Source organism: Amblyomma maculatum, chromosome 10 (assembly GCF_055883805.1).
Source record: "Amblyomma maculatum isolate TAMU_Amacu chromosome 10, ASM5588380v1, whole genome shotgun sequence".
In the NCBI taxonomy this organism is placed as follows: Eukaryota; Metazoa; Arthropoda; class Arachnida; order Ixodida; family Ixodidae; genus Amblyomma; species Amblyomma maculatum.
The window spans coordinates 87,744,305-87,888,483 of NC_139353.1; the positions used below are offsets into that span (position 1 = coordinate 87,744,305).

The 144,179-nt window shown below is 46.5% G+C and overlaps 1 long non-coding RNA gene across 2 annotated transcripts; it reads right to left on the reverse strand.

Moving 5' to 3' along the window:
• Positions 1–50,531: 50,531 nt before the first annotated feature.
• Positions 50,532–112,450, reverse strand: LOC146176954 (uncharacterized). Of its 2 annotated transcripts, none has more exons than XR_014701239.1 (3): positions 112,258–112,450; positions 98,238–98,344; positions 50,532–51,879 (listed from the first exon to the last, which is right to left on the reverse strand). It is a non-coding gene; the product is annotated as an uncharacterized LOC146176954 (long non-coding RNA). The 2 variants fall into 2 exon arrangements; XR_014701238.1 differs by having other exon boundaries at positions 98,238–98,433.
• Positions 112,451–144,179: the final 31,729 nt, after the last annotated feature.

Genomic DNA, 144,179 nt, shown 5'->3' on the forward strand with positions numbered 1-144,179 from the left:
ATGGACCATTCACTCTAATTACAGCATACATAATTTATTTACAGCTATATTATACACACTGCAGTACAACTTCACTTCTGTCAGGGTGCGGCCTCTCATCACGGCACCTGCACTTCGTTCGCTTGAAAGTCACTCTCTCCTTCGAAGTCCTCCTTGCCAGGCTATTGCGGGATCCTCCCTTCTTCCGCTGTTTCTCCGCGTTGTGGCTGATGCAGGCGCCTTCCACCCCCGTTACAAATGTTGATCGCCAGCGCCCGTCGAATTATTAGAAGCCTACCCGCAGGCCCTGCGGGTATGGTTGCAGGCTGATCGGATGTCTTCGGGAGCGACGCTCTTCTTCCGCTGGCCGTCCGTGCGGCGCCAGCCCGCAGGCCACCTACAAGTTGGGACAGTTCAGAGAGAGGAGGCATCTGCCACGGCCGCCCTGTTTGCTTACAAACACACACAAATGCAAGTAAAAATACTCACACATATGGCAGTCATTTCAAACTTTCTCTCTGCAGACATCAGGGCGCTTCAAATACGCACTTACACCATTCGTCTGGTCGGCGTTCCGTACTGATTTATAAATGTATTATAGCTACCTTGTATGGACCTGCGGTTGAGTACTAACATGATATAATAATAATGTGGACGTTTCGGTCATGGTATAATATTCCAGGGCCCCATTTGTGAAATTTATGACGGGACTCTATTCTGCTGTGCAGTGATCTGATGTGTTTCACACAGCAGCTTTGGCAGCATAGCCTGGAAAATGCGCCCCGATAAGCTTGCCTATGTCGCTCAAGAGGAAAGTATATAAAATCTGCATCTTATCTGTACTCACCTATTGCCCTGGAACGTGGAGACTAACGAAAAGGGTTCTACTTAAGTTGAGGACAGTACGGAGAGCTATGGAAAGAAAAATGGTATGTGCAAATATCAGAGAAAAGAAGTGGCAGAATAGATGAGAGAAATAACTCGAGTTAATGCCCCTTTAGTGGAAATCAAAAAGACGAAATGGACCTTACTCATTTCACTAAGGGTAAAAAACTATAGCCCAATGGGAAGGAGAGCGTAACAGGAGGCAGCTGGAATTCGGGTGGATGAGGTTAAGGTGTTCACTGGGGTCAAGTAACTGCATCTAGCACAGAACTGGGTTAACTGGAGGTGATTTGTGACAAGAAAGAATGAGTGTGTCGAAAGACGACGACGCTGAACTTTGTGCGGTTGACATAATATATTTCCTGCTGTGCTACATAAAGCAGACTGGGTTAACTTGGCTGTAATATCAAGGCATAGCACGAGAAGCAGAGTTACTTGTTTGCACTGTAACATATTGGTGGAGGCGGCAATTCGATCCCTGTACCGCACGCTGTACCTCCACAGCGATCGCCACATTGGACGCACCACGTTCTTTGCCGCCCACCCGGCAGCTACCGCCTCCCCTCCAATGGCCTCATAAGCCATCAACAGAGTCAAGCCCCACGACCCTGGCCTATTATTCGGAACTGACGACATTTACGTAGAGACTAGCTCTACCTGTATGAGCGCGACCGCGCGAAGAACCGGTGGGAAAACATCCTGATGGTAGCCAACGTTATCTTTCTGATTGAAACGGGACTCAATTGGTACGTCACAGTGCCAAAACTTCATGAGTTGTTTGTCGGCAAATGATGCATGACCTGTTTTATAAGCCAACTGGGAAACGAATCGCTGCTAACACCTAGCGTCACGCGCATAAACAGACACGGAACGGTACATTGCCTACATACAAAATGTTCTCGCGTTAGGCCGCAAGGTTGACAAGGCCACGACTGAAGAAGAATAATTTGGCCGCACCCTCAAATGTATTGCCGACGACGCTTTCAATCTGGTACTATGCCGAGACTGTGCAACCATCGAAGCTGTATTACAGGCCTGTTGGCTCTTCGAACAAGCTACTCTTTGTAGAATATCGCCTTGAATTGACCGGCTGCCGACCACTGCTGTTCCACATGTTTTGATCCAGCGACTTTAAGGCTGCCGTGTGCAACAGATAACTCCACCCGCATCTTGGCCCGAGAATTAGAAGCAATGGCATCAGTAGTTTCCACTCCCCTCCATTACCTTCTAACTATGCTGTTACAGTTTCGTTGATCCAAGAAGTCGTTCGCCAAGATGTTCCTAACATGGGATCTCCACAGGCCGCATCATGGACGAAGACCGCACTATTTTGGAAACTTCTGTTATGGCCATTACCACTCACTGGAATACTTTCTACCCCAGATACGGCTCTTCATATGCAGCGGAATGGCGCACTCTTGATAACTATGCTATATGTTTTTTATGTCATCGTATGCGATACGGCTGCCGCCGCCACCGTACCACACGCCGGTTCTACTCAGAACCCCACTCCTTCAACAATTGGTACGACCTTTACCCACCACGCCATAATGCATCGCATTTCCCGCCTCAAGCACTCGACCAAGTCTCTGCCACACCGACTCGAAGCCACTTCCCAGCCCCGTTCCTCGCAGCAGCTCATCTCCTACCTACACCGGCCACTTCGCGGGAAGCTAGGAAACCCAGCTCCCAGAAGTGAGGCTGCATTCTTGACCCGAACTTAATTCTTCTACCGACCTCTGCTGCAGCAAGTAACTTGATCCTTAATTCTGTGGCATGGTGTTTCAGTTCCTGCCCTTGACACTGAGGCTCTGTTATCTGTTTTGAGCTCCTCATTTCGCCATTGCCTAAAGAAAGTAATAACCCTCCCTCCACTCCTCCCATGATCCACCGTCCGCGTAGCCGACGGCAGTTGTGCTGCTGTAGCCGGCATATGTACTGCCCGTGTAATTGGTACCCGATTATCATACTTCTCTTCTTTTCACCGTTATCAGTTCAGTTCAGTCGTTCAGTCGTGTCCGACTGACTCTTCGTGACCCTATGGACCATGTCACGCCACGCTTTCCGGTCTCTCACTATCTTCCTAACATCACATAACTTCATCTGCAGTGCCTCGAGGATTCCATCTAACCATTGCGTTCGCTGCCTACCCCTTCTCCGGCGACCCTCAACCTTTCCCAACGCACAGCCAATTATTGGGATCGACTTCTTATCTGCTCATTCTCACCTCATTAACTCTTCTCATGGTGTCCTGCACCTCCACCTGCCTATCTGGCCCCGCCGGGATAGTGCAGTGGTAAGACGCCCGAATACTGTGCCGGAGTACCCAGGTTCGAACTCGACCTCTGCGGCTGCGTTTCGATGGAGGCGAACCGAAGAGGCGTCCGTGTGCTATGCGATGTCAGTGCACGTTAAAGATCCCCAGGTGGTCTAAATTACTCCGTAGCCCTCCACTGCGGCTCCTCTTTATCTTTTTCTACTTTCACTCCCACTTTCCTTCCTTCCATTACGGCGTGGCTGAGGCGTCCACCGAAAACAAGTGAGACTGTTACCGCGCCTTTCCCTTGCTATAAATATATCAATGACCTGCCTATCTGCTCTGAGGAACTATCAAGCCCTTCACATCTGCAGCCTGCCACAGGAATCTGCCGTCTATGTCCCTTTAGCGCCATTTCTATATGTTCCTGACGGGGTCTATCTTGTCTGCCCTGTAATCGATGTCACTCTGCAATGTAATATTGCACTCCCTCATTTGATCGTCATATGTCGGTCAAAATTAAGCCACTCTGCCTTCTGAACTCCAGCTTATCGCAACAGGTTCTCCCCGAAGGCAGGCATTGCTCTTGCTGAAATGTCCTCGCTGAGCGAATGCAGTCTGTTCTCTTGCACGAGTCTCTGTCTGAAGTTCCTAGTGCTCCCTTCCAGCCCAGCTCCAGTTCTGGTATTATCTCCGTGTTGATTGCGACAGATCTAACACAAAATCTCGCACATCTGCACAAGCGTCTGCTTACTTAAGCGGTATTTTCGACATTTTTGCCATTCGCTTGGTCAGACAACAGCCGTTACTCACTGCATAAACAGCGGGTACCCCAGTCTTGTCCATCAGCGGCCATACCGCGTGTCCCACTCAGAACATCAGGTAATAGAAAGTGAGGTCGGTAACGATTTGGCCAACGACATCATTGAGCCTTCGAGTGGCTGATGGCATCTCTAGTGGTGCTCCTCAAAAAGAAGGGCAGCACATGGCTATTTTACATTGAGAACCGGTGCCTCAAAGAGGTAACGAAGAAAGATATCTCTCCTCTCTCTCGAATAGACGATGCTGTCGACAGCCTACACAGAGCCAAGTACTTTTCACCGATTTAGCTACATTCGGGCTGCTGGAAAATTACCGTCGACGATCGTGACAGGAAAAATAGCGTTCATCACCCCTGATAGCCTCGACTAGTTCGAGGTGATGCCATTCGGTATATGTAATTCTCCTACGACTGTCGAACGGATGCTGGATTTTTTGCCTAGGGGTTTAAAGTGGACAATTTATCTATGTTATTTAGGCGATGTCATTGTTTCTTTGTCTACTTTCGAAAGCCACCTGGATCGTCTTCCTTAAATTTTCGCGATAAACCGCCGAGCTGGCGTTCAGTCAACGCCAAGAAATGCAGCTTCGGACACTGAAAAATTGACATCCTTGGATAGTAATGCTGACGTCAACCAGCCCGACCCAGACAAAGCTCACCCAGGGAGTTTATTGCCAGGTTTTTTGTGACCTTGGTGTCAGAAGTTTTATCGGTTTGTGCCCCTGTTTTTGTCGGTTTGGGCCCATTTTACAGCCATCGGTCGTACTCTCACCAACGTGTTGAATAAGGACGGGCACTTCTGCTGGGACCCGGACCATGCGGACGCTTACTCAGAACTTATTGCAGCGCTCACTACACCACCCGTCTTAGCCCATTTCTGCCCGTCTACTCCTAAAAAACTTCGCACTGACGCAAGTGATCATGGCAATGGAAGAATCCTTGCTCAGCAGCGGACCGGTAACTGCCGAGTTATCGCTTATGCAAGTCGTCTACTATCCGATCCAGAACAAAATTAGTCAGTTACCCAGCGTGAATACCCTAATTTCGAATGAATGGTCGCCAGATTTTGGTGCATTCTTATTAGGCCGACATTTAACACATTTGAACGTTTTTACAGTCCACTATGCGCTTTGCTGGATTTGTGGTCTTAAAGCGCGCATTGTAAACCTTCTTTATAACCTACAAATCCGGTAGGCGTTTTCCCGCTACTCAGTTGATTCCCCTCCTTCTTTTTATTGCGGAGTTGACAACTGCGTCCTCTCAATTTCCGATTTCTGTAATGTCGCCAATAAAATTGTGCTGGACATCTCTCTTGGCAGATCATCGACCTGGCACCAGAAACCCGACACATCCTTCTGCCGGCCAGTTCGTGCTTCTGTACCACCGCAATCTGCGCCCGGATGACTTAGAGTTCTTGTTAGTTGTGCCTCACTACCTTCGCTCTACCGGTTCTAGAACCGCTACATGATGCACTCACAGCTGGCCACTGGGTGTTAACCGTAACTATGACAACCTACGTCGACATTTCTTCTAGCGTGGACTCTACCGATTTTTGCGGCGCTTATAGACAGTTGAGAACTGTGTCAACCTAGGACTCCATACTTCCTACGAAATAGTTCAACTGATTCCCATCCTGTCCACTTCATTTTCCTGAATTGATATTGCCCTGTCCGGGCCGTTTCCAGTTTCTGCATCACTAAACAAATTGATTGCTCTCGCGATGAAATACAACGCTATTCCTTCACCCGAGTCATACTAACAAGCTGCGCGAACCACGTTGCAGACTTCCTGCTGATTGACGTCATACTGCCCCCATGCCACTCACCGACGACTGACAACCGCCCGCGGTCGCTGCTTCCCGGCAAGAGTTGTAAACGGAATACTTCATTCATGCTCTGTCTGTCATAATTTCAGTACATCTTACCGCCTCCATACTAATGGTCTCACAGAACGCTTCAACCGCGCGCTCACGGAGATGCTTTCTATGTACACCTCAGATGAGCATAGCAATTGGGATGTGATCCTACATTTTTTCACCATCGGATATAATTCCACCCATCACGACACCACTGGATACTCTCCTTTCTATTGCCTTTTTGGAAGATACTCTCCTTTCTATGTTCTTTCACTTCGACACGGTCTTCCTTGTTCTCAGTGCCGTGAGCAGTTACACTCAAGACACGATTGTCCGAGCTGACGCCGCCCGTCGTAGTGCCTGCAGCCGACTTTCTTTCTCTCAGAAAAATCCGAAAATCCTTTATGACAGCTCCCGTCGTGACGTACAATATTCACCTTGCTTTCTTGTTTGGCTGTACCTAAGATGAGAAGTTCATGTCGCGTTACAAAAAAACCTTACCATGTTGTTCGGCAAGTGAAATATGTTACGCGATTGAACCCTTGATACCCAACCCCTTGCCAGCCGTACGACTGTCTGAGATCGTCCTACTGACCCGTATCAAGCTTTACAAGCCGCCTTCTCCGTTTTTGCCGTAGCAGGAACCGGGACTCTGCTTTCAAGAATGGGGTAATGCGACGAAGAGTTAAGGTATTGTGCGGCATGAAGCAGACTGGTTTAACTGGGCGGTCATATAAGGACATAGTAGGGGAACAAGACTTACTCTGTTGGCCCCTTAACAATATGGGGCTCACCATCGCGCTGCAGTGGGCACAGCCCGGGTGATGACGATGACACTGTCATTACATTTCCCTACAAAAAAGTCTGCTAGCAATTGTAGAGAATTCGACTAACAAACGCTGAAATGCACTTTCTTAGAAGGCAGATATGTTTGAGCCGGAAGCCATGGTGTCTCGGGAAAGGGGAGTTTGGGTTGTGAAATGTTCATGACCGAAGAAAACACCTCTACATCAAACAAGGACAAAAAAGGAGAAATAAGCTGAGAAGCTGCATCAATACTAAAGCATTATCTCTGCAATCTCATAAAAATGCGTTAATTGAAGTTTTCGGCTTAGAGGTAGCTCCATGCCGGAACCTTCATATTGTATTTGTCTTACGCATGGTATCCGTGTAAATAAACTTTGTGGGATGTGGGCGTTATAGAGGTAGGGACCTTCGATAGGATAGGATAGGAAATACGTTAATTTCTCTGGAAAGGTCTTGTGCTAGTAGCAGAAGAGGTCCATCTTCCTTCTCACAGGGTCGGTGCCCCTATTCCAGGGCTCCGCTAAGCTTCGCCGCTCACTTGGCGCGCTGGATCAGACCTAGTTGGTAACCCACTCCTCCCTTCCTGGCAACGAGAGTGCGCACGCGCTCGCCCGAGCAGCAACCTTCCGGGCGCTGTCGACGGAAGCGGAGGAGGAAGTAGACACAGAGGACGCCAGCACAGTTCCACAGTCTTACACCCACATTACACTATATTACCGCACACAAAGAAGAACTCTACCACCGCCGCACCCAACACTCACCAAGGCCGAAGCTGTGGCATGGCGACAATTGCAGACTCACACGTATACAAATTTGTACCACAAACATTTGTTCTTCCCCACCCGCTACCCAGATAAATGCCCCACCTGCCAACAACACCGACCTACACTATACCATTCTGTTTGGGCCTGCCCAAAGCCACCCGGCGGCATTGCACCTGTACCTCACCCCACCCTCTCATCTTGGGAAGATGCCTTGTCCCGCACGGAGCTGGCCGAACAACGCTGGCTAATCGAGCGGGCCGAGAGGATTGCCGTGGCCCATGGGCTTATGGACTGACGTGTATTTATTTCTTCTGAGACCGCTTCATCAGCACCAAACCGCAAGACCAGCGACAGCTGTTCTGGCGGGCCTGCAGGATTGAGGCGGCACATGGAGCCCTGGACTGAGGGCTCCACTCAGGAAGAAAAGGAAGTTTACATAATAAATGTTTTTCCTCCTCCTCCTCCTCCACATCGCCGCTGGAGAGCCGGCTCTCCCACTGTTCGGCACTTGGATCTTTACGAAAGCTATCGTTATTTCTATATTCCCACGTGATGTGAGAAGCACGGTAGAAACAGTCCGCATGCAGGCAGGTGAAACACGCACACCGATGGCGATAACACTGAAGACAGAGCGCAGAATCGTCGTTATCTTTTCAAGTACATTTTCATACAATGGCCCCCAGGAACCAGAGGAGCCACCCTGGCGACATACGGCGCAGGCAAGAGGGCAGGCTGGAAGTATTGTTTAAATCGCTGGACTGGGACAGTCTCGCAGCCACGTCGGCGGAAATCAGGTGAGGGCGTCAGGGGTTCTACAATGTGATTGACAGGAAACATGTGCTCCAAAGCACGATAGGGGCCGTGATACATGGAAATAAATTTAGAGGATAATCAGAAGGTACCTGCTGGAATCTTGATCCACCCAAGACTGCCGCAGAAGAATTACGGTGTCGTATGACGTTTGTCGTGGCGGGATTTCTGATGGGACTGGGTTTCAGTCGTGAGAGACAAAGCAATTTGGTGACACTCTCCTGCGTGTCTAGCAGCTTCATTAGCAGGGGTATACTCAGATGCGTACGGTTGGTACAGAAGAATGACATCTAGTGGAGCAGAAGTGTGACGGCTGTAAAGAAAACTGCGCGGAGAGAAACCGGTAGTTGACTGTATTGCAGTATTGTACGCGTACGTTACATATGGAAGGAGGAGATCAAAGATTCCAGTCAGAGATCTCGAAGAAGACGTACTTAGAAAGCATGTTGCCAAGTTTGCGGTTAAAGCGTCCGGTAAGTCCATTAGTCTGCGGATGATACGCCGTGGTAGCTCGAAATATTATGGGGCACTTGTTAAGTAGACCCTTAACAACGTCAGATAAAAAGACACGTCCTCTGTCACTGAGTAGTCCATGAGGTGCGCAATGGCGAATGACGAATCGCGGCAAAGTGAATGAGAGTACGTCGTATGCTGTGGCAGATGGAAGGGCAGTAGTTGCTGCATAACGCGTCAGGTGGTCAGCAGGGATAGTGGAAAAATAGTTTCCAGCGGCAGTGTACAGGAGCTGTTCGTAAAAATCAATACAGACGCTATCAAAGGGGCGTGGTGGGCAAGGTAACGGCTGAAACTCACGAGCAGGAGGATTAGAAGGGACTTGCGACATTCTCAGGCGATGTATGAGTGAACCTATTTGAGGACGAAGTTGTACAATGTTGCGTCTTGACCACTCCCGCATCGCCTCATTGTGGGTCAGCGTTTAAGTATTCAAAAACTTGCGAGTATAGGCGGCGGGGAATGACTAGCAATAATTTGCGGCCACCGACGCTGTAGTTTCGGCGATAAAGGAAGATAATTACACACCACTGGCGTCGGTGTGTAATTCAGTAGTGGCATCGGGTGGAAGCGACACAGGACGGTCGGTGTCGTGAAGATACGGCGCGACGTATTGAAAGCATCATCGCATTGCGTTGACCAGAGCGAAAAGTCAGAACTGCCTGACCGAAGCTATGTAAAAAGGGCAGCAATGGAGGCAAAGGTTCGAATGGAGCGACTTAAATAAGAGCACAGGCCTAGAAAGCTGCGCAGGTCTTCGAAGGATTAGGCTTCAGAAAGGCAGCGACAGCACGTAGTTTGACCAGGTTTGGACTGGCTTTGGCGACAACATGGCAGGAAATGGTCTGTTGACGGGCGGCAAAACGACACTTTTTATGTTGAGTTCCAAGCCGGATTCAGAAAGGCAGGTAAAGATGTGCTTCAAGCGATAAAGACGAGTGCTGAAGTCAGGAGAAAGGATTATGAAATCCTAGAGATAGCAGATGCAGGTGTTCCATTTCAGCTCACGCAAAATGGTGTCCATAATTCTCTCAAATGTTTCAGAAGCATTGCAAAGGATGAACAGCATAAGAGTAAATTCGCACAGATCGTCGGCAGTAACAAAGATTGTATAAGAGAGGTCAGCCACTTTTATTGGGACCTTACAGTACCCGGAACGTAAATTTAGAGAAGAAAAGAATTGAGCACCTTGCTAACGGTCCATCACGTCATCGAAGCGGTGAAGATGATAGACGTCGTTCTTCATAATCTTATAAGGTCAGCAGTAATCCACACAGGAGCGGATGGAGCCATCCTTCTTTCTAACAATCCCAGCAGGCGAAGCCGAAGGGTTGTTTGAGGGTGAATGACGCTGTTTTGAAGCATCTGGTTTACTTGCTCTTCAATAACCTAGCACTCAATTGCAGACATACGATACGGTCTCTGTTTCAGTGGTACGCGGGCTCCACTGTCGATCCGATGAGAGGTATTTGAACTTTAGCCCAGGGAAGTTTGATGGGAGTCGAAGGAGGAGCTGATCTGTTGAAATATGATAAGTAGTTGCCTTCGCTGGGTGTAAGAAGGTTCGATGGAGGGATGGGACATGTTCGTGGAAAAGGGAGCGTGTACGGAAAGTGGAGGGCTAAGCACAGTTATGGCGAGGCACGGCGCATTGTATGTATCTTCACAGAGAGCAGATGCGATGGGCTGTAGGTTCCCGAGACATTCACTAAGGGGCAATGCAGTGGGGTAGGGAAAAGGGTTAGAGACACAGAATACAGAGAAACTAGTATGAATAGGTAGTACAGCACAGGGCAATGGAAAAATGGACTTTTGGCGCAAAAATCTATGTGCTGGCGAGAAGAGGACAACTCGATTGGATGCAGTGTCAAAAGCAATATGTACAAGCAGGAACGTGGGAGGAATATTGATATCTTCGACAACCTGCACTTTAGCGCACAGACTAAACGGAGCACTCGGGCAAAATAGAACATCCTACGTCAGCGCAAACCCAATTGAGTATAGCGGCGTGACGTGACAGGAAATCCCAGCATTAGGTAACAGCCTAAGAGGAACTGGGAAACACGACTAACGCAGTTGCATAAAGGCAATTGTGGCCATTTGCACTGGTCGTTCGCAACAAAAGTCCTGCAATTGGAATCTTCACTTGCTTTAAACGGCTAAAATGTTTTGCCTCCATTACCGAAATCGCAGCACCAATGTAAAATGGGGCCATGACAGAAGCGTCCTCGATTAAAACCTCAATAAGGTCAGCTGGTGATAGATGAGGACTTGGAAAGTTCGACGGGGTAGCGGAAAGTTCGACGGGGCCGCCGTTTTCGCCTCAAGAACTGCGGCCTCTCGTTTTCCTCATGAGAAGCTTCGGTCGACTTCGCATCAGAGAGATTGAGCGGTGTCGCCGCGACAATGATTGCGGTCGGAAAGGGCTGAGTAGTCTGTTGAAAAATGACAGCTTGCTGGAGGCTCAGCAGGAGCGGAATACTGACGTATCGAATACCAGTATCCACAACCCTGGGTAAGTGGTGCTTACACTGGGAGACGGTTTGGGCAATTGCGGGCATTATGCCCAAACACTCCAAAGAGTAGCAAATTCGCCAGTTATCTGTTGTGTTCCAGCGATTGCATGGTCTTGAAGCCGGTCGAAATAGGGTGCTGGTGCTTGCAGAGGCACTGTCGGTAAGTGTTAGTTAGCGGGCGAGGTCGTGCATTGATATCCACATGTTGTCGACGACGCCACGCACTTTCGGCCCACGGTCGGAATTGTGCAGCCCCTCTCCGGAGTCCCGCCTCGGACTCGACGGGGGTGCCCTGCTCCGCGCTGCGAAGTAGCTCTCGGGTTACTCAGCCTTTCCGACCCCGGACATCTGCTGGGAGAGGGTGTGCGGAGAGGGACCGAGTGGACCGTGCCGCCACCGAAACGGACCCTTTTCGATCGGTGTGTGTTCTGTACGCCGTGCGAGCGAGTGTTGTAAACGAAAGGACAATAAATCTGTTCCGTTGTTTTGTTTTTGACGACTGTGTCGACTACACACATAAGTCAAGGAACCGGCAACAGGCCTTGGGATGATATCTTTATAGGTCATAGGAGCGGCGAAAGGTGTTGAAACGGCTGCGGCGTAAGCCGTAGGAGCAGCAGCGATAACAGATGGAAGCGCCTCTAAAACCTGCTCCTGAATAGCTTACTGTAATGCTAGGGCGAAATGGGGTGGATGCTGTTCAGAGCTAGGAAGCAGGGAAATCGGCCACGCCACCACTTCAGCAATAAATGACTTGTTTGCTGCAGCAACGATGGGTTAGGAGCGTTTTGGTTCAAAGATAATTGTAGCTGAAATATGCACTCTGATAATGCGAATATATTGCCATAAAATGGGGACTACATGCAGTATGAAGAGGAAAAACACTGTTTAAAACTGTACTTAGTCTGAAAATTGGCGGCATTATGCAAGCACCTCTATAGCACAGAAACATCAATGTTTGTGAACTGACATGCCCGTGACATTTCGCTCACAATGCCTACCGCGCCGATGACGAATGTTTTGAAGAACAATCCTTGTTCTTTGTCGTGCTAATACGCAGCCTCTGCCGACTGAGACCCGAGAAAATACACTATCGCGTATCCCTTGTAGCAGGGAAAATTGGCATTGCGGGCAAATATCTCTGGGTAAATATGTATCATTAAAGGTATTAGCTTAATCTGCGGCAAAATTGTTGTCCGCATTAGAAGCGCATCGGTGTAGTGTACTCATGCTATAATCTCTCAAATCGTGCAAATGATGAGACTTAAGTTCCGCACTTTGTTATTTCATGCCATATCGCATGGGGGCGCCGTCAGGAACTGTGTAGATTGCTGCGGTGGTTTCTTGCGCCAGGTATCCTCGTCTGAGACAGTGGCGAAGGCTTGACTGCAGGATTTTGAGAAGAGACTGAACCTTTATACATAGAATATTTAAAATATTTACTGCAGATATATACGCTGAATCTGACAACTACAGATAAATGTCCTTGGCGTAGTCGAAGAAGACAATCTAAACCAACAAAAAACGACTGCTGCCCCTTCGGACTTTGTTTTGATTTGGTTTCGACTGGTTGATGGGGTTAACGTCCCAAAACGACTCGAGCTATGAGAGGCGCAGTAGTTGACGGCTCCGTAAATTTCTATCACCTGGTGTTCATTAATGTGCAATGACATCGCAGAGCACATGGCATTCTTGCTTTTCGCCTCCATCGAAGAGCGGCCGCCGCGGCCGGGATCGGGCTTGTTCTTAAGTCTCTGGGCTTCAGCCATCTCTTGAAAGACCTCCAATTGGCACAAACGTTACAAATATTGGTGCGCGGCTACATTGAAATTCCGCTTCACATTAACAGAAGGAAACACGTCTCCACAAAACACACATAAATACAGACACATCGACACTACATTCATTCAAACTTCACAAATGTGGAGAGGGGTTAGCCAAAGTCGCTGGATTGCCATTGGCGAGTCTCCTCCGCACCTTCTAAAGTGTGAATGAAACTCTCTCACATTGTACAAAACATTAACAATGCAAACCGCAAAAAGTCACAAGCTGCCGAAATTCACATAGAACTTGCTGTTTTTAAGATCATCGAAGTTAAAGGGTAGCCTAGTTTCCCGCGGCGGATCGCTGCTTTCTCGTACACACCACGTTTCCCAGAACCTCAACAGTTCGTATTCCCTTGACGGTCGGGCACGCAAAGAATAGGGTGACAAAACGGTCTTAAGCATAGTCCTGACTTCTACTAACGCTTTCAGGGTGCAACCATAAAATATTAAAAGTATTACGAAAATTATTCATTATCTCTAAAAAGAAGCATCTTTTGAAGCTGGCTTCTGCCGTCGTCTTTTTTTTTCTGTGGGCTGAGCATTGTTACATAATGTTTGAAACAAATGCCTGTTTGAAGAGGAAAGCAAAGATTTCATGCTCGTACTTCGCCCACTGGCAGATCATATTGCAAAAGTGTGCATCCCGTGCTGGTTCAAAAAATGGGCTGAGAGGTTTGTTTTATGTTTCGACATACTTTGCGTGGTTGACATCATCGTTGGTTTTGCGCTATCGGGAGCACAGGCCTATATATACGACAATATAACATACTATACCACTAAAGGTCCCTACTAAAATAAGTGTTCCATCTCGTTGCCAGCCAGTAGAGAAAGGGCGGCTTCAAGAACATGTTTTCTATTTAACACCAAAGCTAACGCATAAAACTCGTTATGCATTCGTGGCTGTTGAGTAAATTGTTTCTATTACAAGAAGCTAACCTTACTGAGCAGCGAATACAAATTTTATTTGATTATCTTTACCTGTCATTTTTAATGACCGTGTCCATATTGCGACAGTTGCCTGTTTTGAAACCATAGTTTTCCTGTCGTTGCTCGTAGGGTCATGTTTCCGTTTTCATGCGAGTGAATATAAAAAAAATATTTAGCTTCCTTATCTTCCCTCTAGCAGGAAAGCCTTTTTTTTCTAAGCACTATGTTACCATTCTCGCCTCGCTTATTTTTAGGATGTCCATTTACGATTCACGGGCGCATTATATGTATAAGCCCATATAGAAATTTGTTAAGCAACTTGAAGAAATAATAATGGCGCAGTTTTGCTCCCAGCTTGCACCCCGTTATGTAATCTCCACACTGCTGGTTTTCTAGGGAATGAAACATTACCTCGAAGGAAACATCAATTGTGACGTGTGATTTGAACTGAATAGCAATGTTTATTCTTTATAACCCGCCTGCAGATGGATTGGAAATTTTCCATCTGCAGCTTAGCTTCAATGTCATCATTACAAGTGTTTGGATTCTTAGTGCAATATAGATTGTATGTTTAATAAGTTATGGGCGTTGATTGAGCAAAAATATCATAAGTACGTATTTAAATAAAGGTTACATACGGTAAAAATGCAGCAACACATTTTAAAACTCTGCTTAGTCTACAAATTCACGACGCTAAATAACACCTATATACCACCGAAACATCGATGTTGGTTTACTGAAATACACTTACCACATACACCGCTATCGCTTGCTGTAAGTATGAAATTATTGATGTGTAGATTATTTTTATTACTATCAGTTTAAGTATAACCTATGAATTAAACGAAGTAATTGTTCAAGTTTTGACGTTAGGTAAGATCGGTGATATCTGTCGTTACCTCTTGTGGTCAAAAGTAGCAACGTAACGTCTACAAAAGCTATTAGGCCCGTGGCCGACGTCTGGACAACCGAAGCGAGCACATATGGCGTTTATAATATTTCTTGAGGACAGAGGTATCCTTGGGAACTACGTATTTAGCACCTATTTCCCAGTCAACGTTAGAGATCCAACATCTCTTATAGTGAGTGTATCAACATATTTGTTATTTCCCTTTCCTGTGTTTGCGCACACAAGTTTGATATTATTTGTTCTTCAGTTAGAGAGTGCTTAAGAAACTTTATTATTTTCTTTGCTCGCTGTATAGCAAATAAGCGCATGCTTGTTCCTATGTTTCTCTTTATTCATATCTGTTATGTACATTGTCTTTAGTACTGTTCTATGGAGAATTACACATATTATACACATGCAGGCACATTTAAAGAGTTTATATCGCTTATAAGTTACTTCTTCTAAAACTTGTACTTTGTTTTATATGCTGTTCAGTGTTTGTGTAATCTTATGTAGTAGTGTATATGTTATGCTCTGTTAAAGTGCATATCGCCAGACCAGGTAGCTTCTACGCACTTGTGGAAAGTATAAGACCCTATGCGGCATCAACCTCTCCATTATTTTTCATGATAATAAGAAGCAACAACATCTCAGCAACCTGTTTTCGAAAAACGTGCTGAAATGAACAATAGAAGTGGTTTAAAAGTGCCGGCAAATACACCTACACCTTGAAAAGTGAGGCGTGGCTCATAGGATAGTTCGCTTAATGGCATGCAAATCTCATATATTATTTCCTAAATGAGGTCGTAGACCTATTTCTCCGGCATCGGCACATTCTTTAAAACGCAAGGAAAGTCCGGGTATGTAAGCAGAAAATGTTTTCTAAAATAAGTGAGCATAGTGAAGCAAATATTGTGCTCCAGGTGCGTTTAATTGTCGTGAAATAACAAAAAGAATTCCCAAGCAATCTCTGAAAAACGCTGTTTCGGTGCCTATTACGGACATTTTCTCATACAAAAACATAAGGTGAAAAACAAATGTGGCGGACCTAGTTCTCGGTAGGTTCGACGGATCCGCGACCTCTGTTTTGATGCAGCGGCCAAACATACGTAGGTCGGATCCGTTACCTTTTTCCCCTCGTGGTTTACTTTTACAGGTTCGACGTATTAGGCGAGAGATGCGCACAGGTTTGGCACTACGAATACAGCGGTTTGTTTCGATCGTAAGAGCCAAGGGAAATCGAATTAAGCAGCACAAGTGTAATTCGCGCTTAGTGGCTGACATCAGGAATACTTCTTGTCTTCACACTGCTCAAAGCGAGTGACTAGCATCCGATGCGCCTGTACTTCGAGCGTGACAAAAGCTGTTTTTACATGCAGTTTGTGTGGCTACGTACGTGCCTGAAAAACCGCATGTCTTTCGGATCTACACTGCTTGTCACAGGTCGCTGGCCAGAGAGACGAACTGCAAATTTTATCTTGCTTATGTTCATGTAAATATGTGATTTGCTACCGCGTACCCAATTCCGGCGCTGCACATCTTCTGCTCATATGTGACGATGGCTAAGCGGGCGCGCCGTCAAATGTGTTCATGCTAAACTCGAACTCACGTTCGTTGGAATGCCATGCACGCACATTTAACGAGAAAGTAAAGTGGCAGGAGGAGCGCTTAATTGTCTAGTGCTCCCATAAATACCCAAACACCATCGCTGTTTACGGAAGCTGGTATTTCGCGCTTCTGAATTTCTGTTTGATTGATTGATTGATAAACTTTATTGGGGAAAATTGGGGTTAGGGGTAGTGGGTTAGGAAAGAGTAGTAGTCGGCTAGTAGGTCCTCCCACTTCTCAGGACTAGGGCTGTTTATTTCAGGCATTATGGGCCTTGCCCTACATGCCCATGTTATGTGGTATAATGTAACAGTGCCTACGCACCGGACACAGTCGCATTTGTATTGTGTTGGCCATATCTTGTGGTATAGGGCTCTGTTTGGATATGTGTTTGTTTGTAGGCGCCTAAGTGTAGTGGCTTGTTCTCGGCTTAGTGTGTCATGTGGAAGTGCGTACTTTCTACGCCTCTCCCTACATGCTCGTATTGTTTCCCCGTATGTTTATGGCGTTGTGAAAGGCTCCACCGATGGCTCCGCCGCCCTGCTAGTGAAACCGCTGACGGCGGCATCTACTCTAATGTTACCCTCCATCCCAGCGTCGGGGACCCAAACAATCGTATGTTGCATACTTGAATCTGTTCCTTCTGGCCGGCCAGCTAGGAACTTGTTTGCTATGCGACAAATCCTGCTTTTTTGGAAGGTTCGACAGGCTTCTCGCGAGTCCGAGACTATGCACTGCAGCCCAAATCTTTACTTGGCGTGCGCGATGGTCGGCTTTTCCGTGCTTCTGCATCTTAAGGTGGACAAAACGTGCTGGAAGATCAATATTTAAATGCAGAGTGTGCTTTTGCTTGTACTTGGACTTTTCGCAGGATAGCTCTTCGGAAATGCTCAGAATGACAGAAAATGCAGCCACCACGCACTCCAGTTAAAGATTTGGACGGCTGTATAGTCATGTACTGCGGTGCATTGCGCCTTCAGGCCTGCTGGTCGATCATCGCACGGCATCAATGTGCGCCTTTAGTAGATTAGGCATGCTTTTCGCCATGCCTGTAGGAAGAAATAAAGAAAGGATTTTTTTTGGAAACATTCTGTTTTCGCCGTCCCATACGTAATGAATGCTGCAAAAGTTCGTGCGGACTATAATTAATGGATGCCCTGCTCGGCGATGTGCGTGTTGTACCCGACGTTGTTGCAGGGTTGAAGACAGCGCAATTGCGAGAAGTAGCTTGCTTACATTGCGAGCAGGTCGAGGTGGCTCTGCATTTTTAAGAAAAATAAGGTGCTCGTAAATATGCTTAAATGGTAAGAATTGGGCCTATTTGGTTATTCATAGCACTGTGTGTTGTGTTTCTTGCCATTCTAGGTGTTAGCGCGATGAATCACCTTAAATGTGCGTTCCCATAACACTGCTGGTGTAGATACGTCGCGTCGCCTGCTGCCGTCGCTTGCATGCAACCTGTGCGCGAGACAGCGGGATTCGCCGCACACAACCCTGAGTGAAAACAATGATCTGCACAGTTGTGGTAATGCAACTAGACGTTAGAACGGGCGCACCCTTTTAACAGCTCCTTATCTGTTGCAACGGCTAAGGCAGGTTAATCCAGTTTTTGTTCCTGTGGAGGCAAAATTTTTTTGTTCATTGGTTTCCAAATTCTAAAATCATTAACTTGAAATCCACTCTTTAGTTCTCAATTTGTTGCTTTACAAATTCCATTGATAGTTAAAGTGAAATCTGCTCTTTAGTTATTAAAAATAAAAACGTGGAGTCGTTGGCGTCAACTATTTATGTAAAATATGTTCTAGCTTCAAAAATTTTGTATAGATATTAAAGTGACAAGCATTTAAGCAACCTCACCCACACCTCGTTGAGTAATCATTGCTGTTGAAAACAGAATGACTCCAGAAGCGAATTCCAGCAGCAGGCGTAAATTGAGCAATTACTAGCAAGTCGTTTTATCAATACCACATTTTAGGCATATTGAAACTCCACGATATATAATTGTATCTCCAAATTGAAAAGTAGCCATTTTGGGATGGACTTGTCACAACCACTTGTGAAAACATGTAGTGGGCTATTCCATAAATAAAACCTCTTGAGTTCCTATATTCAAGTACCTTGAAATGCTGAAGCGAAGGGCAGCGAAACTTTCAGTGCCCTAAGAGACAAACCTCTACAAGAATATTTCATGTGTTCAGCGCACCAGATCACCCATCCGCTTGAAAAACTTTCTTATCATGAGTTTTATGGGCTATGACAAGAAAAATGTTACAATTCAGAGCTTCTAAGGTGAGAATAAAGAGAGCCAAGCACGCATTAGACTCACTATCTTTCCGCTTATCGTTCTTTGTGTCTTACTTCTTGAGATTTTTAAATTCACCTGAGCCATATAAAAAACTACCTTGCATTCTGCCTTTGTAAAAACAACTTCGAAGACGTTTACTCAAAATCAATCAAATGAGCGATTTTACTGCAGGAAGAGAGCTGCCAATTTCTTTTTGTTATTTTGCTCATAAGATGACAGCTCGTACGAGTCAGCCACCGTCAACGATAACAACACGTATATTTTACGTAAGGAAGCAGCACCTACTGCACGCATTTCTACGCTATACGTGACGCAAGAAAAATTTTAGTTTTCCTGTTAAGGGCACAAGTTTTGCTAACACTTAAGAAAACGCAAAAAACAGCAGTCGAGAAAGCAGCGTACGTAAAAACAACAAAAGAAAACACATAAAATGGCCAAGGTAAAAGCTGTGTGTCGACAAATCAGCACCAGTCAAAACAGCATACCGCAACAAAACAGCGCTCGGGCAAAAGAGCGCAGCGCCAATACGACACCCGAAAAGCAAACACCAACGCACCAAACAAAGCAGGGCCGTAAGGTGCAGCACTGCAGGAGCAGTGAGCTACCCAGCCATAATCGCAGAGAGTGAAGGACAGCGGAAAGCTTAGTGGAGTTTGGAGTTAGGGATTTCTCTTTTCTTTGATTAATTAAAAGAATATGGTTCCGATTTAGAGTCTATTTTTTGTCCTCACAGTTGCTGACGTAACAATCTGTAGACAAAGAACAATTACAAGGATTAGAGTACAAACTCATTAAGAGTAATAATAGACTAAATAATAAAAATTGGTTCATGAGGGTTGCTGCAGCATATATAACTGTTACAGATTCGTTTAAGTATGCTGACGTTTGTACCGAGGTAGTGTATATCCTCGAATATGTCGCGCTAAAGAATGTTAAGTTCTGAATAGAAACCTGAGATATCTACAGGCACGGGTATCTCATATTACAAAAAGTTTCTTGCTGGTTTTGAAATTCCAGAACAAATATTAACATTGAATATCAATGTTACCAGTGCGATTCCTTGCGAAACTGGGAATTTTAGAACAATAAATTTCTGGTATTTATCCCCAATTCTAACGCACTGCACTTAGTCATAAAAACGCATGAAAACACCGATGAAAGTTTTGTTCACAACCTAACTATTATAACCTTTCAAGCATTCGTTCACTATCATATCTATAAAAAGCTTTTATTCAAAACAGTGCCGGTACAAGGTGTAGTTCTGTTCTGTTCATTCGTTCAGTCGTGTTCGACTCTTCGCGACCCTATGGACAATATCACGTCAAGCTTTCCGGTCTCTCACTATCTTCTGCAGCGTCTTCATCTGCACTTCATCTGCAGCGTCTCGAGGATGCCATCTAACGATCGCGTTCGCTGCCTACTTCTTCTCCGGTAACCCTCAACCTTTCCAAACATCAAATCTTTCTCCAGCGACTCCTCTCTTCTCATCCGATGACCAAAGTAGCTAAACTTTAACTTGAGAATTTGACCCTCCAATGAGCAGTCAGGGTTTATGGTCGACAATATCGACCGATTTGATCTTCTGGCAATCGATCTCAAGAGTCTCTGCAAGCCCTACAATTGAAACGCGTCAATTCTTCAGCGGTCAGCCTTCCTCACAGTCCAACTCTTGCATCCATACATCACAACTGGAAAGACCATAGCACGAGTTATACGGATCTGGGTTGGCAGACTAATGTCTCTGCTCTTTACTAGGCGGTCAAGGCTAGTCATGGCTCTCTTTCCCAGAAGCAGGCATCCCCTAATTTTATGGCTGCGGTCTCTGTCCGGGGTAACCTTGGAGCCCAAGACGAGAATATCTGTCACAGCTTCCACGTCTTGTCCCTTGATGCTCCAGGACTTGATAGGGCAAGACGCCATGATCTTTGTCTTTTTGATGTTCAGTTTAAGCCCCAACTTCTCACTCTCTTCTTGTACGCGCATCAGAAGTCTCTTGAGTTCCACTTCGCTTATTAAAGTGGTATCATCAGCATATCTAAGGTTGTTTATACGTTTTCCAGCAATCTTCACTCCAGCTGAAGACTCGTCCAGACCGGCCTTCCTCATGATGCACTCAGCATATATGTCAAATAGGCAGGGCGACAATATGGAGCCGTGTCTCACTCCTTTCTTAATCGGAAGCCAATTATTAAGACCATGCCCAGTTTGGACTGTGGCCTCTTGCCCTTCATACAGGCTCCTGAGGAGACAGATGAGGTAAATTGGAACTCTCATCTCTTGGAGAGCTTGCCACAATCTGCTGTAATCTACGCAGTGAAACGCTTTCGCATTATCAATAAAGCAGAAGTAGGTGGCTTTCTGGAACTCTCTTGCTTTTTCCATGATCGAGCGAAGGTTGGCAATCTGGTCTCTAGTTCCTCTGCCCTTGCAAAACCCAGCTTGCACGTCCGGAAGCTCCCGATCCACATACTGCTGCAGCCTACCTTGGAGGATTTTCAACATCACGTTGCTAGCATGCGAAATAAGCGCGATCGTGCGGTAGGTGGAACAATCTTTGGCACTGCCTTTATTGGAACGGGGATGTAAACTAACCTCCCCCAATCCTGTGGCCACTGCAGGGTTGTCCAAATTTGCTGACATAATGTATACAGAATGTTAATAGCGTCATGGTTGAGGTTTTCAAGCAACTCAGCTGGAATGCCATCAATTCCGCTAGCTTTAGCAAGGCTGGCTAAGGACTATTCAACTTCACCCTTCAGGATTCCCGGCTCGAGATCAGTAATCACAACCGTCTTATGTTGGTTTTGCACATCCGGGTCCTTCTTGTACAGTTCCTGTGTCTATTCCTGCCACCTCTTCGTTATCTCTGAGGCTTCAGTGTGGTACCTGACTCGTTTGTCCTTTATCACGCCCAGCTTAGCACAGAAGCTTCCTTTGACGTCTTTGATTGTCTTATGCAGAGCTCTTGAGTTCCTCAATTGACTGCTGTCCTCAACTGCTTGGCACTGTATGTTCAGGAAGGCATTCTTATCTCTCCTTGCTATTTTCTGAAAATCCGCATTGAGAATCTTGTATTTTTCTCTTTCCCCCATAACTTTTGCCATCCTCCTTTCCTCCGCTATTTGGAAAGCCTCTTCAGATAACCAGTTTGCTCTTTCTTGCATTTCTTTTGCTTTGGAACTACCTTAGTAGCAATTTCTTGTATAATATCACGAACATCAGTCCACATCTCTTCAGGCTCTCTGTCGTCTAGATCTAATTCTTGAAATCGATTCCTCACTTCTACAGCATATTCTGATGGAATTTGATCCAGATCATACCTGCAAGGCCTTCTAGTTTTCTGCGTGTTCCTCAATCCAAGCTTACATTTGGCAACAAGAATCTGATGATCGGTGCCACAATCGGCCCCAGCCCTTGTTTACTGCTTGTATAGAGCTTCCCCATCTCTGCTGGCAAATAATATAAGCAATCTGATTCCTGTGCAGACCGTTCGAATTCCATGTGTACTGTCGCCTCTTGTGCTGTTCAAATGAGCATTCGCTATGGTCAGGTTGTTTTCTTAACAAAACTCTAATAGCCTCTGTCCAGCTTCATTTGGCTAACCAAGACCGAACTTGCTTGTAATTTCGGATATTTCTTCACTACCCACCTTAGCATTCCAGTCTCCTATGAGAAAAGTGATATCTGATGATGGAGTGCGGTCTAAAAGGCATTGCAGGTCAGCATAAAATCTCTCAACGTCACCTTCTTCAGCAGTAGTGGTTGGTGCATAGACTTGGATAACTGTTACGTTGAAAGGGTGACCTTGGATCCGAAGGGAAGTCATTTGGTCGTTTTTGGGGTTGTACCCTAGCACTGCTTTGCCCATTCTTCTGTTTACTATGAGACCTACCCCATTCCTTCTCCTGGATTCGTGCCCACAGTAAAAGACATAATGGTCGCCGGAATTAAATTCTCCCATTCCGATCCACTTGATCGCGCTGATACACCAAGATATCAATGTTCAATCTATCCATTTCTCGCTAGAATGCATCCAGTTTACCTTACGTCATAGATTTTACATTCCATGTTGCTATGTGATATATCTCCTTGCAACATCGGACTTTCCGGTCACTTCCCGACACATCCATAACTGAGCGTCCTTTTGGCTTTAGCCCAGCTGCTTCATTTGTCCTGGAGCTACTAGGAATCGCCCTTTGTTCATCCCCAGTAACATGTGGGGCGCGTTCCAACCTCGGAGGCTCATCTCCCTTCACCATATCAATAATGCTAGTTTGACTGGCCATAGGGTTTTCTTGGCAGGAAATACTGAAGTGGATTGCCATTACCTTCTCCAGTGAATCACATTTTGTCAGAACTCTCTGCCGTGACCTGTCTATTTTTGGTGACCCTACACAGCAGAGCTCACGACTTCATCGAGTTTCGCAAGCCCCTCCGTCACGATAAGGCAGTGATCCATGAAGGGGACAAGGTGTAGTAACCTGGCATATTTTAAAGCACAGTTTCTTTCCTTATTGTTGCCCTAATATTGCGGGTTACTTAAGAAATGATTTTATCAAAATGGCGGCCTGATAGGCGAGTGTGTTTCACAAAACTGTGAGCAGGTGTTGATATGGTAACTACTGTTGCGCAGTTTGCGCAAATGCTTTTTATTACTTTTATAACAAGCTATACTATTGCGTTTTACACTTCTAGGACATTAGTTTGTCTTTACAAATACGCCTTTTAACCCTTTGCCACGAAATCGGCGCCCATTTTCATCAAGCCGGTACGGCGCGAGGCCCGCACGGCGTCGCGTGGAAGGCATGGAGAGAAAAGCCCCCTTCCCCGCGCGGGAGAGCGCGTAGCTTTGTACGCGTTGCCGTCACCCTCTTTTCAATTGCCCGGGGAGGACGGTGGTTCATCGGCCTGGAATGTGCCAGGCCTTTCGAGAACGTTCTATGGGGCCTGGCCAATGACGACGCGCGGTTCAACGGGAGGAGAAGAGCGCGCTATAACCAGCGAAGCTAAGTGTGTGTGCACGCTAGCTTTGGCGCATGTTAACAAACAGACGCGGTGCGCCCTATTTAAAGCGACCGCGCCGCTTGTTGAGTCAGTCAGCCAGTCAGTCAGTTCGTCAAGTGTTTTTCGACGTGCTCGCCTGTGCGTCGGCTGGACTCCCGGGGATCACCCGCTGCTGGCAAGGCCACGGACTTTCAAGGGAGCGGCGCTCGTCTCGTATGGCGGCCACATCGTGACTCTTGAGGCGTCGGACTGCAACAGTGCCCGGTGAACAATTTGGTGTTTGTTTATGTACTCTCTCGTGTTTCATCTGTTGTAAAGCCTCTACGTTATTGGATACCTGTGTAATTGCATGCTTAGCGCTTGTATTCTGTGAACCTCTCGTCTATGTATTTCAAGTGATCTTGTGTATTCCTTTGTATCGTCTCTTGCTGTGCATAAATTGTGTTTTGTTTGTTACTTCTGACTCCGATCCTTTCTCTGGTTTGAACCGGCGACCGCTGGGCACCAAACGACCACCCCCTTCTGTCACCACAAGGTAGTTGAATTCCGGCTGAGCTTGCCACGCAGGTCGAGGGCATCTCCTTTGCGACCGGAACAGCTACCCCCACTCACTCAAAGGGTGTCTGGGAGTGTGTGCACCGTTAAGGGCGCATCGTTAATAATACCCCCTTAATTATCAACGGGTGACACCCTTTGAAGGTGCTTTGAAGATTGTGGTATCGAATTTTTTAAAGAAATGATGGCTCCAATCTTTCCGTTCTGCATCCTTCTTGGCGACATTTGCGAGCAGTTATTATTTTAGAAAGGGTTCTCTTGTTCCTTGCCGTAATCTCGCCGTTGGATACAGGACGCTGACCGTCTCCAACCTACGAATTCTTTAGCTCCAAAAGAAGAGACGTTTTGTCTACCACCTCAACGTCCCGTCCAAACGAAAGCAGCCGGGCGGGGGACAAGGAAGGGCTTTGAGCAACAAGATTGTAGCGGCGAGGACTTTGAAGGGCAGATCGAGGCGCAGGACGCAGGCGCAGGACGCAGGCGCAGGAGTAGCATAATTCATGTTTGTTGCTCCTTGCGTTTGAGCTGTCGAAGCCATCGTCTGATGAACGCCCAATGCTTGCTGGACGTCCTCACGGATGACGTTCGTGAGTGACGTAACGTGCGGCTGCGCCCGAGAGGGCAGGATTCGCCGCAGTTCTTCACGAACGACTTGAAGGATCATCCTACAAAGGTTATCTCCGTTTGCTAGTGTGGTGTCGTAGTGGCTTTCAGACAGCGCTTGATGAGGCCGGTTGTAGAGTCGTGTCCTTGCATATAAGGACTTTTCAGCATTGCCTGCTTCCTAGCAGAACTCGTTAATTGTTTTTGGCGGCTGGTGAAGTAGACCTGTAAATCGGTAATCTTTCACACCGCGCATCAACAGGTTCACCTTCGTCTCCAATGTCATGTCTGGATCCGCGCGGCCGAAGAGGCGCTTCATCTCCTGAACGTATACCAGACTGGCTCAGTTGGGAGCTGAATTCTTGATTTGCGGAGGGCCTGAGCTTTCTTTTCGGACGGAACTTGCAAAGGGGCAAAAAACTCCGCTTTGTATGTCTCACAACCCTTCAAAGAAATCTCAATATTTCCGAACCAGGCTAGGGTAGGCCCTTGAAGATCAAAGTACATTTGCCTGAGTTTCGCAGAATTGTCCCAGCTTTTGAAATCTGCCACAGGGACGAAACGGTCTATGCAGTCTTCCGCACCTTCAGTGCGCAGTCATTAGAAGATGAGGGGCTCCCCGGTTTTCTCGAAGATAACCGGCGTTGTTGACTGGACCATTGCGAAAGTTGATGCCTTCCGGGTTCGATAGCGGTCCGGCAAAAGACCACGTTCAGGTTAGAGATCTTGATGCCGGCGGCTAGCTTGGTGACCTGTAGATTGGTCCCCAAGGACGACACAAACAATAAGTAAGTCATTGCTTAAAGGGGTAGGCTGGTTATAAAAGGACACTACCACCACCAGATGTCACGTAGGGGTGACAATGCCGTCGGCAACAAATGAGGAGAATTGATCGTCACACGAATCAACTTTTGAGCTGACTTGCGACGGCAAAAGAACTTTACAACTCGGCGGTGGCAATAATAAGAATCATGCGCAGCGTTCGTCGTTGTACTACTCAGCAACACCAACAAACGCTTAATTGATAGGTGGCGAGGAAGCATCTAGATAAAGCCACGAACGGTGACATGCACAAGCTAAAACATTGCAGAGTTTTACGCCATTGACCGGAGTCGTCGAGACATATTTCGACGCGTCTTTCACGACAAAGAAACAGATAAAGCTGCATGTGGCGACAGCGAGCATGATCGAACAAAGAACACAGCATTGATACGAGTGCCAGAATCAGACTGATAAGGCTGAATGCCGGCGGCTGTCAGTAAAATAACCAGTAAAGATTTGAATGGTTTGTGGAAGTAGGATGAAAGAATCTCAGATGACAGAATGTTTCAGAACCCTTTATTGTGGTGTCCCTCTTAGACTGCGCAGTTTGGTTGAAAACCTTTTTAAACTGAACCAAACGCTCTTTCTTCTATTGCCTTCAACACACTGCCTTGTCCCTTAACTAATAAAGAGCATTTTCAGTTTACAAAAGAAAGGCGTCTATTCACTTTCATTATGAGTTGAAAGAAGCCTTCCCGCTCAAATACAATAACTAATTCCTGCCATAACTTAGGTACATTCCACCACAAATCAATTTTCGCCCCCTGTGCTGAAAAAGACAATTCTTACTATATGACGTGCCTTATAGCTTATCGGTAAGGCCTAGTATGACACGTTGTGGCCAGCATGACATTTTGTGGCTGTTACAGGTGGCATTAGAGTTAGAAACATAGTTCTAGTTCTTAGCGTGGGCTGCTATTTTCCTAAATGTCAAACAATGCGTTACTGCTTGAAGAATCTCTATCTATTCTTCTAATTGAGTGCTAGGTGTATAGAGAACACACTGTTCCCCGAGCGCAGTGCAGCAGAAAAATGTAGAGTGATTTATCGTGGTTCCGCCACGTATCCAGGTTCGCTCTGAGGGTGGGCATCTGTCGTATTCTTTTCAAAGTCCCCTTTTTGATATAAAGCCGTGCCGGCACAAATATCATCGGAATAAGTGACTGGGAACATGCATGATATCGTAATAAAAAAATTGGCGCCTATTATGGAACAAGACGCCTGCTTGCTGCAAAGTTCTATTATATTTTACGTCGACGCAAGCATCCGAGCCTTTGTACATGCTAGCTCGTGCACATATATTTCGGACAGCATCTGTTCTTCATGCCGCGAAGCATGCTTGCTTATGGTTTGTATTTTGTTAAGAGAGTATCCCGGCCGATGTTTTCTTTTCACGTTAGCAAGCGTTATTTTCAAAGCTGTCCTTGCGGTCTGTGCAAGTGAATGTTGCAGCTGGTTGGAGATTATGCTTGTTATACGCTGGAAGGTTAGCTTTAATTTAAATAAAATGTCATACCTTTTACTGGGTAATATAAAATTGAAGCATTGAAGCCTACCAACAGCGTAACTGAGAACCTTTTTCAAATTTTAGTAATCTACCGCGTTGTACTGTATATTCAAAGAACAAAATGCGCACTAAAAAGCTCACTTAGCTGGCTTGCGTGAAAAAAAAACATTGATAAAATAACGCCTGTGGCATTTTTGCGCATCAAATACTGATGCCATTTTTATGTTTATTTATTTCATGTTTTGCATATCCTTGCCAAGATGAACTACTTTTTATACAGCTGGCGATATTGCACGGTGGCATGGGTTAACACTATGCCAAAGAGTTGATCGAGGCTTTGGACGTCGAAGACTTGCAGGTAAGCTTCGTTGGTGCAAGGAATGACTGGTTGAAAGGTTGCATTAGAAAAAGGAAATCAATGTAGCTTAATGAAAGTAAGGTATCCTGTTTGAAGGATAACATGGAAATGATGGCAGTAAGTTAGAACGACGTGCCTGAAGGAAGGACGCGTGACAGAGCAACATGCAGGATTTAGAGATGTTTGGTGCATTTTTACATTTTATAATATATGCTGAACTGTTAAAATATATAAATGCAGTTACTTAGCATCACTTACATTAAAGGAAGTGAAGTAATACTTAATAATAATATTGTTACGGATGAAGGAGGAAGAAGAGAGCAGTGGCGTGGGCAGCAGCGCGCGCCCTTGGCCCGCTCACATATTCATTAAACGTCATCCCACGAGCATCGAGCATTTTCTCTCTGTCCTCTGTTCTATTGTCATCGCTTGCCGTCACGTAACATTGCGTTGGAGGTGCGGTGTATGTCATCCCCATCCTCGCTTTGGAAAATCGACGCCATCTGTAAGCCGGGACTATCAACCGAGGGCCCAGGGACATCGCCGAGCAGCTTCTCCCCAGCCCTTCAAGCGCAGACCTGACCAACAACCACCGCCCAGACCCCAGCCCGGACATGAAGAGAAGGAGAACATGCAGACCAATCAGAACCGAGACGAAGGACCCGAAAGACCCGAACGACCCGAAGCAACCGATGGACACGAACACGCAACCACTGCCCAAGCTGCCCGACGTCACCTCGAGTCACGGACTCTGGTGACGGATGGTTGACAGCTCAAGGGGAGGTGGATCACCCACGCTTCAGACATCGTACTGGCAAACCGTTCTATTCTCACTTCTTCCTATTCTTCAAGCATCCAGACACGCCTATCATCATGCCACGGAATCATTATCGGTAAACTTTCTTGTCTACGATCGGGAAGATCGCTCGATGGCCCCGGGTCATGTTACGGACGAAGAGGAGGGCAGGGAGTGGACAGAAGCGCGTGCGCCAGGGCCGCTCACAGATTCATTAAACGTCATCTCGCGACCACCGAGCACCTTCTCTTGTTCTCTGTTCTCCTGTTGTCATCACTTGCCACCACGTAACATAATTACTATTATTATTGTTTTCTCGCATATGACTGCAGCTAACTAGCCCAAATAGTATATTTACTTTTTATTTTTGTCCTGTTCATAGCTATCTGCATGTTTAACAGTTATTTATCCGTCTCTTATTTATAGTTTTATATTGAAACGTTATATTTGTATCTCACTGTCCCAGATTACATTCAACTGTATTTCTTTATTGTATTTCTATGTATTTCTTGCTTGCTTTTTAGGTAGACACACTTGTTGCTCCTGGAATGGCTGTTTATTGTCTTTATATTTCTATTTTACTATAGTCAACGACTGTTTTTTGCTCTTTTTCTCTACCGTTTTTTGTGATGTGATCTACAAGGCATCCTATTCACTGATTTCATTCTCTCCGTAACAATTCGTCTACATTCCACTTCATTTGTTATTTGTTTTTTTTGGTGTGTGTGTGTGTGTGTGTGTAAAGCTTGCGTGTGCATGTGTGCTCATATTTCTGCCGCAGCACAAAGACCATATGGTTGTTCTTGCGAACACTGAATAAAGATTTCTTGATTTCAATAATTATTATTATAAATATTAATATTGAAAGGAACGAAATAGCTTGGGACGACGTGGGAGCTGCATTGCTAAGGATGGAGACGTCTAGAAGGTTCTTGATTACTTCTCATAGGCAAACGCCACGAAGAGCCGGTGGCGCCGGCGAAAGCAGTGTTAATTTTATGCATCCAAAATACATGGCAGACAGCGTTGAAGTGTTCCGCATTGGTTTTCAAATGAAATTAGTGAATTTCCGAGAAGTTGTGATACGGTTGACTGTGGTGAAAACTGCACTTGCTCCCACGAGCAGCTTGTGATTAGATAAAAACAGAAGCGATGAGTAGCAACTTTGTAGCGCGCAAACAATTCTCTTTCGCGATGGATCCCGTTCGCTTCGAGCGTAAAACTTCTGTACTTAAACTTTACCATTTTATCCACATGGCTGTTGTTTAATGTCACGACGACTAGGAAAAGAATAGTCGGCAGCAGCTTGATCATGTGCTTTGCTCTCGCCACCAGAAGTTTAGACACGGTATGCGAAGTGCGTGTGACCTTAAACGAGCCGAACACAGGGTAATCACTCTTAGATCCCAATCACCTGCACAGCACTCTGTCGAAGATTCGTTCGTGCTGCCAAGACCACGTAGGCTACTTGTACTTACCTTGAGCATTCACACCTGGCCGCTAGACGCAGTGTTGCCGCAGTAACACAGGGCGCGGACGTATAGAAATAGGCCACGCAGATCTAACTCCAGAACGACGCGGCACGACACAGGCCACAGGTTCGCTTAGAGTGGTATGGTGTAGTATTGGGATACATGCAAACAAGCGTTTTTGAAGCATTTAAGAGCGCTAGCTCTCCTGCTCGCGTTCTTTAAGGTTTCATTATTCCGCTATGTTTAATCAATGATGGCCGCCATGGCAACGACCCGCATCTATCTCATAGTAATTATTTCTACATCGTGACCTCGTCTGTAACGAAGCTGTTAAACGAAATTCCGACAGCACTGCAAAATCTGCCTTGCAGAAATGCGAAAGCCTGAGCGTTGTGTCTGCACACTGTGCATCACGTTCGTGATCACTAACATTATCAACTAAATGCATCGTCATTATCATTGCTATTGTCATTATCACTAATTGTAGCGCATTTTCATCGCTACTATTATTATCACGGTAGACAAGGAGAATTTTGCAGTGCGTTTCACGATTCCGGGAGCGGCGCAGTTTGAGCGCTCGGGTGGTGATCCGAGGGATGGGAGCTAGATTCCCGGTGGAGGCAGGATGTTTTGTAGCCACAGCTACACTATGCTAGTCGGCAGCGCATTTCGCGGGAACCGGAGAAGCAACAGGTGCTCTGCAAATGATATCAGCCCTTGCGGCCGCGTGCCGACTCCACTGCCGACGCAGCAGAGACACCCGAACAGAGACGAACGTCTTGCCAAACGAAGAAACCAAGATTCAGAGCAGCTTAGACGCCAGAACAAAGAGAAGAACGCTTTGCCAAGAGCAGACGTCAAGATTCAGAGCGCAATAATAATAATTATAATAAAAATTGGTTCATAGGAACGGAAAATCGCAGTATCTGTCACACTTGCTCTGTGGGCACCTAAACCGCTCAGTAATGAAAGGGAGGAAGGTGGGACAGAAAGGGAAAAGAGAGAAAGTGAAGCCGTAGTGGATGGTTGCGGAGTAATTTCGATCAACTGGAGATCTTTACCGTGCACTGACATCACACAGCTCGCGGACGTCTCTCTGTTTCGCCTCTGTCGAAACGCAGCCGCCGGCATAGGGTAAAAAGCAGCGCAAAGTAGAATAAATAGATAATGATCGAAAGATGGCGAAGAGAGAAGCGGAGATGCCCGAACAGAGAGAGGAACACCTTGCAAAATGGTGATGCCAGACCGCCGAGCGTAATAGACTGAGCACAGCGGCCGAAATGGGGCCCATGGAAGAGCTCAGTCAACGGGAGCCAGCAGAAGATGATCTCAAGGTACATCGTGTGACTGAACACTCCATTCGAGTTTTCGAAAGTGCATCTACGACCCTACGACCCGAAAGTGCATCTACGACCCGTATGGTCATAGATGTAGTGTGTGCGAGAGACTTTGGCACCAAAGAGACTTGACACCGGTGAGTAATCTATTGCATAACATATTACGTTTGGAGGCTGTGCCAAATCCAAGTACTATATAGATAAAATTGAGATCACTGCATGCTATTTAGCAGTGCCTCCGGCAGTCTTTGTCTGTCAAGCAAAATGAATAAAAGATGTGTAATGTCTCTCATTGCTAAACATGCATGACCACCGCAAGCTGAGCCAGAACAAAATTCCTCTAGCTGCGTACATCCTGGCATAGGTGAGCTAAGCCACTGCTAAATTTAATATTTTTCTGATGAACTCATCTGGAGGATTGACAGCCGATTTTCCTCCTTATGAATCCGTTATTAGCAAGTTGCACAACAGCGCGCAGATCCGACGCACAGATCTCGCGCACAACTCTAGAGTACGGGATTTCGTTTCATGAGCCTATTGTCCTCCTTGAAAACACACCTGTGAGACGGCCATAGCTTGTAGAATGTTGCGACAGCTTGGTAATGAGAATGATTTAAAGATGGATGGATGACTCGAAAGCGTCTAATAAGCTAGTAGCAACGCACGCGTACCAGAGCGTACACCAGCAGGTAGCTGTCTCACAGAAGCCTTTCCGCTATCGCTTCGCGCCCTTAAAAGCGAAGCTCAAGTTTCCCTACAATTACCATCCGCGACCTTCAAGTATTCGCATTTGAGCATCAGTTTCATAAAGCGAATAAATGTTTCTTGACTGTTGACAAAGTGACGCAGAGTGGCTTTTAGATTATACGAAGTTTCTTACAGAATTGCTGAACACACAAAATGCCACACTGGACAGTATGTTTTCAAAGCGGAAAAACAATGCTATATTATGAATAGTGTTCAACGTCCAAAACTTACATTGGCTTCGGGGGATACAGAATAACAGCATAAGATCAAGCTGATTCAGACGCGTATTTTAAGTGAACTGTGACTTTAGATGGTGTAGCTCAGCAGAATAGGCGTTAACTTCGCTATAGAATTTTGATGATTGACGCTTCGACTGCTTCCTGAAATGTCAGTTTCATAGCGCAGAATAAAGTTACGACAACGCAGTTTGTGCAGCTACAAAGCAAAGATTATGATTTCCCTATTAACATAATACGGCAGTATTAGTCAGTTTCCGGTTATTTTCAGTGTTCTGTATTGGTACATTGTTTAGAGAAAGCACGTATCAACAATCGGATGTCACGGAAAAAGCAGTTTCACGTCATCTGAGTTGTCTTCTTTAAAATATTACTGTTTTTCGAAAAGTGTAGACAATTAGTATTTCTGGCTCCAACGCCCTTTCTCTGTTCCATTTTATTTGATCACTGAATCACCACTGTCCCCACGTTGTTGCTGTAGGCGTGGTCAGCTTAAAATCAACGGTATCGCTCTGGGTGATGAAGGAGGAGGAGAAGGAAAGAACTTTATTTAACGCATTACTAAGCTACAAAAATGTCCTGGCCACCAAGGCCAAATGATCTTTCAGCTAGTCAAATGCTAACCAAGCCCGCCATGTTGGGGGAGGAGGGTGTAGAAAGTGGGGTGAATGTATTGCGACAGGGCATATGCAATGTTTTAAGTTTGCATAGTGCTCGGAACAATTTCGGCATGCAGGGTAAAGTGTGACCCGGTACAGAAACGACCTGGCAGGAGTGCGCAGTGTATTTAGTAGTATACGTCTGACAATGCGTATTTGCGTGGTAGTGAGATATTTATCAGAAAGAGGAAGTGTGCGAAGAGTTTCTCTAATGTTGTGATAGTGAACAACTTTTTATTTTTTAGTAAAGGGTAGTGTCCCACATGGGGGGGGGGGGGGTGAATAAGGCCAGGGAACCCCAGGCGCCCGGTGGTGAATTTCGCGGGCGAGGTGGTGCACTACCTCATTGCCTGGGATTCCAGCGTGACCAGGACTTCACCTCAGTGTGACTGTGTTTGGACGTTCTTTGGTGAGAGCTCTGTGCAGATTATCCTGCAGTTCTTCAGGAATTCGACCCGTATGAACGGCGCGAGTAGCCTGTATTGAATCAGTGTAAATGGTATATCCTATGCTTTGCTTGTTGCAGCTCTTGGATACTTGAGACTAATGGCAGGGTCTCGAGACTCGCTGTAGGAAGAGGATCTATGTAAGGGCCTAGGCTATGCGTCAATACATCGGTACAGCTCTCAATTGAGTAAACAGCCACTCCGACGTTAGTTCGGGATGCATCTGTGTAGAAGATCGTGAAGTCTGTAGGGTGAACATGATTGGCAACGCGAGCGGAACGTTTGTCTGGGCTAGTATGAGGTTCAGCTTGTTTTGGAATGGGGGGTTTCTGAGGTTATCCGGGAGCGAAGAAGAAGGGGTAATTATGGGGCGGTCGATGGGTTTGCGTGGAACCTGCTGTAGAGTCCAAAGTCATTGTTTGGTGCTAGAAAGACGTGCCATTTGCCGGTCTCGATATTGTTGTATGAGGTCTCCCAGTGGCAAGAACATCCTCGTAGAGTATAGGCGCTCCGTGGACATATGTACAGGGACGCTAAGTGCAGCCTCGTACAATAAATGAAGTGCAACCCAATATCTTATATCTTTGCGACAGGTTAGAGTAAGGTCAGAAATCGTATATAAGATTTTGTTAAGTGCTAATGCGTGGAGAAGTTGCCTGACTTGACACTCACGTAGCCCGACGTGCTTGTTGACTATGCGGCGTACTAGATGCGTAGGCTGATTGCGAACTTTAACGGTTGTTGATAGATTGGTCTGATTAGTTGACTCATGGATATGAAGTGCAAGGATCCGACAGGACGATACACGAGGAATAGAGTAACCTGCCATGGTGAGATTGATTAGCTGGTTATGTTGGCGCTGATTCGGGTTAGTGTAGCGATTCGGATTTTTCAGGCGCTGGATATAACCCTACTTATCAAGATAACTAACGACTGCATCGACACCTTGCTCTAGGGTCTCCTTTAATGCTCCAGGAGACCCAGAAGTGCACCAAAGAGTAAGGTCGTCTGCATAGAATGTATTTTTTAGGTTTGGGATAGACGCTAGAATACGAGATAGGGGAACCATTTCAAGGTTAAAAAGGGTGTGTGACAGCGTAGCGCCCTGAGTACTACGTGTGGGGGGAAAGGATCAGATATAGAATCGAGGAGACGGAAATTAGCCGTGCGGTAGTGAAGAAACGCCGTGAGGTAGGCGTACATCTTTGGTTCACAGCCAGCAGAGGCAAGGACGTTTAATAGAGGATCGCGGGCAAGGTTATAAAAAGCCTTACGCACATCAAGGGCCACTATGGCTGGGATCTGGGAAGAGGGCGGAGGATCAAATTCGTGCATGAGGAGAAAAAAAAAAGATCCTGAGTAAACACACCTTTTAGGAAGCCAATTTGCCGAGGGAAAAAGAAATTTGTGGATTCAAGATGAGGCTTGAGCCGATTGAGCACCATCCGTTTCACGGTCTTTTGCAGGCATCATGTTAAAAAAACTGGGCCGAGGTTTCGAAGAGCATTTTTTTTTGCATGGCTTTGGAAGTAGGGTTATAAAACAGCTAAAGGAATCCCCGTACACAAATCAGGCTGTAAAACTGAGGCTTCCAACTTTCGTCCCATCTCGCTAACCTGTAGAGTCTGTAAACGTCTTGAGGATATAATCCTTAAGCATATAATAATGTTCTTCTAACGCAAACACATTTTGTCACCCTTCCAGCATGGAGTTCGAAAAGGACTGTCAACAGTCACTCAGCTACTTGAACTAATGCACAAATATCCTTCTGCATAGACAATCAGGAACAAGTCGACCTCATCTTTCTGGATTTCTCAAAAGCTTTCGACCAGGTATTGCATAAAAACTTATTCAGAAGCTGAAGTACACATTAGGTAATATTTTGGTTGTCAACTAGATAGAGCACATACTTACTAACTGATCACAGTTCGTAGCTATTAAGAACAAAATGTCTGCTCCAGTACCTGTCGCGTCCGGTGTACTCCAGGGGTCTATCGTGGCTCCTATGCTATTTGTAATGTTCATAAATGATCCGGCTTCCCGTATTGGTGCGAACACTGAACTCGTTGCTGATGACAATGTGCTATATTGTTCAATTCACTCTTTTCAAGACTACTTAACACTGAATATCTCCTCGCAGATCATTTCAAAATGGTGCACTGACTGGCAAATGATACTTAATGTGAAAAAATCAGCTGTATTATGGATAACAAGGATACGTGAACGTATAGATTTTCAATACAGTATCAATAACACCCTACTGACTACAGTTCACGAATACAAATAGCTTCGTGTGATTTTATCTGAAGACATTAGGTGGGGCTATCATATAAATAGCGTCACATCTATCACCCTAAAACGACTGTTATTCCTTAAAAGATGCCTTCGACAGGCACCGTCTGAAACAAAATTACTAGTCTTCAACACGCTCGTCAGATCTACACTAGAGTATGCTAACATAACTTGTTTTCCGTTTACTAAAGTACACAGTCACAAACTAGAGCGAGTGCAATGGAAGGCAGTAAAATTCATCTTCAATAAATACAGACTAACAGACTCTCCTACTGAGCTATTCAAGAACGCTAACATTTTGACTCTCGAAAGCAGAGCCACAATTAGCGCGCTCAAAGTTCATGTATCAGCTAATTCACAAATAGATGAACATAGCCACTTCGAGGTACCTTAACTACGACGCATCAGGAACCACAAGACATAAGCATACACATACACTCACCGAACAATAATTTCGTACTGACTGCTTCGAATTTTCATATTTTTCGCGAGCCATAAGGGAATGGGATGGCCTGGATTCATCAGTTCTTAACAGTTCTTCCTTTGATGGCTTTGGTTCAGAGCTAGTGAATCATTTATAAGAAAAACGTGTTACAAAAACTAATGCCTTTCTCTTTTTTCTTTACCCAGAATTTGGTCATGTGATCTAGTTATCTTTTTCTGTTTTTATTAAACTGCATAAGTAATACGAATATATGAATCTGTGAACCCATTCTCCTTTTCGCGCTTTATTACCCTGCTTGTTCAAACCGCTACACGTTTGTTGCTACCATTACCATGTTGCCGAACCTGGCCCTCTCCAATGTGCTACATGTACTCGACAATTTTATCTGTGCCCTTCCTTCAATAATCACGGAAGGGATTGACAATATTTGTAAATAAATAAATAAATAAGTAAATAAATAAATAAATTAAAAAATAAATCATAAATAAAATAAATAAGTAAATAAATAACTAAATATATAAACAAGTGATTGTTTCCAACATTCCGGGAGTGTGCTTTCTTCCCAATGCAAGTTTATAATGCTCAGAAAACGTTCTTTGTCTTTCTCAGAGAGATTGAATGAGTGAGCAGGTAATCGGGCGTTCACCTGGGACTGACGTCCGCCCTAGCTGTTCTAGCGTCCAGTCAAGATCGCAGAGGGTAAATGGCTCATCGAGTTCTGTATTGGAAGTACCAGTGCACGGAGTATAAATACTAGTTAGGGGAGGAGGAATCTAGAGATCGCGGAGTTGGGCTGTTAAGGCATCCGCGCTTAGTTGCGAATAGTGCTTCTCGAGAGTGGGAAGAGGAGCCGGTTGAGGCCCGAGGAGTGCCATAAGTGCCAGCTTCTTTTTTGATTTAGTGTGCCGTTGATGGTGTTGCAGATTTTGTTCCAATGATTCATGTCAAGTGTAACGCAGTGTCCTTTAACTTGTCGCGTTAATTCGGTGACACGCTCAGACAGGCGAGAATTGTTGGGCTGAGTGCGAAGAGTGTTCAAGAGTTGTTTCCGCCTCTTCCAGATGGGTACAGGGCAAGGGTGCGAATTATTTGATGAGGCTGAAGTTGAACTCGTCTGCGTAGCTTGTTTCTGGGCATACTTGAGTGCCTTTGTCCTGCTCTCAAGACTGTCAGTAGTATGAAAGGTGTCGCGAATAGTGCGAAAGGTATTCCAGTTTGTGTGAGAAATTTTACGTTTACGCGGACGGGTAGGGCTAGAACAATGATTTGAATAATGTAATGGTTGCTGAGCAGTTTTTCATCTGTAACCTGCCAGGTGACATCTCGCGGTCCGCGGCCCATTGCGAGGTCTGGCATGGTGGATTGTTGATGCCTGTAACCTTCCCGAATAATGGAGTTTGGGGTATTATAAACAGATAATTGAGCTTTGTTTTGCGTCGTTGAGTATGCGACCAGGTCGGAAGGTGTGTGGGCATCTCCAGATAACGTGCGGGACATTAAAGTCCCCACCTATCAAGAAGTTGGAGTCTCGAAACAGCGTTGAAGTAAAGTGCATGAGCGGTTTGAAAAGCGTGCACTCTCTAGGTCGGTTATAAAAATTGAGACTGGATAAAGGCTGATAAAAATACAGCGTAAATGCCGTGAGGTGGCGTTCAAGACGAGAGCGGACGTCAATGGCCTCAAATCGGAGGTCCCGACGATTACAAGTGCTCACTAATGGAGCACAATCGCTGTCACGCGCTGCATGCAGGGCACGGTAGCCAAGAATACGTTTAAGAGCACGCGATGTTTGAATTAGAATGATGTGAGGCTGTGAGGGTAAAGTCAGGAGCCATTGTATAAACAGTTCGATTGGTACTCAGGTTTCGGCTATTCCACTGTACAGTGTGTATGCTATTGTTCACAGCCATTATTAAACTACGTAAGCACGCTTCTCGAGAAGGACGGAATAGGACGGAAGAGGATGCAGCAGTTGCTTCAGTGGATGTAGATGGATGGGTTCGTTTGATATAATGAGTTAGGAATTCCATGCGTTTGCCATCCTGAAGCAGATTGCTAAGAAGGGTATACATGAGTTCAAATGCTTGGCGAATGGCGGAAATGTTTCCGCAAGGTACCAGATATTAGGGTCATTCCGAACTTTATGTGGCGCATATAATTCTCAGATGTGATAACTAGTGTGGAATCTGGAGATGTGTAAGAGAAAGGTTTAGAAGTGGAAATAGGAAGTGGCAGGCTCGGCTTACGCGGGCGGGAGCGTAGCTGGTTTGTGAAGCGGACGTGGGGCAGCTGGCTTTTCCTGAACTTTTCGATGCCAGACATTGGTCAGAGGGGGTCGTTCAGTCTCCTGATTTGCCGGTGATATATAGGGAAAGTCCTCGTGACTTGGAGGATGATGAGATTGCATATTCGTTTTGCCACGGTGACTAGATGTTTGTCTCGTAGTCAACAGTCGTTTGGTAGTGATGCCGGCAGTTAGATGGCTTTTGATGCTCTTGGTCTGAAGGTTTCAGCTGTTCTCTGAGACTCTTCCTTCTGGCATATGCAGCTTTGAGGCTCTTTTGGTCTTGCTGTTTCTGCACAGGACAGGTGTAGTCAAAAGTTAGGTGGGTTCCACCGCAGTGGAAGGAATAGGTGGAGCAACGATCGATGTGGTGCATCTTGTTGGTTGAGCTGGCCTGAGCAGGTGGGGCGGCGTGGATATGCCAAAGGGTGAGGGCAGTTCAGCAGCTGTAGCTCGCAGCTCATGCGGCCATGCTCTGGTTCGTCAAATGATTGTGTGTCGGGCTGCGACCACGTGACATCGCTGATTTGGCAAGCGCTGGCAAGTGCGGATTCGCAATTCACGTATGAGGACGTAAATAATCGAAACCTCCAGGGCACGCAGTTCTAGTGAGGCATGCTACAACTACGTAATCTAGGTACATTCGAGAGGACTGCGGAGCTTTCTTTATATGCCGGTAGTATTTCTCATAATACATACATTAGTAAGTATGATAAAGATGCTTCTATACATAAGCTACTTCGTGCGTAGTTTTTATTAGCTTTGTTCTCCTGAGTAACGTCGGTGTATACAGGTTGGCTTAAAAGCTCTACTTGAGCGCCACGGCTGCCTTGCATCTTGGCCACGAGCCGCGATGTTGGTGCTTTAAAAAGATTAAAGCATCTTTAAGCTCAAGTTTCTCAAAAGCTCTTGTTGGAAGAGTTGGTGTTTTCGATGATTCACAACTACATCCATAACAGCTCTATCCTGTCTTATGCGATCTGTTTATGGATCAAGTTTCGCAAAAAAATGTGCTGTCTCAAAATGTTTTCCTCTTAGGTCCTTGATAATTGTGGTGCGTCTACACGGCAACTTTAACGTGTCCGCTTTCGAGCAAATGTCATTGAGCTCCGATGTAGCATTGCTACTGGCCAAAAATTAAACTAAAATGAATTGATCTTCCGCTGCTGCTATGCGAAAATACTGACGGATTTCCATGAGCTGCATGTGCTAAGCTCTGCGAACCTCTGCAGTGCTTGTCTGCTGCACTTTTGAAGAGCTATAGTGGGGCATATGCACTCATCAAAAAACAAAACGTCCTCTATAATTGTATTTAACATGTGGCAGTATATAACGTGCTGTTTGTGCGGGCGAAGCACTGGAACACATCTGTGGAGAAATGCATGCGTGTCGTCACGTTTTGAGACTTGTCTATTCACGACCTCAGAGGACACGCATTAAGTGGGTTTAACTGCCTTTTTATTCTTCGAAGCGATATGCACAAAGATCATCAGCCAATTGCGCACCTTAACAGCACATTTTGATCCAAATGTAAGCAAACAATCAGTCTTAATCATTGTGTTGATAAATGCCAGGAAAGCGTTCATGACCGTTGATGGGAGAGGGTGCAGATATGTTACCGCACCTTGTAATAACTCTGAGCATAATCTTTGCCCCTGTAGGAGCTAAGAATGAATGGATATGATGACGTCCCAATCTGTGGCGATCAATACAAAAATTAGCAGTGCAGACTGCAGAAAACAATTTTCATATGGAATATTCCCTGCACAAGGCGAAAAATGCGTAAAGGTGTGATGAGGGTAAATATATATCATCGTACCTACCCTCCCTCACCGCTCCCCATTGCGCCGCGCCCGGTGCTGACAATAATCAGCCTGCGGAACTTTGCTCCCAAAATAAAAATGAAAACAAACTTGATGCATGACTCCGTTAACAGCATACTTATTTAAACTGTTCATCTCGATGCAGGTAGCGCCTACAGCACAGTATTTACTATAGGCAAGTTGTTCAAGGTTGATGTGAAGGGAATCTACCTGACTGTCAGATGTTGATGTAGGCTGGCAGAAGTACCGGACACTTGTTTTCAGCGTTTCCTTAGTAACCAGAGTAACTTAAAAAACAAAAAAAATGCTTTGGTGCTTTTGAAGCGATATATAGTTTCTTCAAAGCAAGCACTTAGCGCATCCTATATTTCGGCTGTTGCTTTCAAGAAGGGCTCGCTTACTCTGTCCGAAAATATTTTTTTGGCAGAAAGGCGATTGGGGGGGGGGAGGGAATGGGGAGGAGGTGCAATCTGTGAGTGGCAATAGTTTAAAGCAGGAGGAATTTTCAACCCATTGCTATAACTCTATTCCCTTCCTCTGGTCACATCCGACAAATACTGCCGATTCTTACTATATTGGTTTACTCGATCCCTTTGTTGGCGATCTAGATGGTAGCACCAGTAATAGCGCCAGTGTGGTGGTGGTGTAAAGGTAGAACATCCGCCTCGTATGCAAAAGAACCGGGGTTCAAATCCCAGTGCCGCGCAATTCTTCACCGAATAAAAAAAAAGTCTGCCTGTCGATGGAATTGCATAAACAGGTTTGAGGTGCGACCTGATGACGGTTGGAGTTGGAGACCAGGAGTTGGCCTACCTGGTGCAGCAATTGCCCACAACCTCTCATGATTAGTTCCATGAAACCCCGGCCCTTAGTCGTAAGCACCTGCGGAACAACTGACCACGGCGGCGGTCAGGTGCAGCAGGGGGTGCTAAGAATTGCTGGCTCCGCTAGACAGGCCGCCATTGGAAACTGACCCTGGCAACCTTTAACGCTGGAACCCTAGCTAGTGCAGCTAGTTTAGCAGTGCTGTTAGAAGAACTAGAGGATATAAAATGTGATGTCATAAGGCTTAGTGAAGTTAGGAGGCCGAATGAGGCATATACTGTACTGAAGGATGGGCATGTACTGTGTTATCTAGGTTTACCGGAGAGGAGGAGAACTAGGAGGAAGTTTTCTTGTCAATAAGTATATAGCGGGTAGTAAAGATGAATTCTTTAGTATTAATGAGAGGGTGGCAGGCATCGTAATAAGGCCTGATAAGCGGCATAAACTGAGGGTTGTACAGGCCTATGCACCTACATGTAGTTATGATGACCAGGCAGTGGAAAGCTTCTACGAAGATGTAGAATCGGCAATGGGAAAAGTAAAGAGGCAGTATACTGCACTAATGGGCGACTTCAAAGCCAAGGTAGGGAAAAAGCGGGCAGGAGACCAGGCAGTTGGTGACTATGGCATTGGCTCTAGCAATAGCAGGGGGGAGTTACTTGTAGAGTTTGCAGAGCGTAACCAGTTAAGAATCATGAATACCTTCTTGAGCAAACGGAAAAACCGGAAATGGACATGGAAAAGTCCAAACAGGGACACTAAAAATGAAATTGACTTTATACTGTGTTCAACCCCCGCCATTATGCAAGATGTAGAGGTAATCGGGAAAGTGCGATGCAGTAACCACAGGATGGTGAAGTCCCAAATTCGCCTAAATCTGAAGAAGGAACGGAAGAGAAAGAAGCCCATCAGCGAATTAGCGGTAAGGGGGAGGGCAGAAGAGTTCAGGATCTCGTTAAAGGATAGATATTCAGCTCTAACAGAGGATGGTGATATTAGCCTAGAATCAAAGAACCATAATTTCAGAGATATCATTACTGAGTGCACTGTAGAAGTAGGCGGTAGGATAATTAGAGACGGTACCGGTAAGCCGTCTAAGGAGGCGACAGATTTGATTAAGAAACGCCAGAGCATGAAAGCTTCCAATCCAACAGACCAGATAGAATTTGCCGAGATATGAAAGCTAATCAATAAGCGCAAGGTGTCCGATTTAAGGAAGTGTAACATGGAGAAAAGTTAGCATGCTGTAACGAACGGGGGAAGCCTTAACGCGGTAAAGAAAAATTGGGCATAGGCAAAAACCAGACGTATGCGCTAAGGGACAAGGCGGGCAACGCCATCACGAATATGGACAAGATAGTCAAAGTAGCCGAGGAGTTCTCCACAGATCCCTACAGTAGCCAAAGTAGTCAGGACCGTAATGAGATTGGCGGTAGGGAAAAACAGTCAGACGTTCCACCAGTGACGAAGGACGAGGTCAAGAAAGCATTAGAAGCCATGAAAAGGGGGAAACAGCTGGAGAGGATCAGATAACTACAGATTTGCTGAAGGACGGGGGGGATATCGTGCTAGAAAAACTGGCCACCCTGTATACGCAGTGCCTGGTGTCGTCGACGGTACCGGAACCATGGAAGAATGCAAACATTATCCTTATTCACAAGAAAGGGGACTGGACCTTAAAAATTACAGACCAGTCGGCTTACTGTCTATTGCGTATAAGGTATTTGCTAAGGTAGTAGCTAACAGAATCAGGATAACCTTAGACTGCAATCAAGCAAATGACCAAGCAGGTTTTCGGAAGCGGTACTCTACTATCGATCATATCCATACCATTAATCAGGGGATAGAAAAATGCTCGAGCTATAACCAGACCTTATACATAGCATTCATTGATTACGAAAAAGCACTTGACTCAGTAGAAACCTCGGCAGAGATGCCGGCATTGCGAAATCAGGGGGTAGACAAGCCCTACGTGAATGTGCTGGAAGATATTGTTACGAAGCAGCAAGCCGATGAAAACAGGAGAACCGAGAGATGATGCGCGATGATGATGATGATGATGATGAATAAAACTAATTTCCACTGATTTAGGAGGCCCCTACCTCCCGCTCCTGGCATGCAGGCCTGAGGAACGAGGGCTGGAGCCTCCGCGTCTACGCACTGGCGAATATACATTGGTTATTCGCGGCCTCAGCTGCCAGACGGACGGCTTCTTGCTGGCCATCGGGGACGTCGCTTCGCAGTAGGGTTACTCAGGCTTCTCTACTTTTAATGTGTTCCCTAGCGCTCGGAGACTTAGGGCATTCCAAAGAATATGGCCGAGGTCCCCCTCGCTTCGTAGGCTTTACATCTATAATTTTTTCGCTTATCTGTCTGGGTGTGAAAGCCCCAGACATGGTTTTGTAAATTTCCGGCTTGTAATCGCCGCCAGGCTATGGCCTCTTTATTATTTCAGCTAGGATCCGGTGGCGGCATCAGACGTATTCCTAATCTATAATTTTCGATTATTTCTTTATAGGTTTGCAAACGTTCATCCATCGCCTGGCAGTCGGGCGGATCCGCGTTTTCCCAGAAGTAGAGATCTCGGGCTAAATCATGGGCCGCCTCGTTGCCGAGGACGGACATGTGGGCTGGGACCCAAATTAGGGTGATTTTGCGATCGATTTTAGCTGCAGCTGTTAGAATTCGGGCGGCTTCTTGCGAGGTCCTACCTTTTACGATATTCCAGAGAGCAGTTTTACTGTGGCTAAAGATAGATTTAGCCTTCGTTCCGACGCAAGCGGGCCCTGTTGCGACCTCTTCAGCCGTGTGTATTTTTCTGCTTCGGATGGTGGCGGAGACGACTTGAGCACCGCTACTATCGACTACCGCGGCGACTGCCGCCCCTGATCGGCCGCTTGCAACGTCTACGTAGGCAACTTCTTTTACTCTGAATTCTTTTGCTCTTAATTTTAACCAGTGGTTCTGTTCTCTTCTCCCGTCTCTCCTTGCGGCATTCTGGATGCATTTTGCGGGGAAAATGACGGACAATGATGTTCTCGCGACATTGTGGTGGTAGGGCAACCTTGTCGGCTGTGCCCCTATTGTTTTTCGACCCACTCATTCTAAGATGGTTCGACCCGTGCTCGATGTACTTACTCTCTCATGTTGGGCGATTCTCATCGATTCAGCAAGTTCCGTTCAGCTATTATGCACTCCCATTTCTATCAGGCGTTCCGTAGAAGAGGAGATAGGTAGACCCATCGCCCTCTTGACGCAACGCCTGATGCTCGATGATAGTGAGATGACGTTTAACGAATATGTTAGCGGGCCTAGCGCGAGCGCTCCTGCCCGCACTACTGCTCAATTCTTCGTTGCACCTCCGTAACATGACCCGGGGCCACAACGCGGTCGTCGCGATCGTGGACGAGGAAGTTTACAGATGTTGATGATTCCATGGTATGATGATGGGCGTGTCTGAATGCTTGAAGAAGAGGAGGAAGAAGGAAGAATTGAACGGCTTGCCGGCACGATGATTCCCGATAAACCTTGGACCTGGACACTCTCGGGCCACATGTTGCTACGACTCGATGACGGAGGCAAAGGCACGCACCGCATGACATAGGCAGGGGAGGATGTCTTCAAATGTAGCAGTGTCTTGGGTCGAGGGGTGGTTGGTCGGCACATCAGGTCAGTGGGGTCACATATGGCCGTTCGGGTCCTTCCTTCGTCGTGTCTTGTGGTCTGGGAGGGGGAACGGGGCGGAGGAACGGCAAGGTCCTGTTGGGTCCGGCAGGCTAGGGAACAGCCATTCGATGCCTCCTAACCTTTCGCCGACGGCGCAAGAAGTCGCATGGAGCCGAAGCTCCGGACCAGGATGAGGCGATGATGAAGTACCTCGCACCTCCAACCAAATGTTACGATGCGGCAAGCCTATGAAAACAGAACAGAGAGATGATGCTCTATGGTCGTGAGATGACGTTTAATGAATAAGATGGCGGGCCTAGCGCGAGCGCTCCTGCCCACGCCACTGCCCGCTTCTTCTTCGTTGCTCCTCCTTAATAATATATACAGTGGCTTCACAGCAACCATAGTTCTGCATAAGGTAACAAAATTCCCACAAAGAAAGGTGTTAGGCAAGGAGACACGATCTCTCCAGCATTATTAACAGCTTGCTTAATTGAAGTATTCAGAGACTTGGAATTGGTGATGACATTGCCTTGCTAAGCAACACGGGGACGAACTGCAAACGATTATTGATGACCTAGACAGGAAAAGTAGAAAGGTAGGTGTTTCATCCCGCACAAGTTTCGGTTTCGCTTCCATACACCAGTGCTATCATCATCAGAACATTTCTCTCTTTCTTCTCTCGAGTTCACACGCTCACACTCTCTTACGTAAATAAACATTCTAGCCTGAGCTGCGGTCTGCGCCTGTTCGCTCCCTCCGTCCGGATACCGGACACCACAGAATGGCGACGAGGATTCCAGCATAATTTTTCGTTCCGTAAACTGTACTGCCGCCAACATGTCGGGCGGATCTTACCCGCCACCCCATTGTTCCTGCCTACGCCAGGCGAACCTGCAGTACCTTGGCAACAGTGGAAGCTGGTCTTCCTGAACTTCCTGGAAACGGTGGGAGGCTACGAGCTACAGCCGAAGCGTCGCAAGGCAATACTTCTGAACTCCCTCGGAATCGAAGGCCAACGTGTGTACCGCAGCCGCGACGCAACAAGGAGCACTGCAGATCCTTGGGCAAGTGTCACGTCAAGTGCTCACGAAGACCCCTTCAATGCTGCTATCACAACGCTAGATGTCCACTTCGCAACAGCAACCAACGACTTGGTGGAACGTCACCGGTTCTGTCAGCGCAAGCAACTACCCGGGGAGAATTTTCAAGCTTACGTAAACAGTCCACGAGAACTTCCCGCAATATGCAATTTCGGAACTGCAACTGACAGCATGATCCGTGACCAATTACTTGATGGAACAACTTCACCAAAGATACGACAGGGCTTACTTTGCGAGGGATCGTCTCTCACTCTTCAACGTGCAGTTGACATTGGAAAGCAGATCAAGCAGGCAGAAAATGAATTAGAATTCAACCTCAGCGCTCACTGAACCGCGTGCGAGAAACAAAAACGGAATCATTCGACCCCTCGCGTAGCACGTGCTACCGCTGGGGTTCGGCTTACCATCTAGAAAATTTTTCTGGATGCCCAGCAAAAGCCAGACACTGCCGCAACTGTGGAAAGATTGGACATTTCGCAACCGTCTGCAGGTCAAAGAAAAAGAAAACTGCTAAGAGAAAAGCGCCGTGCCCGAAAGCAGAGACAGCCAACGCTATTACAATCTTAAACGTCAACGATAAGGATGGCCAACCAAAAGAAATTTGTGCCACAGTTACGATAGGGCAACGTCCTTTTTCTCTCATTGTTGACACTGGGGCTACAGTCTCTCTGCTGAGCGAATAACATTACTGCAGATTCTTCGCAGATATCTATGCGTTGTGCTCGCCTGCAGTCACCCTCCACTACTGCTCCGGAAAAGAGATAAACATCGCCGGATGCCTTCTGGCCGACGTGGCTCATGGCGAAACCACCGCCGGTCTGCTGTTCCACATAACAACTAAAGGCACTTCTTTGCTGGGACTCGACGCCATACGCAGCCCGGGCATAAACATCGTCGCTTTAACTTTAACCTGCCACAGCGTCGCGCAAGCAGACTCTCCCCCCTCGCACCCCGCCGAGCTGCAGGATCAGTTTTCGCACCACTTCTCGACGGGCCTCGGGCTCGTAAAGAACTTCGTGCACCACATCCAGCATCGCTCGTCCGTGCCGCCAGTTTCTGCGAAACTGCGGCGCCTGTCCTTGACTCTGCGAGACCAAGTTTCCGAGGAGCTTCGCCGTTTGCAGTCGCAGGGGGTAATAGAACCGGTCTCCCCCATAGTCGTCGTGTGAAAGAAAGATGGCTCGCTTCAATTGTGCGTGGACCTCCGCGAGGCTAACTAAGCTGTCATCGCCGATGCGTTTCATTTCCCGCACACTGAAGAACTTCTGCATAAACTAGCAGGTGGGACGTGTTTTTCGAAGCTTGACTTGGCGTCTGCGTACCACCAAGTTTAACGCACACCAGAGAGTCGCGACCTAACAACTTTTATCACGCATGATGTGTTGTTTCGAGTCAAAATAGTATTTTTTGGTCTGGCCTCTGCTCCTGGGGCTTTTCAGAGAATGATGCAGCTGTTGTTTAAGGACTGCAAGGGTGTGCTCTGTTACATTAATGACATAATCGTCTGGGAAAGGACACGCCAGGAGCATAATGAAAATTTGAAGCAGGTACTTCAACGTATAAGACCTTCAGGATTAAAGCTTAATGAGAAATGACTTTTCGCTGTTCCTGAGCTGCACTTTTTGGGACATGTCGTTATTGGGAAAGGTTTGTGCCCATTGCCTTGCAAAGTAGACGCTGTTGTGAAAGCGCCTGCCCCTCATGATCTCTTAACATTGCATTCCTTCCTGGGACTTGTAGGGTACTACTTCCGTTTTATTCCCTGATTTGCTGATCTGGTCGAACCGGTGAGAAAGCTTTTGAGGCCAAATCAAAAGTTTGATTGGAATGAGGAAGCTCAACGCAGTTTTGATCTCGTCAAAAGCTCCTTATCAGCTAGTCCTGTCATACAGATGTTCAACCCAAAGTCATATGTAATCGTCACCGCAGATGCTTTGGAGAAGGGCTTGGGTGCTGTGCTTCAGCAATGCGATGGTGAAGAAATGCGCACCATTGCATTTGCATCGAGAGCCTTGACCGCGGCGGAAGGACGATATTCTGTGGGTGAACGAGAGGCTTTGGCGTGTCTGTTTGCATGCGAGCATTGGCATGTCTACCTTTGGGGAATAAGATTTGTGTTGCGCATATACCATCAGGCTTTGGTAACGTTGCTTTCGTCAGCTGGTGCAGGACGGCGGCCTCTTTGATTATCCAGATGGTCTGCTCGCCTACTGTACTACAACGTTTCAGTCGAATATCAGAAAGGTCTCAAAACGTCATTGCAGATGCTCTTTCACACCTGCCTTTTGAAAACGCTTCAAATCAAACCGTAGGCGAAGAAATAGTCTCGGTCGTGTCATCATCCGCGACAAAAGAGCATCTGCAGCTTGCTACCACTGCAGACGAGCTATTGCAAAAGGTTGTGGGGTATGTCACAAAAGGGTGGCCGTCGAAAAAGTCCTTGGCACCTGATGTCTTTCTTTACTTTGACTTGTGAGAGCAACTGTCTCAGGTGGATGGCTTGTTGCTCCGAGGGGAAAAACTTCTAATCCCCGATGGGCTGAAGGCTACCCTTGTCAGCTTCGCACACGAAAACCACCCTGGCATAGTAAGAACTAAGCAAAGGCTGCGTGACCTCTATTCGTGGCCTCGAATGGAGAAACAAGTTGAAGCTATAAGTCACTGTCACGTTTGGCAGACACTCGACAAGTCTGCTAAACCATCTTTGCAACCTGTGGCATTCTCAGACAAGCCTTGGCAAAAGCTCACGATGAACATTGTAGGTCCTCTTGAACGGGCACCTTTCAATTGTCGATACATAATAACCCTGATTGATTACCACTCGAAGTGGCCTGAAGTTACATTTACATTGACAGTAACGTCGCAAACTATTGTCGAGTTCCTGCAGGGAGTATTCAGCCTCGAAGGTTTCCCGGACGATATTGTAACTGACTACGGACCGCAGTTCAAGTCTCGGATGTTCGAGGAATTCTTGTGCGAGAGGAGCATTATACATCGTTGCTCTTCAGTGTACTACCCTCAGGGAAACGGTGCAATAGAAAGATTCAACAGGGGCGCAAACACTGGATAGAAATGACGAGATTTGAAAAACGCCCATTAAAAACTTCCTTGGTTGACTACCTCGGTACATATAGATCGACTCCGCACGGAACGACTGGCTTGTCACCTGCGACGCTCTTACACGGTCGTCAACCCAAAAAATGGCTCAGTATTGCTGGAATGCCCTCTGGGGGAGCGACGTACACTCTAATGCTGTATTGAAGCCAGTTCGCGAGAGGGTCCAAGCTAAGCAGTCGTACATTCAACAGTATACGGATAGGAGACGCGGTGCTATAGCCCCAACATTTCGAAATGGTGACCTCGTTCGAGTAAGGATTCCCACAGCTGGAGGCAAGGCATCGCTTTCATACATGGGTCCTTAATGAAGTAGTCAGAAAGAGAGGCCGGAATTCCTTTCTCTTAAGTGACGGTCGCATCTGGAACGCATCTAAATTAGCTTGCGTACCTGAAAACAGCTCTGCCTCTATACCTCCCTGGGCATTGCTTCCAGAAAACTAGCCAAATACTTCTGGAGTTCGCGCGGAATCAGCACCAGCTGAAATATCTGAACCGCAGTCCCCTGTGGTTGAAGCAAGTTCGCCTCCTCCGCAAAGCAACAACACAGGACAAACGCTGCGTCGAAGTGCAAGAGACCATCGCCCACCTGACAGACTTCAATGCTGACTTTACTGTTTCTGCCATTGTGCATACTGTGCTATTACGTGTGTTTCGTGTTTTTTTAAGCGGGAGGTGAGTTATATCCCGCATAAGTTTCGCTTCCATTCACCAGTGCTATCATCATCAGCACATTTCTCTCTTTCTTCTCACGAGCTCACACGCTCACACTCACTGACCTCAATAAACAGTCTACCCTGAGCTGCGGTCTGCGCCTGTTCGTTCCCTCCGTCCGGATACCGGACACCACAGTAGGTTTACAAATCAATATGGAGAAGACAGCCTCGGGAAGGAACAGCAGTTTACGTTAGGTAGGGAAGCACTCGAAGTAGTAGGCGAACATGTCTACTTAGGAGGTAGTAACCGCAGATCGGGACCATGAAAAGGAAACAACAAGGAGAATAAGGTTTTGATGGAGCGAATTTGGCAAGCACTCGCAGATTATGACTAGCAGCTTACCGGTATCGCTCAAGAGGAAAGTGTACAACAGTTGCATCTTACCTGTGCTCACCTGTGGGGCTCAAACCTGCAGGCCAACCAAGAGGGTCTACTTAAGTTGAGGACAACGCAGAGGGCTATGGTACGAAAAATGGTAGGGGTAACATTAAGAGATAGGAAGCGTGCAGAGTAGGTCAGAGAAATACCTCAAGTTACTGTCATTCTAGTGAACATCAAGAAGACATGGGCATGGGCAGGACATGTTGTCCGACAAGAGGATAACCGATGGTCGCTTAGGGTAACAAACTGGATTACAAAGGAAGGAAAGCGTAGCAGGGGGCGGCAGAAAGGTGGGCGGATGAGATTAATAAGTGCGCAGAGGTCAAGTGAGTGCAGCTAGCACAGAACCGGGTTCGCTCGAGAAATATGGGAGAGGCGTTCGCCCTGCAGTCAGGCGGATGATGGTGATGATTGCAGGAGGAATTTCCAACCCATGGTTATAACTCTATTGCCTTCCTCTGAGCACATCCGACAAAATACTGTGGATTTATACTGTATCGGTTTATTTGATCCCCTTCTTTGCGATCTAGATGGTAGCACCAGTAATAGAAGATTGCCGCGTATGCCAACCTTCACTGTCTTGGTGTTGACTGCGACTATTTTTCGTATCGCTTGGAGCTTGGATCGCAGGTCGATGATAGACCTATGTTCATTTAGGAAGTCCATGCCTAAAATCACGTCGCGGGGGCACTGCTGCAAGACCACAAAGGTGGTGGCGTAAGTACGCCCATTTACGGTTATTCTTGCAGTGCATCGTCCCAGCAATCAAGTTTTTCCCTAGGTGAGAATCAGCGGGCCATCCCAAGCGGTAGTAACTTTTCTGAGCTGAGAGGTTAATGGTCCACTAATGACTGAATAGTCAGCTCCGGTGTAGGGCAATGACTCTGCGACCGTCGATATCAACTTCAAGGTCCCTTGTTCGCGTCCTCGCATTGCACGTGGGCCTTAGTGTCCGATCTCGGCTCCGTCGTTTCTTCAGGTCATGGCCGGGGCATACCGTTGTTACTTCACTGGGCGGCTGTGTCTGCTTGCACTCTGGTCGGGTTGTCGTTGATGTCGTCGTGTGGAGCGGCGATGAAATGGTTGCGTCGTCGTTAGTGGTCATCGGCGGCGGAGGATCTTCGTCTTTTCGCCATTGAGCAACCTCACCTCCAAAGGCTGCTGCCTTTAGTTTCACCTACGGGGGCTAGGAGACCGTCCTTGCACGTAACCGCGGCCCGGCGACGCAAATCGGGCATTGTACGGTGATGGCGAGCGTGACACGCCTTGTTGACGAGTGATCTCCGCTGCGAAGGAAGTCATTGATTTCCTGTGGTTGCTCGCCAGGACGGGGTAGTGGAGCGTCGACAGCGAAACCACGGAGGCCGATCCGCCTGTACGGGCAGTGATGGAGGATGTGTCCTGCCTCACCACAATGGAAACATAATGGCCGGTTGTTTGTTGTCCTCCAGGCGTCGCACTTCTTGGGGCTTGGGGGCTGTTGGTAAACTTGGCGGGCGGGGGCCAAGGTGCGGTTTTCAGGAACAGGACGGTAGCGGCGAGGGCTCGGAAAGTGATCACGTCGGGGCTCAGGGCGACGTAATGCACCAGCGTAGTTCATTGCTGTAGCCTCTTGAGCTGGAACAGTCGCAGCAGTCGCTTGAGGTACGTTCAGCGACTGCTGGACTTCTTCACGGACGACGTCCGCAAGCTTCGCCACCTGGGGTTGTTGCGAGGATGGCATCAATCGGCGGAGCTCCTCTCGCACGATCTCCCGAATGACGTCCCGAAGGTTCTTCCCGCTTGCAGATGCGCTGGGGTAGTGGCTTAAGTAGTCCGGTTGAAGTGGTCGCTAGTAATGTCGCATCCGGTTGTCCAACGTCTTCTCGGTGGTAGACGCTTCTGTTTCAAATTCCGCCACAGTTCTTGGGGGATTTCGCACAAGACCTGCAAAGAGCGACTCTTTAACGCCTCGCAACAATGCCCCGCACCTCCACCATCTGTCACGTAGGGGTGACGAGGTCGACGACACAAAGGAAGGGATCGATGATGGCACTAAAGAAACTTTTTATTTGGGCTGACTTGCGCCCGCAAAAGAACTAAGCAACTCGGCGGCGGCGATAGAAACAAACGTGCTCGTCGATCGTCGAACAAAGAAGGCTCGTCACACTCGTCAACGCTCGATTTAAAGGCTGCACAGAACAATCTAGATAACGTCGTAAACAGCTACCAGTACGGGCTGGAACATTGTGGAAAGACACCCGAGTGGCCGGAACCTTCGAGATAGATCTCGGTGTATCTTGTGCTACAAGAAAACTGATAAAGGTGTGACTCGCAACATCGAGCATTAACAAACAAAGAGTACGGAACTGATACGCGGTCCAGAATCAGAGTGATAAGCCTGTATGCCGGCGGCGTTAAAAAACAACAAATACTGTTTTGAAGCTTTCGCGGCAATATCTCAATGTCCCCTGCACGCACACCAGCCACTCTCAGTGGCCTGATGCCCGTGCGCAAAGGTGTTCATGCGCATGTCAAACGGGCCACCTTCATATCACGTCCTCAATTTAGATAGGAAGTATTCACCTACGTCACAGTAGCGGTCATGTTGTGGTGCATGAAATAGGGTGAAGGGCTGCAGGCGTATCTAATCTGCTTATCGTTACCTCTTTTGGGGTTCATTGCTGAAATCGTGCTATAAACGTCACTTGAATATCTTCTACAAGAGGTACCCTCATGATGACATGGTCATTTTTTGTGCGGCAGTAGACTCAAAACAACATTACTAAGCGGTACACTCAAAACTCCATTGGAGGGCCTCTATAGGGTACACCTAGATTTGCTGTGCAGTAAGAAAACCAAGCTTAAGATGCTGCTGCTGTTACATTACAGTTCCTAAAAACGGATGCATCTTAGGTAAGCAAATGAAAGTGAGGCGGGGCAGAGATTTAGAGTTTGCCTGCTGCCACTCACGACCCTGAATATGGCCTCGAAGAAGTCGTAAAGTAGACGGGTTTAATGGCCGCCTGACATTTCAAAGCCGCTAGGGCGGTCATGAGGGCCAAAGGTAACCTCGGTATATCTCGCCATTGGAGGGAATATACTGGTCACTGCATGTTACTGAAACTCTTCTATTAGAGTGAGAAGCGGCTATTGCATGCTCGATAAGAAAGCGATCAATTTCTCGTTTGTCCTTCAGATCAATACACTTGAGGTTAGAATGAGAACCTCTGTGCTTGCATCTTTAATCCAGTTTGTCTTAATTAACGCTGATGTATCCAGAACTATTACTTTTGTGCGTACAGGTTGACCCTAAAGGGAGAATCGTGCCATCTTGGCTCAGCGAGACAGTGGCACCTCTCTTCATGGCACGTGTTCTAGGCTGCTTGACGAACACCGGCGCCCACACCTTCCCTGAAGTGCCTGCCATGGAGGTGGAGTACGCAGCTTTCAAGCGAGACCAGCAACAGAACGACGCCAAGCAATCGGATGTATGCAAGTGGTGATTCACAGAAATGTCATTCAAAGAGACACCTTGCGCACACATTCGAATATTATATCAGGTTTCATGAAGATACTATTATTCAAGGACGAGTAAAATTACCAAGTGCCGAGCGAATATGTTGCGGGGATGAATGTTACTTTCTTAGTAAAAAAAAAAAGTTTTCGAGGCTAGTCTACTGAGCATCTACTTTAGCGTGTCTCAATTACGAGTTGTCATGTTCGAGCGTCCAACCACATGAACCTTTCTCCCTCGTCTTATATTTGTACGGCTACAAATTTGTTTTTTACAAGAAACCGAATACGGAGCAACCGTTTATCACAGTCGAGAAAGTGTAAACGAGGCAGCGTCCCTTTCGGGCTCGCAGTAACTTAGCGGTAATCACACTGTTCATTACAGCCTTCCACAATATGGTTATCCGCTCTCTTTTTTCTTATAGTTGACATGCCATCTCATGTGTGTTATGCAATACTTCCCACAAAGCAGAGAAATCCGATAATGAATGTCTTGAATAAAGTTAGAGTGGTTCGTCTGATGCACAATTAAAATTTGTACTTGCTCTTCTGGCTATTCACACAAGCACACATGCTTTTTGCCTTCGACGTGTTTTGTCGAATGCGGTGCACGCTTCCGACATTAATAAGGTCGGAAACCTTTCCTCCCGTGACACTTCGCAAAGAGAGAAGTTACTCGTGGTGCCCTATGTCACCTGTGTGAAGAGCAATCTTGTGAACATGGGAAATAGAAGCGGCATTAAGATCATTTGCAGGGCGCACCCGCTCGGGTGAATGGCATTGCTAAGAAGTAAAAATGCCAAATTGCACACCAAACGAAAAACACGTGACCAATACCGGTGAAGTCTGATACAAACCTTACGATGCTGTAGAAAGACAGCGAATATCAAACAAAAACGAGAAGGCCCAACCGAACTTAACAGGTATAGTTGACAGTTTACAGGAACAAAAATAAGGTCACTCGACATATTTTAAAAGCATGCCTCGTCAAGGTTTCTGGTGAAGGATGAGTCAGCACGATGTTTGTATTGCCGTGCAAAAGGACGCGAACTTCCTGCTGATAGCTTCAGGTATAGATGAAACAAATAATGAAGCTGCGCCATTCTGGACGAATATTTGAAGGGGCCCTGCGAAGCTTGTCCATTATGCATTGGATCGAATCTCTATGTCACATAGATACCGAATCAAAAATATTAAAGGAATCGTTGCACCAGGAAGGGAGTTATTGAGGAATGAATTTTCAAAATACATGCAAAGCACCACAAATCAATTTCCTCGTTTTGTTGTCTTCCAATTTCATTAGCTCAATGGCGGCACTCTGTGGGACCATTCTAAACAGCCTACATGAAAATTTCACCAAAATGTCGTGGCAGATGGCTTCTTATGGTGTCCTGGGCGCTGTAACTTGTTTTTGGCAAATTTTATTACCTTTCTTTCATGTCTAAGACCCCGTGGGCGCCTCGCAGAAATGAAATGAGGAACAGAGACCTTGAACCGGCAGGGGAAGCAGGTATCCCTTTGTCACCATGCACCACCAATTATTTTTCTTTTCTGGCGGGTCCTCTATTGACCCTCCTTCCTCTCCATCCTCAGGCACCCTACAACAGCGAGGAGCGATTGTTGAGATTAATCAATTTTTTTCTGCGTGAGTTCGGTTGCATAGCCACAGCATTAAATTTCACGTTATCGAATTATCCACGTGTATAGAGGATGAAATTCATTGATGAAAATCAGTATCCAGCGCCTCTTTTGGTGCTTTTCGTGTCACAAGCTTTAAAGTTCATTCTGTGTAAAGCAAAAATGCTGGATTCATTGGTTTAATTTAAAACGCAACAATGTGATAAAAGATATTCCGAATGGAAACAACTTAGAGTTCATTTGCCGTTCATCCAATTGTAAAACGCTTGCCAGGTCAAACCATATCCGCTGCAAAGAACTGCCACTATGTGCCGACGTCGACGATACCACAATCATAAATAAAATATTAGGATAGCAATAACATCACCATAACTCAACAATTGTAACAAACAAGCTAAGCAAGTTACTCTGATTATGTTGCAGGGCCGCTATAAGTTCTCATGCAGCGTCGTCGTGGACTGTGATTTTTTGTTGTCGTTTTCTCTGCTGGTGTTCAAAATGATGCAAAACCAACTAGCTGAAGAATGCACGTTATTTAGTGGAAGCGCGACTACTTAGTGTGAAAACAGATTTTGTATATCTGAATCGTATGACCTGAAACGTTGAGGGCGGTCAAAATGAAACTTATACGAAAATATTAAACAGAGGTGAGTCATGTTCACGCCAGGAATCCATCCATATTATTGATATTTCATATTTCAGCCGAACTGGCTATTACATGCCGACTTCCTGAGATATAGTAAAAAAAAAAATCCACTTCTTTAACGTAAAGGCACCTTAGTGCGCTAAAGGAAATGACAACAGCAGCCGTACGAGGAAGAAGAAGGAAATGTGAACGGAGGCAGCACTGACCACACTCGATAAATTGAAAAGCACTCAACTCTGTTCAACTTTGCTAAATTGCGCAAAACTAACCTTAAAGGTCCCCAGAAAGGGGTCACCAAGAAGGGTAAACAACGCCATACACTGATAGTTATTGAACCACCCATCATTCTCCCGCAAAAATTTTCTATCTAGCTTCTGCAACACCAGAGATATCGGCGATTAAAAATGACCCTTCCAATTTTCCTTCTCAACTCGTACGCCGAAGGGAGCCATAAAAAAACAAAGAATACAAGCAAGTTCAAAGCTCCGCCCAGACATACGTCATTTCGACGAACTTCCGGTTGCCGCGCGCTCGCTCGCTGGCGTACTCCGCCAAACCCGTCCTCGCTTGCACACGCCTGAGGAGTTCGCCAGTTCGCGCAGCGACGGTTAGTGTAACCACGAACCCGTGGTTATCCTATGTTACACGGCGGACCAAACCATGGTTGCACCACTAACCGCGGTTACCGCAAACCGAGCTTGACGACCTCGGTTTGCGTCGTTAACCGAGGTTATGACGGCGTCTGTTGACGGAAGCTACTCGTCGGCGCCCGAGTGCGCGAAACGTATGAGCGGGTCTGCTTCACAAAGTTATTCATTTGCCCACTGTATCACGTTTAAAGATCGATGTATAGATTATAGTGCCGCCCGACGTCTTCGATTACGGCCGACAGCGCAGTGACTGCGCAGCCTTGTCGTGCCTACAGTATCGTTTGAACGGCTTGTTGCTGAGCAGAACGCCAAAAAATACGCGGCCTTAGCTATGAAAGTACACGACTTTGCAACGCTTGCAGCACGGGATGCCGCGAGCAGGCTGAGGTACGTTACACAATTACCGCGGGGGTGGAACGTGCGAGCGCGGCGAACGCCGGCGCCGTGCGTGACCATCCCTAGTCGTCGCTAGGCCTATTGTTTCGCTTCGAAGCCGCGGCGGTCGACGCTTTGGAACATCATCAACGCTGTCATAAATCATCTACTTATGAAACTGCCTTATAGTGATTCCTATCTTGCCATAGTAAAATAATTATAGGATTAACTCTGCCGACGCTATAATCGCAGAGCTAGTACGAGCAGATAGGATCAGCCGAAATTCACCAGCGGCAGCTGGCTTGACCAGAAACTAGCTTGTATCACGGCTATAGCTCTTACCAGCAATTTGCTACTGGTCAGCGATCCTCACGAGGGCTTCATACTTGATATTCGGCTCAATATTCCAGACGCAAACAAATTTTAGCACGCTTTATTTCGGACATCGGTGCTAACGATCCGCCGTGTGGTTCGCGAACGGTATGCGGGAGGAGGGGCCGCAGCGGCGATGTTTACGACGGTCAAGGAGGTGCTGCCATCGTGCGGTGCTTGACCGTGCTGTTGACGCCTCGTCGGACGACACTCCGATACTCCTGAAACCACGTTATATAAATAAGATATTTGCAAATGCAGCTTCGTTCTGCCGATCCCTGCGTCGCTTCGGTTGTTGCACTTAATGGGCAATGGCCACCTAACCGATAAGGGCGGCGAGCTGTAACAGCCCGCACAGAGTTCGAGCAGCGCACGAGCAGACGACTTTCGCAGCTACCGGAAGGGTGTTCGTGACGTCATGGTTGCAGTGACCGCAGCGAATGGCAGCTTCTAGCAAGCCTTGACAGTCAACCGACCCGTGACGTCACGGGATTAGGAAATAGTTCCATGCGACACCGCCAAGAGACATTCCCTCTGCCCGCGAATTTCAAAAAACGCTGTTTTTAAAAATTAATAATAAATCGCTGGCTTTGTTCCAAGGAGTTATACTTTGCGTTAATGCTCGAAAGGATGTGTTCTACACACTGAACACGTTTATCAGTGGTTTCTTGGGGGCCGTTTCCGTGGACCTTTAACCTATCTTCTCTGATATAACTAGAAAGCACCAACATTTTCTTTGGCTAGGTTTAAGCGTTCGAATTTCCCCTGTAGAGACAAAATAGTGATTGCGCACATAAACTCAGTTTAAAGGTTAGGTCTAGGTGTGATCGGATGACATTTCACGCGAGTCTATTTGTCGGGGAATCGTCACGCTGAAGAGAGCTACAGCTACTTGAGAGTTTTACTTACTGACATACATGGAGAGACAGATGGACGGATGTTTGGAAGCTCCCATTTGAAATAAGGCAACTGAAGTGAAACCATGCTATGTGTATACGTATATCTTTAGTCATCATTTGCCCAAGCAGCAATTCAAACTTCCACAAACCCTTCTTAAATTCAAGGCTTGTATTACTTCTGAATTCCACTCACTTTTACGCCCCACAAATATTTATCCTTAACTCCTATTCTTACTTCATTGCCTGCTTTTAAGTTTGCATGCAACCAATCGATTTTCTTTAAATTCATCCGGTATATTGGCTGAATTACCTGTTAAAACTTTAATTCTATGTCTGAGGGAGAATGATAGGGGATACCACCCCATTCTAAGCAATACGCTGCATTGTTTCTACAGATGGGGTGACCTAGGGCACACGTCTTCTTGGCTAAATTGGTTAGCTTCACATTCTTAAAAGACAACTCCGGAGGTTTTTCAACTCCAATGCTCTGAAAAAATGTTACTATGGTTTGCCCTCTCTGTACTGACGCATTTTATCAAGTTTGGATGCCGTGCAAAAATTATTTCGCGTGCAATACAATTTTCGTGGCTTCCATTTTGAGAGGATATCTGAGGGAAACTCTGCGTTTGTGACCTCGAAAATATTACACACGCGTTACTGCCCACTCCCTGCGTGATCATTCATCTTTGAGGCCTGCATTAGGCTATCTCCGACATCTTAAGTACTCCCTCTTGATTTACATACATTAATTAATTCTACCACCGTATGTGCTTGAGCCCCGCCGGGGTGGTGCAGTGGTAAGACGCCCAACTACTGTGCCGGAGTTCCCGGGTTGGAAACCCGACCACGGCGGCTGCGTTTCGATGGAGGCGAAATGAAGTGGCGTCCGTGTGCTGTGCGATGTCAGCGCACGTTAAAGATCCCCAGGTGGTCGAAACTACTCTGCAGTCCTCCACTACGGCTCCCATTTCTCTCTTTCCACTTTCACTCCCACCTTCCTCCCTTCCCTTATGGCGCGGTTTTGGTGTCCATAGACACAAGTGTGACAGATACTGCGCCTTTCCCTTCCTGTGAACCAATTATACCGTACGTGCTTGCAAGTGTCTTTACAATACTCTATGTGGCATCATTGTTTCGCCAACTGGAACGTCGTTTCTGGCCATGAAAGCCATTTAAGTTTCTGTTTGCTGTTTTAGAGCGCAGCTCTTTGGCGGCCGTTCCTGGGTTTCGCGGCGGCGTCGGCGTCGGCCTCTTAACCAGTTCCGCCCCCCTTTCAGCCCCCCCCGTTCGAGCCGGTGCTTTGGCCACCGGAGCCTCGCAGGCGGAGGGGGGGGGGTACACTCAGTGGCGAATGATGGGGCAGGAGCGCGCCCAGGTACCGGAGCACACGAGGAAAAAAAAGGGGGGGGGTCGCCGGAGGCAGCGCTAGCAGCGACTGACTGACGTCGCTAGCTAGTCAACACAACGTGCTGCGTAGAACATAGTCACCGCCATGCAGAAAGAGGAGACCCCCCCCGCCTCTTCCTGAGTGGAGGCGAGGGTGCTCTCCGGTTGCGGGCGCACCGAGACGACCGGTCCGGAGGGGGATACAATAGCGCTCGCATCCTTCATCCACAGAAAGCAACCGTACAGCGGCGGATCACGGTGCGTGCATCCCGTTCTCACTCGCTTCCAGGCTCGCTTCACTCGCTAGCGGCGTCAGCGAGTCGCTGCTATCTGTTCGTTGCGCAACGTTCCTATGGACCCATGCGCTGCCTCCCGCAACCTCCCGATAACTCAATTGCTCTCTTCATTTCTCGCACTACAAAGCTTCTCACAGCCAAGAACTGTTAGTGGAGCGTTTCTTGAAGGAATACGCGTGAAAAATTAAAAAAAAAGAAGTATGTAATTGTGCTATGTGCCTTGCTCGAAATCCTTGCCCGTTTTTTTTTTCTCTATTGGTTCACGGGAAAGGAAAGGCGCAGTATTTGTCACATTTGCTCTGTGGACACCTGAACCGCGCGGTAAGGGAAGGGAGGAAGGTGGGAGTGAAAGTGGAAAGACAGAAAGGGGAGCCGTAGTGGAGCGCTACGGAGTAATTTCGACCCCCTGGGGATCTTTAACGTGCCCTGACATCGCACAGCACACGGACGCCTCAATTTATCGAAAAGATGAAACAGCTGATGAGCTGCACTCAAATTTCGCATTAGGAAGTAACATAATCGTGGGCATTTTTTCTTAAAAAAGTTCTATTTGGAATTTCAAAAAATATTTTTTTTTATGTTAGAGTCAGGACGCACTGAGGAAAGTAATTCAGTCAAAAACTCAGAACGACGTAAAAGCCACCGGGGGTGCTGTTTAAGGTAGCCATCATCTCACATAGAATATTATTGCGCTTCCTCTGAATTTTCCTAGTTCGTCGTTTCTGACCTACGGATGCCTCTGATTTCGATAAATATGCCTATACGATTGCCTTCTGCGTATCTTATGTTAGCATGATCATGAAGGTGAGCACAGTTGTTTCGTGTTCTTTTCGTCATTGATTTGGACTATGCAACTATATTGAGAATGTTGAAATTTTCTGTCCTTTTTTTTGTGGGGCGCAGGCTGGTCACTGAGAATATAGTAGTTTAATAGCATTTCCCCTTTATATAAAGCAAAATGTTTCACTTTTCATTTTTTTTCTTGTCAATCACTGTTGTCCTTCATTATGGATGCAGTGAAGCCGTCCATAATTTCTTTACCACCAACTGTACACTTTTGTTGATGGTGTGCGGGACGCTTTCAGATGTAATATACACAGAAGTTCGTAGAGATCACGGACACTGAATATTTGTTTTTAAACACAATTATTCAGTGAAGTGGCAGGCATTTTTAAATCCTAAATATTCATAGTGCAGTTCAGCCGCCCGGTCTAGGATTTTGCGTCGTTGGCGTCGTTCTCGGTGTATCAGTAGAATAATGGGCGTGACGGGTTGCCTATCAGTTGTTGAGGAACCAAATATATGGCTCTCTTGCTTAGCAATTCCGTTGAAGTGCACAGATGGAGATGTGAGATGTCCACGTCTTAATTTAAAATGCACTACTTAGGCACCCGTCTCTTGATTGAGATGAATCGGCTTTCTCGTCAGATGGCGGGTACTGAGGCGCCGAGTAGGTAATCATATTGCATTGCTCACGGGCCAACCTGGGGTGCGAGGTTCTGCATAGCCTCTCGCAACCTGTCATGCCAGGAGCACAGGCGTTTCGGACCATTTGGTGGATAGCAACTTTAAAATCCTAAGGGATGCCCTAACTCTTTCACGTCCTAGACTTATATGTAAACCTTAAATGTACCTGTGGTATTGCAGGCATTTAGAGGTAATACAGCTATCTTGAGCAATATTGCTCTGGCGCTGGAGTATTAAAGCATGCAGTTGCGGAGAAGTAAGAGGGGAAGAAGGACTGCGGCTTGGGCTGGTTAGTGTTCCTTTGTGATTATGAAACAGCCCTACAGAACAAGAGGCATATACAGACGGCGCTGAACTTACAATTGTCTTGCATTAGAAGATGTTTTATTTCACGTGGCACTGTTCAGTGCATAAGCAATTAATGAACTAAAGATAACTAATGAACTTCTTATTCTTGATTTTAGGGGCCAACAATATATAATGAAGACCGTCAACATAAAAGCTGAGATTAGTTATCGAAGTTTTGTATGGCAATGTAGCTCAAGATATTTAACGTAAAAAAGCCATTTTTAACTCGGAAAGGTGGCTTAATGCACTGCACATTTTTGAAATTCTTTACACAAGAGTGCGGAAAATGAATTAGAGATATTTTAATATGGCGTCGGTACGAGTGGTGGCGTCCCGAAGATCCAAGATCACGCTATCTGCTTGTATTGCGGAAAGCCAGCTTTTTGAGATAGAAATGCGTACTTTGGATGATAAATATTTCGAACCGCATTATCGATAGAGGAAATTTAGAAACTCTACTCAGCTTTTATGTTGGCAGGCCTTATTGTCTTTATGTAATGTTAGCGCATGAAATAAAAAATCTAAGTTGATATGATTTTTAGTCCGTACTGAAGTGTCTCTCACAGGGTTTAAAATAACGACCTTTAATCAGTTCAAATACCACCCGGTAGAAGCACGTCCGCAAAATTATTTACCTCTCTATATTGCAAAACTGAAATACCTGTAAAGCTATGCTCAAATGTGGCATAACCGTGGGTTGTAATCATAGTCCAATGTTTCTTGCAATCCGCACCCGATTCTCATAAGTCTTGTGGTAGTCGACTGACACGCCGTAGAAAACTGTAACGCTAAAGCAACGTTTCTTTTTTTCTTATTTTGGAGCACAGTCGGATCCTAAATGAACCATACTTGCTTCTCTACATTTCATATTTGAGAATATATTCTGCTGCATACAACGCATAGTTATTCACTCTGGATTCTATTTGCACAATACATGAAAAAGCCGCCCAACGTACAGATAGAACACCCCGTTAACCAAGCCTTGCCAAAGAGTCGGTTTGGCCTAGGACTAGAGTGCGAGTCAGTGTCCAATTCTCCCCGTCTATTCGACTGTCAGCTCATCCCTCCCATTCAGTTGTACTTGTCAGTGTTTACAACTCTTGTCATTTCATGTGGTCTTGTGACGTCACACTGCGTTCTCCTATCATCTGTCAACTACCGCCTGGCAGATGCATGTCCGTCATTTTGTGCAGATTTACTCCAACGTTCTCCGCCTGAGAGTCCCCATGTGGCGTTGCGCCCGCTTTTCTTAAGACTATTCTTTCTTCGCAATGGTCCACCCATTGCTTGCAAATCGCAGAATTCACTGCTGCTATTGCTGTGGCAGAAAGTAAGAGAGCGAAGCGCCACCGGCTTTGCCTGATGTAGCAGGAGGCAGAGTAGAGAGCATAAAACCTCCCCGACATTATAAAGAAAGGGAATGGAGAGATCATGAGATGCAACGGTTGGCTTGTGGGTATGATGAGAACAGAAGAATGAGCATCCGAAAGGTAGGTGGATGTCACTGAAAGCGAAGGAGCCAGGGGAACGGGGGCTCCATTGTAAGAATGATACAACTATGCCTAAAGAATGTGCAAAATGAAGGTGGTGCTACCAAATGAGAGAAGGCCTAATTAGTGTGAGAGAACAACGCTACAGTGCGAGGGAAGCAGGAGTGGCAAAACGGAGGGCTTGAATTAAGGATGGAAGATGTGTTGCGGATAATGAGGGAGGACGAAAGCTGCAACTGAAGGAAACGTAAAACCATATAATGAAAGTGAATGAGTATCGAGAAGGAATGCTGGAGGGGTCTCACTAGACTGTCGTATTTTGCGGTGAAATATATCTGCGCTGAATAGAAACGCGCCCGCGTCGCTGACGCCCTGCTCGATGTGAGGCCGACGAGGTATGGCGCCGACAGGTGCAATGACAGTGTCTTCTTTACAGCAGCGAAGAAACTAGGAATGCAGCTAATACCGGTTAATGATTGTGGCATGAGGAGAGAGAAAAGAGTTAGATCTGACTGTACTCTGTATACATATCTCTCAAATTCTTTAGCTGAGAATATCGCATAAAAAAATACTCGGAGAGCTGAGAGCTAATTTATCACGACAATTACTTGACTAGTCGCCCAAAGGATTTTAACATCGCAAGTAAATTTAGTTCTGTGAGGCTGCCTTTTCGTGAGGTGTGCTAGTTCTGCTATTCAGGGATCACCTACATAGGTGTGTAAATACATATTTCTTTCCTGTGTAAAACGTGACGTCACTGATGCTGTTGAACAATTGAAATTCTGTGTACTAACATTGAGGTGATGGGCACACAAGATAATGAAGAGCAAAAACTTCAGATGTTAAGAATTCACCCGCTGAAACAAATACCGACATTTGATGTTTCAAGGCGCAAGGGTATACTCAATGTATTTTTCATTTGTTGCGCGCTCTGTCTTTCGCAGGAGCTGACTGAAGAGAAGACATTCTTCATTACTGCTTGCCTCTCCAGCTGCGCAAAGATGGATGCCGATAATCTTTACGGCGGGAATTGAAACAAGGCGATGGCTAATTTTGCGCCCTTCGCCGAAACCTTCCAGTGTGCGGAAGGCTCCAACATGAACCCCAAGAAAAAGTGCACTTTCTTCAGCTGACCATCAGAATTTCCCAATTTCCCCTCTTCCCTCCCTCTATTCTCTTTCCATCCCTCTCACATTTCTTGTGCTCCACTAAGAGCGCCTGTGCTTGAGGTGCCATTTTCGTCGTTCGTACCTTCAGTGCTTTAACATGGCATTTCTGTTATATTTCATTATGATCAGCTTTATAAGTGAATTTTATGCAGTATAACTGAAGACTCATTTTGAGGGGTCTCTTGCATAACAGCAGAATATGAAATATACGGGCTTTTCCGTCTAAACGGTTCCAACTATTATCTAATTTAAATATTACAGCTTTTCTTTTTTTAAAAGTAGCTTTTGTCATGCTGCACTGTCCGTTCAGAAAATGTTTTGTTTTCAAATGCTGTTTAGCCTCAGTGTTTTCTAACTGTTTCTGTGGTGTCAAATATTAGCTTTGTTTAGTGCTGTCACCAGTATCCCAGGGCAAAATAATAGAAATACGATACGATTTAGTTGACGTCATAGTGGGAGGAACTGCTTAATCGGAGGATTCATTTGAACAGCTATTGGGGCAAAAGCAAAGTGTGAAACGGTTCAGCTGAAACTGTTCGAACATTGAAACCCTGTTGTTTTCTGTGCGAAGATTATGTGCGCCAATCTTTGCTGCTGTTCTGGCACAACTACATCGCTTATGTTTACTTATTACCAGGATTGCACAGCAATATTATAATATCTTAGTTGAAGTTATCTCATCGGTAGTAGACACACATGGACTAAATCTGTATTTTTAAATTGGGTAATGTTTAAGTGCTATAAATGAGCAAGTGCCGCGACGTTTTATTTGAATGCAATGAGCGATTAGACTGAATAAATTGCCCTTTGAGGCGCCTAACTAAAGTTGTTAATGCCCTTCCGACCGCATGCCGCATTTTCTTGGGTGGCCAGTTTACACCGCTTTTGAAGGGTTTTGCAGCTATGGTGTAAACCGAGCCTACGTGCAATAAATTGACGGTAGTGCAAGGGACCGACGGGCACAACGGATTAGAGCGGGAAGTCGAGCAAAGTATGCGGCTATGAGCCCAGCTTCTCTTGGCAGTCTGGCAGGTAGTGCGCCGACTGTAGGGCACCGCGAGGCACCTGGCGAATCACACAAAGCCTTTTAGGATGCCGAGCGTTACTACCCGAAAGACAGTGAGACCCCGAAGTGGGAGCTAGCTATTATACGGCATTGTGCTCACCTGCTTGCGTGTGCCGTCTCAACCCCGCAGTCGCAGGTGAGAGGTCCATTCATGCAAGCGCCCGATGAAATGTGATGGCGAGCACCTAACAAAAGCGGTGCACCCGTAGCGACAGGCGGGTGGCGGCAGGACTGCTGACCGCTCTTCTTTTCTTTTTTTTTTGCGCTGCTAAGTCGGGGTCGCAAATTTGGCAAGTCGCGGAAAGCGAGGGGTGAGAGACGGCAGCTGTTGGCCGGGGGCAGCAACGTTTCGACCCTAACGTTGCAACGGCCAGGTGTACCGTGGAGTGTAGGAAGGACGTGAACCTAGTAGTTTTGCTTTTCCTCTTTTTTACCATGGAGAGAGGGTTTTAGTCCTGTTAAGGTTGCAGTGGGAGTTGTACGTCTCAGCGAACCAATCATGTGGACGTCTGTGGTGATTGGATATTGTGTAAATGAGGATTGGACCTGAGGGGCTTGAAACTGAGCGATGGCCCAGTCCGGCGTTCTGGGCTAGCTTTAGATGCGCTGCATCTTCGGCTACGCCAAGGTGGGAAGATTTCCCTGTTTGTCAGTTCCACCTTGTATCTCTGTTGTACATGTAAATATTTGCTGTGTATATAAATATTCAGTTATTTTCTTGTAAACTCCTGCACTCAAGTCTTCGCTACATTCCGTCTCCGACGGGGCGCCTCTGGCGCAAGGAACCTCCGCTGCAACCCGTACACCGTCTCTGACGACGCACCCCTGATGCATAAGAAAAAAAGAACGAAACTTCGATTACTTCACAGGTGGTATGTTGCATAAGCCTTCCTAAGAAACACTATCTCCATGGCAAATGTCACGTGGTAGTGACAAAGTCGTAGGCGAGGAACGAAGAGACGAGCGCTGCACTGGAATACTCTCTATTGGGATAACTTACGTCCGCAGAAGAGTAAAGCAATAAGGTGGCTTCGAAAGCATTTATCGGACTCCTAGGTCGAAGTATGAATAACCATTGCACTCTGGAGTGCTGATTTTAATGTCGGTGCAGAAATATCAAGACAAGCCAGCCAACGAATGCTTTAAAGGTACGGGACGATACGGAAACAGTCGTGCTTGCCTGTCATCATTAGAGACTAATCTCGGCACATATCGTACTACTAGGAAAGTGATAGGGTGTGCTTCGCGATAGAGATGAACAAACAAAGAACAAAATTGTTTCGTATGCCAAAGCTAAAATGGCAAGCCGGCAGTTGTTGAAAAGCAACAGGTTTGAATGGTTCAAGGCATTACTCTCCTTAAAACGGCAGCACCTCTATACTCCCAAAATAAAGCTAAACAAAAACATTAGAAATTTATACGTCTAGAGCCTTTAGCTCGAGTAATAGGGCTTACGGCGTACAAAGCTTGTACAATTCTTGGTGCACGTGGTGCCACTTGGATGCTTTCGCGCTTGTAAAGCAAGCCACTGTGCCTGCAGATATGTATTTCATATGCCTCTCCCACATTGTTAGCCATCAAAATCCTATTTCTTCTTTCCTTGCCCTTCCCCAGTGCAGAGTAGCAGGTCAGATTTGAATTATTCCGGCCAACCTCTTTTGTTTTCAATAAATCCACTTATCTATCTATTCGCGCCGTCAAGAATGACCCCGTAGTCCAATTCCTCGATTTTACGAAGGATCTTGTATGGGCCAAAGTATCGGCGTAAAAGGTTTTCACGTGAGTCCACGGTGGCGAATCGGTGTCCAAGCCCACACTTGGCCTCCTAGCTTGTACTCTGCGTCACGTAATTGCAAGGTATATTGTCGGGTGCCCCTGCGCTGCTGGTCTTCAATGCGCAGGCGGGCGTTTTGTTGGTCTCTGCACGCTCTATGTAACCGGCGATGGCCAGGTTGTCTTCGTCTATCTTGTGTGGCAACATTTCGTCGAGCGTTGTCGTGGGCTCCCTACAGTACACCAGCTTGAACGGAGCTGCTTTCAATGTCTCTTGGACGGGTGCGTTATACGCGAAGATCATATAGGGCTGGATGGCGTTCAAGGCCTTGTCTTCAACATCACCGTACATAGCAATCATGACCACAGTCGTTTTGGTGAGGTGCTCCGTATAGGTCCCCTGGTTTGGAGATGGTAAGCTGTTGTATGCCGGTGGCATGTACAACTGTAGGTCTAGATGGCTTACGTGAACTCGGCCGTAAATTGTGTTCCTTTGCCTGTGATGAGCACTTCGTGGGCGCTGTGTTGCAGGAAAATGTGTTCGACAAAAAACTTGCTGTCTTCTGCTGCGGCACGATTAGGCGGGGCTTTGCTTCGGCATAGCGGGTCATGTAATCGGTTGTCAAAATAATCCACTTGTTGGCCCTCGATGAAGTCGAAAAGGGGTGGATGAGATCCATCCCGATTTGTTGAAAGGGTATTGTTGGGTGCGGTGTGGTGTTCAGTAGCCTAGCTGGTCTGATAAGGGACGTCTTGCGTCGCTGACATTCACGGCAAGGTTTCACGTGACGTGCAACATCGGCAGTTAATTGCGACGAATAGTAACTCGTGAATTCGCCTCAATGTGCGTGCAAATCCGAGATGCCCTACTGCGTCCTTTGACGCTAGCAGAATTTCTTCGAGATTTCTATGATCATAAAGATAAGCGATTCTCCCGGATGCGAAGTTCTTTGCAAGGATACCGTTGTATAATGTGAATTAAGACAACTGACGCCTGAAGATAGCCACAGGGAAAGTGGATTTGCCTTGTAACTAATCTATGATTTTTGGCATTTCAGGATCCGAGGGCTGCTCTTGTGCGAAATTGCTGGCTCTTACTGATCACAAGAGGGCGGCTTTGTCGTCATCCTTGATAGGATCGTCGATGGGGGCACGGGATAGGCATTATCCACCCAAATGCTTGCGGCGAGACTTGTACACTACAGACGTGTTAAATTCTTGAAGACGTAAGCTTCATCGGGCAAGGCAGCCGAAGAATTCTTACCGATTGGGCAGCCAGCAGAGCGTGTGGTGATCGCTGATCACTTTGGATACACAAAGCACTTCTTTTACTAGCTTTATTTGGTTATTACCAATCACATCGTTACGCGATGTCTACGCCAGATGGCATCACTGGTCCAAAAAGCCGCTGTAGTGGCAAATCTTGGCGCCGGAATAAAAGCATACCCAAATTATAAATCTTGTATCTTCGTAATGCTGTTATTATAGGCGCAACATTAAAAAGACTGTTGCCGGTTATTACTTCGTCACTACATTATTTTGAAATATATCAATCCCTACAATAACACAAGAGTATTTCGGCAAATCCTCTGACAGTAACAGTAGCACTTTGTGTAGCCATCTGCCTTGATGCACGGAACCGTGACAGACAACAGGAGGTTAAAAGTAGCCGTTAAATGCATTCCTGCATTAATTGCAGAGGCGCAACTTTACTGGTGGCTTAAGTAGATTGGTTACATCGACGCTCGAGCGTAGCGGGATCCTTGGGCCTAAAGCTGTCGCATAACACTAGTGAGGAAGTTTCACGATACTGTGTAAAACGTGTTGAAAAAATAGTTCGACGCCGCTATGCGGCTGCTGCCTTAACTCCAGCGAGACCTGATAGGTTGTTGCCAAGACCGATGTCGCCTGCGCATTCGAAGATTAAAAGCGGTTTTCATGGTTAAATCTTCACGATAACTCAGATATCTCAATGCTGAAGCACTTCAGGGGGCCTAGGGGTGTTTGTCGCGTGATATCATTGTGGTGAATCTTATGTGTACTCCTATGTTTCTGAGGTGGATATTCATCTATCTTCAATAATGGCACGATCCATTCAACTCTTTATTTCTTGTTTTTCAGCATTAATGGCTTCGTTTGGGTTCGTTGGTTAGACGTGTTGAACCATTAAGGCGCTCAAAAACACACGGAGTCGGAAGTAAGCGCTCGTGTGTCCGTCTTTTACTCTTGTCCGTGTATTTTATGCGCTTTTCAGATTCAACATGTTTTTCCACAGCTGCCATCATGCGGTCTTGTCACTGTGACTGTAGCAATCATTCTGTAATCTTGGTTCATGTTCGTTGCGCGATGTGCAATTTTTCTTTTTCTTGTCGCTCAAGATTCCTAGAGATGTATGTAGAATGATTGCTGGCACGTGCGTCCGTTTCCAAAATTTTCCAGGTTGCTCTGGTCACCTGTTGCGTCATTTTTAGATGTTGATTTCAGTGCTACTAAGCCTGTATTCTCCTTAGTTTCCATGGTATTGAACCGACGCATGACATAATTAACGACGATGAAGTGTTTGCATTGTTATATTACCTTTCCCTACACTGCAATGCCGAATGTCTCGCTTTAAGTGATGTAATAAATAAATAAATAGATGCAGTTTGATTACGCTTCCCAGCTCTGAAGCGTGTTGCAATCCCCTGTCACTCATTTGAATAGTAATGAATAATGATTATTTGAAATATAATTCGAAGAGATCGTTATAAAATGATGTTGATGAGTTTGTAATGAATGAAGAGCGGATTCACGAAGACGAGGAAAAGAACGACAAAGTGCCGCTGCGCTGCTCGAGCTCGCTGCTTTTGTGCCTTGACGGACTGTGCTCTTGGACTGTTCGCCGTGCAGCTTACAGAGGGCTCTAGCCTTGTTGAACTCTTAGTAAAACCCCTTTCACTTGGTGGAGGTGAGGAGTTTCGTCCGCCCTGGAGCTTCGCAGCCGCACACTACCAACGACAGCCATGGCCGACGCCACCACCCCTAGTCCAACCAGCTTCTTGTACCCCGTCTTCTGCGCTGGAGCTTTGCGCCAACGGGACCCTCCTATCTTCAGCGAAACCGGCCACCGCGACGTCGAAGATTGGCTGTCATCATATGAGCGGGTCAGTACTCACAACAAATGGGATGACCGCATCAAATTAAATAACGTCATATTCTACTTAACGAGCGTTGCCAACCTGTGGTTCCGCAACCACAACCACGAGGCCTATATCTCATCGTGGTCTGCTTTCAAGAATAGTTTTGCCGATATCTTCGGCCGGCCTGCAGTGCGTACGCTGGGCGCTGAGCAACGCTTGCGCGGCCGTGCCCAGCTACCTGGCGAGAATTTTACAAGCTATATTTAAGATGTTGTAGACCTGTGCAAGCGCGTGGACGCTTCAATGATAGAACATGCCAAGATTGGTCACATTTTGCAAGGTATTGACGATGATGCGTTCCAGATGCTTCTGGCCAGAAATCCAGCAACCTTCATCGACGTAATAAATGCATGGAAAAATTTGAGGAATTACGCAAGCGCCGTAAAATCACTTGTTCCTCGCTCTCACACCAGAAGTCTCTTGCAGGTTTAACATTTTTTTTCTTTATTGCCGGTCATAACACCTGAGGCATAACAGTCCTCCTTGCTGCCACAAATAAAGCAGTTTGTTCGAGAAGTTGCCCGTCAACTCTCCCTCGTTCCCTAACGTTCTGACGCTCCCTCTCGTCTGGTGCCGAAGTTGCAGCAAGTTATCTGCGAACCTAGCGAGCTAAATTATCGTATCGCTCGCCTCACCAAAAGCGGCCGTCGTTCTGCAAAAAATGAAGTCGCCCACGTCGTTCGTTTAAAGCCTTATCGATCACGCGATGATGTTTACGTCGCTTAGCGGGCTTCGGCTGCGTCGGGGGAAGTGTGACGTCTGGAAATGAAGACAAGAGAAGATGAGGTTCGACGAAGAAGCGGCTCGTGCTGGGACTCGCAAGTGGACACAGCTGGGTTTTCGAAGTTCGTCCTGTGTCAATTGAAACCTCGCTTGTAAATATGCTTGAAAAACTTCTTTCAAAACCGGTGCAACAAAAGCTAGACAAGGCGAAAATGTTTTATAGAATTCGCTAGTAATACCATCTGGGCAACTAACTCATGTTGCTAGGTTAGAGTGCGCTCAACTTCATGAATTTGGTGCCTCTTCAGGAACGCTATTTTTGCTGACGCTTCAAATGCCAAGTTTTTGGTTTCCTGCTTAAACAAGACCCACTTTTGGAAAACTGGCAGAACATGGCATGACCACATGTCTTTCAAGCAAGGAGGTACAGCACGCTGAAGGATTTCATCTGTGAGCAGACAGTTATTCGTCTTCCACATCTCCCATCGAGGATCAAGTACGTGTCGGGTATACCTCCCTGTCTGAAGAGACAACACAGTCGCCACTGGCCAAGATGGGCTGCACAAATTAGTCAAACACACTTCTTAACGTGTCTACTGAAACGTAAATTCTGTCAAGGTGGGCTTAGAATATAAATGAAAATGAGTGAAACCAAGTGTCGCCTGTTTCCTGTCCCACATCTAAAAGAACATAATCACAAGCCAAATCGGTAAGTCATGCAGCAGTAGGGTCATATCTCTTACATAACACCGATCGGTCCTCATTCCTGCAAACACAATTCAAATCGCCCAGCAATATAATTTGGCGATCTGTGCACAAATTGTGAATAACAAAAAAAGCCTATATCGCTGCTTTGTGGGGACGTAAACGCAAATATTTTGCCAGTTCACACCTGAAATCGTGAAGCCAGAGCATATAAGCCGCCCCTCGTCATCTATGTAATAAGACATGACTGACATCTCTAGTGTTTTAGCCAGGAATAGCATACACCTTGGGGTAAGCTTCTCGCGGGGCGAACAATTATGTCGTATTCCGACAAAAACGGCTCGAGAGCAGCTTTTTTTCTTCATCAGAGCACAACTTTGTTTCCTGAATGGACGCTAGAGACACGGTCCATTTCTGTAAAAGATAACTGCAGTTGCCTCCTACGATTACGTATGCATAATATTAAGGGTAGCGACTTGATATGCTGCGACCCTCGCTATTTGTAGTTCCTGTGCTATTAAGCGCGATCCCCTAGAATGGGGTGACCCGCAAGCGAATTGGCGGCTTTTCGGGCAGACATCGCTCTCCTCTTTAAAGTCAACCTTCCCATGGCCTCTACGCACTGTGCCTTCTGGACAGCACCACCGATACACTCCTCATAACCTGCCGGATGTTTCAAAGGTGCAATGTTGTCTATGTCTTTCTCTGAGACACCTAAGGCTCGACCCACGGACCCGAGTGGAGGACAACTGTCGCAGCCACACTGTAGCCGACAGACAACTGGACACGCCAGAGATCAACACCACGCACGGCTCACTGTTACCCTCCAACGACGAAGGAAGAACGACGAGCATTCACTGGTAGTATCATTTCTACTGACTCCACAGGAGGCATGTCTAGACGTTGTTCTTTGGTGACAGGTGGTTCCTGTGTAGCAAGCTCAGCACAATGCGTGGCACTCACAGGCGGGCTCGAGACTGGTGATTTCTGCTCTGGAGACGCGAATTCCAGATGGCCAGTAACTGCAGATTCTTCCGTGTTGATAGGAGGTGCGGAAGCCGTCTGGTCTCCATCAATTTGGGATTCTCGACTTAGCTCACCAGTCGCATAGTCTGCCTGAGACATCCATGATGTCTTCCGACTCCACGTCAACATCTGACCACTGGCCTTGACGCAGCCTGTCATCATAACTCAAGACACAGTACCTCACTGTAGGCCAAAGCGCCGACAATGGGTGCATCGAGGAGTGCGGCACTGACGTCGTACATGTCCAACACGGCTGCATGGAGATACAATGGAGGTCTCTCTGGGATATGAACTAATGCCTGCACCCCATAAGCATCCAGAGTGTGAGGAATTGTGCTTGAGCGTAAGGAAGATTTCGCGGTTGGCTCTTTCCATACCCTCCATCCTTAGGCCCTGTCATGTTTCAAGCTCCACAGATTGAATCTTTTCATAACGTTGTGACTTCCACAATCCTCCCATGCTCCGAATAGCGGGAGAAACCAAATGAGCGTAACCTTGATGTTATTTGTATACTAGTCAAACACCGTGCACCTAAGTCCTTTGACAGGAAATCATGCTTTGTTAGCAAGCGTCTGCTTGGAAGAACCAATCTTGGAGATACGTGGCACAATTGGTGTTCACCAATAGACAAAATTGGCCGAAGGTCCAAGAAGAGAGTGTGTCTTGGAAGTCAGCAGCTCGGTACGAGTTATCCGTAGGGTTGGCATGTAGAAAAACGGTATTAAGGATAACATTACCGGTAGGCAGTCGAGGAAGGACGACATGTTACGCGTCTGTAGTATCCTCGGAAGCGGAAGACCTCGGCCAATGGCCAATGCGCTGTTTCCAGCAAGGAGCATTAGAGGAGAACAACAACAGCAGCAAGGAGCATTTTTAGGCACAGTCGGATAAAACGGCTTCTTTTTCTTCGTCAAATGATTGTCATAATTTTCCTTGTATACCGTGAGGATGATGAAGCGGTGACAATGATGCTGCAGTTAGTGATAGTGACAATCACGACAGTGGAAATGTTAATGACTGTCCATGTGGTTGAAAATAATATTGAGAGGAAATGGGATGCACCGAGTGAACCAGCAGCGCTTAGCATTTTGCTTTCGGCAGTGTAGATTCCACAGTGCTCACGGAATTTTAGAGCACAGCTATTTGGCACCCGTTCCTCAGTTTAGCAGTAACTACCCAGGCAGCACAAAGCATTGGGCCAATGTTGTAAGTACGACGGCAAGCAGTGGCCCTACAGTGGGCCAGCGTAACCAGCATGCTCCCAACATAGGATATGCCAGTCAACACAATGTCCAACAATGGCCCAGACTAGCCAATGCTCTCCCAGTGTTGGCGCTGCCAGTAGCCAACACTGGCTAGGTTGGGCCAAGATGTACAGTGAGTTCCCGATATTGGCACAGCCGTACATACAGAATGTCTATATTGGACCGAGATTGCCGTTGTTCCCCCAATAATGGTCGCGCGGGTCTTAAAACTGGCTATAATGGGCCAAGCTGTCCTGCGTTCCTCCGTCATTGGGTTTGCCGTTTTTTAAAACTGGCTACAATGGACCAAGTTGTCCTGTGTTCTTCCGGCATTGGATTTTCCGGTTTTTAAACATGGCTTCAATGGACAATGTTATCCTCTGTTCTTCCAGTATTGGATGTTCAGTTTTTTAAAGATGGCTGCAATGGACCAAGGTGTCCTGTGTTCTTCCGACGTTGACCGTTCCGTTTTTTTAAACTGGCTGTAATGAACCATTGCAATTTGCCTTGTGTTTTTTCAGTATTAGCTATCCCTGTATGAAAACTGCCCACGATGGACCACTTTGTCCCCTGATCTCACAATTGTCATTGCCATCCTAAAAACGCAGCTTTAACGGGCTGCCGAAGTGAATTTTTTTCCGTTGACCATTCAATCAAAACAAATTCTCCATTTTTATGGTTGAATACAAGTGCGCTGGACACCAAACCGCGTTATTTAATTCCGACACCATTTCAGCCGATCGTTCGGACCTCACAGAGTACCACGTACGGGACGACAATTACTATAACGCATTCAAGCACGTACCGCTGCAACTGTCTGGATTCGTCTTTTCGGTGCGCTCATATGCGGCGCACCTTTGGGGGTCAGCTATATGTGTTTACGGTTTTAGCCTATTGGCATGCAAGCAGATTTCGTCGCAGGCGCATACGTTTGTCGCACAATTATATCTAATGATAGCACGACCGTGCGACCACATATGTATACCCCAGACCGGCTAGCACTCACGACCCAATATGCCTGTATTGGACGCCGATTACATCCCTGCATCTATACTTAACCTATAGTACAAATCCAGTTGTCAGTGAGAACGCGCCTAAAAACGAAATCGTGTCGCCATAGCATGTTCATGTGACAATAAATTAGTGATTAGAAGGTAGCTTTTTCATTGCCGAGAAGCAAAACGTTGCCTCAAGTTGAAGGAACAAATGACCATTTTCTCAGCGATGTTTTTGTTCTAGTGCTTTTGTATTATCCATAAGGAACTACGCGCAGCATCATCTGTTTACCTGGAGAAAGGACCGAATACGATGTGTGTACTTTCTAGACGCTATCACTGGAAAATGAAAGCCGGACGACTCGCGAGGTTACCATTTTAGTTTTGGGCATTCACACGGTGGTAAAAAATGACAGTTTTTCGCGCAGACTGCGAGCATGAAGGCCCCGGTATTTTATATGGCGCACAACATATGTATCGCCAATTAACAAAAAAATAGTTTTTTCCGCCTATTAGTTTAGAGTTTGACCATTCCAACCGCGCAGGCGGTGGCAAAGGAATAAAAAAACTGTACAGGAATGAAAATAGTGTGCGCTGTCGAGTCATTCGAAAAAATGAATGCAGCCTAGAAACACTGTTTTAATGAGGCAGTTTTCCATGCCCTTTCCAATTCTTTCATTCTACTAAAATAATTTGGAATACGTTGCTTGCTCATTGAACGTTATCGTCTTTTTTTCCAATCTGCGTTAAGGTGAAGGTGATTGCGAAAAACGTCTCTGTGTTGCCTGATGCCACAGCGCACCAGGACCTCGACGCGCACAAAATTGATTCTGAATCATTCATTGCTGTGTCTGTCACCGTCGATTTGCGAAGTCGAGACAAAACATGAGCGAAGAAATATTGTTACAGCTGGAGAATGATGAGGACGAAGTGGCGCGCTCGTTTGTGGAAGATTAAGGAAAAGAAATGCGTGGAACTGGGGGCCCTCGTAGCCTGGCTCCTTGGCTGTTCCTCAATGTATATATCTTTAATCCTCTTTTGTAAATATATTTCTCCCTGTTACAAAATTATATGCCAAAATTTAAAAACCTTGAACAATTCACAAATTCCGTAGAGTGTTCAGAACAGCGCGGTGCGCTATAATTGGACAAAGGCTTTATCGAAGTGGCCATAATTACTTGCGCAACAAAATTATGCAAGGTGTTTTAATGGTTTTGAAAGCTGAGGTAGTGTAGAATAGGTGGAAAAAGTTTGAACAATGTGAAAACTGTTTTTGTTTTCCTAAAAATTTTCAATGTTCGCTGTTTTCTGTAAATTAGCGCGATCGTATCTCTGCATCCAAATGTCATAAAAATATGAGCTTTAGCTGTTTGCGGATAATTATGCTGATAACATATTGTGGAATTATTGCTGTTCTACCATGAACCTTTTCTGAAATAAAGGCCTGCAAATTAGGAAAATTTTCGTTTCCTGGGCCGATGTTGAGAATTTTTATAAAAACATCTACTCATACCCGAAAAGCGAACATTAACTGAATACAAATAAAAACATGTATATATTTAGTCAAATAATTTTCAGCTAGCTAACTTCAGCATAATTTGTATAATCTATAACCAAAGTTGGCCAGAATAGAAGAGAAGCTCGGAACTCCGCCTCTTTGACATTATTAATCAGTCATCACGCAACAATATATAATATTTTGAAGTAAATATAAAATGTCGAACAACCATCCTTTATTCGATCATAGGTGGCGAAAGGGAGGGGACGCGCGCATTTGTCGATGCACCAACTGTATGGATTTACGCAAGAATGTGGATGGTAGATGGGGAGGCTTTCTATTTTTTTAGAAAATGTTATGTCCGTGGTTGGCTTGAAGAAACAATGCGTTTGCGAACACACAAGACAAAACTATTTATTAGAACTCGACTCAAGCGGTGCACGCTGGCGGCCGCTCATCGGCACGGTTCGAAGTCACGGCTGGCCGGTGCAAGCAGAAGAGGGCTGGGTAAAGGAGGAATGGAATGTTGAGAAGGTCGTTGGTCCTTCGTTCCCACGCGCAGCCCTTGCGAACACAACACCGCGGCGGGAATTGCCCACTAGTTGAGCGGTTCGTTGTTCCCCCTCACCTACGCGTCTACGTGCAAGACACAACAGACAGCATACCCAGCTGCGCTGCTGTGCGGCCTCCTCCCGAAGCGTTCATTTCAGAGCTTGTTGGAGACGCTACAAGACTTGTGACAGCTTCTTAAACCTTTCTTTAATTTCTTCCCTCATTAATTTTCTTTTTCATTGTGCTGTGCATAATTTTCTCTTGCGCCTATACATGTCCATGTGCTCCGGTTTGTGCTTGCTACATATCAGTGAATAGCTGAGCTGTGAAATGTCGCCCAAGTACGGATTACAGCAACGGCGGGATACCATCGGCATTATCGGACTCAGTGAACGCCGTCATCTTAGACTGTGAGTATATATCTTTGCAGCATGCCATTGCTTTATAATTGGTTCTATATAATCTCCTACCAGTCCCAAATGTTCTCTTGTTGTATTCTCCTCGAAACAACTGCGCGACGCATGACTTCAAGAACTAAGCGAATTTTCGTCCGGGTTACATGCAAGCAAGTGCGTGGACTTATTTGCTGGCTGCTATATGAATAGCATTTGCGCCGAAAATAGAGGAGCCGTGCGTAACAGGTGTGTATGCCACCAACACGTGACAGAACACTGCAGGCAGCCATTTGCGCAGTTTTTTGACTGTGCAGCGCGCTGCAATCAATTAGTAACCAGATACTATGCGCCCGGCTTTGTACATATATTTTGGACAGCCTCTCTTCTGCGCGCAGGAAGCCATGTTCACACAGTTTTTGGATTTTGTTAAGAGTTAAGGGCAGTTTTTTGTTTTCAGATGTACAGACGAAGTCTTGAAAACTGTTCGTGCCGTCTGTGCAAGCGAATTTTACAGTGGGGCGGACATTATGTGCGTGATGCCGCTTGATGATTAGGCTATAATTAAGTCATAATGATCCTCCACTTTTATAATGATTAATATCATATTGAGGAATTGAAAGCCGTGAACAGCGCAAGTGAGCCCCTTTTCAAAATTTTCTTAATCGACGCCACCCTTCTGAGCACGCGCATTCAGGTGAGGGCGTTATCAGAAAGCGGCGACAATAGGAGAGCGATTTCGCAGACGCGCTTCGAAGGCGGGGGAAAATAACAATACAAGAAAAAAGGCACATAAGCCGTGTGTGCACTGCGTCCCTGTCACTGCAAAGTAAACAACGTGCACGCGGGACACATTGTACAAAACATTGACGGCCGGTATGAGGCAACCATATCGTCCGAAATATATTGCTCGCGAAGCGCTCGATCACGGCGCGCACATTCAGGCGAAATGGGACAGGCCGTCAGGTCCGCCTGTTCGGCAATTACAGCTCTTTGTACCTTACGTACCGTACCGTATGCATGAAGTGCACGTCATAGCCATCGTGCAAGAATGTTGAAACCGAAGCAGCGATCCACGTATTCTAATTCTATAGGAAATCATTTGGGAGTAGAAAAGAGCAACTTAATAAGATGTGCATGGTTCTTTAATGAAAGATATGTATAAATGGACGGTTGAATAGTTACAGTAATGGAGTGTTCCGCTAGAATTGTTTACGGCCGTGACTGCAATAAATATTACTCATATTGCTCTTAGCTTTAAGCTCTGGCATTGATAAGCCTATCTAAAGAACCGACTGGCAGTGACAGGTTGTTTACAGCTGTTGATCAAAAGGTAGGCCATCATGCTATTATTGCAGGCATAGTTGCTTCTTTTTGTACCTCTGTTTACTAAAACTTAATTTTGTTCCCCATTCCTAGGGACGCTGCACCTCTTACAACACTCACTGTTCAGTCGCTTTTATTCAAGGTACAAAAAGGAGGAAATGCGCATGCGCTCATAGGATAGCCTGTCTTTCCGTTAACAGCTGCAAATAACACGCCACTGCTCCTCGGTACCTTGGATGAAGTTTTCAATGGGGTTACCTGAGATGCCTAGCAATTGCTGTAATATTTATACCAATCACTGCAGTGAAAACGAAAGGTAACACTGCATCGCTTTAACTGCTGCATGCACATATAAACGTGCCTTATTATTGCCTATTCTTATAGACGCAGGACCTCTTGCTATAGGCTTTGTTCAGTAAGCAACCGTCTTTTATTGCTTCAATTTCTATCTCTCCACCACTTTCTTGTTGCTCTGGGTGTGATCATTTGATTTCATTGTTCAAATCATATTGTTTTATCATGTGTGAATGATTTAGCCTGCACATAAATGCTTTCATTTTTTTAGATGCGCATCGGGAGCGTTTTCTACGTAGAAATGGATCGATTGAGTTGTATCACTGGTGCGAAAACCGACAACCCCCAGAAGATATGTGTCCTGTGGTTGGAAGGGCAATAAAGAAGAAGAAAATCAGCGGAAAAGCCTGCCTAAAAAAAGGTAGCACTGCATCACTGTAACTGCTGCATGCACCTTTACATGTATGCCTTATTTTTATTGCCTATTCTTATAGACGGTGGACCTCTTGCTATTGGCTTTTTGCAGAAAGCAACCGCCTTTCCTTGCTTCAATTCCTATCTCTCCATTACTTTTTTGTTACTTCGAGTGTGATCCTTTGATTTTATTGTTCAAATCATATTATTAAATCGCCGGTGAATGATTTCGCCTACACATACATGCTTTCATTTTTATATTAGGTGCGCATCGAGAGTGTTTTCTACGTATAAATGGATCGACTAAGTTGTATCACTGGTGCGAAAACCAACAGTTCGGTACCCCCAGAAGATTTGTGTCCTGTGGGTGGCAGGGGTATAAAGAAGAGGATAATCAGTGGAAAAGCCTGCCTAAAAACTTACAAAGATGGCGCAAAAGCGAAATGCTGATCAGGGTTAGAGTCTGATTACTTCTGATATCCCATTTCACTTGCTAGGTGATGTACATATATGAAGCACCTTAGTATAATTTGTGGTATACTCACTGAAAATTGTGTAGACATTAACTTTTTTCTCGTTCAATTATTTTGAGTGACGCACGAATTGGAATAAAACGAAGTCATCCACACATCTAATGCCCATAGACATTAGATGCGTGGATGAGCTCATTAATTGTGTTCCTATGTGAGCATGCAATAGTTTGTCGAATATATTAATATGTTAAAAGTTGATTTTTTTACTGTTAATCGGAGTAATACATATGCTCCATATCATAGCATTATTCGCCTGTAGTTTGTATCTGCTCTTTCCTAAATTGTATTCTACAAAGTATAACGTGTGTCATCTCGTACGTCTATTTAACTAGCGAACAATTTGCAATCGAATCACTTTTGTGATGTTGTTTCAGCCACAAATAATGTATGACAGTTGTGATAATATAGCTGGCTTTAGGTATAACATATAGCTGGAAAATCTTCAATATATACGATGATATTTTTATTCACCGCATTGGCTAAACCAGCCTGTTTGAAGAGACGAAATGAAAACAAATATGGATGTCTTCGGACAGTAACAGTAATCTTGGTGCCATGACCATTTTTTTTAATTAAATTTTCATATGTCGTGGGCTAATGTCTCGACACAAAGAAATGACCCTTAGGTTTGCCAGATGCGGCGTAGTATTCTCGAAAAAAAATACACCTATCACTAAAGCTGGAAAACGCCGTTTTTGTCGTTTCAAAAAGTTGCACGTTTGGAGGCCAGCTGGTTGCGTAAAATTTGTCATCCACTGTTTTTTACTCACCGCATTTGGGTAACGTTTACTTGTATAAGAAGTATTAAAAGTGTGTTTCATTGATGCAGTTGATTTAGTAAAAAATCGCAAACTTTGCTTCAAGAACAACGCGCTACAAAAATGTTAATGTTCAACCTTACATACTGGCGTGACGCGTTGCGTTGTTTGCACTAAAATATTCTGTGTTTATTACGCAGGTCATATTGTTAATTTAAGGCAGAATTTGGAGCTCTAAGCTGCTATGTGTGTTCTCTGTAACGCCACCAAAAGTATTATGCTGGAAAGCGATTTGCTTATGATTGTAATTAGAAAAATTACACATTGAAAAATCATCTTCAAAAATATAGTATTGTTAGTGGTGGTCAAAGCTGAGAAATGGAATAAGATATTAATGACCTAGATTGAATACTATTGCATCTAGCAATAAAAAAGAATGCAGGAGAGAGAAAAAGTTCAGCCTTCACTTGCGTTCTGCCATGAAATTTACAGAAATAGGGAATTAATACCATTTTAAGCTATATTAAGTATTTGTCCCAGAAGCAGAAAAAGGGTGTATAAGCGCTGACAAGGTTTTAAATTTTACTTAAGGTAAAATGTGACTAAATTCAGCAAATACTAAATTGAAGTTTTGATGCCTACTCCATAAGGGGGAGCCATATAAGCACATCTATAGAACAAAAACAAGGATTTTTATATTTCTAATATTACATTTTGCAGAATTCAACATTTTTACAGACTCAATTTAACAAAGTACTTTGCATTGTTTCCACAGATTTTGAAAAAAATTGATGTTGCGGCCGTTTCTTCAACTATAATCAGTTTTCCTTATTTTACCAATTTCTTACTTTTGTCCAATTTCAAAATAATATGCAGATACACACACAAATCTAGAGCTTCAAACTTTTTCAGAAATAAAGAATGGAACCTAGATAATGTAGAGAAATAGTTTCTGTGCCAAGATATTATTGGATCTTGCAAGAATGCAGGCTGAGTTTGGCCATTATCAGCACCAGCACTCAGTTTAGTATTTAATGTTATATTTTTAAACAGTATAACGCAACACTTTTTAGTCCGCGATATTTTTTAGGTACTGAAGATTTTTGAGAGGGATTTGAATTAAAGTCGAAGATGATCTTTTTTTAATTGCAGCAAATTTGCCCTTTACTGCTGTTTTCGAATTCTGAGCAATTTTGATGCGTTGTGGAGAACACACCTAGTTGTGTGGAGCTCCAGATACTGCCTGAAATTAAGAACATGCGTCAGGAAGTGAATACATATTTAGTGCAACCAACCTAATGCATCCAGTACATAAGGCCACTTTTCGATGGAGGCGAAAGGCAAGGCGCCCGTGTACTGTGCGATGTCAGTGCACGTTAAAGAACCCCAGGTGGTCAAAATTTCCGGAGTCCTCCACTACGGCGTCTCTCATAGCCTGAGTTGCTTTGGGACGTTAAACCCCACAAACCAACCAACATAAGGTTAAAAATGAATATTTTTGCAGCGTATCGCTCCTGAAGAAAAGTTTGCGATCTTTTAATAACTCAACTGCAAAAACAAAATAGGTTTCTAATAGTGTTTGTAAATATATTTAGTGAGTAAAAAAGAGTAGATGACAAAATCATGGTATCCAAACTTGCAACAGTTTGAAATGGCAAAAACAGCGTTTTGCACCTCTAGAGATGTACCATACAATTATTTTTTTCGACGAAACTACGCGTATCTTCAAAACCTAAGGTTAATTCTTTTGTGTCTAGATATTTGCCCACCACATATAAGAATTTCATTGGAAACGAAAGATGGCCATGGGACCTCGATTATGTTTCTTATCTAAGGCACCCATAATACGCTGTGAGAAAGCCAATATCAAGGGATTTTTTTTATATTCCATATTTCGAACGGTTGTGCCATCTAAGAAAATTTGAAAGCTAGGCACACCTTAGGTGTCGCCAGCCCTCACTTTCTGTTACAGCTGCATTTGCTAAGCTGAATTAATGGGTTGAGTACTTTATTTTAGCCACGAATATAGCGCTATTACGTGTCAATTTTAAAGAAAGACCGCAGTGACGCGATTCCTGTAGAATTTGTAAGTGAAATCTGTAAACCTTACAAATCTACCCATATATATGATCTCTTGCAGGTTTTATTCAAGCTACATTACACCTGCTGCGCCCCATAGCTTGAGCCAAGGGTTATAAATAAACCATTAGGAACAGACGATGGAAACCGGTGGCGCATTGCTGGCAGCCACTTAGTACAGCGCAGAAAATTTTTATTTTGTACGTAGGGAAGTGAGGTTATTCACTTCAAGTATTAAATGTTCACTTTAGACAATAAGTAGGACTTAGAGTCGGTGAGAACGTTCGGAAACCCCTGTTTGAATATTGCGGTTAGAAACCTCATGTGTACCTTTTTTTCCAGCTGCAGATAAATTCCGGGTTATGTAGATACCGAAACCGTTACCAGCCCATTCGCTCACCTCGATTGTGCTGCTCACAACATGATTTTGAGCGGACAAAACAACCTGCCGCTATGATGGCTAGCCCCATGCATGAGTAAGGGTGATATGCTGGCGATGGTTGCTTCGTGTCGACCCTTTGGCGCACATGAAGGCTCTAGTTACAATGAGCGCGCCGAACTTTGCAATGCGGATAATGACTACAAAGCGGTAAGGATACAAATGAGTGGAACAGTATTTTTCAGCTGTAAAATACAAATACAGTCTTGTTGGACGAATGTGCTGGCGCGGATGAAGAAACCATAGGCAACTTGTAGGTCTAACGCTACACAGGGCTGTCGAGCCAAGCCAAGTCCTCAATTGTATTGTCCAGGAATTTGATTTTTGTATTTTCGTGGTTTCCTACTGTACCTGGCGTTCAAAATGCAGACGTGAGGGTTCTTTATCGCAAACATTCAAACGTGGTTTGTGCTGGTACTCTTCAAAGTAGCAACACCATTTATTGTGTAAGTCTATAATCAGTAATTTAGGTAAATAATGTCAATTAGGGATTCCAAACAAAACCTTTTCTGTGGCGCTCAAGGTAGCTTCCAGCAATATGTATCTGGTTTCCTTTGCCTGCCTCCGAAATGTTTTTTTATCCCTTGGATCAAATTTGCTTGAACAAGCAGTATATGTGTAAAAATGATGCACCTGTGAGCTACCCGTTTAAGTGAGCTCCCGTTTAAGAGAACTACCCACAAAACCAGTCAAAAGCGTATATCAGTTAACCAGCGGCCAGTGCAGCAGTCGTGGGCTTATATCGCTTGTGTATATTATATCTAGCCATTTAAAAAAATGCAAATGGTCGCCGAACATTCTCTTGGTAACGATATTTAGTATAAACTGTTTGCACATCGCAGAAAGCGTAGGAGCGGCAAAAAACTAGCGCGCCAGTCATATGCGGAGACAGCCGACAATCAAGCACTAATTCCTAGTGTGGGATGAAACACTGGCTGTCTCAGCAATATTGCTGTGGAGGCGATCAAAATGCAACAGGGCACATGCTAGGCAATGTATGTGCGTCTTTCATCCTAAAAAACCCAAGGCAGCTGAAACTAATCTGGAACTGATCAGTATAGTGTTTCGCATTGACCATGAATTTCGGTACATGAATCCTGGAATTTTATACATCTTCCCAAAATAATGCGCGCGATTTTATATGCCTCGTAATAGTGTTGTAAATTTTGTTTCCTCATTGTTTTTGTGCAGGTGCCATTTGCGAAAAAGTTGGGGTGGACGATTTGGAGGCACACGCATTTATTCGCAGGTGGCTGCCTGGTTCCTGTGACAGGGGGGGTGGAAGAAAAAGGCGTTATGCTGAAACCTCCCCTGGCGAACCAGGCATGCCACCTGTGAATGCAATTGCAGGGTCAGCCCCCTCACTACGCCTATGAGTGTGCCCTCCAGCTCCCTGGTCCCTTCCACTTCCCGAGAGCCCGCCCTGCCCTGACCAACCCTGCCACTGCCCCGCTAACTGCGGCTGCGTGTGCCCTCAGCGCTGGCTAGTAACTGCCGTCTATAGTAACAATTGCAATAAATATTATCTTTTTGTGAACCATGCTCTTGTTTTGTGAATATCGACTGGTTGCTCATGAGCGACAATTTGAATTATTATGGCCACTCCTATTTGAAAGGCCATTATTGTCCCAGCAAGTTCGATGTGCTGTCACGAATATGGCTAGAATGAAAAAGGCTGCATTTTATGGCCTGGACAGGCAGTGCCACAAAATGTGTAATCTTGACATCATCAATGGTACATGAATGGAGTAGCCGGTGTACCGATAAACCATTGGATTAATATTGGTATCGACAATATGCGGCATGAATAGAGTAGCCAGTGCACCTGCAACGGCTAACCATTGGTATGATATTGGCATTGACAATGGGCCATTAATGGAATAGCTGGTATTAAACAAATATTGGTAATACAATGATGGTATAATGCTGGACAGTATTGGCAAGAATCATGGTGCATGAATGGAAAGTCTAATATTGTGCCTACATTAGTGGCTCCAGCTTGGTTGAACACTGGACCAATCTTGGAACGAAAGATGGGCCAAGAATGGAGAATGTAGTAAAATGCCCAAATGCCAATATCAGTCCAATATTGATGCCATTCTTTTCCAGTGATGAACCATTGTTGGACCAATGCTGGTGTGCTGCTTGGGTAGGAACTAGTAATTTAATCGTCGGCTTCACCGTTGTCCCTCAAAATCACATCCGAAGCCAAAAAAGGATGATACCATACGACCGAGCATTAATGAAAGGTTTTCAAGTAGAAAATGGTTGATGTGGTTTGATTAGGTAATTACTTAGGACCGCAAAAATAAGAATTGGTTCCCAGAAAAGAATAAGCGCAATGTGTGTTGCATTTGTTCTATGTACACCTTCACCGCCCCATAAAGGAAGTGGGGAATACCGGAGTGAAAGCTGAAAGGGAGAAAGGTGTGCCGTAGTGGAGGAGTGCAGAGTAATTTCGACCATCTGGGGGTCTTAAACGTGCACTGATATCGCACAGCACACAGACGCCTCTTCAGTTCTTCTCCATAGATACTGAGAGCCAGTAAAGTAGTTTACATGAAAGGAGAAGCTCATTATCTTCCGCTTTCGAAAGAGGAACTAGTAGGCGTAGAGTATGTGTGATAAATAACATGCCTGTAACTGTAAGTACATGTCTGGCTCGAATTGTTTTCCTCAATCCACCAAAGAGTTGCAAAAAGTGATGAGCTGCGCTCAAATTTTGCATTAGAAAAAAACGTAATTGTCGGAAATTCTTTTATCCGATAGCTGTCTTCAGAAAAAATGTCAAACCAAAGTTGTAGATTTCGAAATACGCCTAGCTACGTGTTTGCAATCACGCTACGACTCAGGCAGCCCTATTTATTGATCTTCAGAAAAAGCATTCACATGACCAACTGCTACAATAAATCTTTCGCAGAATACAGCAGGATTCATTGTAAGGAGCACGGCGCAGAAAAGCACATTTTGTTATCTCGGACGCCCCTCGATGCTTTAACGTGACGCCGAAGTCACGAGCAAGTTTGTTTCATTCTGCCTGGCATAGTGCTTGGCTTGTAAAATACCACTATTTGTAAATGCCAGTTGGATGGAAACAACACAGCTAGCTGTTTTTGATATCTATACATTTTTTACTGACAACTTTACTCTCAAGCCAATAATTAGGAAATCAGCTAATTAATGATTCCTAGTCAATAGCATTAGGAAACAAAAAATTCCGTAGATTAGCATAGGCGACTATGAACACCTCCTAATTGATTTGACCATGGTATGGCTCACCATATCTTTTTAAAACATTGCCTACATTTAGCATAGACATCCGGTATATCAGCAGTATTTGAGCTTGATTAGCAATTTTCAAGCAACTTGAAGCAATGCTAATGAAGCAGAGTTTCTGTCAGCTTATACCTTGTTTTAATAACCTCCAAACAGCTGGTTTGCAATGGAATATAATATTACTTAATAGAAAGCACCATCTTTGACGTTTGGATCAGATGAAATAGCAATTTAGTGATATATCGCCTGCCTGCAGATAGTATTGGAATTACAAGCTTTTTAATTTGAACTACCACTGAATGTCTTCATTAAAAGCATTTTTCTTCCAAGAGAATTACAGCTGAAGAATGCGTATTGGTACTATGACGATCATGCCACGAAGTAGAGACTGAAATGGAGACAATATAGTACAAAAAGTAATAAGTTTTAAAACTGTGCTTTATCTGCTACTTGACGACACGGTATTAGCACCTGTGTACCATCGAAGCAACAGTGTTTGTGGACTGACATAGCCATGCCTGTGAGAATTCCCTCACAGTACTGACGATGATTTCAACGGATGCATCGAAGAACAATCCTTTTTCTTGATAAATGTGATATACGCAGCCTTTGCGGACTGATATCCAGTAAAGTACACTGTGATGTGTCCTTTGAAGCAGCGCAAAATGTAATTATAGGCAAATACTTGAGGTGAAATGTGAATCATTCGAAACAATAGCTCCATTTGCGGCAAAGATTGTCGCCTTCTTTTGAAGGGCACCGGCGTAGTTTACGAATGCTAGAATTGATAAATCGTAAAAATAATCCTACTTAAGTTTCGAAGTTGGTTCTGGTATAAAATTGCACCTAGGATTCTCCGTCCGGCACTATGCATGTTAATGCGGAGTTTATTCCGCCCGAAGGGACCTGTCTGAGACTGTAGCAAAGGCTTGACTACAGAACTTTGAGAAGACACTGAGGCTTTATACAGAGAAATATTTCTATATTTACAGCAGATATATATGCTCAATCTGATTACTACGAAAATATGTTCATGTCGACATAGTCTAAGATGAAGGGAATCTAAATCAGCAATAAAAGGCTTTTGTCCTTTGTGCTTGGTTATAAGCCCTCAGGCTACAGTCCACACCTCAAAAACATCTAATCAGCACGACTGTTTATTACAATGATCAGTTTGTGGACAGACTGAAGTTCCGCTTCACATTCACAAAAGGAAAAGCGCTCGCCACGAAACAAAATGACACATAGACATCACATTCATTACAAAGTTGACAAATGTGGAGAGGGAGCTAACTCAAATCACTGGATTGCCGAAAAGCTAGTCCCGCTGAGTCCTTCGACAATGTGAGTGAAAATCTCTCATAGTATCAAAACAATCAAGAACTGAAACCTCAAAATACCAGAAGCAGCCAACACTCACAGTGCACCTTGCGGTTCTTAAGACCATAAAAATTAATGGGTAGCCTCGTTTCCCGCGGGCCGACCACTGCTGTCTCGAACACACAACTTTCAAAGTTCATGATCCCTTGCTTGGCGGGCGCGCAAATAAAAGCGTGGCAAAACGGTCCTGCTACTTGCGCCTGTCTCTGCGAGTGCGTCTCTTTCGGATGCTGCTGGCCATCGTGCATACCCTAGCGCCGAGTAACACCCGCCTTTCAGCAGGAATCACATTATCATCATCAGCAGCCTGACTATACCCACTGCAGGGCGAAGGCCTCTCCCACATTCCTCCAATTAACCCAGTTCTGCGCTAGCTGCATCCACTTGACCCTTGCGAACTCCTTAACCTCATCCACCCACCTAACTTTCTGCCGCCCCCTGCTACGCTTTCCTTCCGTCGGAATTCAGTTTGTTACCCTAAGCGACCATCGGTTATCCTCTCTTCGCACTACATGTCCTGCCCATGGCCATTTCTTGTTCTTCATTTCCGCTAGAATGCCACTAACTTGAGTTATTTCTCTGACCCACTCTGCGCGCTTCTTATCTCTTAGTGTTACCCCTATCATATTTCGGTTCCATAGCCCTCTGCGTTGTCCTCAACTTAAGTAGCACTCTCTTGGCTGGCCTCCATTTTTCAGCTCCATAGGTGAGTACAGGTAAGATGCAACTGTTGTACACTTTCCTCTTGAGCGATACCGGTAACCTGCTAGTCATAATCGGCGAGTGCTTGCCAAATGCGCTCCATCCCAATCTTATTCTCCTTGTTATTTCCTTTTCATGGTCCGGATCTGTGGTTACTACCTGTCCTAAGTAGACATATTCGCCTACTACTTGCAGTGCTTCGCTACCTAACGTAAACTGCTGTTCCTTCCCGAGGCTGTTGAACATTACCTTAGTCTTCTGCATATTGATTTTCAAGCCTACCTTTCTACTTTTCCTGTCTAGGTCACTAATCATTCTTTGCAGCTCATATCCTGAGTTACTTAGCAAGGCAATGTCATCAGCAAATCGCAGATAACTGAGGTATTCTCCATCTACCCTTATCCCTGACTGTTCCCATTCCAAGTCTCTGAATACTTCCTCTAAGCAAGCTGTGAATAGTACTGGCGAGATCGTGTCTCCTTGCCTAACACTTTTCTTTATGGGAATTTTGTTACTTTCTTTTTGCAGAACTATAGTTGCTGTGCAGCCATTATATATATCTTCCAGCGCTTTCCCCTATGGCTCATCTACGCCCTGATTTCGCAATGCCTGCATCACCGCCGAGGTTTCAACTGAGTCAAATGCTTTTTCTTAATCAATGAATGCTATGTATAAGGGCTGGTCAGCAGGCATAAAGCCGCTTAATCTCCCCCTTATGGAACTCAGTGACTGACAGTCACCAAGGGGTACTCGGCACCTTAATAGCTTTCCTTGCTTCTTCCGGCGATACCGCCGTGTTGCTGTTATGCCGCGGCCAGCCTGCTTTTAAGCTGCAAGTCTGACTGCAACGAAGAGCTTGGTGTTTAGCCACTTGTTTTCCCAATTTATATATTTAATACCCAATGATTCGTCGGTCCCTAACAATCAAGAATATCAAAGTATAACATCCTGAACACCATGTACCGCGAATGATTTCCTCGCGCTGCGTCATACTGCGTTCCAGTTTTGCTCCTTCAGCTATGAGATTTTAGGAGCGGCCGGTTAGGCTTCTTATGCTGCCAAGAATCTGTTTACTATCGCAGAAGATCATGGTAAGGCGTTAGATTAAAGCTAGGCCGGGTCCGTCTTCAGCATTGGTTAAAATCGAGTCCTTCTGCAGATGCACCGATTACCAGTCCCTTTTTCACTCCACTTCACTTGTACCCTAAGTAATCTAGCTATGTGCTTTAATATAATGCATATGATTTTGAACATATATTGTGTAATCAGGTCTTATTATGTCAACTTATGAGTGAAGCACAGTGCTCTTGGACTTAAAATCTAATAGGGAGGCAACTGGAGAAAATTTCTAGAGACATTCTTCCAATAATTGCTGCGAATGGGTACCTTTACTTTGTAGGCATTCTCGTAAGATTCTTGCAGGCGTAAGACTTTCAATCTACCATGCGCTTACATGCTCTGTCGATGCCTCATATGGCATCGTGCGCCGTGTAGACGGCTGGGCAGGTGTGGATGTAGCTTAGTTGGTAGGAGCACTGGAGGTAATATTCAGAGGTCATACGATTGGCCTCATCATCGGCGCGTGTTTTTTTCTCTAGTTTGCATTTAACTGCCGTTTACCTAATTTATTACAGCACCAATTCTTGTATTTTGCAACTATGAAATTTAAAAAATACCCTACGCTTTCGTTGGCCTCGCTGGCTTTTGGCTTTTCTCCTTCATAAGCCTTGATGAGCGCACTAAGTGAGGAATGTTGTGAAAAGTGCGCAGAGCTTCATTATTTTAGAATAAGTTCGCCAGTATGCTCGAGTGTTGAACGTGATACAAGGGCTGCGGGCAGCAGTTTTCTGGCGCACAATGCAATAACTTAGCAGCCACCTGGGCAGTACCAGGTACGTATAACATCAAAGATCATCCTATGTGCGGAATGAAACAAGCGAAGTTCCATTGAAGAGAAAACAAAATCACTGCGATATTTTCTGTACTTTCAAAGATTTGGCCGGATCGCTTCTTACTTAACGGTATAAGCAGGTTATTGTTAAAGAAATAACTAGTTTGGTTTGGTTTGTGTGGTTTAACGTCCCAAAGCGACTCAGGCTATGAGAGACGCAGTAGTGGAGGACTCCGGAAATTGCAGCCACCTGGGGTTCTTTAACGTGCACTGACATCGCACAGCATACGAATGCCACTCCGTTTCGCCTCCATCGAAACGCAATTAAAGAATTAACTCTATGACAACCTACTTACTACTACTTACTACGGCACCCGATTCAATACACTGCCATCCTTCACCGCTTTCTGTATTCTTATATATTTTACATACCACAGAATCCCCTTCTTTCCCATCGAAGCCACGACTGGTGCTTAAAGGACACAGCTGCGTCAGAAGAACGGCGCCTGCGAAAGGGCAAATAAATAAAGCGCGAGCTCCATGGTGAGGTAGAAAGTAGTAGAGCTAAAGTAATGGGTGAAATGCAAAGCGCCAATAAATAAAATAATTGGTTCACAGGAAGGGAAAGGTGCACTTTGTAACACTTCCTATGTAGACGCCTGAACCGCGCCGTAAGGGAAGGGATGAAGGGGGGAGTGAAGGTGGAAAGAGAGAAAGGGGAGCCATAGTGGAGGGCTACGGAGTAATTTCGACCACCTGGGGATCTTTAACGTGCGCTGACATCGCACAGCACACGGACGCCACTTCGTTTCGCCTCCATCGAAACGCAGCCGCCGAGGTCGGGTTCGAACCCGGGAACTCCGGACAGTGTTCGGGCGTCTTACCACCCCGGCGGGGCACTACAAAGTTAATATTTGCGCGAACCATTCAAATCTTTAATGTTAGCCTTATGACTGTGAGTCTAGCATACGGATTGATTTTGTGCTCCTTGGTTCTTTATGCTCGTTGTCTCAATACCTAGATGTATCGTATCGTTTTCTTTGTCGCGCAATATGCACATTGGTGTATCTCGGAGATTCCAACTATTCGGGTGTGTTTCTACAATGTTTTAGGTTATGCTAGTCATCATTCCCAGGTTTATCTAGATGTTCCTACTTCGCCTTTAAACTCAGCGCTGATGGTTGCGACGGTAATTCGTAGACCGACGACCGCCGTTAGTGCTGGCTGGTATTGCCGCAGTCGATTCACTTAGTTTCTTCGTGGACGCAAGTGAGCCCAAAACATTTTCTTGCATTGCAACGCTAGTTCTTTCGCTTTACTACGACATTGTCACTACCGCGTGACATCAGGTGGAGGTGCTTCTGTTTGCTTTCCGCACGTCCCCTACGAGCCCAGACAACTGCTTTGTTTCTGTAATGCTGCGGGCAGCCTACAGGCCACCGGACAAGCCGGCGGCTCCTAGGGCTACCGCCTGAAAACAGGTCACTGCCGGTCCCCACTCGAAGCCCGAAATACGCCTCAACGATAAGAGTCCCAACTAAAAGCTGCTCCGATTGTCTTCCAGAAGCGCCGTAAAGCCGCCTATTATCAATGGAGCCGAGGGAGAACTGGAGGACTGGCTGGAATAATATAATCGTTATTCTGCATTCAGCAGTTGGGACGACGCTTTAAAACTTCAAAACGTATTCTTTGCGTTGGATCGGGTTGCTTAAATGTGGTAAGCGAACCACGAGTTTTTTTCCAATGACCTGGGAGGAATTCAAGAACGAACTATTCAATGTATTTGCCACCGTCGTGAAAAAAGAGCGAGCTGAACTGCTCCTTTCGTTGGAAGCCTAGCTCACTAATCACTCATTCCTCTCTTACCTGAAGAAATAAAGCGACTTTCTCGTCACACGGATCCTCATAAGTCCGAAGAAGGGAAAGTGTAACTTTTAAACCAAGACGTTGAAGAGACTTTTTGCCGGCCTTGTCAGGAATACCTCGAAAACCACTGCGGAATTCATTCATGAAGCAGCCACCATGGAGACGACCGATGAATCCCAAGCCCGGTAAGTCCGGTCACCCAGGTAACGTCTTAGCTATACGCACCGACCAAACGTCCCTGGGAAAAGACAACTGGCGGGATATTATCCGAGCCGTCAGCCGAGATGAACTCTATCAGTTGCGGCCATCATTCCAACAGCCCCAGGGCGCGACGCTCGCGGAGATCGTCCGTGAAGAAGCCCAGCTTGCGTTGGGCGTTCCTCAAGCAGCGGCTCTGTCTACTCCAACGCAGGAACCAATACCGATGAACTATGCTGGTGCGTTCCGCCATCCTCCGTTCGAATGACACTTTCCAAGACGCCTGAAAGATGACACCTTCCAAGGCTGGTACTGAAAGACGCCCGTTGGCAGCTGCCCGCTAACGCTGCAAATCACCTTCAAGCCTAAGGAAATGAAAAGCATGGAGTACATTTAACAAACGACCACTCTGCATCCATTACAGTGAGGATGGATACATCCTCCATCATTGTCTGTACAGCGTTATCGGCCACGGCGATTTTGCTATCGATGCCTCACGACCTCGTCCCGGGAAGTGACCTCAGTAAATCGACGCTTTCCTGCGCAGGAAGGGGCACGCGTTGTCAACCCATCTGTCCCGCTCCTCATCGCCTTTGGGCCCCTGTGTGAGTCGCTGGACCAAAGCTAAGTGTAAGGAAGGTCCCCTAGACCCTGTACGGGAAACTGGAGAGAGCAACCGTTGGAGCTCAGGTCGCTCATTGGCGAGAAGACGAAGATCCTCCGCCACCTACGACAAGAGACGATGACGCACCCATTACAGCCACGACAGTCGGACGGTTTCTGTCGGCAGTGGGTAGCTGGCCGCTTACTAGCTCAAGAAAGGCATGACTGCTTGATATGGCCAGCTAATGTGCACCACTGGTGGTAACCCCATTACTCTGTCGGTGGATGTGCTGCAAGAGTAAAAGTAAGATAACGCGATTCTGATGCTTGTTGTCGAGTTTAGAATGTACTAGATTACCTCTGAGGTATGCGTTACTTTGAATGTTACCCTTACAAACACAACATCTAGTACATTCTGAACTCGACAAGCATCCAAAAAAAAACCACATCTTTGCTCTTGACTTAGATAAAAGACGTGCAGTCATATACAAAAAGAAACCATGGTTGAAAGTAATGCAAGCGATTTCACTTTTCACATAAAATCAGGCTTTAAGTGCACATCTTCAAACGTTGTTTACCTTCTAGAATGGTCCTTCTGTCATAAGCAGTACATCGCAGAGACAGGGCTACCGATGAACATAAGGCTTAATGGCCATCGGGCAGACACAGGCAAAAATCTCCCGAAAGCAGTTTCCTAGCATTTCAATCAGAAAGACCATAAGTTCGAAGTAATGAAATTATATATTCTCCAGTCAGCCTTTAAACCTGCAAGGGACAGAAAATATAGAGGCATATCTAATCCATAAATTTAGAATATTGGAACCAGCAGGAACAAATATCTCTAAAGGAACGTTAGAATCTCTCAAGTATATTCCTTCTGCATTATAACTATTCGGTAAAACAATCCCACATAGCGTTAATTGTACAGTTTATTCACAGCACATGCATACTCTATTCCCCTCCGCAGAAGAATAAGCAGCAGATGTTTCTCCAAACCCATTTCCTCCTTATCACTTGTTACATGAGTTTGCCTTCAAACTTTTTTTTTGCATGTCAGTTGTGGTTCACTGTTCAGTTATAATTCTGTTTCTTTGTCCTTCTCTTCTAAGTTTCAAAAATTGTCCCCCTTAGATATATATTCCTTATCAGGGCCCTTTGCAAAGCCTGTCCCTTTGTAAGGTGTATCTGCACCAAACCTGCTTAAGTGGTGACTAATCATCAACCCGGAATTGTAGCTTTTGCTGCTACTGCTGCTTTTATTTCTTTTGCAGGCCACAGGATCCCTGGTTCCAGGCTGTGAATGCATACTGAAGAAACATTTTTTTTACTCCATGACCTACTTTCTTCTCAGGCATCCTCCCCCTCCGCACTCCTTGACTTACTTTCTTCTCACCCACTTTCTCCCTCCCCAGTTTTTCGTCTTAGGAAGCAAAAGCGTATTTAAACCCCTGTTAGTGATGATCGCTTTTCCCAGACGAAGACAAGTCCATTTGTCGAAACGTTGGCTCGACCTGCGAACTGGGGCGTACTCTCTTTACCCTTGTTCAGTGCTCCTTCATACAGTGTAAACTATCAACTTCCTCTCGTTCTACCTGGATCATTCACTTATCTGTAACACTAGTTTATACCCTTTACTTCAACATGGCTTGAAGGCATATATGAATATTGCACCAATAACTATTATAGGGAGTATGCCATTCTCTACACCAGGAGTCTACTATTAGCAGACACTGATAATGAATCCATGATAATAATGACTGACCAAAGCATATGCATCACAGCTTGGCTAAAGTGAATCAAGAACATGATTAAAAGGTTTTGCAAAATCAATGTAAAAATATCAATCTACAACAAAAAACTCAGGTGAAACACTTGTAAATTCAGTTCAATTTTTTTGCACAAGCAGGATGGAAACTGCTAAAAGAAAAAGAAAAGAAATAAGTTATAATTCTGATGGGAAGAATCATGCAGGTAGATTATATCCTGAAATCGTCCATGTAAAATGCATGCTAAAAATATTACAGACCCGAACAACTCTAGGCATTAATGGCACCACTTTGCATAGCTTCAAGGCGTCGTTGGGGAAAAAATGAAGACTGGCTAAAAATTAAAATTTGGCCAACATATCTTAGCCCTTTTAAGCAGCTCAGGTTTAAATAACAGCCCATAATGCATGAGCTCGCATTAAAATCATGAGTTTGCAGATACCATGAGAAATAATAATCGCTAGCATCTGAGAACACGAGGCCTAGGTAGTAAGTAATCATGCAAAGATATTTCAGTTCATGAGCACATAAAAATTAGGTGTTCATTTAAGAGCTTGTCGGTCAGATGAAATTACAAATTAAAATCATTAGTGAAAAAAATGCAAACGAGTGCATACCAGAGATTAGCAGATTCAAGAATTTTGAGAGTTACTTCCCAAGTTGGCTAGCATGTCCTGATAAAAGAATTGTTTTAAGAGCATTACAGTTAAAAATTTATTTTTTTAGGCATATGACAACCTTGTCATTAAAAGCATGGTTTTTCACTTCATGGAAAAGTTGCCCTATTCTGTAACAAATTTCTGGCAGATAATGAAGGCCTCATTGCATCACAGTAAATGCATAATGGGAGCACATATATACTAAAATGTGGCATTTTATTCCTGAAGGACTATTAACACGACTACTGCTGATAACCGAGACCAACAACAGTTTCACTCGGAAAATCTGCTAGTCAGTGTTATTTCTCAAAAAATATGCTTGCAGCTTCCAAAATATTTTGTGGTCACAACGTTGGCATGGGAGTGGAAAGATTGTATAGCTTTGTATAGTGGCCTCTGAAGCCTTAGCATTCAACCTTGTTTGGATTAAGTCTGGCTCAGAAAACAAGGTCGACAGAGTTCGTGTCCCGAGGTGGCATGCAACCTTTTCTGCAGTATGCAAAGCAAGGCCTAAGCCGCCGTAAAAACATATAGTACAGCCATGACAGCAGTCACACATGCCCATCTGAGAAGGCTAATTTTAGTTCAGAGAAAACGCATTTATCCCCAGAATTAATTATATCGAAAGCTTCAATCATTTGTTGCCAAGGTTTAGCTTTGGCATCAGCCAGAATTGTAGGCCTTGTACAGAGGTTTGCTTTTTTGATGAATGTGCCATCTCATATTTTTATTGTCTAGTCATGTCTGCTGTTGATGCACCTCCCCATTTGTACAATGTGTATACAACAGCAGCTCAGAAAAATGCTGTGCAAAACCTTAGTGGTGCATTTTAAACTACCATTTTTCTTTTCACATATATATTGTTTCTTGGTTAAAATGGGACAGATTACCAGCAGGTTAGTAGCTGAAGAAACCACCTTGACATCATACCTGTTGTGCATCTCCATATTGCGGGGAATTTTATGGAGTAAGAATTTATTTCACGCACAGTCTTCAGACTGAAAGACTCGGATCTGGTTGGTTTCATTTACATTTTGGAGAAGACATGCTGCAACACTGCAGATGACGTTTGAGCATAGCCTGCTTTCTAGAGCAGTTCAAGCTGGCCTTCAAAGTTGTTATTCAAGGAATGTGAACAAAAACGTCATCTGTAGTACAGCTTCCATTAAAAGCTGATAAAACGTGAAACAGTTGCTAATTTTCTTTCCACAATAATGAACAAAGTCTTTCCCCAGTTTATGAATGACAATTTCAAACCCAGAATAATGTCTGCTGAAAGGAAGTTTATCCTGGTCTTTCCAGAAAATACATCTTCTGCAAGGCCAGTGTGTATACAGCAGAAGGTAAAAGAACCCAACAAAGAGGGCCCAAATAATGCATCTGTAAGACACTGCATGAAAATAGTTCCGTATCTCTATTACATTTCCCACAAAATAAAGATTGGCCACAGATGGTGGTTTTTCCACTTCTAATCAACTGTTTAGAATCCGTGCCCTCTTACACAAGATGTGAGAGATATGTGATAAGAAAATCGGGAACTGTACATTGAATGCACCACTTATATTGTGTACAACTTTGCTCTTACCTGTGGTTGCATATACATTCGGCAAATGAGAAAGTGAATTTGACAGCCGACTGTATGAACGTGAAAGAATAGAAACAATGAAAGACGGCACCTTCTATGCACAGGCTGCAATTCTGGCACATGGAAAAAAAAGCTTTAACAGGAACAAATTGTGATCATATAACTAAATGGCGTGAGAAATTCAGCACTGCTTCAGCTTTACTTCTAAGCAAAGACCTAAGACAGCCACATTTGACCTTACTGATGTCGCTCCCCATTCTATCAGTTCAGTGACTGAGGGCACGTAAAATAAATAACTAAATAAATATGCTTTTGCATAGACATTTTTAATGTTTTCTTTGCTTGATGCAGCTTTAGCGTCAGTTACCTTTCAGGCTACCTTGCTGGAACACTTTTTATCCAGCTTACAAGCCAATCTTGAGTTTGTTTTTTATTTTGCTCTTCCTGATGATAATTCTGCAACGATGTCTAGACATTCCATACTTTACTACCACCTGCTTTTTTTAGGTAGCTCATGAAATTTTAAATGATGCTGCAGCTGCTTAATTTGGGGTATCTTATCTCCATTACATTGCATCCAGGCTTGTTGCACCCAGCAACAGGTTGCCAATTTGAATCAAGTAGGCATTCATCTTTTGCCATATTTGTTAAGTATGTGTTGCAGTAATGTAGCTGCTTTCTAAGAAAAATATAAATGAAAGTTGTACTTTGCATATGCCACATGTGTTTGTTTGTTCAGTTGTCCTTGTCTTCTTTGCAGCAGTATCGACCTTCTAGAAAGAATAGATTAGCTGACAGCCAACCATATTTTCAGATTTGTGCAAGATTTATGAGGAAAAGGTAAGCTAGGATGGCATTCTGTATAAATCGTAGCTGCAATAAGGGTCTTTAGATTTCACGGTTTCAGTTGGTTGCCTCATGACAGGTCAACTAAGAGACATATGGCATGTGCATCAAAGCAATGAATGCATGAGAGTCATGAAAATCTGTGGTAGCAACCAGAAAGGTCAAGGGAACACGACATTAAAATCACAAATTGAATTACTAATCTGAACACAACTGGAGCAGGGTAGGTAACAAACCTATGGTAAAGAAGTCTATTGTATGGCCACATTCATCGTAGGTGCATACCTCATTAGTCCCAGAAGCGCGCTTTCTTGTGTAGGTGGGGCAGGCTGCAAGCAGTGAATCTGGATGCAGGGAATGCACTCCACCTTCAGATGCTTTGTAGACGGCCACTGGGAACAGCAAAGCAGCCATACCCAGATAAGTGGCGGTGGCGCTGATGGTGCGAAGTAGCTGCAGCTAGGCAGGGCTCACAGCAGACCTTGCATCAAAAAGGACGACTTCAATATCTTGCCTCAAAGTAGAATATGTTTATAAAGAGCTGGTATTTAGTGACATTTTGAACAATTAATTATACATTTATACTTAGAGCACAGTACAAGATATTGCAAACAGTAGATCGCAGGTGGTCATGCCCATGCTAAAAAATACCCATTCAAGGGAGTGATGTGATAGCATTTCGCACACACAAATGTTTTTCTTTCTTTTTAATTTATAATTTTTGCTTTTCTACAGCAATTCTTAGCATAACCAAACATTTGCTTTCTATTCCCAAAATTTTCATGACTTTGAAAGCATTTTTCATTTTTCAAATATTTCTTTCATCAATTAATAAATTTTATTCATTAGCACATCAAGTATAGCTAGGCTTTTCATTCTATGAATTTTTACATCTCTGAACCCCCTTTCCTTATTTTTTCACTTATATCAACAATTAATTACAATGATTTGATTAACTTGTCATCAACTACAAAACAAATATTAATTTACTAGAACCACAAATTGCCATGATATGGCTTTTTACGCAGCCCCGATTATTTCTGACCTACTACACCGACCACTACTGCCACAAGAAGTTCAAGCAGTCACTTAAAACAGCATTTGCTGAAGTCGTCTCAAAGGAAGCAATTTGCACTAGTGAAAAACCACATTGGAGCCTTCTTAATTCTTAGTTCTTTTCCCTCGAGAACAGAAAAGAATGAAATGGAAAGTTCCCTTTATCTGCGATTATTTTTGCGCTGCATAATTGAAAGCCAACTTGTCTGGTATACTTTTGATCACAGGCTTTCGACACCCGCAGATTCTACAACCACTGCGCCACCCGCCGGGGTGGCGCAGTGGTTACGGCGCTCGACTACTATTCCCAAGGATGTCGGATCGAAACCCGGCCTTGGCGGCCGCTTTTCGGTGGAGGCGAAAAGCATGGCGCCCGTGTGCTGTGCGATGTCAGTGCACGTTAAAGAACCCCAGGTGGTCGAAATTTCCGGAGTCCTCCACTATGGCGTATCTCATAGCCTGAGTCGTTTTGGGACGTTAAATCCCACAAACCAACCAACAAACAAAGAATGCTTTTCTCAAAAAGAAAGCAACATTGAATCTCATGAAATGCTGTAAAGAATAGCTTCACATTATTGTCAATGCCACAAGCCTCTTCAGTTTAAACTGAAATTTGAATATAAAAGAAACCACTACGTTTTGCTATAATCATGGCTAGTCTGATTTGGTATTACGATGGGATAGAGAAGAAAAACAGTATTTCCTTAACTGAAACAGGAAACAATACATAAGAGTTATCTCACTTGTCCACTCATGAAAGGCCCCCATATCGCAGCTATAAACAGTTTAAGGGGACAATGTGACACGCATGTACAATAGATTGAACGTGTTTTGTTGAAACAAGACTATACAATGCAATGGCACCCATCACGTATTTGATACTTCATTTGTGAAATGCAACGTCTATATGGTCATGAGAAGTAGACATACTGCTCTAATCGTCACATAATGTGGAAATTCCGACCACCATTTGGCCTGCAGATAGAGGTAAAAATACAGGGGTAACGCTATTTAAACAGCTTCAATCAATAGTATGTACTGCCTAGCATGTTGGTTCATGGTACAGAAGAATACAGCACAGTAGTAGCAGGGACAAGTTAGACAGATGCAAACACGGGCACTCACTAATACCGCTGTCACACGGGCAGTTTCCATGTCCATCGAGGCACATGGAGATTGAGCTCAATGGGGTTCGGCTACTTCCACACGGCAGTTTTCAATGATGCTTGAACGCGATCAGTATTGCCTCAAAAGGTTCAAGAATGACAACTGGCATGCCAAGGAACATTAAGAGCAGCCCCGCATTCACCGTAAGGTGAGAAACAAAAGAGAAAAAAAAAGCAAAATGTCTTCTGGATTAAATTGTTGACAATGAACCGCTCGTCAACCAGTTTTCTGGGAGTCAAAATGATCACTCTAGATAATCTGCGGTGTTCAGATGTAAACAAACTGACAATTTTCTTTTATGGCAGCATGGCATGCCACAGCATTTTGCTCATGTTTGCCTTTTACCACGCTTTGCGACAGCCAAGACTAAGGAGAGCGCCATATGTGCTTTTAACGATAGCAACTACGAACGCAATGAAGACAACGACCGAGCTCTGTCAGCATCCTGACACAAAACGAATGCGGCAAATGCAAATAATTCGTCGTCGTTCCGGCGTTGCTCTCTTGCAGTGCCTGTGGGTCATGCCGTGCTGTGAGGTATTCGAATACCCTTCTCTGAACAAACTTTGATTTAAAAAAAGCACTAAGTGTGATATCCGCCTCGTTTTATACTGTTTCACTTCATATTTTTACTAGATGTTGTTGCCCATGGCTCGATCTGTTGAATGACACACTCACTACGCAATGCCCATTGAAATTCGCCGTGTGGCAGTGGTGCATCTCGACGACCATCGAAAATGTCAATTACCATTCACTCAATGGACATTGAGATTGCCCGTGTGACAGAGGTATAACATGGGTGTCGGAAGGAATTTTTTCTTAAAGGGGGGTAGAGGAATGGGAGGAAAATCTAACTCGACTGCATCCCATAGCGGGCGGGGTGGCGGCCAAATGCCCCTTTTGCACCCTTCTTCAGATGCCCATGATGATCAACAGCCTCTTCCTGCCAATCTAACATAACATGTTCACAGGTGCTCAAAAACAACTCTTCTCAGGTGCACACACTTATCAAAGAAATTTGAAGAGGCCTGAGCTTTTGCTATTACTCATGTGGGGGTGTCAAAGCACTTGTATCGAACAGCTGTTCTTCCAAGGGCAGGTGTGCAGTTCTTACACATGCTGCAAATTTGGCTCAGCTTACCCAAGTCTACATCTTTCAGATTCTTCTAGTCTCCTGCAACCAAGTGTTTAGACACCTTCCTCTGTCTGATATAGATATTTCCACATGACAGGGAAATCAAGTACTTGTTTTTTTTTTCAAGCTGGCACGGGCAATGTTTGGCCACACAGACGGGTTCTACAATGCTCTCAGAAGTACCTTTTTTGCACCACTGGTTCAATTTCTTTGACACAGAGAAGACAACAACAGTTTATGCTTTCTTTCCAATCTTTTTTTAGTTTGTGTGATACAGTATGTACATACATTATGAAAGCATCCTGAAAAGGATTTGAGAGGGAGCCTCAGTTCGCAAGCCGAGCCAACAGAAGACAAGTTCTTTTGTCAAAACGTTGGCTCGGTTTTCAAACTGAGGCTTCTCCTTAACCCCTGTTCAATGCTTTTTAAACCGTGTAGCCATCTTCTTTCTCTCATTCTGCCCAGTCTGTAAACACAGTATCATAAACGCCTTCTGTTGACAGCTGATTGCTTTGGTTGCTTCCTAATAGCATAGAGCTCTCTGCTACAGCAATTAAAAGATTCGCTGTATACCTGGCTTCTTTAAAACGGTGCAGTTAGCTCTGAAATGCATCTTCCTGTTTGCGCGTGCATGATTTTTCAAGAGCGCTCATGAAACAAGAACATACTAGGTCTCTTTACTAGTTTAAAATGTTCCGAGGCATGCACAAGAGCCAGCTTGTTGCCCCGTAGCTCCCAGGCTCAGCATACATGTTTAGGGCCAAAATGCAAGCACATTTCCGGACACATAATGTGGCCATCAGCTGGGCGCTGAATTGTTACCTTTAACGTTTGAAGGCAGACAGTGAACATGGTTACAACGTCGGACACTTATGTCTCAAAATACCTTCTGAATTCATTCAGAACTGCAAGGACGGCATCCATAAACTTAAAGACCATGACTTACATCGCGCTCGGTGCACTGATCCTGAAACTTGCAGTCTCAGTCTCAGAGAGACACATATATCGCTCAAGACTGGCGCAACACATGTACCAATCCAAATTCCACTTCGTTGAGAGATAATATGATCTTCACACTGTATGAACAAAGATGAAAATAGAGTTTTTTGGAGTTGCTTTCAACATACTTGAAGTCCACCTTTGAGAAGTGAGGTCTCGGAGAGCAGGATATATATAACCCAAGTAAACTCAGATAGAGATCGAAACTCGGATGAGGTAAGCAAACACTGCAGCAAGTGCAAGAACTGCACACCTGCCTTTGAAAGAACAGCTGTTCTGCACAAATGTTGTGACATCAACACAAGACTGATGGCAGAAGCTCAGGTAGTTTCAAATTTTTTAAAGTTTGTAACCCATGACGTCCATGCACCTGCGTGGAACATGGTTGTTCTTAAATGCTCGTGAACATACTGTAAGATGGGGGTTTATTGAGTAGATCAGCAGGACTCGGTCAATAGGACTGGGCAGGTCAGCGGCGAACACAGCGGCAGCAAACACAGTCAGGTGCAACACTTGCAGCGATCACGATGCCACTGCCTGGAATGTTTCTCGTGCACTACTTCCTCTTCACAATTACACAGCGGCAGCAAACACAGTCAGGTGCAACACTTGCAGCGATCACGATGCCACTGCCTGGAATGTTTCTCGTGCACTACTTCCTCTTCACAATTACCACCAGGACGAAGAGGAGACATCCTGGAGACTTACGGCGTGAGCAAGACGGCAGTGTCATATTAGGGTTTGAGGCGCTGGACGTGAACAATCTCTCGTCCGCGCCGGCGTAAATCATGAGACGGCGTAAGAGGTTCCACCACATAATTAACCGGGGAGGTGCGCTCCAGAACTCGGTATGGGCCATGGTATTTAGCAAGAAATTTTGAAGGCAGTCCAGGAGCATTGGAAGGTATCCACAGCCACACAAGTGCGCCAGACGAGAAGTCCGGTGTCGAGTGTTGGTTGTCATGGTTGGATTTATGGCGGTACTGGGTGTTAGCCGTGACTGCGCGAGCAATTTGTCGACAGTCTTCCGCATGCTGGGCTGCTTGAGACGCAGGAGTATACTTTGATATGTCTGGCTGATACAGGAGTATGGTGTCGATTGTAGCAGAGGGGTGACGGCCGTAGAGAAGAAAAAAAGGAGAGAAGGCAGTAGTAGACTGCGTTGCGGTATTGTAAGCGTAAGTGACATACGGAAGGACGAGGTCCCAATTTGAGTGGTTGGAGGAGACGTACATAGAGAGCATGTCGCCAAGAGTACGATTGAAACGCTCAGTGAGGCCATTAGTCTGGGAATGATAGGCGGAGGTGGTTCTATGAATAATGTTGCACTTGGTGAGCAAGGCTTTCACAACGTCACTCAAGAAAGCGCGTCCTCTTTCGCTGAGCAGCTCCTGAGGTGCGCCGTGACGAATAACAAATCGCTGCAGAATGAAGGAAGCTACTTCTGACGCTGTGGCAGAAGGAAGTGCGGCGGTATCTGCATACCTCGTTAGATGATCAACGGCTACGATAGCCCAGCGGTTGCCGGTTGCAGTGTAGGGAAGCGGCCCGTACAAATCAATGCCGACGCGGTCGAAAGGGCGTGGGGGGCTGGGTAACGGCAGCAAATCTCCACCAGAACGTTGAGGAGATGACTTGCGACGTTGACATGTGAGGCATGAGCGAACGTACTTGAGTACGAAGGTGTACATGCCCCGCCAGTAGTAACGCAGCCGGACACGAGTGTATGTCTTGAAAACGCCCGCGTGACCGGATTGTGGGTCAGCGTGGAAATTGTCACATATTTGAGAACGTAGCTGCCGGGGAATAACTAGCAACCACTTGCGGCCCTCTGCGCAGTAGTTGCGGCGGTAGAGGAGGTTATCACAAATTGCAAAGTGGGAAGCATGGCGGCGGAGAGCACGTGATGGAGAAGCAGTTGTAGGATTGGAGATAAAATTGAGGAGAGAATTTATCCAAGGATCATGCCGTTGCGCTGACGGCATGTCATTGATGTGAAGCGATGGCGGGGAATCGTCGGAAGAGGAAAGGCTGGCGACCTCAGCTATAAGGGGGCAGCGGGAAAGTGCGACGGCGTCGTGATGCTTGCGGCCGGAGCGGTAAACAACGCGGACATCATATTCCTGAAGGCAAAGAGCCCATCTTGCTAGTCTGCCGGACGGGTCTTTCAGTGAGGAAAGCCAGCAAAGCGTATGGTGGTCCGTCACTACGTCAAAAGGGCGGCTATAGAGGTAAGGGCGGAATTTCAGTTTAGTTCAGTCGTTCAGTCGTGTCCGACTCTTCGTGACCCTATGATTCATGTCACGCCACGCTTTCCGGTCTCTCACTATCTCCTAACCTCACATAATTTCATCTGCAGTGCCTCGAGGATGCCATCTAACCATCGCGTCCGCTGCCTACCCCTTCTCCGGCGACCCTCAACCTTTCCCAACATCAAATCTTTCTCCAGCGACTCCTCTCTTGCTATCCGATGACCAAAGTAGCTGAGCTTTAACTTTAGAATTCGACCCTCCAATGAGGAGTCAGGGTTGATGGTTAACATATCGACTGATTTGATCTTCTGACAGTCCAAGGAACCCTCAAGAGTCTTCGCCAGCACCACAATTCAAACGCTTCAATTCTTCGGCGGTCAGCCTTTTTCACAGTCCAACTCTCGCATCCATACATCACAACTGGAAAGACCATAGCACGAGTTATACGGATCTTGGTTGGCAGACTAATGTCTCTGCTCTTTACTAGGCGGTCAAAGCTAACCATTGCTCTCTTTTCCAGAAGCAGGCGTCTCCTAATTTCATGGCTGCAGTCTCCTTCCGAGGTAATCTTGGAGCCCAAGAAGAAAAAATCTGTCACCGCTTCCACTTCTTGTCTCTTGATGCTCCAGGACTTGATAGGGCAAGACGCCATGATCTTTGTCTTTTTAATGTTCAGTTTAAGCCCAAACTTCTCTCTCTCTTCTAGTACACACATCAGAAGTCTCTTGAGTTCCACTTCACTTTTTGCCAATAAAGTGCTGTCATCCGCATATCTAAGGTTGTTGATACGTTTTCCAGCAGTCTTCACTCCAGCTGAAGACTCGTCCAGACCGGTCTTCCTCATGATGCACTCAGCATATATTTTAAATAGGCAGGGCGACAGTATGCAGCCTTGTCTCAGTCCTTTCTCAAACGGAAACCAATCAGTAAGACCATGCCCAGTTCTGACTGTGGCCTCTTGCCCTTCATACAGGTTCCCGAGGAGACCGATGAGGTGAATTGCAACTCCCATCTCTTGGAGAGTTTGCCACAGTCTACTGTGATCTACGCAGTCAAACGCTTTGGCATAATCAATAAAGCAGAAATAGATGGGTTTCTGAAATTCTTGCTTTTTCCATTATCTGGTGAAGGTTGGCAATATGGTCTCTAGTTCTTCTGCCCTTGCGAAACCCAGCTTGCACGTCCAGAAGCTTCCTATCCCCATACTTCTGCAGCCTACCTTGAAGGATTTTCAACATCACCTTGCTAGCATGCGAAATAAGCGCGATCGTGCGGTAGTTGGAACAATCTTTGGCACTGTCTTTCTTTGGAATGGAGATGTAAACTAACCTCCTCCAATCCTGTGGCCACTGCAGGGTTGTTCAAATCTTCTGACATAATGCATGCAGAAATGTTAACAGCGTCATGGTTGAGGTTTTGAAGCAACTCAGCTGGAATGCCATCAATTCCGCTAGCTTTGTTCTTAGCAAGGCTGGCTAAGGCCCATTCAACTTCACTCTTCATGATGCCCTGCTCGAGATCAGTAATCACAACCGTCTTATGTTGGGTTTCCACATTCGGGTCCTTCTTGTACAGTTCTTCTGTGTATTCCTGCCACCTCTTCTTTATCTCTGAGGCTTCAGTGAGGTCCTTGCCTTGTTTGTCCTTTATCACGCCCAGCTTAGCACAGAAGCTTCCTTTGATATCTTTGATTGTCTTATACAGAGCTCTTGTGTTCCTTAATTGGCTGTTGTCCTCAACTGCTTGGCACTGCATGTTCAGGAAGGCATTCTTATCTCTCCTTGCTATTTTCTGAAAACCCGCATTGAGAACCTTGTATCTTTCTCTTTCCCCCATAACTTTTGCCATCCTCCTTTCCTCAGCTATTTGCAAAGCCTCTTCAGATAACCACTTTGCTTTCTTGCATTTCTTTTGCTTTGGAACTACCTTAGTAGCAACTTCTTGTATTATACCACGAACACCAGTCCACATCTCTTCGGGCTCTCTGTCTTCTAGATGTAATTCTTGAAATCGATTCCTCACTTCCACAGCATATTCTAATGGAATTTGATCCAGATCATACCTGAAAGCCCTTCTAGTTTTCTGCGTTTTCCTCAATCGAAGCTTAATTTCGGCAACAAGAAACTGATGATCGGTGCCACAATCGGCCCCAAGCCTTGTTTTTACTGCTTGTATAGCGCTTCTCCATCTCTGCCGGCAAAAAATATAATCGATCTGATTCCTGTAGAGACCGTCCGGTGAGGTTCATGTGTACAGGCGCCTCTTGTGCTGTTGAAAATGAGTATTTGCTATGGTCAGGTTCTTTTCTTGACAAAACTCTACTAGCCTCTGCCCAGCTTCATTTGGCTCGCCAAGACCGAACTTGCCTATAATTCCGGATATTTCTTCACTCCCGACCTTAGCATTCCAGTCTCCTATAAGAAAAACGACCTCTGATGATGGGGTGCGGTCTAAAAGGCATTTTAGGTCCGCATAAAATCTCTCAACGTCAGCTTTCTCAGCAGTAGTGGTCGGTGCATAGACTTGGATAACTGTTATGTTGAAAGGGTGACCTTGGATTAGAAGTGAAATCATTCGGTCGTTTTTGGGGTTGTACCCTAGCACTGCTTTGCCCATTCTTCTGTTTACTATGAGGGCGACCCCATTCCTTCTCTCGGATTCGTGCCTACAATAAAAGACATAATGTTCGCCGGAGTTGAATTCTCCCATTCCGGTCCACTTGAGCTCGCTGATACCCAAGATATCAATCTTCAATCTGTCCATTTCTCCCTCGACGACATCCAGTTTACCTTGCGTCATAGATCTTACATTCCATGTTGCTATGTGATATATCTCCTTGCAACATCGGACTTTCCGGTCGCTTCAATACACATCCACAACTGAGCGTCCTTTTGGCTTTAGCCCAGCCGCTTCATTCGTCCTGGAGCTACTAGGAATCGCCCTTTGTTCATCCCCAGAAACATGTGGGACGCCTTCCAACCTGGGGGGCTCATCTTCCAGCGCCATATCATTAATGGTATTGTGACTGGCCATAGGCTTTTCTTGGCAGGAAATACTGGAGTGGGTTGCCATTACCTTCTCCAGTGAATCACATTTTGTCAGAACTCTCTGCCGTGACCTGTCCATCTTGGGTGGCCCTACACAGCTCAAGACTTCATCGAGTTTCGGAAGCCCCTCCGCCACGACAAGGTAGTAAGAGCCCAAACAATCGCTAAGCACTCTTTTTCAGTGACTGGATTCAGCCTTCGTGAGTGTACGGCTAGCATAGGCGACCACGTATTTAGTATAACCTGATTTGAGCTTAGCGAGCACAGCGCCGAGACCAATACCACTGGCGTCCGTGTGGACTTCAGTAGGCGCTGTGGGGTCGAAGTGACGTAGGACAGGTGAGGCGGTACCGTGAGAATGCGGCGTAAAGCATTGAAGGCATCGTCGCACGTTGACGACCCCAACGAAAGGTCGGAACTGCCGGACAGAAGGTCTGTCAAGGGAGCAGCAATTGAAGCAAAATTTCAAATAAAGCGGCGAAAGTAAGAGCATAGCCCGAAGAAGCTACGTAGATCTTTGATGGAAGTCGGTTTGGGAAAGGCTGCGACGGCACGAAGTTTGGCAGGATCTGGGGATACACTTTCTTTGGAGACAACGTGGCCGAGAATGGTGAGCTGGCGGGCAGCAAAACGACATTTTTTAAAATTCAGCTGCAGTCCGGCATCCGATAGGCAGGTCAAAACGTGCTTCAGACGGTAGAGGTGTGTGTCAAAGTCAGGAGAAATGACGACAATGTCGTCGAGGTAGCAGAGACACGTCTTCCAATTTAGACCACGCAAATTGGTGTCCATCATCCTCTCAAATGTTGCCGGAGCATTAAAAAGGCCAAACGGCATAACTGTAAATTCGTACAAGCCGCCAGGCGTTACAAAGGCAGTTTTGGGGCGATACGCCGCTTCCAGGAGAACTTGCCAGTACCCGGAACGTAAGTCTAGGGAAGAAAAGAGCTCGGCACCTTGCAAACAATCGAGAGCATCGTCGATGCGTTGGAGAGGGTAGACGTCCTTTCGCGTAATCTTATTAAGGCGGCGATAATCGACACAGAAGCGGATAGAACCATCTTTGTTTTTACGAGGACAACAGGTGACGCCCAAGAACTGCTTGAGGGCTGAATCACGCCATTCTTAATCATTAGGTCGACTTGCTCTTCAATAGCCTGGCGTGCGGTTGCATACACACGATAGGAGCGCTGTCGCAGTGGTGCGTGGGTGTCGGTGTCGATGCGATGAGTGACTGTAGAAGTTTGACGGAAAGAACTTTGATGAGAGTCGAAGGAGGAGCGAAAGTGATGTAGTAGGTTCTAAAGCTGAGTGCGCTGCGCTGGAGGAAGATCGGCGTCGATGGAACGGAGGAACAAGTCTGTAGAGGGTGAAGCGGGTGCAGGTGAAGGGGGGCTGAGCGCATTCACGGCAGAGTGCGGCGCATCGTCAGGTTGTTCAGAGATCAGAAGAGATGCGATTGGCTGGATGCTGCCGATGCATTCACCATGGCGCAATGTAGTGGGGGAGTTAAATGGTTTAGAGACCCATAACATTGAAAGGCCAGCGGAAATAGCGAGCACAGCGTAGGGTAATGGTAGGCACTTGCGGCGTAGGAAAGTATGGGCTGGTGTGAAGAGAACGGTGTCATCGCTAACAGAGGCACAAGCGACGCAAACAAGCACAAAAGAGCAGGGGAAAAGGTCGATATCTTCGGCGACGAGGGCTTTAGCACAAGAATTTGGTAGATCAGCGTCTGGTAAGGCATCGGGCAAATTCGAGAACCCCCCTTCAACTCGAGCACAATTGATAATAGCAGCGTGACGCGATAGGAAATCCCAGCCTAAAATTACAGCGTGTGAACAACTTGGCAGCACGACGAACTCAATTGTATAAAGGCAATTCTGGATAACCACTCGAGCGGTGCACGCTATTAAAGGCTTGATATGCTGAGCGCTGGCTGTTCGAAACGAAAGTCCCGGAATTGGCGTCTTCACTTTCTTTAAAGAGCTACATAGTTTTGCGTCCATAACCGAAATCGCAGCACCAGTGTCAATTAGAGCCATGACAGCAACACCCTCGACGAAATCTTAAGGTTTGCCGGCGACAGATGAGGACTTGGGAAGTTCGACGGGGTCGCAGTTCTCGCCCCAGGAACTGCGGCCTCTAGTTTTCCTAGAGTGAAGCGTTCCGTCGACGTCGCATCGGAGAGATAGACCGGCGTCGCGGCGACGGTGAACGGTGGTCGGACATGGCTGAACGGTCTGGGGAGAAATGACGGTTGGCTGGATGCTCAGTAGGCGCGGAATACTGAGGCGTCGAAGACCAGTACCTAGAGGCATGAGTAAGTGGTGCCGAAACTGGGAGACGGTTTCGGCAATAACGAGAAATATGTCCAGCCAGCCCACAAGTTTTACAAATTGGCCGGTTATTCGCCGTGCGCCAGGGATTGCGTGGTCTTGGAGCCGGTCGAGAAAACTGCGCAGGTTCTCGAGCAGGACTAGGAGGCGGCTGAACGTATGCAGGTTGCGGCGGAGCATACGTAGGTGGTGGTCGGGCCGCAACAGCCGCATATGTCAACGGGGCTGCGACAGGCATGGATTGAGGGGCTGGAGGAAGGGATTCAGCTACCTGTTCTTGAATGATCTGGCGCAAACTGGGAGCGAGGTGCGCGGAAGATCCTTCATGGCAGGACATAAGGGAGAGCTGTCGAGCAACTTCTTCCCGAATGAAGCTCTTGATTTGTGGCAGGAGCGCAGAATGTTCAGCTGCATCTGTCAGGCCAGCAAGCAACTAAGAATGTATGGTGTTCGCGCGAGTTATGGCTCTTTGTTTGCGCAGTTCATCATAACTTTGACACAGTGTGACCACTTCTGCGACGGTGCGGATATCTCGAGCATTTAGCATCTGGAAGGCGTCTTCATCAATGCCTTGCAGAATGAACTTAATCTTGTCGGCCTCTGACATCTGAGCATTCACGCGCTTGCACAAGTCGACGACGTCCTCGATATAACTCGGGAAATTTTCGCCAACCTGCTGAGACCGCGCACGCAAGCGCTGTTCAGCACGGAGTTTTCTCGCAGCCGAACGGCCGAAAACTTCCGAGAAGCTGGCTTTGAACACGGACCATGATGGAATGTCCGCTTCATGGTTCTGAAACCATAGATTGGCTACGCCGGTGAGATAGAAAATCATGTTACTTAATTTTGTTTCCGCGTCCTATTTGTTTTAAGCGCTCACTCTTTCGTAGGACGTAAGCCAGTCCTCGACATCATGGTCGTCAGTGCCGCTGAAGATAGCGGGGTCTCACTGGCGGAGGGAGCTGGAACAGGTGATGACCGAGCCAACTTGCACGGCTTGGTGGTTAACGTCCTCAGGCATCGCAGGAGGTGGTAATGTGCGGCTGCGGAGTTCGAGGACGAGAGGATAGATCTCACCCAGAACTTCCACCAAATGTAAGATGGGGGTTTATTGAGTAGATCAGCAGGACACGGTCAACAGGACTGGGCAGGTCAGCGGCGAACACAGCGGCAGCGAACACAGTCAGGTGCAACACGCGCAGCTATCACGATGCGACTGCCTGGAATGTTTCTCGTGCACTACTTCCTCTTCACAGTACTTTTAAACATAGAGGGAAGGACTGGAGCAACAAAGTAATCATGTAACAGTTGCATGACATGTTTGTTCTTTCCTTTCTTTGTATTGTCTTGGAACTGGTGGATCTATAAACTGGTTCAAGTCTATGAACAGCATTGTTAACACTTTGTTTGCATCAGTCTTCCTTACCCCTATCACTACTGTGCTGTAATAACCTGTTTCAAGCAATAAATAAAAATAAGAGAAATGTACTCAACATTTTATGTGATCTATAAAAACAAAGGTAGAGCAAGAGAAGATGTCTACGGCATGAAATAGCACTAAGCAAAGGTTGTAGGTAGCCTGAGTTCGCAAGTCGAGCTAACATCTCGACAAGGGGACTTGTCTTTGTCTGATGGGCAGCATGACCATCATGCTGAGAAAAATCTGTCAATGCTTGTCCAAAACCATAGCAAGCACAAAGCCAATAACAAACCCGGCCCAATCAAAATGTCGGAACCTACAGTTTAGGCAACCAGACACAAGATGAGCATAAAAAAAAAGTTCATGCAATGAAAAATGTAAATCCAGACGCAGAGGAATATATCTTTGTTTGTAATACCAACAGGATCGCAATCCTAGGTTGGATTGATCCAGCAGTCAAAAGACACAGCCAAAAACGTGCATGCTTTTAAAGTGATCTGAGTACCCCTGTCCACAAAATACTGCTGTTATCTTGATCACCAACTACAAATTTAAGCTAGCACGGGCGTAGTTCACCAGCACACATAAAAAGAAGACCCAATCTGACTCCTACTGTCACAAAAAGCCTTCCACACACGGTAGCAGTTTTTTTAAAATACAAAATGTCCGGATCTATAAGCATGCTGCCGCCTTTCTGCACCACGCCTTCTCGCAACAAATCACCGGGACGTTAACCCACAGGTGCCGTGACCCCTCTACGGCAGCTGAAATGAAGCGCCTACAACGCTATTTAAAGGCTGTAAACACATACTGCAGCAGTACCATACAATACGTCGTCTCTCTAATTGTCTTCGAAATGTGCACAAGTATTTTAAATTTAGATCGCTTACCTCTCAAGACAACTGCGTAGACGTGCAGACAGCTGTTCGCCTTTATCCAAGTTCAGCAAATTTACTGCTGCATATTTGGCAAGTCCAACTTGTGGTCACATTGAATAGAGCTGTCCAGGCCTCCTCTTTCCGATCCTTTCAAACTGGACACAATGCACCCATCCTTTAGACAGAGCACAGCACAATGAAGCACACACACTTCTCTGAGAAGTTAGCAAGACTCGAAATTCCCCTTAACATGGAATGTCACATTTCGAAAGCACTACACGAGTGAACGCCCTACTACAGTTGTAGTCGCACGCTGAACGCAGCACACTTCACGACGGTTCAGAATTGAAGAAGCGCTTCGAACAAACATAGAAGTTTGCCGATGTCCGGCATGGCGAGCAATAACGAAGACGAGGCAATGACTAAAGTGACGGGGCCCAGCGCTTTAACAACGGCTTTGAAGAAATAAAAAAAACACAAAGTGCATTTAGTTTCGATTCCGATTTCACTGGGATGAAATACGTGCAGACATTGGACTTCAGACTTCAGTCTCGGCGGCGACAGAACAAATGACAGTCATGTGAAGTCGATCGACACAGCTTTTGCTCTCTTTTTTTTCGCAATGGATTTCGGTTCGCACTAAGCTGCTTAATGTCGGCCTTAATGTGCCTGTACTAAAGCTTTAGTATCAAGCTCATGCGTTTCTTTTATACCTGCTCAATTGACTTTGTCTGTTGTACGCTTTTTAAAGCAGGCGCCCATACCGACTGTTTTTGCGAAGCAGTGACGAGTCCCACGCATAGTCCAAACAAATGTTCGTTACCGCTGCTGGCTTTGAGAAACGCATGAAAACTCTGACAACTAAACGATGAACGGGTAAGAGAGACTGCGCAAAGATCGCTATAGGTTATCTCATTGAATGAATTAAGTGACAGCGTTGGTTCAAATTCCTTTTACGGTAAGAGGCTCTTGAGGGGTGAATGGAACAATGACTTTGGTCAACGGAAGAAACAATCACCGCGCACATCCAGCACCATAATGAACAAAGAACGAAATCTTGCTCACCTGTTGGCAAAAACGATGTCTTCTTTTTCTCCATCTGCGTTGTTCAATTAGATCAGCATCACAATCACTGCACCAGCACAGCGACCACAGTTGCATAGCCCTAATTTTTCAAAACCCGGAACGGGAAGGAGCACGTCTGTAACTTCCTTAGAAGGAGGACATATAAAGGCAGATACGGCTGCGTATAAGCCCTTAAGGGAGGTAGAAAGCGCCGCTACGACCCGTACGCATCGCATTTGTGAATTTGGGGACTTATAAAAAGCACATCTACATTATTTCGTGAATGCAAACAATAGCACTACATAACCCAGCACTTTGGGTGCAGCGTTTCGTTCTCAAGACAATTTTGTCGACATCATAGCAACCACCTTCCCGGATGCATTAGTGCCGTTCTGTCCGTTTTAGGTTGAACAGAGCAGCTGTATGCTCTTTTATCCAGGGTTCCTACGTATGATTTACGGATTTTTTTTACAGTGTACCATGAGCGAGGCCATAAGATCAGGTACATTATGCAAAGCATTGACGATGATGCCTTCCTGATGCTCGTCGACGAAAATCCACATACTGTGTCTGATGTCATCCGCTTCTGCCAAAACTTCGATGAGCAGCGCAAACAGCGGCTTTCCTCACGACGTGCTGGCCATCAGCAGGCCGCACCTTCTAGCTTGGCTCTCTCCGGGAACGGTGCTCTGGACGAACAGTCACTAATTGAGCACATTCAGTACGTTTGTTCGTGAGGAAGTCACACGCCAGCTTTCCTTGTCTACCAGCCAGCCAGTGTCTGGGTTTGCGCCGCTGCACGCTCTCGCACTTCAGCATGTTATACAGGAGCAGGACGCTGAGGTTCTGCCATCACCTCCTCAGCAGAACCTGGTCGCGGCTCCTCTCACTTGCGCTGATGTTTTGGTAAGGCTACGGCCCTAACGTGTCGCCCCTGTGTATAGTCGGCCTCCCCTCCTATAGGAACCTCATTGATCTCAGCAACCTCAGGAACCTGCAATCCCAGCTTATCGTCCGGTTCTCCGCCGTCGATCACAACCACAGCCTTTCAACCCCTGCCGCACGCAAGACAAGCGACCTATTTGTTACGCCTGCGGAGTCGCCGGCTATGCGGCTTGTCCGTGCCGCAACCGGGGCCCTCTTCCTGCGCCTAAAAGCGTGAGCCGACGTACAGGTGCGGACATAAGTAAACGGAGCACACTTACTGTTTAAGTTACAATCATGCCTTCTGCAATGCTTTCTACTGATAATGTTTCTTCGCACAAATGTAGTTTGGAACCCGTGCCCTTGGCCTAGCACTTTACTCTGTGGCCAATCACTTGCTAGGGTAGCTTTGCTAGATTCCACCGCCACCTATTCTTTTATCGATATCACCACTGGCCTTCGCATTAGCTCCATCTTCACTCGAATTTTTCCACTGGCCCATCGACACCTTTACAACGAGGCCACCTTGTCCCCAGCTACAAAGTTTCGCGGCTTCGTTCGACTCCCAGCAATGTTGTTTGGGACGCACAGCTACCGTTACCAACCGTATTGATACCGGCATCCATGCCCCTTTGCGCCAGCGTCCGTACTATGTCTCAGCCGCTGATTGCCGCATCATTGACGAACAGGTGACATACATGCTCCAGCGCAACGTGATCCAGCCATCGCACAGCCCATGGATATCTCCGGTTGTCCTCGTAAAGCAAAAGAACGATTATTCGATTCTGCATACACAACCGGCGACTTAAAGTCATGCGCCAGGATGTTTACCCTCAGCCTCGTATTCAAGACGACCTCGACTGCCTGCAGGGAGCTCAGTTCTTTGCTTCATTAGACCTTCGTTCCGGTTACTGGTAGGTGCAGATGGCAGAGGCCGATCGCCCAAAAACCGCTTTCGTCACACTCGACGATAAATTTAATGTCATGCCATTCGGCCTGTGCCATATGCCCCGCCGTATTCGAGCGCATGATGGACAACCTACTCAAAGGGATCAATTCGCTCACTTGCCTGTGTTACCTGTACGATGTTCTTATTTTGTCCCCGGACTTTTTATCCCACCTCTAGTGCCTTGACACTGTTCTGCGATGCCTTACCAACGCTGGGCTCTAACGAAATTTAAAGTGCCGTTTCGGAGCTCGGCAGCTCACCAGTCTCGGACATGTCGTTTCCAAGGATAACGTTCTTCCCGAACCGCCAAAATTGCGCGCTGTTGCCGAATTTCCCAAGCCCACTACTGTTAAAGAACTCCGCAACTTCGTTGGCCTCTGTTTCTACTTCCTTCACTTCGTTCGCAGTTTCTTCATTGTCATCGACCCTCTGCTAAGCTTCTGTCCAGCCAAGACCTTTCAGGCTGGTCTCCACACTGTGATGAAGCCTTCGCTACACTCCTCCGCTTTCTGATGACTCCGCCAATCCTGCGTCATTTCGGCCCTTCTCCCATAGAAATCCACACTGATGGCAGCGCCGTCGGCCTCAGTGCAGTTTTCGCTTAGCGCGTGTCTGGCTGTGACGAGCACATTTTCGCTGAAGTAAGCTGGACCCTAATAAAGGCTGAAGTAAACTAATCCGTGTCAGAGAAACAGTACGTAGCTATTCTCTGGTCAATAGCCCAATAGCACCCCAATATATATGGCCGCTTTTTTGAGGTTGTCACCGATCATCACTGCCTCTACTGGCGGTCTGTGAAAGATCCTTCCGGTCGACTGGCCTGTCGGGCTTTGAGGCTCCAATAATATGAGATTGACATCGTCTGTCGATATATGGCCGTAAAAACATGCCGATGCTGATGCCTTTTCACATTCGCCCCTGCTGTGTGAAACCACTTGAGCTATATCTGTGCTGCATCCCACCGATATACCCCCGATAAGATTTCCAAGCAACACAAAGACATATGGATCACATCCCTCTTGGATTTGTCACTTGGCCGATTGTGAAGACCCCATTGCCGCGCTCTCCATCGGCAGTCCCACCATTTCGTCATTCGAGTGAGCTACTTTACAGTAGGAATTACATACCGGAAGGTCGAAAGTAGCTGCTTAGTATTCCGATCCACATGTGCTAAGTAATGTGCTCCAAATACCACGATGATCCCCAGTGTGCACACGTCGGCTTATAGAAAACCTCCACCAGCCTGTGACAGCGGTATTTCCAAGTGTGGGATCTATCGTTATGCTCGCAGGTTCATTCAGTCCGGCCCTGAATTTTAGTGCCGAAAATACCCACCTCGCCATCTCGGCGCTCCTATGCAGCCGCTGAACTTTATTATACTTATTATACTCGAATATTATACTCGAATATTATACTCGAATGTAATGGTATCCATCCGGAAGTTGGTACAGGCGCAATCACTGTTCTTGAAGCTCTGGGGTTTAGAGATAACAGTGGCAGGGTGAATAAACCGGCAGTGGAAACTAGTAAAAAACGACTGGAAGATTGGTGGCTTAAAAGCAGAGAAGTGACATAATGTTAGTAATGTAGGAACAAAATTTATTAAATAGAATGATGGTTTAGTTAACCATTCTAAATCAATAATTAAGATATAGGGAGAAAAATGAGCATGATAGCTACTGCTACCACCCCCTTTCAAAGGGGACGCTCCTATATTCCATCCATCCATCCATCCATCCATCCATCCATCCATCCATCCATCCATCCATCCATCCATCCATCCATCCATCCATCCATGAACTTCCCAACCCAGCCTTTTGAGCGCGTTGAAATTGATTTGTACAGCCCTCTTCCTAGCACATCCACAGGCAGTCGCTAGATAACCGTTGCAATTGATCATCTCACACGTTACGCCGAATTGTCGCCTTTGCCATCTGCTATGGCCCACGACATTGCCTCCTTCATTCTCCCTCGCATCATTTCACGGGGCTAGCAAAGAAGTAGTGAGTGACAGAGGTGCCGCCTTCCTCTCTGAAGTTATAGATCTCCTTCGAGAATCCAAAATCGTTCATCATATAAACTCCGTCTAACATCCTCATGCAAATGGCATGGTAGAGCGTTGCTACCGCACCCTGGGCGAAATGATGGCAATGGATATTGCTTCCAACAACTCCAACTGGGACCACAATCATCCATTCATAACCTACGCTTATAACTTCCACTCAAGCAACTACCAGATTATTGCCATACTTCCTCCCGTACGGCAGTGAGTCCTCTTGTACCATGCATATCATTTTTTCATACTGACCGGATTCTTCTGAATTCACGACTCTCCTATGCTGCAACTTTTGCGGAAGAATGCCGCCCAGCTCGACCGCTCCTTCACTTCGCACGGCCAGGAGCAGCAAAAAATCACTCGAGGTCAATCTGCACTTCCTTATTATCGTCCAGACTCTTTAGTATGGCTATGGGTGCCTTCCTCCAGTAACGGTCTTTCCTCAAAACTTCTCAGCAGGTACCAGGGCCACTACCATATTCTCAAGCAAACATCCCCGCTAAGCTATGTCATCGAACCGCTTACGCCATCCACTGACATCGTCGCCGCAACTGTGAAACAGTACAGAGTAACCGCCTGAAAGCATACTACGACCCCGCCATCGTCACATCGCCATACGCAGCAAGGATGGCGCCTTATCGCCCGGGGGAAGCTTTAGGACAAGAATTTTGGAATTTTCAGCCCAGGCGCTGAAGAAAGACTTTGACAACATCGTACAACGTTCTCTCCGACGCTCGTGCGTGTGCAGACACAAGCTGCAACTACTACAACTGATCGCCGGACGTTGTGTTCACTGTTCGCCCCGTAGCACCTCGTGCAAGGTCCCTTATTAGAATATATACTTCGCATCGAGAAGACTGACACACGCTTAAGAAACATAACAAGGTTTTACTGACGTTTCCACTGGAGACTAGTTTTCAGCAGACAAAGGCTATGCCCCAGTGAAAAAGTAAATAAAACTTTGTCCTTAAGCGTGTGTCAGTGTACTCTTTATGCACATATATATTGTTACTTTGTGGCATGACAAGCGATGGAACACGGCGACACAACAGAAACAGAACGACGTGAAAAGATAACGAAGAAATATGCTTTTAATGGCCAGCGGGCCTAGCGCGACCACTTCGCCCTAGCGCCACTGCCCGCTTCGTAGTCCTCGTAGCATGGGCGATTGCATTGGATTACAAGCGATTGCTTGTAATTACAAGCAATTGCTTGTAATCCAATGCGTTATGTGACAAATGAACACAGGCGGAGGACTCGGAGATGAAATGCTTGGCACCTCAATTAATGCGAGATGAGCTGAATGCTTGCCTCGGAGAATTAGGTCCAATGCTCAACGTTCGCCGAAGGCCAAGGACCTTGGACACACCAGAAGGCTGGGCGGGAGTGCTGTCTTCACTCGAGTATTCGCGAGGTCGCTTCAGCGTGGGGTCGGTCGGGTCGGCGTTGGGCTCTTCTTGGTCATCGTGTGTTGTGGTCAGGGCTGGGGACGGGGCTGAGGAGAGCGGCTGGTCGGGTCTGAGCAGAAAGGGCAAGCGCGGAGCTTTTCGCCAGACTGTCCCGGCTTACAGATGGCTTCGATGCTCCAAAGCGAGGATGGGGATGACCCGTACCTCCAACAAAATGTTACGTAGTGGCAGGACAAGCAATGGAACATGGCGACACACTATAAACAGAACGACGTGATGACATGACAATGAAATATGCTTTTAATGGCCAGCGGGCCTAGCGGGAGCACTCCACCCCGCGCCACTGCCCGCTTCGTCGAACCGTAGCAATGTATATATATATATATTGTGAGCCTTCAAGGATCTTCTTCGTTCACGTGTACATACCATCATCATCTTCATCTTTCCGCGGCTCCACTGGTGGCAAGCACCTCGGTTGTCCATCGGAATAAACACCAGACACGGCATCCCTTGTCTTGCCCTCTCGACCTGGCCTTTTTCCACAAGTGGTGGAGGTGAGACTTGATCCCCTTGTTTTTTTGTGCCCTGCCTCTCGCTGGAGCAACGTTCCGGTCGCTGTTTACCGCCTGCCCCCATCGTTATGTCTACCCAGAGCACCCACGAATCGGCATGACCCTCTACCTCAGCTGCACCACCACCTCCGACTGTGCCCACACCACAAACCGACCCGCCGCTGTTCGCTGGTCGTCGCGATGAAGACGTCGATGACTGGCTGGACACCTATGAACGCTGCAGTAACTGCAACCGGTGGGACGATGCTCTAAAATTTCTGAATGTTTCTTTCTACCTCATTGAGGTCGCCAGAACCTGGTTTATTAACCTCGAACCCCACACAACTAACTGGACCACATTCAAGCAGCAGTTCCGCCAGTATTTCGCGGACCCAGCAGTTCGGACTGAGGTCGCGAAGAACAAGCTCGCCTCCCGCCTCCAAGGTCCCGAAGAGTCGTACGCGTCTTACATAGAGGCCATTCTTGCACTTTGCCGGCGTATTAGTCCCACAATTCCGGAACCTGAACACGTACACCACATCTTGAAATGAATTAATTCTCTGGCTTTTAACACCCTAATGGCCCAGAATCCTTCTACTGTTGACGCCATTATTGCGACCTGCAAACGCATCGACCAGCTGCAGTCCTCGCGATGGCATCCCGGCATTGCTACTGGCTCGACCTATGCTGACCTGGATCTGCGGGCACTGATTCGAGCCATCACCCGGGAGGAGCTCCAAGCCCTCAAGTCTGTGTGTCGACACGGGTGCGATCATTCTTCCGTACCTTCTAATGATGCCGGCCTCAGCAACATCAATAAAGATGAGCTGGCAGCAATCACCCGACCTATGGCGTCCGGCCTTCCTGCACCCCACCCAGCACCGACTTACGCGCACGTCGCAGCATCACCCCCTCCTTTTTGCTCCGCCGCCCCGACTGGCATGCCCTACAATCACATCAGTGCAATGGCGACGGCCCAACCTGCGTCACCCTATTATGCACCTTGGCGTCCCTCCCGACCAGTCTGCTACTACTGTGGCATTAGAGGACACATATCCCGCTTCTGTCGCCGCCGCCTTCAGAACGAGCGCCGTGGTTACGACGCCTTCGAAACTGATCTGCCTTCAACTTCATATTATCACCGCCGGTCTATTCCCAGCCCGCCTCGTCGGTTCTCTCCGCCTCCAGTGTCCTCGTTTGAGCCAAGTGAAGCCCATGTACCTCGACGCCACTCCCCATCCCTTTATCGCCGCTCCGTTTATCCTCTCCGTCCCGCAACAACTCTTCCTGTCCACCACCCGGAAAACTAAATGATGCAGTTGCCGGAGGTCAAACTATACTCTGCGAACTTACTAAAAGTCCTCCTCATCGCCCGTACAATAATATTTCTGTTTTCGCTGACGGATTATTGGTCGAAGCTTTGATTGATACAGGGGCTGCAATTTCTGTTATTCACGCTGATTTGTGCTATCGCTTACGAAAGGTGACGACACCATATGATGGACCTCAACTACGTGGAGCCAATGACGTTCCTCAGCGCCCTTCAGCAAAGTGCACCGTGCGAGGTGTTATCGACGGCGTCCGCCACCATGTGCAGTTTGCTGTACTTTCACCTTGTGCGCATCTGATGTTTTTTGGATGGGATTTTTTGCCAACTGCTTCAGCGTTAATTTCCTGTGGCGTCCGTGTCATTCATATGAGAGACAGTGATTTTGCATGCGACTTTTCTGAACGGCATTATCCCCTCATTGCCGCAGCTGATACTGTTTTACGTCATCAGTGCGAAGAACTACTTACCATTGTTTCTGATATGTCACTGACGGAGACGTACTCATCGCACCATCTCATCGTCATCTTGCACGCGGCATCACCTTCCCGTCAAGTCTTGTCCGGTTCCGCAACGGCTCAGCGGCAGTAGCGGCCACTAACACCTCACGTGAATCCCTCGTGCTCCCAAAAGGAACTTCTCTGCCTTGCATGGTGGATATTAACCTTTGTCCCTGATCATGCTCACCGCCCCTCTGCCTCAGCAGCGCGTTTTGACAGACGTCTCTCTTCCTGTTCTCAAAAAGACTATTAATCTGAAACTCATGCCTAACCAATGCCAAGAACGGTTGACATTGCTTCGACATCACCAAGCCATTTTTGATGCCACTTCCCCACCACTGGGACGGACTAGTGTTGCACAGCACCGCATCTTTACTGAAGGTAACTCTATCGTTCGCCGATGGCCTTATCATGTTTGTCTCTCTGAAAGAAAAGTTATTGAAGAAAATGTGAATGACATGTCGCAATATTATTTGTCCCTCAACAAGCCCATGGTCTTATCCCGTAGTATTAGATTACCGTGCACTCAACAAAATGTCAAATAAAGATGTATACCCGATGCCGCGAATCGATGACCCCCTTGACTCTCTCCAAGAACTCAATATATCTCGACCTTGGACCTCCGTTTTTGTTATTGGCAATTACCTATGAACGAAAATGACAAAGAAAAAAAACCGCTTTTGCAACTCCCAATGGACTTTACGAATTTAATGTTATGTCCTTCGGCCTTTGTAACGCACCGGCAACACTTGACAGAAGGATTGATACAGTACTTCGTGGACTAAAATGGAGAACCTGTTTATGTTACTTGGACGACATTGTTATCTTTTCGACAACATTTAGCGACCATCTTGCGCGCCTGAATGAAGTTCTCACATGTCTCGCTTCAGCAGGCCTTCAACTCAACACCAAGAAGTGCCACTTTGCACAGAAAAAATTAAAATATTGGGACATCTGGTTAGTCATGATGGCATCCGTCCAGATATGGCCGTCCTGAAGTTTCCTCGTCCTCAAAGGACTGTAGAATTGCTCAGTTTTCTCGGCCTGGCGTCCTATTTCCGTCGTTTTATTAGACATTTTGCAACTATTGCTGCTCCCCTTCATGAACTACTTAAAGCGCGCAGCGCTTTCATGTGGACTCCACAGTGCGAAACTGCATTCAAGAACCTGACGCACGCCCTGACCTGTTCTTGGCCACTTTAGCGACACCGCTTCAACCATCCTGCACACTGATGCCAGTAGTCGCGGTCTTGGCGCTGTACTTCTACAGATCGACACAACTTCCCGTGAGAAAGTAATTGCCTTCGCCAGCCGCACCATGACTCCAGCTGAGCAAAATTATACTATTACCGAGCAGGAATGTCTTGCTGTCGTCTGGGCGGTTCAGAAATTTCGTCCTTATATATATGGTCGCCCCTTCACAGTTGTGACCGATCACCATGCTCTTTGCTGGTTGTCCTCGCTGAAAAACTTGACAGTTCTACTTGTTGGATTATACGCCTACAAGAGCTCCAGTTGAGGTCGTTTACAATTCGGGTCACCACCACCAATATACCGACGCGCTTTCTCGCTGCCCACTTTCGCCATCAACCTGCTGTTTTCCTACGCAATGTATTTTTTCCTCTCACCAGTCGATTTTCTCTGCCTCCGACGCATATCACAGCAGTTTCGTTTGACGCCTCTGACAACAAACACGCTCTCCGGTCGCAGCAACTAGCCGACGCCTACTGCCGTCTCATCATCGACCTCCTTAAAGGCGCTTTGAACCCACCCAATGCTAGGCTTTGCCGACAGTTACGCAACTTCATGCTCGAGGATGGCATCCTACTCCGCTACGTGTATTGCCCTGAGGGAACCCGCTGGATCCGAGTCCTCCCGCGGGTGCTTCGCGCAAATATCCTAGCGGCTTTACACGATGACGCTACGGCATGCCACTTAGGATTTCACGAAACCTACGGCCGCGTGAAGAGACGGTGCTTCTGGCCTGGCCTGTCCTCGGGTGTAGCTAAATACGTCGCTTCCTGCCCCCTGTGCCGACGTCGCAAACGGCCCACGTCTCCACCTGCTGGTCTCCTGCAACCCCTTCCCTGCCCAGCCAAACCATTCGAAGTAATCGGCATCGACTTATATGGTCCCCGGCCTCTCACCGATCGGGGCAACCATTGGATCATTACGGCTGTGGATCACCTTGTGCGTTACGCGGAGACAGCACCTGTGCCCTCTGGCTCGGCTCAAGAGGTTGCAAATTTCTTTTTGCGATATATTGTATTGTGGCATGGCGCTCCACGGGTGCTCCTAAGTGACCGCGGAACGACCTTCTTATCGACAGTCGTTGCGGAAGTTCTCCACGCATCATCCACCCTTCACAAGACCACTTCAAGCTACCATCCTCAGACTAACGGTCTGACGGAACGATTTCATCGCACTTTATCGGATATGATCTCAATGTACATCACACCGGATCACCGAGACTGGGACACTATTTTACCATTCGTCACATTCGCCTATGATCCAGCAGTACAACAGACTACCGGTTACTCTCCATTTTTCCTCCTTTATGACCGCCCTCCCACCACAATTCTCGACAGTTCATTCTTCTCTACGTCCAACTGTTCCTCCACATCAGTACGTGCCCAGTTCGTATCCCGTGTGACCTGATGCCGTCACATTGCTCGCCTCAACACCGAAGCCTGCCAGGAAGATCGCAAGAGGCGCTATGATTCTACTCATCGTGAGGTCTCCTTCCGTCCTGGTGACGAATTACTACTTTACGCACCTCTCCGCACCCCTGGCCTTACTGATAAATTTCATCACCGCTACCTTGGTTCATACACGGTCATCGCCCAAACTTCCCCAGTGAACTACAAAGTGACACCTATTCTTCCCTAGCCGATCGACGTCACCGTGCACTGAAACAGTTCATGTGTCTCGGTTGATAACATTTGTGCGCCACGATGCAGCATTTACTTAAGAGCGGCCAGGCTGGCCGCTTCCGACCCCCCGGGGAAATTGTGTGAGCTTTCCAAGGATCTTCGTCTCTCACGTGTACATACCATCATCATCTTCATCTTCCCGCGGCGTCACTGGTGGCACGAGCCTCGGTTGTCCATCGGAATAAACGCCAGACACGGCATCCCTTGCCTTGCCGTCTCGACCTGGCCTTTTTCCACCATATATATATATATATATAAATAAATTTTATTTCTGCCTCAAAGATATATATATATATATATATTCCTCTAAGCAAGCTGTGAACAGTACTGGGGAGATCGTGTCTCCTTGTCTACCACCTTTCTTTATGGGAGCAGTTAGGGACACGGGGAGATGGAGAATACCACAGTAATCTGCGATATTCTGGTGACATTGCCTTGCTAAGCAACTCGGGGGATGAACTGCAAATAGTGATTGATGACCTAGACAAGAAAAGCAGAAAGGTAGGCTTGAAAATCAATATGCAGAAAACTAAGATAACGTTCAACTACCTCGGGAAGGAGCAGCAGTTTACATTAGGTGGCGAAGCACTGCAAGTAGTAGGCGAATATGTCTACTTAGAACAGGTAGTGATCGCCAATCGGAACATGAAAAAAAACAAGAAAAATGAAATTGGGATGGAGCGCATTTGGTAAGCACTCGCAGATTATGAGCTTACCGTTATCGCTCAAGAGGAAAGTATACAAACGTTGCATCTTACCTGTACTCACCAATGGGGCTGAAACGTGGAGGCTAACCAACAGGGTTCTGCTTAAGTTGAGGACAACGCAGAGGGCTATGGAACGAAAAATGGTAGAGGCAGCATTAAGAGATAGGAAGCGTGCAGAGTGGGCCAGAGAAATATCTCAGGTTGTTGACATTCTAGTGGAAATTAAGAGGAAGGAATGGGCATGGGCAGAACATGTAGTGTGAAGAGAGGATAACCGATGGTCGCTTTGGGTAACAAAGGTGATCCCAAGGAAAGCAAACCGTAGCAGGGGCGGCAGAAAGTTAGGTGGGCGGATGAGATTACGTTCGCAGGATTCAAGTGGATGCAGCTTGCACAGAACCGGGCTAATTGGAGCAATATGGGAGAGGCCTTTGCCCTGCAGCGGGTGTAGTCAGTCTGATGGTGATAAGTATATATATATATATATATATATATATATATATATATATATTGCCAAGGGGCGCGCGGAGCGAAAGACGTTGAATTGGCGCTCGAAGCAAAAGACGAAGAGGAGCGGCTCCGGACTTGCAGGACGTACCTAAACCTTGGACCGTGTATTTCCACCTGTACCGGCTTTGTTAACCTAGCCCCAGTCGCCGATACCGTGACAAATCTGGTGAAGGTGCTGGGTGAAGTACGGCTGGCATAGGCGAAGACTCGTTCCACACCCTCTTGACGTTGCACGAGAACCGCTCCAAGGCCAATGTTACTGGCGTCGGTGTGGATTTCTGTCTCACCGTGCTCATCGAAATGGGCTAGAATAGGCGGCGATTGGAGACAGAGACGAAGCTCGGTAAAAGCAGCTTCTTGCTCGTGACTCCAAACAAAAGGGGTGTCTCCCCGGGTGAGCCGAGGCAGCGGTTCAGCAAAATCAGCGAAGTTATCGATAAAACGCCGGTAATAACTGCACAAGCCGAGAAATCTGCGAACAGCTTTCTTGTCACGTGGAATCGGAAATTCCGCAGCTGCAGTAAGCTTGGCAGGGTCGGGCTGCACGCTGGCAGCGCTTACGACATGACCGAGGAATTTAAGCTCTCTGTAGCCAATGTGACATTTCTGTGGCTTAAGTGCCAAGTTAGCGGATCGAAGGGCTTCGAGTACTGGCCTCAGGCGCTTAAGATGTTGTGCAAACGATTCTGCGAATACCACCACGTGATTTAGGTAGACTAGGCAACACTGCCATTTAGGCCCGGCGAGGACAGTGTCCATCATCCGCTGAAATGTGGCCGGAGTGGAACAAGGTCCGAAATGTAGAACTTTAAATTCGTAAAAAGTCCGTCGGGTGTGACAAAGGCCATCTTCTCATGATCTCGCTCATCTACCTCAATCTGCCAGTAACCACTTTTCAGATCGATTGACGAAAAGTACTTCGCACGCCGAAGGCAGTCGAGAGAGGCGTCAATCCGCGGCAAGGGGTAGACATCCTTCTTGGTTACCGCGTTCAGCTTGCAGTAATCGACGCAAAAACGTAACGTGCCGTCTTTCTTTTAACTGGATCGACTGGGGAGGACCATGGGCTATTTGAAGGCTGGATAACGTCATCTTCGAGCATTTGTTTAACTTGTAACTTAATAACTTCGCGCTCGGTCGAAGAGACGCGGTAGGGGTGCTGGTGGATTGGGCACACATCATCGAACGTCACGATCTGGTGCTTGGCAATGGGAGTCTGATGCACGTTTGACGATGATGCAACACTCTTTGAATTCGAGTAACAATGAAAACAGCTGTTCACGCTGGCTCACCGATAGCTCTGAGCTAATATCGAGGTTGTCGAGGGATGTGGGCGGTGGCACGGTTTCTGTGGACAAGCACTCGGAGACTTCAGATATGGGTTCCGCGAAAGCTACGGAAGTGTTCCGAAAAAGGTGTCGATACTCGTGCGAAACATGGGTAACAAGTACCTTGGACTGACCACCATTAAGATGGATCAAACTGCTAGCCACGCAGGCTCCCTGCGTCAACAGTAGCGAGACGTTAATTTCCGCTATTGCGTCACCATCGTGAAGTGCATTGCATCTGACATTAACGAAGGTGCTGGTTCGGGGTGGCAGCGTGACACTGCCCGCATAAACTCGAAGCACATTGAGTGGTCGCTGTGTACTGCTGAGGGCCAATGGTTTCTCAGTAGAAAATGAGACCTTAAAATCCCGGAGGTCAATAATTGCGCCATATTCACGAAGAAAATCTACGCCCAGAATTAGGTCACGTGAGCAGCTTTTGAGAACGAGGCAGCTTACCACAAATGTCGACTCTTGAATTTGAGCGCTGGCCGTGCAGATGCCTAGAGGAGTAACCAGATGACCACCTGCAGTGCGAACATAAGTGCCAGCCCACGAAGTCAAAACCTTCTCGAGAATCGCGGCAAACTGGCGGCTCATAATGGAATAATCAGCGCCAGTATCCAACAAAGCTGGAACATGGTGACCATCCAGTATTACTGGTATGTCTAACGAAAGCTTTTCGCGAATATCAGGCTTCTGACTGAGTGCTCTGTGTCGGTGTACGTGGTATGCTTCCACTGCAATTCGTCGTTGTTGCAGGCGCGTTGTTGCGGCGGTGTCCGCTCCACCGGCAATTCGTCGTCGTTGCGGGTGCGTTGTCGCATCATCTGTTCCACCGGCAATTCGTCGTTGTTGCGGGTGCACTTTTGCGTCGTCTGTTCCACCGGCAATTCGTCGTTGTTCTGGGTGCGTTGGTGCGTCGTCGGTTCCACCGGCAATTCTTCGTCGTTGAGGGTTTGTCGTGGTGGCGTCGAGGTAGCGTTATAATCGGCAACCGCGGACTTTTCCAATGTCGATACGTAGTCTTTCCGTGTCCGCGTCGATGGGGGGTCTCCCGCGCAGCGATGTCCAGCGAGCCTACCCCCGAAGGTCGCTGGTTTCCGTTTTTCCCGCCCTGCGCTGCCCATGAGGACCTTGCAGCAGATGGCGAAGGGCGAGCCCTGGGCGACGGTGATCGAGATTGCCGCAGACTAGACGGAACACCACGGCGCTGGTCGAAGTCTTATACGGCTCGGGGCCGTTCGCCGTAGCGAGGCCGCGGAGAATCGGCGGAAAAACCTTCGAGGCCCAGTCGACGGTAGGGACAGCGCCGATAGACATGACCCGGTTCGCCGCAGTGAAAGCATAAAGGCCGTCGGTCGGGGGTACGCCACTCGTCTGCTTTCCGTCTAGACGGTCGGGAATCCGTTACGTACTGGATCACGGGGGCCGGTGTTGTCGCTGCAGCTACGTTAGCAGGAATGAGGGTGGAGAGTATTGTAGCACTGCGGTGGAGAGTATTGTGCACCTCGGCGTATGTGGGGCGCTGACACTCAGGTGGCGTAAGAGGAGGAGCAGGGTGAGGTTCACCGCTTGGAAACGGAGGTTTCCAAGCGGTGCATTTCGTCGCGGACAACGCTGGCAATGGAGGTAGAAGCTGGTTGAGGTGCGCCATACAGCAGTCTGAGTTCGTCACACACAATCGAACGTATGAGCTCCCGTAGCGCCGATGCGTCCATGCCATGCGATGATAACTCGGCAGAGACGGAGGTGGCGTGGACGGTACGATTCTGTGCCGAAGCTCGCTGCTGAAGCACGTTTTCTAGCGTGGATGTTTCCGCAAGGAATTCTGCGACAGTTTTCGGTGGGCTGCGCACCAGGCCAGCAAAACGTGCTCTTTGGCGCCAAGCATGAGGTAGCGCAGCATTTTGTCCTCGGACATTGCACGGTCTGCCCGCTTGAAGAGGCGTGTCATGTCTTCGATATATGTCGCGACGGTTTCGTTAGGCATTTGAACCCGAGATTGGACAGCGCGTTCGGCCAGTCCGCGGCGATCTGAGCTACCGTAAGTAACCGCAAGATGACGCTTGAACTCACTCCAGGAAGACAGCTGGTGTTCATGGTTCTCGAACCATGTTCGAGCGCCATCCTCAAGGCTGAAGTAGACGTTGCGAAGCCGGGCGGCGTCATCCCAGAGGTTGAAGGTAGCTACCTTTTCGTAGTGCTGCAACCAGTCGTCGACGTCTTCATCGGTGTCCCTGTGAAAGGTCTTTGGGACGCGGGGGTTCTGAAACGTCACGTAAGTAGGGGCCGCTCCAGGCATTGCGACGACGTTGTGGCTGCCGGTAGTCATGGCCGATGGGGAAAACTCAGGGGGTAGGCCTGGTTTCCTGCGGCTGGTGCGGTGAACAGGCGTTTCCTCGAATATATGACCAGCATTCGTGCTTAGCGGAGGGATACGGGACATCAGACCTGACCTGCACCAGATTTTTCACGGTATTGATGGCTGGGGCTAGGTTAACAGAGCCGGTACAGACGGAATTACACCGTACTTTATCCCGCGCCGAAATGAACTATTCAACTACTGAGAAGGAATGCCTCACCATTATTTGGGCTGCTTCAAAATTTCGCCCTACCTTTATGTCGCTTATTTAAAGTGGTCACTGACCACCATTCTTTGTGTTGGCTGGCCAACCTTGTGACCCATGCGGCCGCCTGGCGCTATGGAGCCTTCGCCTACAGGAGTTTGTCCTCACTATAGTCTATACGTCCGGACATAAGCATAAAGATGCTGACGCGCTCTTTCGTGCGACCGTCGAGCTCGCTTCACTACACACGGGTGACTCTGACAGTTTTCTCGGAGCTTTTGATGCTTCAGATATGTCTCATCAGCAGCGTGCTGATCCTGAGTTACGAGCCCTGATCGATTATTTAAAAGGTCAGCCAGCCACAATACCTAAGTGCTTTTCTCGGAACCTCTCAACTTTCTGCCTGAGAAGTGGTGTACTCTATAAGCGCATCTCTAGATCGGAGTAGAGAACTTACCTCCTCGTGGTACCCGCAGCTCTGCGAGAGGAAATCCTTTCCGCGTGCCACGATGAACCAACTCCTGGCCACTTGGGCTATACTTGCACACTTGCTAGAATACGAAAGACATTCTACTGGCCCACCCTTGCCACTGTTCTTAAGCGCTATGACAAGAGCTGTCGGCAATGTCAGCGCCGGAAGGTTCCGCAATCAAAGCCTGCAGGTCTCCTCGTGCCCATAATACCACCACGCGCACCGTTTGACCAAGTCGGCATGTACCTTCGCGGCCTTTCCCTCGATTTTCCGGTGGCAACCGTTGGATAATCATCGCCACAGACTATCTGACTCGATATGCCGAGACCAAAGCGTTACCTAGTGGTACAGAATCTGAAGTTGCCCATTTCTTTGTACACCAGATCATGCTGCGGCACGGTGCTCAGACCTGTATTATTACTGACAGAGGGACTGCCTTTACTTCACAAATGATGGCCAAAGTTTTTCGTCTCAACAGTACGGCGCATCGAAAAGCTACTGCTTACCATCCGCAGACCAACGGGTTGTCGGAAAGGCTTAATAAGACCATTGCGGACATGCTGGCGATGTATGTCGACGCCCAGCACAAGACTTGGGACGCTATCCTACCATATGTGACATTCGCGTACAATACGGCAGTCCAAGAGACGACACGCTTCACGCCGTTTCGCCTACTTTACGGCAGGGCAGTTCGGACGATGCTGGACGCAATGCTCCCTTGCGAAACAGATACCGAGCTTTCTACCGACGCTGAACACTTTGTCCAAGATGCTGAACAAGCACGCCAACTAGCACGCGTCCACATCGCCCAGCAACAGGACAAGGATTCACGCTGGTACAACCTCCGCCACAAACAAGCTTCCTACAACACTGGGGACCAGATGTGGGTGTGGACTCCTGTTCGACGCCGTGGCCTATTAGAAAAGCTGATTTGCCGTTACTTCGGACCATATGAAACCTTGCGGCGCCTCAGCGACGTTAACTATGAGGTTCTCCCAGATGGCCCAGAGCAGAGAGGCCGTCGGCTACCTTGTCCAGAGACAGTTCATGTCCTACGCATGAAGCCGTATTTTAGGCGGTAACTGAAAAACGGCATCTGCAAACTTTTGTTTTCGTTTGCTTTTGTCCACCTGTGTGCACGTGTGCCGTATGCGTCGCGCTTAAGGAGGGAGCAATGCCACGGGGCGCTCGGGGCGAAAGACGTTGAAGTGGCGCTCGGAGCAAAAGACGAAGTGATCGGCTCCGGACTCGCAGGACGTACTTAAACCTTGGACCGTGTAATTCCACTTGTACCGGCTCTGGTAACCAGGCGCCAAAACCGTGACAATATATATATATATATATATATAATGTTGCAGAGAAGATTTTCATAAAGAAAGGTGTTAGGCAAGGAGACACAATCTCCCCAGTACTATTCACAGCTTGCTTAGAGGAGGTATTCAGAGACTTGAAATGGGAGCAGTTAGGGATAAGGGTAGATGGAGAATACCTCAATAATCTGCGATTAGCTGATGACATTGCCTTGCTAAGCAACTCGGGGGATGAACACAAATATTGATTGATGACCTAGACAGGAAAAGTAGGAAGGTAGGCTTGAAAATCAATATGCAGAAGACTAAGGCAATGTTCAACAGCCTCGGGAAGAAAGAGCAGCTTACATTAGGTAGCGAAGTACTGGAAGTAGGGGCGAATATGTCTACTTAGGACAGGTAGTGATCGCAGATCCGGACCATGGAAAAAAAAACAAAAAATGAAATTGGAATGGAGCGCACTTAGTAAGCACTCGCAGATTATGACTAGCAGCTTGCCGGTATTGCTCAAGAGGAAAGTATACAACAGTTGCATCTCACCTGTACTCACCTATGGGGCTGAAAGGTGGAGGCTAACGAAGAAAGTTCTACTTATGTAGAGGACAACCCAGAGGGCTATGGAACGAAAAATGGTAGGGTTAACAATAAGAGATAGGAAGCGTGCAGAGTGGGTCAGAGAAATAACTCAAGTTACCGACATTCTAGTGGAAATTAGGAAGAAATGCGCATGGGCAGGTGTCACCCGTTAATAATTAGGGGGTATTATTAACGATGCGCCCTTAAAGGTGCGCACACTCCCAGACACCCTTAGAGTGAGTGGGGGTAGCTGTTCCGGTCGCGAAGGAGATGCCCTCGAACTACGTGGCAAGCTCAGCCGGAATTCAACTACCTAGTAGTGACAGAAGGGGGTGGCCGTTTGGTGCCCAGCTGTCGCCGGTTCAAACCAGATTAAGGATCGGAGCCAGAAGTAACAAACAAAACACAATTTATGTAGAGCAAGAGACGATATAAAGGAATACACAAGATCACTTGAAATACAACACACGAGAGGTTCACAGAATACAAACGCTAAGCATGCAACTACAGAATGACTCAATAACACAGAGGATTTACAACAGATCAAACACGAGAGAGTTACATAAACAAACACCAAATTTTTCACCGGGCACTGTTGCAGTCGGACGCCTCAAGAGTCACGATGTGGCCGCCATACGAGACGAGCGCCGCTCCCTTGCAGGTCCGTGGGGTTGCCAGTAGCGGGTGATCTCCGGGAGTCCAGCCGAAGCACAGGCGAGCACGTCGCAAACACTGACTGACTGACTGACTCACAAGCGGCGCGGTCTCTTTAAATAGGGCGCGCCGCGTCTGTCTGTTAGCACCCACCAAAGCTAGCGCGCACACACACTTAGATTCGCTGGTTATGGCGCTCTCTCTTCCTCCCATCGAGTCGCGCGTAGTCATTGGCTAAGTCCCATAGAAGATTCTGGAATTTTCTGGCGGATTCCAGTCCGATGAACCACGTCCTCCCCGGGCAATGGGAAAGACGGTGACGGCAACGCGTACAAAGCTACGCGCTCTCCCGCGCGGGGAAGGAGGGTTTTCTCTAGCTTTCCACGCGACGCCGCGCGGGCCTCGCGCCGTGCCGGCTTGATGAAAATGTGCCGCCGATTTCGTAACAGCAGGACATCTAGTGTGAAGAGAAGATAACCGATGGTCGCTTAGGGTAACAAACTGGATTCCAAGGGGAGGAAAGCGTAGCAGGGGGCGGCAGAAAGTTAGGTGGGCGGAGGAGATTAAGAAGTTCGCAGGGGTCAAGTGGATGCAGCTAGCACAGAACCGGGTTAAGTGGAGAAATATGGGAGAGGCCTTCGCCCTGCAGTGGGTATAGTCAGGCTGCTGCTGCTGGTGATGATGGTTATGACAGAGAAGATCCACAGCCCGATAGCAGTCCGAACAACTAGCGTGCACGACACCTCAGATCTTACCACCCTCAGCGTCGTCCTCTCTTTGCAGTCTGTCGCACTTCATCGTTTTCTGCAGCACAACCTGCGACTATCGCCAAGTAACACTACCCCCTCGGGAAAAGCAGTCCTGGTGCGCTCTACACTGGTGATATAGAACGTGAACAATAGAGCTTGGCACGCGACACGTACAATTTGGAGGGTGGCGCTGTGAACGAGGACTTCGGATGCACAGATTCAACGTCGTATGTGACGTCGGTCATGGTGCGTAAAACATGATAATAGCGTGTGTAACAGGGCAAGCGTTTTTCTCACAACCGCAGTCGATGGAATGGGAGCTACAGGAAGAGGAGAGATCCACGAATGTAGCGGAGATCACGGTCTCGACTGCGGTAAATGCATACTTGGTAGTCTTGGTATGCAGATAGCCTGAAGCGAGCAATCCTGTGGGCATCATGAGCGTGGGTGATGGCATCACTCGCGTAAGTACTGGTGGTTTCTGGAGCGCATAGTGAGGTGTCGAAGTGCAGTAACGAATGTCGGCCAAATAGCTGATAAAATGGAGAATATCCAGTGGTAGAAAGGGCAGACGAGTTGCAGGCGAATGTCACATAGTCTAGGTGAACGACTCTATCCCGGTGGTGTTCAGACATATATATGGACAGCATGTCTGATAGTGTATGGTTTAGACATTCCGTGAGACCGTTGGTCTAGGACTCATAGTTGCTGGTGAATCTGTGGAGGACGAAGCACGAAAGAAGAATTTCGTCAAGCACTCGCGAGAGGAATCAGCGGCAGCGGTCAGTTAGTAGTTCACGAGGGGCCCCATGATAAAAAAATCACGCTTTTTAGAATGAAGTTAGCAACGTCTAATGCACAGCTGGTAGGTAAGCTCACGTAATAGGGTACCGCGTAGCAGAAACAGTAGCGACGGTAATCCATTTGTTCCCCCAGGCGGAAACTGGCAAGGGCACAAGAAGTTGAACGCCAACACGTGAAAACGAGTCAGCTGTTTTGGGGATCGGTTGCAAATGACCCGATGGAAAAATGTGTGTATTCCGACGCTGACACAGTTCACAGCGGTAGAGCCCGTGCCAGTAGAAACGTCGGCGCAGTCTGTCGTATGTGCAAAAGACAATTAGATGGCCAGCCGTTTGACATCATGAAACTGTTCAAGGATAATGGAATGCAGATGTTGTGGAACGGCGAGGAAAAGGTCGACGTCATCTGGTCGCATATTACGTCAGTATAGAGTGTTCTCGTGGAGTATAAATAAGGCTAAGGAAGGATCAGGGCGATCAGAATTATAAGACGGAGGATAAGGGAATGTAGCCACGAATATAAACGCTCCTCTTTGGAAATGTTAGAAAGGCCAAGACAGACAAGACACATGCGTCATCATCAGAGTCGGTAGGAATAGGGGAGCCGACGGCATGACGGGATAAGCAGTCTTCATCTTGGTGAAGCCGGCAGGACTGTAGACGACCAAAAAGGTATATTCTTGCAACCTTAGTGCCCAGCATCTCAAACGACCGTTAGGATATTTGAGGCAGGAAAGACTACACAGGACATGATGACCTGCTATAACAGTAAAAGAGCGGCCAAACAAATAAGGGCGAAGTTTTGTAATAGCCCAAACAAGCGCCAGACACTCTCGCTCTGTGATAGAATAACTTTGTTCGGGCGTAGATAGAAGGCGGCTGGCATACGCAATTACCACTGTGCGGCCGTGTTGACGCTCAGTGAGATAGCTCCCAATGCCATGGCCACTTGCGTCGGTGCAGAGTTCAGTATTGGCGCTTGGTTTCAAATGGGTGAAGACGGGTGGAGTAGTGAGAGCAACAATATATATATATATTGCCACCTGACGGTTCGAGGCAGCGCTTGAAAAACGAAGTTGGAGACTCTCGCGCACTTCGGCTCGCTAGGACTGGGGACTATTGAGCTTGTGTTTTTGTGTTACCGTTTCCCGGAAACCTCTATGTTGACGGTTTGTATCTGCCCCTGTTCCCGATTCCCTTAAATCCCTGTCTTCGTGAAAGTTTTGGTGGAGGTGCTAGGTGATTGCCCTTTCAATGTCGCACACCCCTCCGCGAACCAACGACACGCCAGTTCATCGCATCAGCCGGAGGAACCTGGGCCTTCCTCCCGAACATGGGCCCTTGGAGTCCACTTCAACAACAAGCCTCCGGCCAGCAACGCAAAGCACTACGGCGGTCATGCAAGGTACTCCTGTTTACTTTCAAAACCCCCGTGTGCCGAAATCGTTCCATGGCACTGCGCATGAAGACGTTGAGGATTGGTAACTCAGTTCGAACGAGTCGCATCCTTTAATAAGTGGGACGACAACATAAAGCTACGGAGCGCCATTTTCTGCCTGGAAGACCATGCTTTGACATGGTTTGAGAACCGAGAAGGCACATTAACATCATGGCCTCAGTTCCGCCGTCTTATCTTAGAGGCGGATGTCAGCCTGGACAGGCGCGAACGAGCAGAACGTGCTCTACAATATCGGAAACAGATGCCAAAGGAGTCCGTCATGATGTATGCTGAGGACATGACGAAACTATTTCGACGTGCGAATCCCAACATGTCTGAAGACAGAAAGCTGCGCCATCTGATGCATGGGGTTAAAGAAAAGCTTTTTGCTGGTCTTGTACGTTGCCCACCAACTACAGTTGCCTCCTTTTTAACAGAGGCGGTCACCATGGAAAAGATCCTACACCAGCGCCGCTCGGCGGTCTACGACAGCCCAATCCTCGCAACGACTGCTGCCGAGCCTCTTACAGCTGCTGTAAGCAATACTGAACACCTCCGAGATTTTATTCGTGCAATTGTACGCGAGGAACGGCAGAAGGTTTGTGGCACGTTCCAACCCAGGGGTGAATCTCTCGCACATATGATCCGCGAAGAAACTCAGAAAGTCACGCAGCCATCTCTGCATGTTGCTTAGGCTCAAAGTACCCCTGTTACTGATTATTCTCGTCCGACCTACGCTGACATTATCCGACGCCCAGTTCCCGCCCAAGCTCCGTTGTCTACGTTACCACCAACCAAGTGCATCCCCATCCAGCAGCCAGCACAATACATTCCTGTACAGCAGCCAACGCGGTACCTGCGGCCACCGCGGTCAAACATTCGACGAACGGACGTCTGGCGGGCCCCTCGGAGCCGCCGCCTTTGCTACCACTGTGGGGAACCTGGTCACATTTTCCGGTGGTGCCCTTATCGGGAACTCGGACCGGAGGGTATTTACACCAACGCACCTAGACGCACGTTCGGTCAACTACCTCGTGACATTGGAGACAACCTCGCACACGTAAGCCTCCGGATGGCGCGCCGACAATCCAGGTCTCCATCCCCACGTCGGCAGTCCCCTTCAACAACTGGTGACTTCCCGCTAGTACCGCCTGGTCGCTCGCCAAGCCTCCACCGGGAAAACTGAGTAGAGCGACCTCCGGGGGCGGGGCCGCTAAATGTCAGCACAAAGAAGTCCCCCCAATGAGAACAGATATGAATTTTGGAGCAGAAACGACAGCATTTGGTTCACGAGACCGGCTATCGCTGGACATCCCTGTGTACATCCATCGTCATAACTTCAGCGCTTTAGTGGATACCGGATCAGACTTTTCGATTTCTAGTGGGAAACTGGCAGCGCATCTTAGGAAGGTTATGACACCATGGTGCAGCACGCAGATACGCACGGCTGGGGGGCATGTAATTACTCCTATTGGACAGTGCACGGCTAGAATCCAGATTCGTACGTCAACGTTCGTTGTCAGCTGCGTCGTTCTCCGGGAATGTTCTCGTGATTTGATTCTAGGTGTGGATTTCCTGCGGGAATATGGCGCCATCATCGATCTCCGACAGCGAACGGTCTCGTTCTCAACGGAGAAAGCGGCTGCCAGCCCCACCGATGGCAAACGTACGTGCGCCCTACAAGTTTCAGCCGAGTGTGTTTCAGTGCCTCCCCGCTCCAGCTTGTTTGTGAGTGTTGTGTGCGACGGGCTTCGTGACGGGCCGATAATAGCTGAAGGCAACCGTTCGCTTTTATTTTCTCGTGGCATCTGTGCAGCTCGAAGCTTAATTATTCTCAGCAATGGTCACTCCGAGCTTCTCGTCACGAACTTCCCGAATGAATCTCGCCACCTCTATCGCTCTATTGCTATCGCTTTCGACGAACTGTTAAAGGAAGATTCTGAACGTTTTACGTCCGACAATATTGATCCTCCTAGTGTTCTAGACCACGTCGATGTTAGCAGTGACCTTTCTGTGTGTCAACAACGCCACCTGCGTGCCTTACTGCTGGAGTACGCCCCGTGCTTTGCCTCATCATCGAAAATCCGGCAAACTTCTATCACCAAGCATCGCACCTTAACGTCTGACGATGCCCGTCCTATTCGACAGCAGCCGTACTGTATTTCGGCCAGAGAACGTGAGGCAATTCGGACATAAGTCCAGGAAATGCTTAATGATGATATTATTCAGCCGTCTAAACGTCCGTGGTCGTCGCCAGTCATGTTGGTCAAGAAAAAGGATGGCACGCTGTGTTTTTGCGTTGATTACAGGAAACTGAATGACATCACAAAAAGAGATGTAGATCCGTTGCCTCGTATCGACGATTCACCGATCGACTTCGCAACGCCAAGTTCTTCTCCTCCATTGATTTAAAAAGTGGTTATTGGCAGATGGAAGTGGATGAGCGCGATCGGGAAAAGACTGCCTTTGTGACACCTGATGGCTTATATGAATTTAAAGTATTGCCTTTCGGTCTGTGTTCAGCGCCAGCGACGTTCCAGAGAATGATGGGCACCGTACTTGCTGGTCTTAAATGGCAAACCTGTTTGGTTTATTTGGACGACGTCATCGTGTTTTCAGAAACGTTTGGCCAAGCGGCTGCGAACGGTATTGGACGCTCTTCGCTCGGCCGATTTGACACTCAAACCGGAAAAATGTCACTTTGGATATCGGCAGCTGAAATTTCTCGGTCATGTGGTTAGCGCTGCCGGTGTCCGGCCTGATCCTGACAAAACAGCCGCTGTAGCCAATTTTCCCATCCCTACCACGAAGAAAGCAGTCCGACGTTTCTTGGGCCTGTGCACGTACTATCGCCGTTTCATTGCCGATTTTGGCAAGATTGCAGAACCTTTGACGCGCCTGACACGTGATGACGTCCCGTATGTCTGGTCTTCCGAGCAGCAGGAGGCATTCACCGAGCTGCGCCAACGGCTGCGCAACCCTCCCGTTCTTGCACACTTCGATGAGGACGCTGCCACTGAAATTCACACCAACACCAGCAACGTCGGTCTGGGTGCTGTTCTGGTCCAGCACCAGCAAGGCGAGGAAAAAGCGATCGCTTATGCCAGCCGCACGCTTTCTCGGGCAGAATCAAACTATTTAACTTCTAAAAAGGAGTGTCTCGGCGTCGTTTGGGCCACAATGAAATTCCGACCTTACCTCTACGGCCGTAAATTTAAAGTTGTGACAGACCATCATGCTTTGTGTTGGATAGGTAGTCGTCGAGATCCATCAGGACGTCATGCACGGTGGAGCCTTCGTATGCAGGAATTTGATTACTCTATCGTTTATAAATCCGGACGTAAACATGAAGATGCTGACACACTGTCTTGATCACCCGTGGAGTTGGCCCATGAAAGTACGGATGAAGGCGCCCATTTTCTTGGCATTATCAGTTCCTCTGATTTAAAGGCCCAGCAACGGGCTGATCCAGACCTCAAAACTGTGATCGATCATCTGGAGGGTTTCGATTCTACAGTATCTCGACTGTTTGCTAAGAACTTGTCAGCCTTCTGTATGCGCAACGGAACCCTTTACAAGAAAAGCGCCGGCAACAGTGACCGAGCCTATCTTCTAGTCATCCCTGCAGATCTCCACGGTGAAATCCTTCATGCTTGCCATGATGAACCCACCGCTGGACACTTGGGCTTTGCACGCCCTCTTACCAGAGTGCGCCAGGCCTACTACTGGGCCAAACGTACCGCCACCGTTCATCGATATGTTAGAGGTTGCCGCGAGTGCCAGCGACGCAAGACACCGCCATTGAAGCCAGCGGGTTTCCTGCAGCCTATTCCCCCACCGCTAGTACAATTCGACCAAATTGGCATGGACTTTTTCGGCCCTTTCCTCTATCGTCAGCTGGCAATAAGTGGATTATCGTGGCTACAGATTATCTGACACGTTACGCGGAAACTATGGCGGTGCCACGTGCAACATCCTCTGAAGTGGCAGAATTTTTCATGACGCAGATTGTCCTCCGCCATGGCGCCCCTTCATACGTCATTACTGATCGTGGCAAGGCATTTACAGCGCGTCTTCTTGAAGAAGTTTTCTAACTAAGCCAGACACATCACCGAAAGACTACTGCTTACCATCCTCAATCTAATGGCCTTACTGAGCGACTAAACAAAACAATAGCGGACATGCTCACCATGTATGTGGATGTGCGGCATAAAACATGGGACCAGATATTGCCTTATGTCACATTTGCATATAACACGGCCGTTCAAGAAACAACCCGATTCAATCCGTTTCGCCTAGTATACGGACGTGATGTACAGACCATGCTCGACGCTATGCTGTCATGTGCGGCTGACGACCAGCTGCTTACCGCTGACGCAGAATTCAACTACGCTGAGGAAGCTCGCCAACTCGCCCGTAATCACATTACAAAACAGCAAGCAACATATGCACGCCGATATAACGACCGCCATCGCTATGTCGTGTTCCAGCCTGGTGACAAAGTCTGGGTGTGTGCACCTGTCCGGCGCCCAGGCCTGTCAGAAAAACTTCTCAATCGTTACTTCGGACCCTACAGAGTGTTGCGTCGCCTCTCAGAAGTTACGTACGAGGTTATTCCAGACGGAACAACTGTACCGAGTTCTAGGCGTCAGTGCTCGTCTGACATAGTGCATGTGCTTCGCATGAAGCCGTAATTTACCCGCTGAAATTCATATTTGCCATCCGGATCAGTTTTTTCTCTGAGCTTGCGTTTTTTTTTTTTCGAGGGGGGGGGGGATTAATGCCACCTGACGGTTCGAAGTAGCGCTTGAAAGACGAAGAAGTTGGAGACTCGCGTGTTTCGGCTAGCTATGACTGTTGACTATTGAGCGTGTGTCTGTGTTACCGTTTCCCGGGAACATCTATCTTGACTGTGTGTATCTGCCCCTGTTGCCGATTCCCATAAATCCCTGTCTTCGTTACAATATATATATATATATATATATATATATTGTTCCAGTCCATATGATAAATGAGGATGAGGAACTCGGGGGAAGTTGGACGAAGAAGGGAGTGGGCGTGGAAATGCCGCCTGTTTCGTGTGCACCATATCTTGGGCTCAGAAAGGTTGTGTTACATAGAGACAAGAATGTTAGATTATTGGTGGAGGTGCTATATATATATATATATATATATATATATATATATATATATATATATATATATATATAGAGACGTATATATTAAGGCTTTATTTTACCTTGAGTAGTAATTAGTCAAACGACTTAAAGTGATAATGGCGCAGAGTTCCTGCCAGCTCATACCTCGTTTGGGTAAACTCCTCACAGCTGTTTTACAAGAAAATGGAACATTTCATTAAAGAAAGCGTCATATAGTGTGTGATTTTGACAGAATATCAATTTTTATTCCATATCACCTGCCTGGAGACGGACTGGAAAGTTTCCATCTACTGCTGACCTTGAACCAATTTTGAATGTCTCGATTTGAATCGTTTGGACAAAGTGCATTATAGATTGCGTATTTCATGAAATATACACGTTGATAGTGCGAATATATTATCATAAGCGCGCATTAAAATGAAAACTACGTATTGTATAAAATGTAGAAAGATGTTTTAATTATCCACGTATCTACTAACTGACGGCGCTATATAAGCACCTCTATAGCAGAAACATTGATGTTGAAGACTGACGACATCACCGTATACATCGTTATCGTTTGCTGTGAGTATAGAATTACTAATGCGTACTTAGTTTATAACATTATAAGTTTCGATGTAACCTATACGAATTAACAGAAATTATTGTTTAACAAGGCATGGTAGGTAAAAGCGGTAATATTTTGCTTTATATACTGTGTTTGAAGTAGAATCTTCAAGTCTGCAAGAGCCACTAGCCCTATGACCGAGATGAGCACTGCAGAAGCGAAAAGTTGTGTTTATAAGGTTCCCTAGGACAGTGGCATCCTTGGCAACTACTCATTTAGTACATGTATCCTAGTCAATGCTCGACCTCCTACATTTCTTTGTGTGAGTGTATTATTGTCATTGTTATTTCCGTTTCCGGTGTTTTCACAAGCAAGCTTGCTAATAATTTTAGTCTTCATCTCGTTGAGTACTTCAACAGAGTTGTGATTCACTTTTCTGTCTATAATGGAATTAAGCCAATCGTTGTTTTTGTGTACGTATTTATTCATACCGGTATGTATATTTTATTATGCGGTATTCTGTGCAGAATTACACATTCACGCACATCTACACATGTAAAGAGTTTATACTACTCATCAATTTTACTTCTCTTGAAGCTTGTACCTTGCGTTATATGCTACGTACTTTTTGTGTTTGTGTAATTGTACGTAATAATGTATATGTCATGTCCAGTTGAAGTATATATCGTCAGACAAGGGTTACCCTACGAATTGTTGAAAAGGATTTTCTTCTTCTTCTGCGTTGATGTATGGCACATACCCACGAAGGGGGATTGGCCAGGGTTCAGTGTGGACTGCCAAATGTCCTGAAAGGGTCAGCCGGTGCCTTTATGCGGTACCAACCTCTTCCTCATCGTCCATATAAATAATCGAAACAATGTGTATTTGAAATTACGGGCTGCAATGAGCAAAACAAGCGGTTTAAAAGTCCCAGCGAACCCACCGACACCTTTAACTGCGAGGCGTCACTCATAGTATCGTCTACTGATTTGCTTGAAAACTGTTAGACATTCTTGCCTAAAGGTTATCATAGACCCTTTTCTCATTTTACTTAGGTCCTATATAAGCCGACAGATGACCTTTCGAGAGTGTGTAACTACAGCGCGCTCCCTTTTAATGAGTGTTCCAAGACGCGTTTGAAAAGCGGAAGGTTGAGGAGGAAATGTGCACTGAGCCTTATGGTTGTCGAAGCGTGAACGGAAATTTTGTTTTTCACAATGTATTAGTTGTTGGACACTGAGCACTCCAAAAGAGGGATTAGGTTTGAAGTGTCACTGCAGAAGGTGTCATTTATTTTTATCTGGCACTTAGAAGCGATGCTAGTAGCGTTTACTGATGTGGTAATGCGTGCGCCGATTTTGCATCTAGGCTAATTAGACAGGCACCAGCCTTCATAGATGCGTGAAATGTTAGAAGTTAGAATGTCACGTAAAGTTTTTGATCACCTGGATTCTACTCTGAGCGCATCAGGGAATATATAGGCACTAGCAACCTTGACGACGTGGCGGAATGTTTAGAAGGATCGCGTTGTGTGAAGTTTACACATTTCCAGCGGTCAAGCCACGCGCGGCTGGATCGCATTTATGTGTCTACGGACGTCATATCAAAATGCAGTAGTTACAATGTAGTACCGATTTCATTTTCTGATCATTGTTTAGTGGAGTGCGGGATAGGGACAAAAAATCGAGGCAATCAGTTTTCATGGGAGACGTGGAAATTAAATAATAAGCTCATTACAGACGATATCTTTAGTAGGAAAGTAAGCGAAGAAATTGACAAAATAGAGTCTAGGGGGGGAGATTAAAATATGGCAGCAGTGGGAACTTTGCAAAGAGCAAATAAAGATAGCAGCAATCGAGCGGTCAAACTGTATACGACAAGAAGAGAAGCGTGAGGAGGACAATTTAAGATCCTTGCTGGCTAGACTACTTGCAAAAGAAAGCGAAGAGCCTGGTAAATGGATGGACGATATTAGGAAAATAAAAAACAGGATTGAACTGTTCGAAGAAGAGCGCTATCGTGGTGCGCTTGTGCGGGCGAAGGCGCAAGATATAGCTGCTGGGGAGACACCGACGAAAAGAGCACTAGAAATTGAGAAGACGCGTGCTCAGAGAAACCACACTGAACTGATCGACTGGGCCGGGACGTTATCTGGAGAAAGCGATCATATCCAGAAGGCGTTTCTTGAATATTATTGAACGCTGTTTACAAAGCAAGACGTGGAAGTAAACGCATTCAAAGGAAAGCTTCTGGGCGCTTTACCGCGATTAGATGATGAGCAGAAAGATAGGCAGGAGCTGTCAATAACCGCGTCAGAGGTCGAGCTTGCCATAGAAAAATTGAACCCGGGAGAATCTCCCGGCCCCGACGGGTTAAGCGCGGCGTTCTACAAAGCATAAAAAACATGAAATAGTGCCGGTACTGACAGCCGTGTACAACGAGTCCTACAATATAAATGTATTGCCCCCGTCTTATGGCAAATTCCCCACAGTGTTGATTCCTAAATACAATGAAGCAGATAAGTTACAACAGGTTACAGCATATCACCCTATCGCACTCACGAATGTTGACTACAAAGTTTTTATGAAAATTCTAGCCCGTAGACTACAGTCAGTGATTCAACAGTTAGTTGGACCACACCAGCCGTGTGGGATCAAGGGTCAATTCATTGTTTCCAATGTGCATAAAGTGAGGAGTGTGCTTGAGTGCTATGATCACACAAACAGTTGTGTAGCCATCCTTCAGTTGGATCTGGAGAAAGCATTTCATTGTGTCTCACATGAAATCCTGTTCTGCATACTCGACCATGTGAATTTAGGGTCCCTCATTAGCGAGGGAGTGGCCATGGCATACCGAAGCTGCACAACAAGATTGATTGTAACTAAGAGTTTGGGGGCCCCCATAAACGTGTAGCGATCGGTGCACCAGGGTTGTCCCCTCAGCCCTCTGCTATTCTGCACTAACATCGAGACACTACGTTTAAATATCATAAAAAACGACAAAATTCGTGGCTTCCAATTGCAAGCTGCAGAGGTTAATTAAGCTGCTGGCATATGCGGACGATGTGGCTGTATTCGCAGTGAATCGCGAAGGGGTAATCGTGGCTGTGTCATCTGTAAAATAATTCACAAAGGTTTCCGGCAGTAAAGTTTATTGGTCAAAGTCCCTGGGGCTTTGGCACGGAGAATGGCCAACGACGCCCGAGAAGTTCGCAAACATGTCCTGGGTGAAAACACCAGTAAAGTACTTGGGCGTCCCACTAGATAGTTATCGCGATAGCGAATCGTACTGGAGGGCACAGACTCAAGCCGTGCGGGAAAAGGTGGAGGAGTGGAAAGGGCAACAATTGTCAGTTTTCGCCAGGGCCACAGTGTGCAATATGTTTTTTATGTCGAAG